At 33.8% G+C, this 120,900-nt stretch overlaps 9 protein-coding genes, 1 non-coding gene and 2 pseudogenes across 19 annotated transcripts; 3 read left to right on the top strand and 9 right to left on the bottom strand.

Annotated features, from left to right (window-relative positions):
- Positions 1-5,065: 5,065 nt before the first annotated feature.
- Positions 5,066-14,281, bottom strand: LOC133706072 (uncharacterized). Of its 3 annotated transcripts, none has more exons than XM_062131596.1 (13): positions 13,862-14,276; positions 13,376-13,482; positions 13,134-13,220; positions 12,859-12,905; positions 12,652-12,709; positions 11,183-11,296; positions 10,789-10,914; positions 8,874-8,985; positions 8,199-8,287; positions 7,174-7,388; positions 6,537-6,738; positions 5,644-6,148; positions 5,066-5,517 (listed from the first exon to the last, which is right to left on the bottom strand). In XM_062131596.1, the coding sequence occupies exons 2-12, from the start codon at positions 13,455-13,457 to the stop codon at positions 6,096-6,098; spliced, it is 1,185 nt and encodes a 394-aa protein (XP_061987580.1). In that variant the 5' UTR covers positions 13,458-13,482; positions 13,862-14,276; the 3' UTR covers positions 5,066-5,517; positions 5,644-6,095. The 3 variants fall into 3 exon arrangements, with proteins under 3 accessions (XP_061987580.1, XP_061987579.1, XP_061987581.1); XM_062131595.1 differs by having other exon boundaries at positions 13,376-13,462; XM_062131597.1 differs by lacking the exons at positions 5,066-5,517; positions 5,644-6,148 and having other exon boundaries at positions 6,563-6,742; positions 13,376-13,462; positions 13,862-14,281.
- Positions 14,282-18,938: 4,657 nt separating this feature from the next.
- Positions 18,939-24,234, bottom strand: LOC133704049 (arogenate dehydratase 2-like). Of its 3 annotated transcripts, none has more exons than XM_062128782.1 (12): positions 23,823-24,234; positions 23,674-23,708; positions 23,460-23,552; positions 22,249-22,449; positions 22,098-22,178; positions 21,166-21,261; positions 21,007-21,084; positions 20,808-20,897; positions 20,637-20,704; positions 20,402-20,483; positions 20,254-20,329; positions 18,939-19,245 (listed from the first exon to the last, which is right to left on the bottom strand). In XM_062128782.1, the coding sequence occupies exons 1-11, from the start codon at positions 24,094-24,096 to the stop codon at positions 20,270-20,272; spliced, it is 1,158 nt and encodes a 385-aa protein (XP_061984766.1). In that variant the 5' UTR covers positions 24,097-24,234; the 3' UTR covers positions 18,939-19,245; positions 20,254-20,269. The 3 variants fall into 3 exon arrangements, with proteins under 3 accessions (XP_061984766.1, XP_061984765.1, XP_061984767.1); XM_062128781.1 differs by having other exon boundaries at positions 23,674-23,741; positions 23,823-24,233; XM_062128783.1 differs by having other exon boundaries at positions 23,674-23,741; positions 23,898-24,233.
- A 3,931-nt stretch (positions 24,235-28,165) lies between these two features.
- On the bottom strand, positions 28,166-28,944 carry LOC133704050 (classical arabinogalactan protein 26-like). The gene has a single exon (XM_062128784.1). The coding sequence runs from the start codon at positions 28,806-28,808 to the stop codon at positions 28,383-28,385; it is 426 nt and encodes a 141-aa protein (XP_061984768.1). The 5' UTR covers positions 28,809-28,944; the 3' UTR covers positions 28,166-28,382.
- Positions 28,945-30,264: 1,320 nt separating this feature from the next.
- On the bottom strand, positions 30,265-38,188 carry LOC133705899 (serine/threonine-protein kinase RUNKEL-like). Of its 2 annotated transcripts, XM_062131332.1 has the most exons (11): positions 37,909-38,188; positions 37,719-37,808; positions 36,728-36,780; positions 36,503-36,578; positions 35,679-35,740; positions 35,501-35,579; positions 35,252-35,311; positions 33,494-35,110; positions 32,335-33,204; positions 30,575-31,700; positions 30,265-30,494 (listed from the first exon to the last, which is right to left on the bottom strand). In XM_062131332.1, the coding sequence occupies exons 1-10, from the start codon at positions 37,954-37,956 to the stop codon at positions 30,585-30,587; spliced, it is 4,071 nt and encodes a 1,356-aa protein (XP_061987316.1). In that variant the 5' UTR covers positions 37,957-38,188; the 3' UTR covers positions 30,265-30,494; positions 30,575-30,584. The 2 variants fall into 2 exon arrangements, with proteins under 2 accessions (XP_061987316.1, XP_061987314.1); XM_062131330.1 differs by having other exon boundaries at positions 30,265-31,700.
- A 4,604-nt stretch (positions 38,189-42,792) lies between these two features.
- On the top strand, positions 42,793-63,206 carry LOC133705143 (chromatin structure-remodeling complex protein SYD-like). 2 transcript variants are annotated; one of them, XM_062130255.1, is made up of 35 exons: positions 42,793-42,945; positions 43,350-43,483; positions 43,567-43,628; positions 44,471-44,586; positions 44,702-45,370; positions 45,681-45,961; positions 46,313-46,479; positions 46,601-46,665; positions 47,024-47,623; positions 47,847-48,124; positions 48,256-48,353; positions 48,519-48,704; positions 48,874-49,054; positions 49,128-49,322; positions 49,434-49,477; positions 49,931-49,987; positions 50,158-50,254; positions 50,508-50,680; positions 50,770-50,983; positions 51,173-51,298; positions 51,405-51,494; positions 51,651-51,767; positions 51,877-51,957; positions 52,186-52,293; positions 52,744-52,913; positions 53,546-53,624; positions 53,715-53,789; positions 54,896-54,993; positions 55,089-55,196; positions 56,022-56,079; positions 56,155-56,385; positions 56,496-57,873; positions 57,974-58,563; positions 58,799-60,064; positions 60,781-63,206. In XM_062130255.1, exons 2-35 carry the CDS (start codon positions 43,370-43,372, stop codon positions 62,914-62,916), a joined length of 10,308 nt encoding a protein of 3,435 aa, XP_061986239.1. In that variant the 5' UTR covers positions 42,793-42,945; positions 43,350-43,369; the 3' UTR covers positions 62,917-63,206. The 2 variants fall into 2 exon arrangements, with proteins under 2 accessions (XP_061986239.1, XP_061986238.1); XM_062130254.1 differs by having other exon boundaries at positions 57,965-58,563.
- A 1,077-nt stretch (positions 63,207-64,283) lies between these two features.
- LOC133705190 (bifunctional 3-dehydroquinate dehydratase/shikimate dehydrogenase, chloroplastic-like) lies at positions 64,284-66,741 on the bottom strand (annotated as a pseudogene).
- A 587-nt stretch (positions 66,742-67,328) lies between these two features.
- On the top strand, positions 67,329-71,528 carry LOC133704345 (uncharacterized; annotated as a pseudogene).
- Positions 71,529-71,793: 265 nt separating this feature from the next.
- On the bottom strand, positions 71,794-71,865 carry TRNAP-AGG (transfer RNA proline (anticodon AGG)). Its single transcript has one exon. It is a non-coding gene; the product is annotated as a tRNA-Pro (tRNA).
- Positions 71,866-73,896: 2,031 nt separating this feature from the next.
- On the bottom strand, positions 73,897-81,336 carry LOC133704484 (uncharacterized). 3 transcript variants are annotated; one of them, XM_062129313.1, is made up of 8 exons: positions 81,042-81,336; positions 79,209-79,622; positions 78,840-78,957; positions 76,283-76,592; positions 76,016-76,088; positions 75,577-75,667; positions 75,420-75,499; positions 73,897-74,547 (listed from the first exon to the last, which is right to left on the bottom strand). In XM_062129313.1, the coding sequence occupies exons 1-8, from the start codon at positions 81,096-81,098 to the stop codon at positions 74,401-74,403; spliced, it is 1,290 nt and encodes a 429-aa protein (XP_061985297.1). In that variant the 5' UTR covers positions 81,099-81,336; the 3' UTR covers positions 73,897-74,400. The 3 variants fall into 3 exon arrangements, with proteins under 3 accessions (XP_061985297.1, XP_061985298.1, XP_061985299.1); XM_062129314.1 differs by having other exon boundaries at positions 76,283-76,589; positions 81,042-81,332; XM_062129315.1 differs by lacking the exon at positions 79,209-79,622 and having other exon boundaries at positions 76,283-76,589; positions 81,042-81,328.
- A 14,368-nt stretch (positions 81,337-95,704) lies between these two features.
- On the bottom strand, positions 95,705-100,276 carry LOC133706051 (probable 1-deoxy-D-xylulose-5-phosphate synthase, chloroplastic). The gene is made up of 10 exons (XM_062131569.1): positions 99,775-100,276; positions 99,390-99,524; positions 99,109-99,273; positions 98,815-98,965; positions 98,027-98,298; positions 97,650-97,923; positions 97,128-97,435; positions 96,705-96,986; positions 96,320-96,604; positions 95,705-96,221 (listed from the first exon to the last, which is right to left on the bottom strand). The coding sequence occupies exons 1-10, from the start codon at positions 99,913-99,915 to the stop codon at positions 96,069-96,071; spliced, it is 2,166 nt and encodes a 721-aa protein (XP_061987553.1). The 5' UTR covers positions 99,916-100,276; the 3' UTR covers positions 95,705-96,068.
- A 9,059-nt stretch (positions 100,277-109,335) lies between these two features.
- Positions 109,336-111,706, top strand: LOC133705473 (NADH dehydrogenase [ubiquinone] 1 alpha subcomplex subunit 8-B-like). 2 transcript variants are annotated; one of them, XM_062130713.1, is made up of 3 exons: positions 109,336-109,471; positions 109,573-109,776; positions 111,394-111,706. In XM_062130713.1, exons 2-3 carry the CDS (start codon positions 109,586-109,588, stop codon positions 111,524-111,526), a joined length of 324 nt encoding a protein of 107 aa, XP_061986697.1. In that variant the 5' UTR covers positions 109,336-109,471; positions 109,573-109,585; the 3' UTR covers positions 111,527-111,706. The 2 variants fall into 2 exon arrangements, with proteins under 2 accessions (XP_061986697.1, XP_061986698.1); XM_062130714.1 differs by having other exon boundaries at positions 109,372-109,488.
- Positions 111,707-112,412: 706 nt separating this feature from the next.
- Positions 112,413-117,519, bottom strand: LOC133705472 (serine/arginine-rich SC35-like splicing factor SCL28). The gene is made up of 7 exons (XM_062130712.1): positions 117,167-117,519; positions 116,424-116,501; positions 116,138-116,302; positions 115,941-116,005; positions 115,745-115,784; positions 113,709-113,930; positions 112,413-112,853 (listed from the first exon to the last, which is right to left on the bottom strand). Exons 1-6 carry the CDS (start codon positions 117,343-117,345, stop codon positions 113,717-113,719), a joined length of 741 nt encoding a protein of 246 aa, XP_061986696.1. The 5' UTR covers positions 117,346-117,519; the 3' UTR covers positions 112,413-112,853; positions 113,709-113,716.
- Positions 117,520-120,900: the final 3,381 nt, after the last annotated feature.

Genomic DNA, 120,900 nt, shown 5'->3' with positions numbered 1-120,900 from the left:
TTTCAACACATTTCTGTAGTTTAAAAAATCTAACTTCAAATAAATAAATTATATATACATGTAATCAAATAAATCGAGAATTATATATGCGAATAAATAAATAAAAAGTCATTAATGATACTTAAAAACAAAACTTGAAAAATCAAGAGATAGATGTAGATCAAGATATTTAATCTCAAACTATGAGATATTTACACAATTGTGTTTGCTAAATTTATTTATTAAAATAATTTTTTTATATAAGCAATTGATAATACAAATTGAGACCCAAATTAAATTTATCAAATAAAATAAAAAGGAAAAAAACATTATGTAAGATTGCACATATTAGAAATATTATATGAAAATATTTTTTTATTTTAAAAAATAAAGTTCATCAATACAAAAGAAAAAAATTATAGATGAAGCAGAAAACTCTTATAATTTAAATGCATAACTAAAAAAATAATCGTCATTTAGAAGAGACTTAAAATAAAATGAAAGAGAGAAATAATAATTAAAATAAAATTAAAATTTTTTTAGAGAAAAAACCATTAATTTTTTTAATTTTTTTTTAAAAGCAAAGACCAAGTTCTACTGAGCTTTACATGCCAACCCCCTAACCCATTTTGTCAGGGTAGGCCAGCATGATGGGGCCCTTAATTTTTTTGTTTGCAAATGTCGTATGCCTCAAATGTTTTTTTTTTTAAATCATATGATATTTGCATTCTTGTTTTCAACTGTTGTGGTGGCTGAAAAATTAAAGTTTAAGTTTTTTTTATCTAAAAACTCATTTTCAACTTATATTTGATCCAAAATACCTATAAAACTCAAAGGATGATAAACTTATTTATAGTTTTAAGAAACCGCCCAAAAAACCAAAATAAATCTAAATTCAAAAATCAACCAAAATTCATATATATATATATATATATATATATATATATATTTTCACAAACTTTAAAGATAAAAAAAAACACTCAATATGAACTCCCCTCATTAAATGAAACAATTTGACACAAAAAATATTTTTCTCTCTTTATCATCAGAATCTGACGACCTCTCTTTCCTTCTCAATTAGGAACTAAAAAATAATAAAAATAAATTTTTGTATTAAAATTGAATTGAAAAAATATTGAGAAACTGAAATTATATAATTTGCATGATTTTTAAAGTTCAAGGATTAAAGTGTATCTTTTGCAAAACTTATGGCATGCTATTTATTTTTTGCACTCTTTTCATTTCGGTCCTTCTTTTTTCAATTCTATTTTTTTTATATAAGAAATCAAAATCAATGTCTTCTATTAGAACTAAACCATAAAAAAATAATTTAAAAATCAAATTGAAAAAATATAAAATTTTGTATAGACTATTCACAGTAATATAGAGGATGAACAATAGTAAAAAAACTCACTCGTTTAAATATAATATTTAATATTATAAAATATAATATTTGTCCTTAAATTTTTCGTTGCATTGCTCTTGCATTCTGGACCTCCTGTCTCTTTCTCCCTTTTTAACTCATGGTCACAATTTACAAGTTCTTTTATATACTTCTTTACAAAGAAGAGATACTTGCTTTACGTGAAAAATATCTATTGAAGTGGAGGGAGTTCTTCAAACAACAACAAGAAATTAAGTCATCATTCAATCAAAACAAATGATATACTAAAAAAAATATATACGGATTAACGATGAACAAGAAAAGATTTTATGGCTCCAATCTATTTAAAAATATGGTTGCAGTTGCTTTTTAAAGTATTTTTTATGCCAAAATGTATCAAAATGATATATTTTTTATTTTTTTAAAATTATTTTTAAGATCAGCACATCAAAACATAAAAAAAAATTAAATTTTAATAAAATTTTATTTTGATTTTTTTAGAAATATAGGTTGGCCCGTGTTTCCAAAAACTCGAGAAAAAAAAATAAAAATTCATATTCTCCAAGCAAACGAGTTTCATTTTTTTTTTTTATTGGAATTTGGTTCAATTTTGTGTCCAAGAAAAATGAAAATAAAGGAAACCATCCTTTATGAGCTAGCTTTGTAGTGTCATATTTGCGAAGTTCACTATTTACTGTTAATCAATTTTGTTTTAAGTTTCTTTTTAAATAGTTTTATTTAATTTTTTATATTATAATCAAGGGCATTTTAAATATGAGAAAAGATTTCTGTCAAATCTTCAAACTTAATTATCTTCATAATTTTATGATACTTCATAGAAGTACTGTGATTTACTCTTTCTCTTTCTTTTTATTTTTTTTCAAATATCTAGATTGTTTTCGAATTAATTTTCTCGTATTGAGATCAGTAATCTTTTTTTTTTTCTTCTAATTGAGTAATAAACTGGACATGCACACTGATCCCCCTTTTTAACTCATGGTCACTATCCCAATAAGGCTATAAAATTCAGGTGGACTGTTCGTATCAAAACTTTCATTAAATCGTTTGTATCAAGTAATTATCTCTGTTTGATTCGTAACCCCGAAGATTCGAGGTTTAAGATATGCCAGGTTTCAATAATAATAATAAAAATTGATCCCATCAAAAAATTAAATTGATTTACAATCCCATTAATTAAAAAAATAAAAATAAAATTTATTAACAACTTAATTTAATTAACTCTCTTTTACTCTTGACCGGGAAGAGTTGGCGGTGTCCATCTCTGATGGGTATAAAAACTATAGTAATTATAAATTTTAAAGATATAGTTGAACTAATTAGATTTTAAATTTATTTTTAAAAAATTATTAATTTGAGTATCATAAATCTCATAGTGAATAAAAACTTATATAATTATAAACTTCAAAACCTTAAAAAATTAATCAAAATAAATGTAAAGAAGTGAAAACACCATTAACTTAAAAAAAAAAACCATGGCAATTATAGCCGGGGAGTTGGAAAATAGCAGGTCCAAGCTCCACATAAAAAAATATCTCATAATATCTAATCCTAAGGATTCTATCACCGTAGGGTCCCACATCAACCGGAGGTTGTCTGTTTGCGTCTCTCTCACCCTCAGGAGACCCGGTCGATGGGCGGATAGAACAAAAACAAACCAAGCCTGTCTTGTGTTTTGTTTGGGAACCAACAAGGAAAGGAAGAGGTCCATAGGTCCATGGCTGGCTGCGTGCTCTTGTTTGTTTGTTTGCGTTTTTTAACTGTATCACTGAACTTGTGCTTTGTCCCATCAAAAACATACATTTCTATGTTCCAGTGCACCTTCTTGTTGATACCTGGCGGGTCATCACTTTGTTCTCTTCCTGCAAGAGGTTCAGGTAGGTAGCTAGCTAGCTAGCAAGCCACTGATGCGTCCATGGTTTCTTACACGCTTATAAATAGCAAAACCAATCCTGTGAAAGAAAGTAGCAATGTTATTTAACTCGGTCCGAGTCACGAGTTAGACAACGGGTTAACTTGAACATATCAAGATCATTCCAAAATAGTATGGTTAAATAGACTTACAATGATGTTATTTTAAAGAAAATTAAAAGAAGTCACAAGCCAACTGAATCACACACCGAATTAATTTCCTTTCAATTTAATTAAAGGCATGATTCAGGGAAGTTCATCAAGGACAGACCAAATTATTCATCGAAAAGAAGGATGGGACGACCATTTTACAGTGTATTAACTGAATGCTAATACAATCTGTCTCGTCAAATCAAAGCTCCAACATGCTAGTGTACAGGATAAAAATCAACCGAGTATCTGATGATTGATGATGATGAACCTGGCTTGGTCTTCTCGCCAAGCCCTTTCTCAAATTCAAAGCAGCGCTGATTGATTTAGCTACGAGTGAACAATAAGCCTTATGATAAGAACGAGTAAAGTACGGGGTGTTTATGCATTGCCTTGAATATGGTAATTGTATGTCATGTCAATGTATAAAGTGTCAATTATTGGATCTCAATAAAACTTCTACTCTCATGTGTGCTCGGTTCTTCAATAATGAAATAGTTCTAAGCAAGCACAAAAATGTCAAAGTGTGAGAGTTACATTTGCTCATAAATGCTATCGGGCCTAATTTTTACTATATCATCATAGTTTCTTACTTATTACTATATACCCTACATATTTTATCTTTTTTTTTTGAAATAGACGTATAAAATGGTGATAAATAGCAAGCCACTTCCTTATTAAACCCAAGATCCAATCAACTTGTATCCTAACTCGAGCTAGGTTTTAGATAAAAAAACAAGAGAAAAGTGACCCTGAATTTACCTACATCATAGTTGAAACCCATTGATTTTTTCTTAATTAACCAGCTTTATCCTTCATCGAAGCCTTATATCAGGTCTATCCCCAGGTCGTGTTTAATGACTCGTGGCGTCTAGCCTTCTACTGAACATACAGAAACAGAATGGAACGGAGCCCATGATTTTATACTTTATAGTCTGTAGATGGTAGAAAAAGAAAATTGTTCCCTGTAAGTTGCAATTCAAAAAAGAAAAAGAAAAAAAAAAGGGGAGTTTCCTCGTTATATCCCACACTCGAAATAAGAAACAAATAAGGATTCTTATTTATCTCCAAGCGTGGCTCTCATGTCAGGGAGCTGTCGTCTCATAAATATTTTAATTTTATGGAGACATGACAGTTTTTGGAAGCTGCCCACCAATGGTAAACATATCATCAATATAATCACAGAGGTCCATCTGGGAAGATCCATTCATTATATAATTCATTCACGGTCCTTAGAGCATAGGTTTGCTTTTCTTTTTCCTAATAGCACACGACTTCTTTCTTTCTACTGTTAAAATGTCGCTGTAGGAGGAGAATAATTGGAGGCTTTTAGAACACATTAACAATATGAGAATCAAAAAGGCTGAAAGCAACCTCCAGCATGTGCATCTTCCCTTGCCCACCCTTCACATAATTGCTCAAGTACATGGCAACATGCATGAGGCCAGTGCGTGTCAGGGTTGGCAGGATATTAATCTCCAAGGTGCGATATTTTTTATATAGGGCACGACATTATCAAGGTTTATTATTATTATTATTATTATTATTATTATTATTCCACATAAATTACAAGGTTTTCTAGCTTATGGGTGGAAAAGGGGGCAATTCACCTAGAAAGAGAACTTTTGGTGTGCGAAGTAGCTATCTTCGTCATCATCGGATGATAAAGTCTTCCATAAAAGACAATGATTCATCCAGTTGCAGCGATGTGGTAGGCCATGGTGGCCAGCCACACTATCAATATGAGCAGATATTTTATAGTGAACAAGAAAATACTTGACAATTATGCAAGGCTTAAGACTACTAATTACCCACAGAAAATCCACAAGGCTGTCCAAATCTCTCCCTAATCGCAATTAGTCCATTGCTACTGCATCTCCATCATAAGCGTATGCTGGAATCAACTTACCGCATCCTGCTCGTTAGAAACTCCTTCATTTCTCTTTGAATTGAGGCAACAAGTGCCCCCTCCCCATCACCATGCTCCCAATAGCCATCACGAAAACGACGTCTTTTTGCATTCGAGTGTGATGTGGAGTAGTACAGTAACAAAATGTCAATTTTAAAACTATTAACTGTAAATCAACCCCATCCCCCCCCCCCCCCCCAAAAAAAAAAAAAAATCAGATATGATGAATTCCGGGAAGCAAGTTAGAAGATGATTCAAAAGTCAATTTGCGATCACTACTTGTATCACTTACTGTCGACACGAGAAGAATTTCCTGGCAGGACACAATTTGCGGCTCCTCATTTCACACGGCACTGATTGGATAACTACAAGCATCTCTCATCAGGATCTTGGAACGCAGATAAGCACATGTAGTTGCAACATTTGATCTCATGAAAACTCAGGAGATTCAGAGAAACGAACAAAATCATCATCACAAGGTGAAAAACATCCAGGAGGACCAAGATTAAGGAAACAACGTGAATTTGCACTATCAAGGCACTTCAAGTCTACAACTGTGACTATGAAGATTTTTTTTTTTTAAAAAAATTCTATTCAAGTATAAACAGTAGTCAGATGTCAAATATGACACAGAAGGCTAGAATGAACAATTGCGGTGATTTGCTTGTGGTTTCAAAAAGGGATCCTAACCTCACATTTGGTATTAAATACATATTTGCCTAGCCAAAATTCCCGCATGGGCTTCTACAAAACAGGGACAGTTCCACTTGGTTGCCGCATCGTTCCAAGTGATTGACCTGCAAAAACAGAGTTGTCACCAGGTAGATAATTTTATCTCCATCTTCTTTGGACTTTACAGGCAGTTGAATAGAAAAGGAAATGAGAAAACAAATATAAACATGCATGGGACAAAGTGAGCATCATTGCAATGGTAATGATAGCACAACAAGACAATCTTAAACACTGAAAATAAAAAATTCGTACAACTTGAAAAACAGTTGCAGCTTTAATGCAGTGATAATTCATGAACACAAACGCCAGACTACTAATTAATAAGCTCAATTATGATTAGCAATTTTTACGAAATTGTCTATAACTTTCCATTTTACTAACTGAGATCATGCCTAGTCAGTAGCTGATTCAAAAACATGAAGCTTGTAACAGTAGAAGAAATTAGTAGACTACCTGGCTTTCCTGCAAAAGAATATGGCTTTGGAAGATATTTGCTTCTGAGCATTCCAATTGAAGCAGTCTGGGGTATTTGAATGTTATCAACAGGACACTGATTTGAGAAGTTAGTCAATGGTGGACATCCTCCAGATTTATCCACACACGTCTCTGAGCTTCGTGCGAGAATTTGATCTGGTTGATGCACAGAAGGATCTCTCTGCCTTACACGGATTAAGTCAGTAGCTTCCAATTATATAATTTATGTTAACACAGCAGTGTGAAAAGGTATAATTTAAACAAAAATATAATTTGGCAACTAATGCTATGAAAAGTTATTAAAGTCAAGGCATGAAAAACTTCCAGAGTGTGCAACTTGAAGCATCCGGAAGCAAAATGAATTTCTTGAACGCCAGTTCTAGCATGAAACTACAGGTTCCATTCATATAACTTGACCTTCAGTACAACACTAGATGTAAAAATTAAAATGTAGGTTTCAACAATTCAGAAATCAATAACTCTATGATGCGTGCGCACTGGCAAGTAAAAATCTAGCTCAATTCTCTCATTTCTCTTATATTTTGAAGACAAGACCCTTTACAACAGCCAAATAAAAGTTGAGCCATCAAAAGTAAGAAACAATACATACACAAACCTTTTCTTTGGTCAGGCAATCTGTTTGTGCATCGAAAGAACCCCTCTGAGACAAAGCCTGTAGTTGCATTATGCTTTCCTGTGATATTCCTGAACTCATCATGTTATTCTGAAGCCCCTCGGAAGATGCTGCATGGTGCAGATAAGCGACTGCTGACCGTAGATGAGTGTTTCTTTGAGAGTAATAAACCTTGGTAGCAAGGGGAACTGGAATGTCTGATTTAAAACCACAGATCATTATCCAATATTGAGAAAGCAGAGAATCCAAAGTGAAGAATAAAAAGAGGTTCAGATAACTTCACAGAAAAGTTACAGAGAAGATGGTCACTAAATGCAACAAAAGAATACTTTTTTTGTACACATGCAATGCTAATGGGCTCTCCCATGGTATTTAGAGATGAGCATAATCATTAGGCATGTCATTTCCTGAATTTGATCGTGCTTGAAAATCTCCCCGAGGACAATAGATGAAAAACACATCTTCTTGAGTACATCATGTATTCAACAGCAGCACAAACATCCAGGCCGATCATCTCAGGTGAGTTATGAACATCTAAGTGAATGCATGGTTATCATTGATGGCATGTTGGAAATAAAAACACTGTTTTGAATGTCAATAAACTAATTTTTCCACCTATCCCACACTCCATTTTCTGGTTGTAAATTGAATGTTGAAAGATTTAAGATTCTTTGTTTCCATTCTGCTCTACTCCTTTTCCTCTGGTGTAAGGGAAAGAAATAGATATTCAACTTGTCTAAAATATGTATTTGGTACCAAAAAAATTAGACTGAAAAAATCTAAAGTCACATTTATTGACAAGCCTGCCAGATATCTTGGACAGACGCAAACTTCACATGGACAGGGAACAGCAAGTGTATGAAAAATCAGTAACTAGAGTGCAAAGAAGGTGCAATGGTCAGGCCAAAATTTCTTTGAAAGTACAATTTCAAAAGAAAAGGGTGGTTTTGTTTCGTGATTGGAGAGAGAGAGGAGAACAAGTTAGTGAAAAATAAATCTAGCCTTACAGGTAAATGGATCCACAGTGCTAGTAACTTTTGCTAAGCCAGAAGCTGTTTCTGGATCATCTGATAGAAGTCGGTGCTCAGTTGATAGGCTACACAAACAAAAAACAATGGATCATGGAATTGAAACCAGCATCAAAGTTCACAAGATTGTCATAGGTAGCTGGCACAGAGGATGGTTTAATATAGATGCTTGAATATTTTTGACAGAATATTGGGTCTGAATTTCACATCACTCTCAACTTGGGCACTCAGTAAAGAAGCACTCTCGATTGAGGGGCAAAATAAAAGTATTGACCTAATAACATGATTAGACACATTATCATTTAGGTACAGAATAAAGGTGCATGGAAAAGGAACCCAGAGATAATTGTATAGCCACTAAAACTCACTACCCTTTTAATTATTCGGCAATACAAATTCTGAGAAAATTAGTAACCACTATTCCCTAAACAAAAGTCTCTAAGCATGACAGCATAATATGAGAACATGATTGCACATAAGTGCAATGGCAACAAAGAGGATGAAAGGAGATTAATAAAAAATAATGAGAAAGCCAACGCAGAATATGATATTCAAAATTCATACTGTATAATGGACAATATTTAAGATGCATGAAGATATGCAGATAACACTATTTAAAGCAATCACATGCCATAAATAACAAAGAAAGCATACAATTTATAGCGTTTTGTTGGAGGTGGCATTGCACATGCTGAGTAGTCTGTATTCCCAGGAATCACTCCTTCACCATCCATCATTGATGCAACATCTACGGAAGCAGAATTTCCTAACGAACAAAGGAAAGCAAGAAATCAAATAAATTCAAACAGGATAGTGTGTATACGTGTCTATTGCAAACACAAACCTCTGTGGAGGAAGCAAGATTAAAACATCACTCTTAAGATTTCAATGTAATAACAACAAAAGGATAATCCAACTTGACTGAAGAACCACCATTGTCTCATCCATATAGGACTTTTGCCACAATATCCATGGTGGAGTGCGTTGAATTCCTTGTAAGGAAAAATAAGTGAATCTAGCTAGCTTAGGTTCATTAATTTTATTACAAAAGTATCATACAAGAGAGCCTCTGTTTGAAGGAAAAGCACTGGGATGCAACTTGGTAGAAAAGGAGTGGTTTCCAGATCATATCTACCAAGTTCTTTCTTCACTAACCCATTCTCAAGAACCAGCACTACAGAATGCAATCAGACTACCCAAGAGAGAAGTTTCACCCAAAGATCTTGCATCTCATGGAGGAGAAAGGGGAGGACTATCAGATTTCTCTCTTAAAAAAAGTAATTACAGGACTTTTATCCACTCTCACAAAAGAAATCACACAACCTTTTACAGAGACACAGATAACTGAAAATAAGAAAATACACCTATAGTCTTCAAACAAACGAATGCTGATGGACTTTATACCAAATAACAATAATTCCATGATTGAGCACTGTACAAAGTAATCTTATTGATTAATGCAAATAAAGTACCACGTAAGCACTGAGCAGCAGTTACGTCAAAGGTTAGCAATTAGACCCAGTACAGACAGGAATAGATGGAACACAGAATCTTGTGTCAAAGATGAAGGAGCACATCCAGTTTTTAGCACAATTTCAACAAAGACTGGCCACTAACCAAGGTAGGTGCAACACAACAAGAAAATTTCCTGGAAGAAGAAAAATGTTACAGATTGAAACAAGAATGCAGTCCACAGTAATATAAATTCACATCAAGTTTTGTCACAGAACTCAGCAAAGCCATTTTTCATAGTTTGAATGTAGAGCAATAAAGAAGGAAATATCAGGTCTGACTCAAAAATTAAAATTAAGAGGCCAACAACTGTCCCAACTCTAGAGAATGTGAAATCATTCACATGCCAACCAAGAGATGTGACTAGAAGTAATTTAGAAAGATTTTTCTTTCTTGATGGTGGACACAAGCAAGAAACTTTTTGAATATCTCCTTCTGGGCAAATGACAGGGATTGAACTGCTTAGTAGGTCCCTCATTTGCTCACGACCAAAGCCTTGGACTTGTTCACCTCAAACAATGGATTGCTGTGGTGGGGTGGCTTTTTTGTTTCACAATAAGACCTGGACAGGGCAACTCAAAAGAAGGAAAGAAGTGGGATGAGCAGCCTCAAATCCCCTGCTATTGAATAAGCTTTTGCCCCGTCGATAGAATCCCCTGTTTCTGCCTTCTGATAAATTCTTTGATTCGTTCAAGCAAGGATTATGTAGCCTGTGCTTACCTTAAACCTAACAAACCTATCTGGTCTTTGGCCAAAGCAAGGTTAACCCAGACCAATGTCTGTGAAAGAATGCAAGAGAAGGTAATTTTTTTCAGCCCAGGGCCTCCAAGCTTGTACAGCCAGATGTCAGTCCTACGCTATTTTAAGTATCAAAGACTGTTGTACAAGCTAAAACTTAAAACAGAACTTATCAGCTAACCAAGGACTGTTAACGATGCCCAAATTACTTAACAGCTGAAAGAACATATACTCAAAAAGATTACCCTTTGATTTTCTATATAAAATATGCAAGGGAAGAGATTAAATAAAGACAGAATTTAGAGCAAAGATAACTTACTTTTTTTATCCAGGGAGAAGCAAGAAGGCACTCTAGGTTGCCCATCCAAATGCGATTCTGATGCAACAGAATCATCTGCAACTATGGATTCAGACCTTTCTCGTTCCCCAACTGATGTAGCTTGGTCTAAACAAAGTTAAGAACTAAACTATTACCCTGTATAAAAAAATGAAATAAGAGTAACACCATCCGCAAAACTCAAAGCACCAAACTTTGTTCATATCTGTAACAATCAACGAGAAAAACCACCATCTCTTTGCATATCAACAACCCCCTCCCCACCCCCGCGTTCTCCCAACCCCCAGATTAAAAAAAGTCATCTGAATGAACCCCAGATACGGATTTAAACTGACTTTGAGGTCTTAAAATAAAAGAATAATAAAACAAAGGATACTAGAATAGGCAGTTAATAACTTTTTCCTCTCCTTCCTTGGAGGTTTCCTGCATCCTGTGCCGCCATCAAGCTCCAAGGTCAATTCTTCAGCAGAGTTTAAAAGCCTGCAAAGCTCTGAAAAGAATACAAGGAGAAAGAAACCTAAGTCAGTTAAGAACTAGCACCGCCAAACTTGAAGGGTTATACCTAACTATTGAAGGTAGGCAATCAATTACCCCATAACACATATGTACTGGTATGAAGAAACAGTTACTCCTAAAAGTATAGTTATTAAACTCGGCCCGGGGGTTGACCTGTCCAAGGATCCGGGTCCCGGGTCACACAGATTGACTCAAGAAAAGTTTTTTTAAAAAAGTTTGAGATTTTAATATTTCACATGGAAAAGTTAAGAAACATTTCATGTGAAAGCAGACCATATATATAGGTATCCCACGTGAAAAAGTTAAGAAACATTTCATGTGAATGTAGGCTATAAAAAAATATGAGGCTGAGTATTCATAAGTTAATTATATATTTTTTGGATATATATATATATATATATATATATATATATATATATTAGTCTCACCCGGGTCATGCCGGATCACCCGGGCTTGACTTGGCCAATTGCAATTCTGGATTTCACCTATTTGAAACCCGACCATAGCCCTGAGCTACTCAGGTCCCAGGTCAACCTACTAGGCCGAGCCGGGTTCATAACTATGCCTAAAAGTACACATTCATCCCATCAAGAATAAACAACAGCTGGCTAGCACCATCAGTTTGGACCAAAGTACTATTTTCAAGTTGACTAGCACCTATCTGGAAGAGACCACAAATAAAAACCTATTCAGAGATTGTGATATTTAATCATCTGATGTCAATGACAAACATGTTACACCCTGATTAAGCCACTCAGCCAAGTAAAGAAACATGTTACAAACTCATTGCTATTTGGAGTATTGAGGAAAGTGCCTACATGGACTCCAAAGTGAGTCCTAACTTGCATTTGTGCAAATCAAGCAACGCAGTATAATTTTTTTTATTTTAAATTGGGATAAACACTGATAATGCTCACATCTAGCGCATTATGGAGGAGATAATGTTGATAACTGAAAGGTGCCAAGACGATCAAGACACTAATACTTGGTCTATGGTGCTCATGACTTCATATTATTATCTGTACCAGCAAATATTGTCAAGCAGCATGATCCAACAACCATATCAATGATCAATACAGTGAAAGAATGAAGCACTTAGTGGTCCTGATTAAACAAAAACACTTGCCAACATCATTCCTAAAAACAAAACAAAAATTCCACGTCATTGTTTCTCGTGTTTTTCAACCATTTTAAAATGTTTTTATCCATTCCATGTAGCTCTAATATTTGAAACATAAGATATGTCAACACACATGTGTTATAACTGCTACAAGAATTAGAAAGAAAGAAAGCGGAAAGGAAAAAACTGAAAAGGGAAAACCTCAAAACCTGCATGGGCTGCGTATTGGCTAGCCATCACTGGCTTCTTACAAGCATTGCAACATACCTTCACAATGATATTACAGGGTAGGAAAAATAATTTAGAAATATCATAAGCACACCAAAGGATTAACAGTATATTGCATGTGAAAGGAGAATCAATGAGCTAGAATATAGTTAAATAAACATTAAAAAGTTCAAAATGCCAAACCTTACCAGGTCCAAAGGGTCAGTCATAGGCATCAAACCAAAAACATGCATGTCTGCAAAAAGAAATGATCAAATAACAACGAAATTGAGTGCAATGGAAAAACAACGAATTTGACCAGGAAATCAATGAAGAACATCACAACCAAGACTTGACAATGCAAAACGGTCATAAACTGTGCACATCCCTAATTTGGCATGCCATGTACATTCTTAGTACCCCCTGCAGAGAAAGAAAAAATTGGCAGGGATTTCCCCACATAAATGCAGTGCTAGGAGTTTACCTTCTTCATCAAGTAAATTTGGTTCATCCGATTCATGTAATTCTCTACAAATATATCGAGTGACAAATTTCTGCTGGCTAACCTCCTCTACAAAACATTTAAGCCGATATGAATAGAAGAAGCTTTAATGGAAAGTAAAAGCGCAAATGAAATATCACCTAACATATAAATTTAATTCCATTTACTATTACAAGTTAATTTCTTCATGGAAGTACATTATGGAACTAACCACTAATGATTACCTGCAATATTTTGTGACAAACTCCCAGCCACCAGAAGCCTAGCCATGACTGCCATTCTCCCATTTCCAATTGAGCATACCATTGATCCTAAAATACAATTTATGTATCTATACACTTCAATTAATAACATATATCAACGAAAACCATTGAAATGATTACACATTTACAAAGGCACTCACTCATCTCTACCTACATTGCAAAAAAAAAAAACCACAAAATTGCACAATAACAAACTAAGAAATAATCTAACTTCTTTAAGATAACAAATATAGGCTTCGGCCAGATTAATTGCGAAACAAAGCACATATTAGAGCTTAGAGTGCAAAAAACACACATTGCAAGATCACATAAATTGAAACCATTCGTCCATAACGTACCACAAAACCCCTACATATCTGATTTCCACAACCCTGATTATCGCATTCGTAAATTTAATTTCAAGAAAACGCCTGATGAAATAAAATCAGGGTTCGAAAAGAAACTCACCTCGAATCTGCAGAGACAATTAACCGATGAGATAACCTTTAATTCGAAGAGAAATCAGCGAATTTTCTATATTAAAAAAAGGAATGTGTGGGTCTCGAAAATGCAAGTACAGGTAATAGAGATTGATTACAGAAGAAGAAAAGTGAGAGAGTAGAAACCCTAAACACAGAGGGAATATACACGTCTCTTGTTAATTTAAAAGCACGCTCTTTATATTTTCTTTTGCTGTTCCTCTCTCCTCTCTGAGAGGAGGAGGAGATGACAATCTGTGATTTTAGAAGAGCATTCTAGTCTGATATTTTTTGTAACCGATATCCAATGAGAGCCAGAAGACTTCAACAGAGTGACGAACGATAAAAAACGTCAGCATTCCATTACTGTCTTTGATTAGTTAAACACAAGTAGTCCTGCGCTCTGCTGCGGATTGAGAATTATTTAAGTACTGTTATTTAGCATTCAACTTGGTTAATTTAAAAACAGCATGGGAAACATGTAAAAATATCTGATAATAAAATTAAAAAAAAAATTGATATAAAAAACTTTTCAAGTTGAATTTTTATACGTAGAAATCACGTTTCGTTATTTTTTTAAATATTATTTATTTATTTTTACTTGAAATTAATTTTTTATATTTCTTAAATTATTTTAATATATTAATATAAAAAATTATTTTTAAAAATTTTATTTTCATTAATATATTTTTAAATTAAAAATATTTTCAAAAATAACTATTACTACACTAAATACTATTCTAGACTTATGATCAATCTATCTACACACACAAAGTTTGTGTATTGATTTGATTTAAAAAAACAAAAAACAAAAATAACAAATAATTTGATTAAAAAAATCAAAATGAAAACATAAAATAAATATATCTCTCTAGTAATTTTTAAATAAATTTTTATTTTCTTAAAATTTATATTTCAATCATCATGAAAGGTGCTGTAAAATATTATATTGTAATTTACAAACTATTAATATATAAGATATATATTAAATATTATTTTTTTATTGAGTTAGTTGGTTGAACTTACTTCTTTATTTTTTTAATATTATTTTAGATTTTTTAATTTTTATTAGCAAATGAACTTTAGTGAATATTCTTACTTGCTTGTTTTACGAGATTTTATTTTTAGTTTTTAATTTGATATTTAACACTTTACTATTATACTATTTTAATTAAATTTGGATTTTAATAATATAAAAATAATTATAAATTATTTATTTTGTTTTATTTATGATGAGAATTTTTTTAAAGTGTTATTTAATTTTATTAGTTTTAACATATTGAAATATATATATATATATATATATATATATATATATTCTGAAACTTAACACTAAATGTAGATGTGATATATATTAAATATTATTCTCTTATTAAGTTGCCTAACTTACTTCTCTATTTTTTTTTAATATTATTCCAGGTTTTTAGTTTTTATTAATAAATGAATTTTTTTTAATATTCTTACTTGCTTGTTGTATGATACTTTCTTTTTAGTTTTTGGTTAGATGTCTAACACTTTATTATTACATTATTTTAATTAAGTTTGAATTTTAATAATTTAAAAATAATTATAAATTATTTATTTTGTTTTATTTATGATGAATTTTTTTGAAGTGTTATTTAATTTTATTGGTTTTAACACGTTGAAATATAGATATATATTCTGAAACTTAACACTAAATGTAGATGTGATATTCTTATTACACAGATCAAAGATTCGGGTTGTGACAATACTCCTGGTGAAGATATGGTAAAATTACAACTTTTGAAGCAATTCACTTCGAAAAAAGTGATTAGAGTGCTTAAAATTGTTCTGTTGCAGGTTCTTAACCAGGATGAGACGCCTTTACGCTCCAGGTTCTTCCATGGAGTCCAGAGCTCTGATCTATCTCTCATCAACTCAAGCACCATATTGGGAGTTCTAGTAACTCTGTCCCTCTCTGTATAGGAAGCTTTCTCTATTTGTTTATCTCAAGCATATCATGCTTTTTTGGCTCCCGCAGACTGGACTACTTAGCGCAGACATTATCAAAAAGCTTTACTTCGGCAGGTTCCAATGACAGACAGAAGTTTAGGGCTGTAAAAAGTATCAACAACAGCAGCTCAATTGCAAGTGAATGAGATCTGAGTTCATCTCCAGATTGTTGCCAATATTGTAGTTTTACTTCTTTTCATGATGTCCTCAAGTTTGTTTCATGTTTACATAATTCCATGATAGCTCATGTGATGCAAGAAATATTGGTTTTTCCGCCATTCTAACTGTATTCTTTTGTGGGATTGTTATGCCTCACTGCACATGGTATAATGTTGCTGAAAGTTCAAGGATAACAACAAAGTCTGCTGAGTTACATCTCCTGAAATGTGTTTTGGCAATTCAATCAAAATCTCTTTCATTCTGTTTCTCACTTCCAATTCTGCTGTAGCTATCACATTACTTATATCGCGGTTCTCCTCGACCATTTCAGGCATGCTTTTGCTACTTGGCGTTTGTTGCTGAGGTCTTCTTCTTCCTCTATGTTGGCATGGATGCCTTGAACATTGAGAAATGGAAGGTTGTAAGTGATAGGTGAGGTTAAAAATAAAATGGGATATTAGTTACCACGCAAATACATTCCAAGATCGTAGCATAAAAGCTGAAACAATTTTGTCTTCACTATTTGCTGTTTCTATGGCTCTTACTTGAAATCAGGAAAAAAAGATCGAAAGGCTTTCTTTTCCGATTTGATTTGTTTTTTCCTTCTGTTCTGTGATGATAGGGCTTTCCTTCTTGTTGTTAAACACAAATAAGTTAAATATATTTCAGCTATGAGCCTGGGCACCGGTTTCGTTTGTTCATCTCTACCATTGGTGCAGTGCACTGAGTAGTTAACGTTCCTGCTATAGACCAACAGTGTACAAAAACTTGTTCAAAGAATAGCCAACAGGACACAGTTATCAGGATTTCCCCTGGGAGATTTTTTTGTTACAATACTTGCTCATCTAAATGATAATTTTATTGTGATTCTTTCTTGCAGTTCACCAGGTCAGGCCACACTCGCTTGCATGGAAATGCAGTCATGATCACCAGCACAATCACGGTTGTCCTTCTCAGCACAGTGGTAGGATAATGCGTCATCTCTGTGGAGAACAGCTGGAGAAGTAACCTGCTGTATTACTAACTTGCCTCTGCTAAAATAGCTAGCCATGGAACCATCCGGCAGTGCCATTAGAGGAATAATGTGCTCAAAGTAGTCCTCTTTTAGAACATTAATGACGGCACACTCTAGTTCAGTGCAACAAATTTTACAGTCTCCATGTTTAAGCTAGAAACTACAGGTGCAGATTTTCTCTTCGAGGTTGGACCGTTCCTGCACACATATTGTTGCACATATATGATAATTTCCACCCTCAACTTGGTCCGTCGGGGTTTGGGCCCTAAGAGCTAGAATCTGAATTGGAGATTGGATTTTGGGATCAAACTTCAGTTTTATTTCCTTTCAAGGAATCTGTCTCCTTGAGTTTGGAAATCAAATCTGGACATGTGACTGATTCCACTACCGGGAGGCAGAAAGAAATGAAATTTGAAAGATAGCTTACAATTTACAGCTAGAGAAGGAGATCATGGAGGACCAGTTAGGGCAATCAAATAGTTAGAAGTATACAAGGACCATTGCAATAGAAGAAAAAGGAGCCTACATTATATCAAACTACAAACCATGGTTGTTAGACTCGATCTAGAGGTCGACTTAAAGGTATTGGGTAAATTAATCAAATTATTATTTTTTAAATTAAAATAATAATATTTTAAAATAAAATAAAAAGATCAATTAATTTTTGACCCAGTCATTAGTCAACTTAATTGATTCACATGAATCAACTCCCTTAATTACTGTGAAACCCGGCTCAAGCTAAGCATCTATAAAAGGAATCCAAGTTTTAATCACAAGTCGATAAGTTGAGCCGGATTTAATATCCACGCTCTAGACTTCCTCATAGAATCTCTTAATTTCTAGGCTGTAATTGTAGGTAGTAATAGAAAGTCATGGCATGTGGGCAGTAGCTTGCTTGCCGGTTGTATTGTTGCTTTCCGATTTCATACCTCTAAATATCTAGGTTATTCAAGGGTGATTTAAATTTTATTTGTCATTACAGTTGAATTGTATTTTTTAAAAAATTATATTTATTTTAGTTTCAAATTATTTTTTAATTGTTTTGATATTTTTATATTAAAAAAACATTTTTTAAAAAAATAATAAAAAATATTATTTTAATACATTTTCAAATAAACAAAACACTTATTATAAATTATGTCGAATAAAATTCCAATTCGTGTTTCTCTTCCATTTGCTTTGGCTGAATTGAAGTTTATTGCCATGCTTTAAACATCTTACTTGCCATTTAACAAACGTTGTAGTTGTTTGAATATATTAATCAATTGTGGTTAGATTTCGAAAGTGGAAATTGACAATTTGGAATAATAATTCTGTTACTCAAATGACCTTGCGACTAGCCTCTCGAGCAACCTGGGAAGGCTGGACCACTTCGACTTTGACCAAGTGGAGGTTTCCTTCTAGTTGTCTTAACAAATCACAAAAAGAAAGACCGAGAACATAGCCAGCACATATAAATAGAAAATTTAGTTGAAGGAGTGAAAAACCTGGTAGTTAGACTGCCTTGAGAACTTCTACCTGTGCACAATTCATTCTTTTGTTCTAAGTCTTCTTAGCTGAGACATGTACTAAGAACCCACAGCACCCACTGCACACTCGGCCATTGAATTTGATGGGATGATCCACCACAGGTACAAGTTACAGTAATCTGCAACATGGGGTTTGAAACCAACTTGGGTCCCAAAGCTCACAATACGCACCAAAATACCTCCGAGTTTCTGTTAGAAACGAACCATGAAACCAAGCTGTTCCAGCACCAAACCCCTTGAATGGAAACGAGCAGCTCGTGGAAGCTGCAAGCCGACCAGTCCATCCATGAGTTCTCCATCATGTCCTTCACAATTAAAAGGTACAGTTTGTTGCAAATCCCAACCAAAGTCTACAAAAACCATCTACTTATCTACATGGATTACCCTGATTTCACGAAAGACTTGTAACACTTGTATAGTTAAAAACCATTGCTGTTACCCCAGCTCACGAGTTCCATGTTTCACAGAGTGTACATGTGTGACCAAAGAAAAACTTGCTATGAAAGAATGCCTAAACTAGTTCCTAATAGTTACGTGAATATATAGAAAATGCAACAAAAAATTCAATGAAATTGGATATTGGCCAGGCACTCTAATAGCATCAGCACATTGCATGCATAAATGTCAGGCCATATCCAGAATAGGGAAAATGGCCCAAGCTTCCGTTCTTATCACTGTAGTGTTTCTTCCACATCCCTGCATCAGCAGCATGGAGAGATGAGTATCAAAATAAAAGCTCAAAGTTTTGAGTGAACACAAAACAAGTATGAGAACACCATAACTCCGACGCAGTTTAAGAAACATGGATGTATCTTAACACTGGTTATAAACTACTGCACTCAAAAGAACTCCTAGCAACACATTCCAGATGTTAGTCTAGCAATTATAGACGAGTGACAGAGAGTAAATAGGGGACAAGAGATGGCCTGGATTTGATATTAACAAGAACATCAGATAGACAGGGTCTTGATAAAACAATAAACCAAATTAGGGGTGACCATTCAAGTAATTCAGGTAAAAAATCATCAATTCAGAATTTGTTTTTGATTTTTTTTTTTCAAATTCTTCTCCGACATAAATTAAGTTTTTGATTCTCCAAATTATATTTTTTCAGAATTGTATGTCGGATTTACCTGAATATTTTGAGATAATTTGAGTCTCCTTTCGCCCAATGTATTTTATTTCTTTTCCAACCTAGTAATAAATTACTCATATTTTTAAATGATTTTTTTTATTTCATGTAAATCAGGTTTTCCTGAAACTTTTGAACCCTTGCCCAATTTTCTTCAAAATTAATTTGGAGAATTACCTGAATTTTCCTTTCTCCAAAAATTTTAAAAAGAATTTTACAAAAATTAGTTCGGGAAATTCAGGCAAATAAAAAATATTTTGAATAGTGATCATCCCTAAACCGAATTAGAACATCGATAAGGCTGTGGGTTAAATAATGAGGATATTAATCCAAACTAATTCTTACATTAACAGGAGAGGAGGAACGTTGCCAGGTTACTGAAGCAGAATTTGAATTAAGGATCACATAATCAATATTTCAGATGTGGAGGCCAAACAAGATTTTGAAGATTGGAAGAAAATCTCTGAAAATTAAATTAAGTATACTTGTTTTCTTCATATAATAACCTCACAAAAGTGTTCGAAATCCATCAATTATCTAGTAATCAATAATTTGAATGCTTCAATCTTTACCAGAACAAAAGGTCACTCACACCATGCTAGTGTGCACCGGATAACTCCCCAGAACTCGCAAGAACGTAGCAAACTCCTGCCAGAGAAAGATCAATTAAAGTCACTTATAGGCAAATACTTATGTAATAGGCTTTAGAAGAAAGCACACCTTAAGATGCCTGAGGGCATTCTGAGCATTCTCGTCAGCCATTGATGCTTCGAAATCCACATAAAATAGATAGTCAAAGTATCTGCAGAGCAATTATATAAAAAAATTGAGCCAAATATTTTAAAGGTTTGTTATTAATAGAAAACAGCATGAAGAAGAAGCAGAATCTAATTATCAACTAATATATATATGCAGTCTAGGATTTAAATGAAGATAAGTTCCTCAGTAAATTTACTTTGGAAGCCCACTGTTGCCATCATCAGATGCTCTCAAGGGCTGCTTCCGCAAGGGACGACTCTCAATCTGGTTGCAAGAACCAAGGAATAAGGAATAACACAGCCTAAAACAATAATTGCAAATTGAGCCTTGCAATGATGATATGTCACAGGGAAAAAAGAAAAATTACTTTAGTAAGGTTGATTTGCCGAAGAGCAAAAACAGCAAGGGCCTTGAAAAGCACCCCAGGACCCTCCTCCAATGAAAAAACTATACTCGTCTGGATCTCAAGAAACAAAGCTTATTAGAAAAATCTGTTTTCAGGAGGTAACAGAACACTAGTTTAGCAATGTAACAGCCAGTGGTTTAGCGACATGGAAGGGACTCACCTTGAAAGGCCTATCTGTGCCTGGAATTATTGGTTCTCTTGCCAGTATAAGGAATCGTGTGACATTATCAGAATCATCCTATCAGAAGAAAGCTATGAGTGAAGCAGTGTATATGCCACATTCTGACCATACACCACAAAAGAGTATGCAAATACAAACCTGAATATCTTCAGCTAATATATTCAATCCATAGATCGACGCAGCAGCAGAACTAGCAACAGCTCCCGTGTCTTCTAGTTTTTGAAGTGCAACATGCTACATGATCATAGTGAAGTCAACTCAGTCATAACAACAGGCTGCAACATTGTGCTCCATATCCAACATTAAATAGCAAGTAGGTTGCAATTTGAGGAAACTGAGCCAGAGACTCTTTAAATTTCGTTCAAGGTATTGATGAATATCTTAACAATAGGAAAACTATTTGAAGCTTACTGGTCAATGTCACGTTTGGGGATCTTCATACAAGATTCAAAGTGCACGTCTTAAATTTTGAAGAAAAGAACAGAACAAGACAAGAAAAAAGTGGGAGGTTAGAGAGAGAACAGATGTGAGAGAGAGAGATATAAGCATGAGATTTCAGAAAAAACCTTTCTGGATTTTGTCCCACTTGTCATGGATGGCAGTCAGTTGGTCACAAAATCTTACTTTGCAACAATTTCAAATGACAGGAGTCTAAAATGCAATTGAGCATGATAGGGTTGGTCAATGAGCCTTAGGGGGGGCTAATAACAGTGGTTCACAGCAGTCCCATGGATGGATGAGAGAATTTTTAGAGATGCTAGAAGGACAAAATATTCAAGCAATTTCATATTGATTTAGCTACAGCAAGGGGATGTTGAACTCACCTTAAATGAACATACACGAGTCTAAAATGCAATTGAGCATGACAGGGTTGGTCAATGAACCTTAAGGTGAGCTAATAACAGCCGTTCATAGCAGTCCCATGGATGGATAAGAGAATTTTTAGAGATGCTAGAAGGACGAAATATTCAAGCAATTTCATATTGAATTTAGCTACAACAAGGAGATGTTGAACTCTAAGACCCATGAGAGAAGAAAATCAACTCCCAAAATCCCAAACTCATGCCTACCTTTGCTGCACCAGCGGTATCATCCACTGCTTCTCTGACCAATCCCAACTTTGTTAATGTATTTTCACATTGAGCAAGAGCCTGAAACGTCACAACTACTGGATTAATCTTCATGAAAGTGGACTAGGGAGCTGAGGTAAGTATGGTATACCTGCGGATGACTTAGAACCCTCTTCAAGTCTTCAACTTTAACACCATGATTGGCTAGTAAGCAATGGCGAACAGCATATTTCACTTCTCCTACTATATGCAGCCTGTGCCGGAGCAACAGGTCATAATTTCTGTGAATGCTCCCACCTAGCGAATTCTCAATCGGTAAAACTGCTCTGTCCACAAGCCATCTTTCAACTGACTGCGAAGAAAACAAAGCAAAGAAGATATGAAAAATCACAGCTCACAGAGGATCCTAGAATACATTAACATGTTCAAAAATAACATTTGTTACGAAAAGGTTAAAGACACAACCTGATATTCTAAAAGGGGAAAAAAAAGCAGTTCCACCTGATTATTAAAGTTTGGTTACACGCTTTGACCCATCGAACAGGCCCTACGTATTTCAAAGCCTTGACTTATCGATGAAAACCATTGAATATATAGCCAAACCATAATAGTAATGACGCCAAGCAAAGAGAAATTTATAAATTATTTTAATCTGAATTTTTATTTTGAGATTTCTTGTAAACCTAGTCTACCTGGGAAACTTAGCTTCTTTAGGAACATGAATATCAATTAGGAGTTCATATTATGTATATTTTCCTCTAACTGTTTAACTTTCTATTTCCTTCCTAGGGCTTTTGACGCCTACAAAAGGACCATCTATTCTGTGTAGCATTCCGGCCACATTAACATCTGTTGCTATTCACTGTACATAAAACTTTAATTTCTTCTAAAAATTCCGAATTCTCCAACATCACAAATCATTTGCGGGACACTTATCGAAAGTCATCCTACATTACATAGCTCCTTAATCTCAAAATATGACAGTCTGTGAGTGCCTTTGAAAGCATTTTTGTTTTTATTCAGATTTTACTACCACCTTTTTATCAAAAGGGTCTCAAACATGCAATCGTCTCAAGCTGAAAAAACAAATACTAGGATAAATCTTATCTCCAGAACAAGACACAAGAAACCATAAAAACCTTCATTAATCCCTGAAAACCAACAACCAAAAGCATCATTATGCACTGACTATGAACTAATCAATCTCAAATTCCTAAAAAAATGTGAACATCAAAAAATTAAGAGGAAAAAAAAGAACATTTTACTTGGATACTGAATTTGATAAATGAGTAGATGATTTATCTGCCAACTTAAATATATATACATATATATATATATATATAAAAGGGTTCAAGAATTCACTTCAAAAGCAGTATCAAATTGCTCGCATGGGACAGCCTCGCAATTCGGATACGCCTTTTGTGCTGCTGACTCACTGTAGGCGCCACGAACTCCCTATAAGAACAGAGAAGTAATTTTACTTATCTCAAGATTTTAATCAATTATATAATAAATATATTCATTGATTATTATTTAAAAAAAATCAACATTCAAAATAAAAAATAATTTTTTTTACCTGGTAAGCAACGCGAAGGCAAGACCCATTGGATACTGAATTTGATAAATGAGTAGATGATAATGGCCCTAAATAAAAAATTTTAAAATTTCAAATTTAAAAAAAAATCTAAAAGAAATAATTACACTAGAAGCTTTGCCTGTCCGTACTTGGATGGGCGTCTTTCGAGGCGACATCGTATTCAGCATCCTGCAAGAGATTAGATTGAATGTTTTTAGCATTACCGTTCTTCTTCTTCTGCGCCTCGATTGATTGGTCGTTTTCACTGTGAATTGAAGCCGCCAAGACTGGAATTTTGCTACCGCAGCGCCGTTTCACAGAAATCAGTGCTGATTTGATTTCGATTCTTGATGACGTATGATCAGACGGTGAGTGTTTAGCGGTGATTTGGCTTACTAGGGATTTTATCACGAAAGCTGCCATTGATTTTCTTTCTTTCTTTCTGGCTTAGCCTTGATGCATGGCAAGGGAGAACTTCGGGTCTTTTTTATTTTTTCGTCGCAGTGTGAACGCTAATAAACAATATGGTTTTGGGTTTTGGATCTTTAAAGCTCCGTTTGTTTCACCGTAAATGCTTCCATTGAGTATTTATTTGAACAAACTTTAAAATAAGACAAAACAATTTTGGTGAGAAAAAAAAAATAATTTTTCATGAATATACTTAACTTTATTATATTTAATCTACCTTGTTAGGTCGGTTCAATCTTGTTTCATAATAGATAATAAAAATTAATCTAAAAAAAAATCTAAATTAATTTTATTTAATTAGAAATTTATTGATTTTTTAAAAAATTCAATCTATTAAGACATGTGACAAATCAACCACCGAATTAAGATTGACAAGTATGAATTTAATCATATTGATTCTATGAAAATTTAAAATAAAAACTTTAATATTATATCATAATAATTAATTCTTGTTTTTCATTAAAAAACCTTCACATATCATTTTCTGTCTTTATATTAATGACTTTATTTCATTTTTACAATTTAATTGTAAGATTTCATAAATTTTATTTTCTATGTTTAGTTTTCTATTTTATTTCTAGTTTTCATTTTCTCTAGTTTTCATTTCTAGTTCCTTTAGTGATTTTGCAAAACCTTTTCAACATTAATGTCTCTTCCTCTCCCTTTCTTATATTTCTTTATTTCTTCATGTATTTTGTTCTTATCTCTATTGAGAAAACCACTCTCGTTTCCTCTCTCTTTATTTTTCACTTTTTTTTTTTTTGCCATCAACAGGACAAAAGCCATTCCACACATAATTTTTGTTTTTTTTCTAGCTATCATAACCAATTTCTAGGTTATTCCCTAAAATTACATATTTTAAGGAAGCTGACAGAGTGAAGGAAGTAGGCCAAAGAGAATTTCAAAAATACATAAAAATCAAATTACAATTTTAAAAAAATATGAGGTTTAATTGTACTCTATTATACCTATGACTTAAAAAAATATAGATTTAAGATCAAATTAAATTATTATTGGATAAATCTGCATAAAAATTAAGTCCAATGATATAATTAGATTTTTAAAAGATCAATTTGATTTAATCATGAGCTAAATTAAAGTTTAATTATGTTCAGGATTTAATTTGGATCCAATGAAATGATTTAATTAGGTGTAATAACTTAACTATACATTAAATGAATCAAATTAACTTTATTAGGAGTTTAATCGATGAAAAAATAAATTTTAATAATTAATTCTTGTTTTTGTAGAAATCCAGACCTCTATCACTAACCATCTAGATGCTTAATTTTGAAGAAGAGAAGATTGACTTAAACATATAATCATTCATTATCCAATATCCAAGCAATAAAAAACTGAAGTTCTCTGGCATGTTAGATTATGGAGAATCATTAATTAGCAACCAATTAGAAAGCGCAATATTAGCGGTTGGTGTTATAGTTTTTTTATTTGGAGAAATAAAGTTTCGATTTGAATCATCCTGTTACATACGCTACTGCTTTTGATTACAGCTTCATGTTTGCAAATCCTGTCTGCAATCTTAAGAGAGTAAAATGGGGGCCCTACAAATTGCTTTATGGTCATTGGTCAGGATTCTTCAGGCCTTTTTTGCATCCATTGCTGTTCAGCCAGTAAACATAAGTGGTGTTGTGCTAGATGATCGAATATATATACCATCCTTGCAACAAGAACATGGTTGATTTCTTTATCTTTTCCACAGCAGTGCTCAAGCTGTACCAGTTTGATGATTTCTTGCTACCTGGCAGATGCCCTTGTGATGGGCCAGGATTTGCAATGGGAATGTGGCTGACTATCTTAGGATCAATGTGATGATATAACCAAACCAGCAATTATGATTTGTTGATGCTGATTTCTTTTCCAGTGCAGGCCAAACCAGAGACGGTGGACAAAGGGCGTGAAATTGTGAAGAAGCAGTGGGACTGGGCACTATCAACTGATGCTCCAGTCACAGGAGCATCAAAGTTTGCTGCGCTTGGAGCTGATTCTCTCGACACGGCACTCCTTGAGATTTTCATTGCAACAAGTGAGTCTGTTTTTTGCTTTGTTCTGTTATTGACATCTTCTTCTGGGCAGGTTGAGGTTGTAATGGGACTCGAGGAAGAATTTGGGATCGGTGTGGGGGAAGAGCATTGCTACCGGTCTAGACGCAACTGATCTTATTGAGAACCTTCAATTCAGTTTTTTTATGGAATCAGGTGCACAATGATTCATACCTTCAAACCGAATTACTTTAGATTAAGTTCATCGATCAAACCGACTATACCAAATCTAATAAACCACATCATTCATATTAGAAGTGCATATAACTTCTAAAATTGAAGATACGTAAATAAAAACTTATTTAGTATGTGAGATGATGGTTAATTAATATATTTAAATGCTTGGATTTTAATATAAGAAACTCCTGGATTTTAATATAAGAAACTCCAGGTTTATGATAAAAGTTTGAGTATATGTAAAAATAATTTCAATCGAAGGGATTTAAAAACCTTCTAATAATAAAATTAGTATATTTATAAAAAATATATTAAATAATTTAAGATAATAAATAGTTTAAAAGAATTTTAAATTCAAGAAATAAAAGTTGGTTAATGCTCTGAAATCTATATATCTTTATTTTAAAAGATAAAAATTATAACATTTTACCTGGATGATTCACGGGATATTTATATCATATGAACTTTGTAGTTTTTTAAAAAATAAAAAACTAGAAAATCCTCTACCTTCAACGATATTAATGAGAGATAAATATTTCTTATATATAATTAATAAGATAGTGAATACAATAAGTCTCTTAAGAGACCTTGTATACACCTATGAGTATAGACATAATAATTTATCATGTTTTTAATACTTTTATTGTAGAGGATCACTCAGGATCAAGCATATAGCTTTAGAACTTAGTAATGTCCAAGTTCTTTGGGTTTAGCATGCAAGTCCAAGTTTCTTGAGTGTGTGACATATTTGTTAAATCCATGTTATCTTGAATTTGGTTATCCGTCAAGATCAAGTTTCTTAAGTCTAACATATTCGTCAGACCCATATTACCTTAGATTTTATTAAATATCAAGTTCAAATTCTTTATTTTAACATGTTTATTACCTTAGATTTTATTAAATATCTAGTGAAAATTCTTTATTTTAACATATTTATCAGATCCACCTTACCTTAAACTTAACATACCACCATAATAGATTTTTATTTATAAAAACCTTAACCAAAAAGTTAATTCATCACAGGTGATATCATTAGCAGAAGAGCTCGTAGTAGCTCAGTATTGCTATATAACCAAATGTTCAACTCCCTTTCCAAATCTAAACATATGTTTTGATTAATCTGGTTACTAATCAATTGCGGAGCAGGAGTGCAATTGAGGGGGGTCAACTGACCATCCTCAATTTCCAAGAAGCTAATGGATTTGTAGAGTATAACAAATATAAAATTTTATACTATTGTTTTTCATTTTATTTTTTGATAACTTAAAATAAATATCAACTCTTTAGCTAATATCATTAAATCTAAACTTATCTATGTAACTGATCTTTTTTAAAAAAAAATTATTTTCACTATGTTAAGAATTTATTCAATTTTGAAGCTCCCCCACCGTTATTGATCCCAGGTTGTCATGTTGAGCTGGGTAGACTTGGGTTTTCACTTGGAACACATAGGACAACCTTTTTTCAAAAAAGGAACAATGATGATAGTGAAAAGCATATAAAAAGCTTTATTATTTTTGAAAAAACATCATTAAATTAATCATGATTAGTTAACACGTGAAAGGTTTTTCAACAAATGATCACCTAATTCAAACTCTTTTTTGTGCTTGTCAGATGCACAGAATAGAAATAACTGGGATGGTTCCCATATTGATCCTCATCAAAACCATGTGCCAGCAGGAATCCAATTGCTGCTCCAGCCAGGATCGGAGAAACCTTTCCTGGCAAGAACCGGCACTGTATTCATCGAAACACCTGTGACATGACCTAATTGCAGAGGCACTAGCTTCTCAAGAGATGCAGATATTAAAGACTGCAACCAGTTCATGATTTAAGATGGTTTACCTTACAAAAAAGGACAATCTATGGCAATGCATGAACTCATCAGAAGAATAATAACTACTTACATTATGCTTTTTACTTCAAAGATGAACATGGAAACAGTAGAACCATAAAATCAATTACTCCTTTCAGAAGGTTCGGATCATTTAGCCACCAAACGACTCACATTCTAAACAGCTGAATTGACCGATATGCTATAAACCCCGCAACAATAACCGAGTTTATCAAGTTTCGAGGTGCTGCAGAGGAAGCCAGCAATGCTCCTAGGGGCGAGAACGCAGAATCAGGCCCTGATGCGACCACCTCATCTGGATTAGGCGGGCTTGGGGTGGATGGAATGGTGGGAACGGACGATACGGTTGGGGAAGGCAGCACACCACCAGGGGAAGGCAGTAGTGGAGCAATGTCTGGTGACAGTTCTTGGAAAGGAGGTATTGGAGGAGATTTGGTTAAGAATGCTGGTGAAGTGGAGATAGGATAAGGAGAGGTTTTCGAATTTAGCTGAGTGGAAGAAGAAGAAGAAGAAGAAGGCAAAGGAAAGATCACTAGAGGCACAATAAGTGCTGTAAGAAACCAAAAGGAGGCCATTATAATGATCAAGAAATCAATGTCACACTTAATTGGACAGATAATATGATATGGGGCAATTAAAGTTTTGTTCGAGAAGAAGGGGGTGCCGGTTGACAGTGTGTGAAGTTTTGGTGCCAGTTATGATGGAGGCATTTCAAAGTTGACTTAGGGCATTAGGTGGGGTCCTGTTCAACATGTCATATGATGAAGGGGGTGGAGATGAAAATTTGCACGTTGGCATGTACGAGGAAGAGACAAAGATTGGTTGAATTTTGTTGCGAGTAGATTCCTTGTGTCCCGTAAATTTGGTTGGCCTAATATTAGGATAATGATAATGATTTAACTAGGTCGACTGTCATGGCAATCAGTGACTCAATGAACTTAAACACAACCTAAATTATTTTTTATAAAAAAAAATTACAAAACAGTGTTGTTTTAACCTTTTTCTATATATAAAAAAATGAAATAACATTGATTCAAATTATTTCGAGCTAACAAGTTTAACTAGATGACTCGGTTCGGACAAGTTTAATTACTATGCATTGAACTTCATGGAAGTTGTGTGTTAAAAGGTACTACCAAGGAGCAGGATAAACTTGGTTGAAGCCAACCACTCAACTTATGAATGATGAAGTTTGTCGAGGAACGCTGCAGCTGCATGCTGTTACTGATCCTATCCATGCGTACAAATCACACACCCATGGCTTCCGGGTCCACCATGCATGATTAGCAGCTAGCACAGACCGCTAGGCACAACCACTGCAAGCAGCCACAGCTGTGCGTGGCAAAGCTTATCAAAGATAACATGGGTGAGTGAAGGTACAACTCATCTTCACTGCTTCAAATGGCCCAGAACCGTATCAAATTGAACATGACAGCATCGGCCATCAGCATCCAGATCCCTGAAACGTGCTACAATCCAACACCATATTTAAGTCTATAAGCTACAGTGATAGGCAACATGTAGATGCCATCTGAACCCTTGCCTGATTTATGTAATGCCTGCTTCCAAAATGCCATTTTACTTTTACCGCTAACTTTTTTTCTGGACAACGGGCATATTTCAAACCCGTCATCCTGAGTCTTTGTTCAGTAATCATGGGTGTGTGCTTCGATTGGTTCAACCCTTCATCTAAAGTATATGCAACTCGGGATCGCGTCAATAACCCGCTAGCCTTAGATCAAAATAATTTGAGCACATGAACGCGTCAAAGAGTGGGAACCAAGCTCAAATTAAATGGTTTTAAAAGGTCAGCTTAATGGGTCTTGTTTAATCACCGAGCCAATGACTCAGTCAACTGAAAAGCATAAACTTTCAAATTCCAAGTGAGTTCACAATTTGGGGGTGTCCTTCCAGCGCTTGGTGAACCAACAGTAAGTGAGCGCGTCCAATTTCCAAGTCATTAGAAGATATCTATTTATTTCACACGATGCCTAAGGCAGTCTCAAAGAAAAGGAAAAGGATGCGCAAATCTGATCAAGTCACTTTTAGGTAGATTCCAAGGGGAAAAATTAATTGATTGCATGTTCATGACAATGATATAAAGCTTACAAAGATTATACATAAGCAGGCCTTTAAGAGGGCTCTATATGCATTAAAGATTGAGCTCACCTCAAGACGTAGCGGGCAGGACTGTGATGCTTTCTATAGAATTCAGGAAACAGGTCTTCCACATCCTTTTTACGAGCCAAATTGCATCATACCTGCGAATAATAGGGACACCGATAGATGTCAATCCTGAACTTTAGGAAACAAACCAAGGGCAAAGAAACCAACAAACAACCTCAAGGACTTCAAATGCAACGATGTAGGCGCTGCAACTCTGAGACCACAAGCAAAGCAGCATTAGCTAAATCAGGGTTGCTTGATTTTTTCAGCTCCAAGAGAATGACTTCAATCCTCGAAATCTCATTTACAGGGATGGATAGTATCATCGCATGCGACAAATATTGCCGACAAGAATAAGCAAGAGCATGCAGTATCCGCTGCAAGAGTAAGTGAGGAACACCCTTGCGCCAAGACTCGAGGATTGCACTCACCTTCGGAAGGTTAGTTAGAAAACCAGTTGTGGCTTCCCTTGGAGCTGCCTTCAGCACCAACAACACGCATTCGGAAGCTATATCTGCAACGTTTGCTTCATCGGACCCACTCAACACCAGCAGAACACCTACATTGCTACCAAAGTCCGTTATATCTCTTATGCATTGCAGTTGATCAGCTGCAGTGCTTGCCTCATAAGAAGAATCATTTAGAAGTGCTGGCTCTTTTTTGTACGCAAGTCCTCTTTTACCGCCAACCGAACACAGAAGGAATGCCCTACACAAGCCAAGAGTTGGCTCAAGAAAGTCTTCCATGTCCTTTGCACACACAAACTCTAAAAGGTTTCCAATCCGCCTCACCACTTTTAATTGAGAAAGCAACTTAGATTCCATTTCAGGAGCTGATGCCATAGCCAGACACAGCTGAACATTATTGACATTAGCACTTGATAGGTCACCAAGCAAAAATTCAAAGCACTGTGAAACTGTCTTCAGATGTAGAATGTCTGAAATTTTTATGTAATCATACTCAATGAGCATCACAAGGAGCTTCTGCGCATACATGGGAATGGGATCTTCATCTTCAATAAAGGTAGGGTAGAGAGGTAGGAAATGAATATTGGATATGGACTTTAAAGCCTCTGATCCTTGCTCATCTTCCAAAGGTTCATTCAAGAAAATGACCATCACATCAAACAAAATTTTTAGGCATAAAAATCTGGCATCACCATCCTTGTTGCCTTTGTACAGAACAGCTAGACCAGGAAGGATTTCACCAATGAAAATGTTGGGGCTTTCAAGAATTACAAGACGCTCCTCAGCAACAGATTCAAGAACTCGAAGAAGGGTTATTTGGAAGTCATCTCTTCCCTGGAAATTAAACAAAAAAAATGTCATTCAATGTTTGAATCATTATTTTGCCCCTTGTGGTGATCCGAAGTTCTCCCTCATCATAAAAAAATTATGTCTTTTACAAAAATAAATAGGAAGATAACTGTGGAAATGTCTGCTTTAGAAAATTCTACTCCATATCCATCTGAGCTATGCACATACATTGTTGATAACTGCATTTGGTGCAATTTTTCATCCTATATCTTGATGTATAATGGATCAATACTCGTCCAAGCATTATATTTCACCAGCTATATATTTCTCTTTCGACATCTAACCATTTTCCACATCAAGTTGCAAAGCAATTGAATTGAGTCTAATTTAATTGAGCCGGTCAAAGAAATAAGCAAAATAAGGAATTGTCATACCCTATATATGTCAGGTGTATTAGGTTTCGTCTTGAATAGGCATTTTGCCAACCATGTAATACCCTAATTTTACTGGTCAAGACGAGTAGCATTTGTACCTAAGTCTTCATAACTGCATTTTTAATGATTTACAGCTAGATCAGGAATTCTAGCCAAATAATGACTGCATAACACTATATCCTAAAGTTCAGTTAAGAGAAGAAATGAAAAATAAAGGTAAGAATAAGAGCTAATCAGCTTCCTACCGGAAATGGTGTCTCCAAGACTTTGACCAAATTTGCCAACTGCTGCATAACTTGATGGTTCACCACCTTCAGCTTAAAAGAAGAACTTCCAAGAAGATGAAGAACAACAGGAAACATATGAACATTGGTTTTTGGAGCAATTCGATGCGCAATGGCAGAGATATGACCCTGACGCCTTCCTCCCATCATTTGCTGAATATCTCCGGCTATAATATCCAGTAAACTTGGTATAGTAGATGCCACAACATGCACAAATGCATCTAGACATTGTTGGAGATAGATATCCTTCTCTTTTGCTAACCTATCCACTGCAGATAGTAACCTAGGGTTGCAAAAAAAGTGTGATAGCCACCTCCTACCGTTTTTACAAAGAAGAGCAATGAGAAGGAGTGCCTTTCCCCTCAAAATTTCACCACCCTGCTCGGTAAGAGACACGAGACTTGGGACCAAATTCTTATCCTCTGCCAAGTTCGAAAGGTGCCGCCCAATGTTTGTAAACATATGACTTCCAAGCATAGCCATGTTTAAGAGGTTCAAACTTATTTGCTGCTCACGTGGGCTGCCCTTGCCAAGGGCAGTCACTGTGTCCTTGAAAGACAGTTTCTCCATGACTGATTGAATGCTAGGAGGGTTGAATCTTGCCAGCCGGACTAAACATGAACCTGCAGTCAGCCTGATGCTCTCCTGTTTCCCTGCAGCTCTATATATATAACAGATGTTACTAATCACATCCTGGCTAGTGAAGCGACCTGCCCAGTGCCCCCCTTGACTGCAGATGTTTTCAATTGTCCTCAATGCATAAAGTTGAGTTATATCATCCTCTCCTTTACGCAAAACAGATGACACCAATGAAATCAACGAGTTTGGAACCTGCTTCAGGTAAAAGAATATTATTAAATGAAGAAAGTAGAAGTAGAAAAGGAGAAGGAAAGGATGCATAAAGAACTCAGGCATCCCGTATAAGCAGAACTTGCTATCAAGCATGATTTTTGAAATCCATGAATCATAGGAAAAACAAAGGACAATCTCCACTAAACAGAATCTGCCAGATGTGCGCAGATGAAAAGACAAGATAGAAAAATGAAACTTCATTGAGTGGAAAAATCATGTTTCATGCAATATTGCACACGAAGATATTTGTGAAAGGTAGAAAGCTAACCTGCCAGCCAAATGCAGATCGGCTGTCCTTTGATGAAGATTCTGGTGGATTGTTATCCTTGCTCTGATCGTTCTGGGTAGATATATAAAACAGCAACTCACCTAAAGCAGCCATGGAAAATCTCCTCACTTTTTCCTGTTTGTCTCTGAGGCCATCAGTTAGTGAGCCCAAAATTCCAGAATTTGCCAAATCATCTTCAATAAAAGTTGAATGGCGAATTAACAATCCAATCAATGAAGCAAGCTGAACACGCAAAGCTGAGGTCTTGGACAGCCGAAGCATTTTAACAAGCAGGAGCATTATTGGCCCATTTGTCAGAATATTGGCTGTGTCAGCATTGCTACTCAACATCTCAAGGTATCTAATCACATTCTGCTTCTCCCCAATGCTAGTATTTCCATTTAAAATGCATATGATTCTGTTGGTGAGTGAATCCAGCTGCTCCTTGGACATCTTTACAAAATCAGATGGTTGCAGGGCCTCAAATGGAAGAGAGGGAATAACATCTGACACTTTATCAGCTTTTCTACTGGGCATTACAGGTCTGACAGAAAGATCAGATGAATGCCAAAGGACCTGTGAAAGGTTATTGGATGATTTTGAAGAGTCAAACTCAATGGCGGACCCTAAACCTTCTTTAATTCTCTGATTCCTGAGCTGAGGACTAGCACTGACTGGAGAAGGAACCATATCAACCTGCTCTGAAGATGAATCCTGGTCATTTGTTTGTGATTCATCTGAGGCAGGTGCGTTAATCACAGGGAAGGTTTCCAATTGAGGTATGTTATTGACCACCTCTTCTGTTGTACTGGTTGAGTTATCTGACCCATCAGGTTCATCATGTATCTCATCTTCAGCATTCTCATTAAAATCAAGTTCCATATCAGTGTTTTCTGTTTTGACCTCAGAATCATTCTCAAAGCCATTGGGTGAGGGCCTCCTGTAGTTTTCCTTCTCATTCTCCCTCTGTAAGTTTGATTTCGCTATTCTTGACAGCCTTAAGAGATTAACATGCCTAGCAGCACTGGAAGGATCTTTCTGCTTCACTTCAACCACCCTGCCAGAGACTTTTGTTTGATTTTTCCTGCCGGTCGGTGTACCTTTAACTGGTGTTTCGTGACCTTTTGATCCTAACATTGAATTCTCATCCTGTTTTGGAGTCCCTTTTGCATCCTTTTCACGATGTTTAGGAGGGGTCCTATTTGCTAAAGATCTGTCTCCGTTACATTCTGAGAGACAAGGCTTAGCACAAAGCTCTATCATATTATCAAAAGCTGGTTGAGGAGGTAAATGCACTGGAGCAAATTTAGTCCTCCAGAAAGCATGTCCGCAAAGCTCACTCCACTTGATTCTTTCGGCTGGATCTTTTATGAGGAGAGAATTGACTAGGTTGACAAAGGGACGGCTTGGATTGCCAGGGAGGGGGGGTGTCGGATCTGAGAGTATGGATTTCACTAGCTGTGTGAATTCTCTTCCCACAAAAGGAGGCCTCCCTGCATAGCCCTCATACAGTACACAGCCTAAGGCCCAAAAGTCAGATGCATATGAATGAGCACCCCCGTCCTCAAATAGTTCAGGAGCCATATAACAGGGTGTTCCACGTTTTGCTTGTGGCAACTAAGTAAAAACACATAAGCAAAGTTAAGAGTAGTAAAAAATTATAACCAGATAATAAAAGGACAAGCTCCATATCATGATGCCACTTTCAAATTTTCTGCATATGATGAGTTGAATGTTGTAGCAGTTAGAACAACCTACCATGGATGAAGGAGTTTTGGATATATCGCTCAATTTTCTTGCCAATCCAAAATCACATAGCTGCAATGCACAAGTATGAACACCAGTCATGTGCATAGAAAAAACTTGAAAATTACCCTACCATACAAAGAAAATAAAATGCCAATCCAAAATCACATAGCTACATTGCAGAAGTATGAATACGGTCATGTGCATAGCAAAAACTTGAAAACTACTCTACCATTCAAAGAAAATAAAATGCATATGTACCTTTGTGTGTCCATTCTCATCTAAGAGGATGTTTGATGGTTTTAAATCACAGTAAATAATTCCTTTTGAGTGTAAGTACCTGACAGCAGTGACCATTGTAAAAAGGAAAGATTTGAAAGCAGACAATTTTACAGACATCATATAGGAACAAAACTAAAAGCCAGTCAGCATTTCTTACTGCAAAGCTCTAACTACGTCATGGAAGAGATCATGAATCGAGTCTTCAGGCAGCTGACTATCCTGCAAGTCAAATATAAACTACCTTGATGAAGTTATAGTACATTGGACACTGCATATAACAAAATTTGAAATCATACTCTCCATTGCTACATGAAGTTGAAACAAATTCTCATAGTAATATGACATGTTTAAACATACAAGATAATATCATTTGCATTTGTGTAACCTTAACTTCCATATTTATTACCATGGGTTCGGCACATTTGATATCCAAACGCTTCCCAAGGAAAAATCTCTCAAGTTTTTGGTCACCTTGAATATCAATTCCAAATTACAAGAAAATTATAATGATATGCAGTACCTATCCAGAGAGCTCTGTGAAATTTTTAACAACTTTTCCCTTCCCATCAGAAGAGAATTGGTAAAGGCGAAACAAGATTCAGCCCTAATTGACCATAGAAACCTGTTTGTTGCTTAAAAATGAGACAGGACAGAAGTAATAAACACTAGTATTGACGCGCTAGTGTTCTTTTCCTCGTATCTAAGAATAGCAAAAACAGCATGATCACTCTTCATGGACATCATATTTCTAAACTAAACAAAATTGTTGTGCTGGAAAAGCACGTAATAATACAGCAACCTATGGAAAGGCCTGAATTCTGCCTTAAATTTCTAAAAAAATCACCGATCAAATTATCCATGATATTAAGTTTAATGCTGAGCATGAATAATAAATTCCACAGTCCCCCTTGTGTCCAGTAAAAGAATGAGAAATCCATTGAAGGAGAGCAAGGTATATAAAAATCATTAAGTAGTCGGTACCTGTCGCAATAAGGTCATGAGATCTCCACCAACACAATATTCCAAAACCAACCACAGGTGAGATGACGTTTCATACCTAATAAATACATCAGGAGATGTGAAGAAACCAAAAAGGTAAGATAAAAAAACAAAGACAAGCATGATCTGCATTACTAAACGAAAAATAAATACATTGAATGGAAATATGAATCTTGAGAGCAATTATCCGATGCTGAAATGCCTTACCATGAGTAAAATTTTAAGACATTTGGATGATCTAAGGAGTGAAGCATCCTGACCTGCATATAATATCAATAAAAGGGTATGAGAAAATAACATCTATAAAAAATAGTATCAAGTGTCACTTTAATTTTCTAGAACAGTGATAAGCAGGCATCAAATATTTTACACCCCCTCGTTTCCCATGCATCAAATAAAGGTGGTAAAGATTTAAAATAAATAAAAAGATGACTTCCAGCAAATCTAGGTCTAAAGTGAGTGTTTTGAACAATGAATCATAGCAAAGCCACTCATAATCACAACTTTCACTAAAAATATATACCGGCTGGCTCTTTCCCGCCTAGTTCCCAATAATACAAACATGCTTCACTATTGTCTTCCTTAAACACGCCTGTATCTAACATTTACAGGCATATTTAGCACTGAATTAAAGAAACAGAAATGGCACTTAAAATTGTGTTGAGTCAGTTACTAAACCACGCATTTACCAAATTTAAGCAAATAAATTGTGTTAAATTAATTACTTAAAAAAATATTAAAGAATCATCTCAACCCAATAGCTTAAGCTGTTAGGTGAGGTCTCATGATATTATTTATATTATTCTTTAACACACATTCAAATGAAAGCTCTTTGGACTTGAAACTTGCACATAACCACATTATCTTATGCTTAATTTTTATCAAATAAATAGGAATGATGAGATTCGAACTCATAACCACTTGGACATCAAGACTATAATACCATATCAAATAGCTTAAGTTATTGGGTGAGATCCAAAATATGAAAATCAATCATCAATTTTAATCCAATAAGCTGTCTTAAATTAGTTACTAAAACAGACATTTTATCGAATTAAAAATCACGACCTAAATTTAACTTTAATAAACAGACTTCAATAATCTCAAATTCTGAGTCGATGATAAGTTACTCCAATTTCCACCAAAAACAGAAATCAAGTAAGCAAACAGTAGAAGAACAGCTCTTTGTTATCCTTACTTCATGAAGAACTTTACTCTTCTGCGACTTGTCAACACTCTTAATTGCGAAATATTCAATCGTCTTCTTCTTTCTACCTTTATACACGCTCTACACAGTTCAAAACGAAAATCAGAGATTCAAAGAAATTCACGTTAACTTTTTTTTTAAAAAAAGGAAAAACAGGCTACAGAGATAAAATTCAGGTTACCGAGTATTTGCCACGGCCAATGGCTTCGTAGATGTGGAAATGGTTCATGGTGACTGAGCTGGTCTCTAGGGTTTCGATTTGGATAAAATGACACTGCTTTTTTAGAGGATTATCGGAGATCGGAGAGAGAGTGGATGACTTTGGGGGTTTTGGATGCGAGTTTTTTTTTTTTTTTGAGATTTGGCTTGGATTATGATTGGAGTGAGTGAGGGCTTCTGCTTTAGTGATTGTTCAAAAAAATGTAGAGAGAGCCGGTGTGGGTAGCCGTGCTATGGGCGGGAATCTGAATGCAATTGAAAGAAAAATACCAAGCCACGTCTTTATTTTTGTGTTTTAAAAATTTTAAAAAAAATTTAATTTTTTTTATTTTAAATTAATATTTTTTAAAATATTTTTATATCATTTTAATATATTAATATTAAAAATAATTTTTAAAAAATAAAAAAATATATTATTTTGATACATTTTCAAATAAAAAATATTTTAAAAAACAATTACTATCACATCCTAAAAAACATTCTAAAATAATGTCGGGTTGGTGAATTCAGTGTTTAAAAGTTTAGTAATTGTTATTTTTTAAAGTATTTTTTTATTAAAAAATATATTTAAATAATATTTTTTATTTTAAAAAAATTATTTTTAATATTAACCCAAAATAATTTTAAAATATTAAAAAAATTATTTTTTTAAAAAAAATATTTTTAAAACACCAAAACTTTAAAACCTCTTGAATCAAGGGCAGCCACGTTTAAAAAATGTAAACCCGACTGTCACGTGATTAGAATCACGTTTGGTTGCATGGTTGTTATTCCTATATATTCTTTTTTTTGTTTGTTAATATGAAAATTTTGTAATTCAAAGCCTGATTTGAAATAAATTTTAAATTAAATAAAAAAATATTAATTTGATAAAACCTAACCAATCTCAACAGGTATTTAGCAATTCGGATAACCTGGTTACTTTTTAAGTAAAAAACAAAACGATATTGGCTTGAATTAACATGATGATCTCCAAGTTATCCCGGGGACCCAAATCGTTTTTTAAGGCGGTCCTTTTCTTACATTACATTGCGCATGATCCCCGGCTTTACTTTTTGACTGTAATCATTTTAACCTGCTAACTAATTTTTTTGACAAACCAACCCTTGCATTGTGTTTGGGGGAAAAAAAAGAGGGAGGAGTGAAAATATTAGAAGAGGAAACCGGGTGTTAAAAGAGGTAGGCGGTATAAATTATTTTAAAAAAGAATTATTTTTTTTTATTAAAAATTATTTTTTTTTTATATATTTTGTATCGTTTTGATACGTTAATTTTAAAAATAATTTTTAAAAAATAAAAAAAATCATTTAATGCATTTTGGCAGGAAAATAATTTTTTTACCTTTAACACATTGTGACAATAAAAAAATATATAAAAAATAATTTTAAATTTAAAAAATTTTAATTTTAATAAACTATAACTACCCCATCCAGCAAACACCCCATTAGGAACGGGCAAACTTTTCAAATCTCACTGCTTTGTACGTGGAAAGTTACTCTGAGAGAAACTAGAAAGTACTAAAAAACAAAATAAAAATAATAGCTATCTTAATATGGAAGATAATGCTGACATGTCAGTCCATTTTCAACTACTTCCCAATACGCCATTGTCCAAGTAATTGCAAAATAACTTGTTCCAGCCAGCATGTAGTAAAATATTCATACTCGACTTGTCTGGGTATTTTTAATATAAAGAATAGTTTTTCATAGCTAGATTATGAAGATTGCTCGGCTTTAACAAGGATGTTTTAATTATTTCATCGTACTTCTAAAATAAAATAAAAAAACCAGCTAACCCTCAAATAATCAAATGTGACTTTGGACAATAACCATCATGTCCTTGATAGCCAATTCAAGGTTTTTTTTTTTTTTTGGAGGAGAGATCCAACATTATGCTGTCAAGTGAGTCCGCGTACACTGTATTTTTCCAAGCTCTATTGGTTGTTGTTGATAGTCCTTGTTTAATTGGCTGGACTGGCAATTCTAAAGACTTATCAGCAGTGTCGTTTCCTTTATCCAAAATTGATGCTTCCTACTTTATCGATTCCCTTGCTAAAACTGTGTTTCTTTTCTAAAAAATAGTTTCTTAAAAATTATTTTGTAAATTTTTTTGTATTTATTTTCTATTAAAAAAGTTGATTATTAAAAAATATTTTTCAATCAAATAAAAATTTAATTTGCGCATCTCCAACATGGCTCCCTTCAGCTTTTGATTTTTAAATGAACCTTAAGTGTCTCTGGAGAGGGGGAGCACGTTCAAGGCTGGATGGAACAAGTGGTTTGAAACGCGGTTTAATTCGTGTTTTTAGAAATTTTATAATTTTTATTTTTTTAAAATTAATATTTTTTTAATATTTTATAATTATTTTGATATGTTATATCAAAAATAATTTTTTAAAAATTAAAAAAATATTATTTTAATATATTTATAAATAAAAAATATTTTTAAAAATACTTTCAACAACGGATTGCCTTCTGCTTTTCCAATAATGATAGAAATAGTAGTCGTACAATTTTTCCATGAGCTGTTAAGATAAAAAGTGGAAAGACCCCCCCCCCTCCCCCGCCCTGCCTCCTTTCTGTACACAGTTCTTTCTATTCAGTTTTGTGATTTACATGTTGATGATGATTTGAATTTTTTATATATATATTTTATTGTATAAAAAATTTATATTTTACAGTATAAATTATTATGAGTTTGTTTTGTGAAAAATAATTGGCTGAAGAAAACATTTTCCTGTAGATTTGTTTTTTAAAAAAATAAATTGTTTTCTTACAGGTAAAGAAAACTATTCTCATATGTTAATAATATAGTTTTGAAATTTGACCTAATCCGACGAGTCGATCTAGAACTCAATTGATCCAGGACTGGAACTGAATCGAGTTTAAGAAAAACTAGGGGAAGTCATAACCCGAGATGATCTGGCAAAACTCGATTGTAAACCATTGACTATTTTTTGTTTTTTACCAAAATGATGTCTTTTTGATTTAGGCCCTGTTTGTTTGCTGAAAAGTATTTTTCTTTTGGAAAGTGAATTCGAAGAAAGTGAATTATTTTCTAATGTTTGGTGGTGTAATAGAAAATAAGTTGAAAAACACTTTCTAGTATTTGATTATGTCATGGAAAATGAGCTGGAAAATAACTTATTAATGTTTTATTTTTCTAAAGTTTATTAAAATAATGAGAAACAAATCTTACAAATTAAAAAGTTGAATGAGAATGAAATTGAAAAAAATATAATTTCATAAATTATCTCAAATAAAATAAATAATAATCAAAATAATAGAAATCAAATCTAAAAAAATAAAAATAAAAATGAAAGATGAAGAAATGAAAATAATAATAATAATTAACATTTTATAAATTATTTCAAATAAAATAAGTAACAATCAACAGAATGAGGACCAAATTTGATATATAAAAAATTTCAATGAAAAAATAATAAGGAAAAAGCAAATAATAATTATAAAAACGATGATCAAAGTTAATATAAAAATTAAATTTTAAGAGCTGAAATTGAAAAATAAATATTCAAAACAATATATATAACAAACAATCAAAAGTTTGAAAACCAAATTTGATATAATTAGCAAATAATATGATATTTTTAAATTTTTTACAAATTTCAGAAAGTGTTTTCGTCTAAATTTTCTAGAAAAACACTTTCCTGAAAATCAAAACAAATTTTTCTTTGACTGAAAAGTGTTTTCCGTTGACCAACTTTTATAATAACAAATAAACATAGGAAAGTTTGGAAAGTAATTTCCAGGAAACAATCACAACCTTATATAAAAAAATAGAGTTGATTTGAGTGATCCAGATCTTGGGTCGGGTCGGCTACTAGACCGAGTTTCAAAACTATGGTTATCAGGGGAGAGAAGTGTTGTCAATAGTAAAAATATGGGTGGTAATAATACTTGTGACGGTATTTGTAGTAATAGTATTATTAACAAAAATGATAGTGGTGATGAATATTATAATATTATGATAATGATGATTACAATAATAATATAAAATAATAATTATTTCAATAACAAGATGATGGACGATGTTTTTAAACTCGACTCGGGTCACGAGTTTTGATTGGATCAACTCTATTTTTTTTATAAATCAAAATAATATCGTTTTGGTAAAAAATAAAAAATAATCAACATGTTAGAATTAAGTTTTTAATTGGGTTTTACCATGTCAACTTGCCGAGTCAACTGAATTTTTAACTATTTTTATTGTTTTTTAAACCCGGGCTAGTCATAGTTCCAGATTAGATGAGTACTAAATGAATCCGTTTGGCTGGATTTTAAAACTGTAATAATGCTAATAAAAATTTTCAAGAGAGTTATGGTGATAAAATACTCAAGACAATTTGTTCTATCTATGGTTTTTATTATTTGTTCTTGTCTTCTTGGAAAATAAATAGAGAAGTAATCCTGTCGGATATTTTTTTTTATAAAATAATAAAAATAATCACCACTCGCAATTTCTAAAAATCATTATGTTTGACTTGAAAACAAATTGACAATCTGTTGTCAATTTTTAATATTTACAATTTTTTTCAAACAACAAAAAATCAAAACGATACCAAATGATGCTGAGTTTTTCAAAGCAAAGCAATAGAATATATATATATATATATATATATATATATATATATATATATATATATATAAACTTTAGAACTGTGTTTTCTAAAAGGAAATAATAAAAAAAATAATTTTATGGAATGCGAGAAGGAAGTGTATATACATATATATATTTACAATATAAAGAAAAACTAGGAATTTGGCGCACCTAAAAAAAACCGCACGTGCCAGACAAATGACTCTCGCGCGGTGGGCTCTCGGGGCTGAGGGCTCGGTTACTAATTGCAGAAGGAACTCCCCCATTGCCTATTGAGGGTTTTATTTACTTCAACATTTGAGAGAAAGCACCAACCTCTCTATGTGGATCACTCTCTGCTGTTATCATTCCCTGCAATTCCCTACTCGTATTCGACTTTCTGGTAATCTTATCCTTTTCCCTGCCCCTCATCGTCTCTTTTATTCCTCTTTGTCGCGAAAAAAGCTTTTCACAAAATTGAATTCTCCAGCAAAATCGTCGCTCATAAAGCTGAATTTGAATCTTATCACTAGTTCTCTTCACAAGAAAATTCAATTAGTAGTTTTTTTGAGATGTTAATTATGTTTTCGTGTTTGTGTGCGTGAAGCAGGGTTAATTTTTTTAGTATTATTTTTAATTTTAATAGATTTTGGGAGTCTTTCGATCTTCATATAAATTCAAATTTTCGTACTTCCCTATTGTTCTCGAATTTGATAAATTAGTTTATAATTGTATGTAAATTTGTTTTGTCGAAAAAGCCCAGTGTAATTGTTTAATTAATATTAATTCTTGATTTTTTCTAACTAGATTTTTGAAGCTGAAATGAGATGACGTCTTCACAATCTTCACAAAATGTGGAGTTCGAAGCGGCGAAGTTTCTTCACAAACTCATTCAAGATTCTAAAGATGAGCCGGCAAAACTGGCTACAAAACTCTACGTGGTGTGTGTCTTATAATTTTTTTTTACTATGTTTGAACTTTGGGTGGTAATTATGTTTGTACTTATTATATTTGCGTGTTTCAGATATTGCAACACATGAAATCAAGCGGGAAGGAACATTCAATGCCGTATCAAGTAATATCAAGGTGAAATATTTTGGCTGCGTATGTTTTTTATTGTTGTTTTTAAAGATGCCATGTTTCTACTGCTTAGTCACTGTAGAAGATTCTGGGATTGGTGAACATTTATTATTGTTATGTCTAGGCTGATTTATTAAATTACGCTAGTTGAGGTGATAATTAATCGTAACTGAGTTTACGAGAAGACAGGGATTTTGTATACTTTCTCTTTAGTGGGATTGTAACCCGATTCGTTTTAAAATCTTGATTCAGGAAGTGATGACCATATGCTGACTTCTAATATGTCATCTGGTTACTAAGATTGCAGTGGTACGACTATGGTAGAAAAGTTAAAGATATATATTGAGATTTTACAGCTTGTTAAGTCCCAAGTTTCTTGTTTCAGAATGAACTTTAGTTTGAACCCTGCATTCTCAACGCAAGTGTGCTCCAATGTTGAAACATTAAACTTAAATAGAATAATGTTAGCAGCCGGGGGCTCTTTCCTTTATGGATATGTTGTTAGTAGATAATCTGTACTCAAGTACCATAGCAGTAAGTTGGTTGCGCAATTCACCATTGGATTTCAAGACTATTCTGAGCGGCTTCTTTTCAGACTCTCTCTGGTGCACCTGTTTTTATCTCTCTATCCATGTTTTTTTTTGGTCATCTGGTATACCACCAGTTCTGTCTGATCTGTCATTGTCACAGTTATGGTAAAAGTTTCAACTCTTTAATATTCCACCATTTCTGTGTGTTCTGTCATAATCACAGTTGTGGCTAAAATTGCAACCCCTTAGCTGAGATTCTTCTTTTCTCAACTTGTTCTCGTGGACTGGTTTCTCTGACACATTTTTCCTTAAACTAAGGGCCATGGAGACTGTCATCAATCAACATGGTCTTGATATTGAAGCTTTGAGGTCATCACGCCTTCCATTGACCAGTGGAACTCAAATGGGGGATTCTTCGACTGCACAATATGGAGGTAACATGATTTTGTTCAAATTGCTTCAGTCCTGTCTGGTGAATCTTTTTATTATAGTTATTGTGTTTGGGTGTAGCATCTTGAATTAATCATTAAGAAATATACCCTCGTGCAGGATCTTCACAGGCAGTTGGAGTTGGGAAAGACTCTAAAGCAGGATCGGCTGAAAATGAGATATCCAAAATCGACACCTTTCCTTCCAGCAGGCCTCCTGTTGGCCCAAGCACTGCAGGCCATGATTACTACCAAGGATCTGGAACTCAAAGGAGCAGTCAGTCATTTGATCATGAAAGCCCTTCTAGTTTGGACACCAGGTCTGCCAATTCACAATCCCAAGAAAGAGGAGTGAATCAAAAGGATGGTAAAAAGGCTGCTGCTAAGAGGAAGAGGGTTGATTCATCTCTGCACTCAGAAATGCATGGCGACAACCCCCAGCAACTTAATCCACGCAATGCCATAGTCAATCCAAGGAGGGGGAAAATGAACAAGGTTGACTCTCCAGGGGGTTATCCAGTTAGAGGTGGTGAAAATACAAGCTTTAACAAGGTTCCCAATAGTGGCCAGCTGGAAGTTTCGTCTTCTTTTGTGTCCGCAGGACAACAGCAAGGGGGCTCTCTTCCATCTGCACATGAAAGTCTCACTTCTAGGGGGATGTGGAATCAAAATAAAGCTGGGTTACCCCTTGAAAGATCCCATGTTCCGAGGTTCTCTTCTAATGCTGTTTCTGGCAATACAACGGCAGAAATTCAATTGCAGCAGTCAGCAATTTCATCTCTTGGATCAAGTAAGGATTAAAGTAAACTATCTAATTAAAGGAACATGGTTGGATAGAAAACATATTTTTGGTCTTTTTTAGTGGGAAAAGCAGGATTTGTACCAACCTTAACTAGGTCTGAAATTGGTGAGGAAAAACTTAAAATTGAATCGCTTAGGTTTTTTTATTTTTATGGAATGATGTCTTCTGTTCTGCAAGGAACTCAATGGAATGATTAACTTTTGTTGGGGGTTCAAGCATTTCTCATGAAATACACTAAACATTTTATTTAAGTAATTCTCGGTTAGTGATATGGTACTTGGTATTACTGATGTTTTAGGTGCTTTTAGCAAGGTTCATGGAGGGATGCCTGTCACTTCGAATCCAACAGGGCCCATGGGGGAGCTAGGATTTGCAGGTCCAGTTCAATACAGTAGTTCTGAAAATCAGAAACATGGATTGACAAAGGGAGCTGTAGCTAGTTCTGCTGAGAAAACATCAGAAGGCCACTTTTTTGCTGCTAACCGAGTGGATGACTTTCCAACGTCACTTTCAACTGGAAAGATTTTAGAAAATGGAGGCAGTTCGAACATGTTTGCAGATGCAAGTAAAATTGTCCAGGTATTTATGTTCCCCCCCCCCCCTCATAATACCATCATGGCTATCCATCTCTAGACAAAATGAAAGTTTGTTGAATAATAGTCTTCGGATAGTCTGTTTTGGCTTTCATTTGTTTGTGCTGTACAGTCCATGCTATGACAGATTGGCAGGTGTTAATTCATTTTCTCTCCTGCAGTGGTGTATAGCATTTAATGTTTGCTCTAATAATTTTAGAATTATGAAATATAATGTCTCATCATGCATCATTTATGATCATGATTCACAATATTCTGTTCTGAGCATGAAACTCTGTTATCTGATTTGTTATGTATTGGCCCTCCTCTTCGTTTTGATGTTCTCTCTCATCACCAGGGTGGCAGGCAAACTAGTAATTCAGAACTGACAATGATTAGATCAACATCCCCTAGAGATGTGGGAAAATCTCCTGTTTTCCAGGGTTCTGCCTTGTCTGGCATGCCTTTCAATGAACAGCAGCTGAGACAACTCAGAGCTCAGTGCCTTGTCTTTTTAGCATTCAGGTGGATAGCACTGCTCCTTGAGCCTTTTCTTGTCCTTCTAGTTGTGGATACATGCTGACAACTCTTTCTTTTGCTCTACTGGATTTAATTGTTTTTTTTCCTCCTGGTTTCTCTGTCACAGAAATGATTTGATGCCAAAGAAACTTCATCTGGACATAGCACTTGGAAATGCCATTTCTAAAGATGGTAAGAACTCATGATTAAAGGTTATCATGGACGGTACTACTTGGCCATGCTAGTAGTCCTGGCTAAATTTGCTAGGTTTTGGACAAGGAATCTTGCTTGTTAATCCAAGTTTGTGGCTGGCTTTGACTCACAAAAGGCTGGCTTAACTTGTGTTTAAGATTGTTCTTGGGCTTTATAAGTAAGCGTGGGTGGGGCAAGGCTTTGGCCAAGGCATCATGCCTCCATGACAGCCTGACCTGGACCAGGGTCTCATGATCAGTTCCACTTGATCTATTTGCTATATATTTTCAATTGTTGTTGCATTTATTATTTTCTTGTTTTTGTTATTCAGCAATTGTGTTCACTTGGTGATAATCAGGTGGCACTTTGGATGGTCCTCGGAAAGAGCTGATTGATTATAAAGGAAAGGCACAATCTTCTAATGAGTCGACCAGCATTCCTGAGGTTTTAATGTCATGTGGAAGGCTGAATAATGCAAAGGAATCTGATAAAGTGCTTCCAGGTTCTGGGGCAAGATTCTTGGATGGAAACTATGTCCCCAAAGAAGCTGATACACTGAAAATGGTGGAGGACCCGCCTTCTGACCCCTTGATTCTTGCAGATGAAAGGAAATATCTACTCTCCACAAGAAAACCGGATGCTGAAATGCAAAGCCAAGAAGCAGTGGAATCACAGGGATTTTTCCCTTCTGCAATGCAGCAGCCTGATTCATCAAGGGGTGGTTTACTCTTGAGTAACCCTGTGGACGGCATGGAGAACACCTGTCTGCAAGTTGGAAAAACTGACCATGCTTCTTCAACATCATTTGTAAATAAGCAGGCAAACCTTGAGGCAGTTAGCTGGACTGGCATTGGCAATCAATCCCTTCCATTTCGCTCTGTTCAGCTTGGGTTGGTTCCAGACAGAAAAGATAATGCTTCTAGTCAGTTTCACAGTCTTGGCAACAGTATTGCTTCAGGTAACAAGTCTGGTCATAACAATTCCTATTGCATTTCACTAAATGAGTGTTGGGATCCTAGATCAGGTGTTGACAATGATCATCCCACAGTGGCTCTAATGAGGAATGCAGATGGTGTGATGAAAAACTTGCCTTAGCAAGGGATTTGACTTTCTAGAATGAACAATATCCTGTGAACTGCTTTTGTGATTCTCATGCCATTTCTGTTAATTTTTGTGTGCAGATGATTCAAGGTTATCCGAATTTCAAACAAGATACGCTCCAGATGGGTACAAGGTTGTTCCAGTTGATGTTTCATTAAGAAATGGCATCTCTTTTACAACAGAACAAGATGATGAAGATAAGTCAGCTTCTACTGATTCACTACCTTCTCCAAAGTACACCATGTCAGAGAAATGGATTATGGATCATCAGAGGAAGAAACTTTTAACTGAGCAAAATTGGGTTCTAAAACAGCAGAGAACAAAACAAAGTATCTCTACTTGTTTTTACAAGTTAAAGGTTTGTTTGAAGATTTCTCCTTAGTTGCTTGGTGCTTTGCCATCTTATTGTCATTGCCAATTCTCCCTCTTGCTCCTTTGGGTTGGTTTTCACTCACATGCTTTGTTCCCCCTCCTATATTTACCACACAGGAAACTGTTAGCTTTTCCAAAGACATATCTGCAAAAACCAAAAGTGTAATAGAATTGAAAAAGCTTCAGCTATTGGAGCTTCAACGCCGTCTAAGAAGGTGATTATTTTCCCTAATTTTGCTATATGTTTTTAGCTTGTGTATGTTTTATCTTGATTTGTCATCAGACCATGATGTTTATCACATGTCTAGCTGATTTAGTTGCTTTGTTTTGTTTAAGTTATTGTTTTCTTTGACACCTTGTTTTTGTGTAAATTTGGGCAGTGATTTTCTCAATGATTTTTTTAAGCCTATCACAAATGACATGGATCGATTGAAATCATGCAAGAAACATAAGCATGGTAGGAGGATCAGACAACTTGAAAGGTATGAGCAGAAAATGAAGGAAGAACGACAAAAGAGGATACGTGAAAGGCAGAAGGAGTTCTTTGATGAGATAGAAGTTCACAAGTATGTTTTTCTTGGGGTTGATTTACTTCACTTACCCCCGCTTGCCTCTGCTTTTAATTTTTTAGCTCTTTTTTTTTTTTAAAGTGCTTTGTGTTGGATGTCTTCTTCTGTCCAATGGCTTGCATCAATTAAAATATCCTTCTTTTTTGCACTGTTTACCTAAATATAGGGAAAGACTGGATGATGTGTTTAAGATTAAGAGAGAACGCTGGAAAGGTTTCAATAAATATGTCAAAGAGTTCCATAAAAGGAAGGAGCGCATTCATCGGGAGAAGATTGACAGAATCCAGCGTGAGAAGATTAATTTATTGAAAATCAATGATGTTGAGGGGTATCTGCGAATGGTGCAGGTTAGATTTTGCTTACTAGATTTTCTGATGTGGGGCTGGTATCCTATGCTCACTCCTTTTGCTCATTGCACAGGATGCAAAATCAGACCGTGTTAAGCAACTACTGAAAGAGACGGAGAAGTATCTTCAAAAGCTGGGATCCAAGCTACAGGAAGCAAAGTCTATGGCAAGCAGATTTGAGAATGATATGGACGAGTCACGAACTGCTACTGTTGTTGAGAAGAATGAAACAGCTGCTGAGAATGAAGATGAAAGTGACCAGGCCAAGGCAGGCTGCTTGGCTTTCTCTGGTTTTTTTTGTTTTTTTTGGGCCCATTCTATGTTATATTTTGCTTGCTTATTTTTTCTCTCATTTCATGTTTGTTGATCTGCTTTGCAGCATTACATGGAAAGCAATGAGAAGTACTATTTGATGGCTCATAGGTAGGAATACCTGTTGTTATCTTTTCATTATATTTTTTTGTTGATATTATTTGCTGCTTAAGATCGGAGTTTTATATCTGATTGATTTTTGACAGTAGTTTCCCTTTTCACCTTCCTTTTATTTCGGTGCTTCTTTGTATGCATTACGCATTAAGGTTCACTGTCTTTTTCTGCACTTGCTTAAACAATTTATCTTTTATGAAAAGAGAGTGTATTAAGTTTACCATTTGATATCATGTCTGTTGGGAGCTTCAGAGCCTTTTCCTATTTCTTGTTTCTATTTTGCTTACCTTCAAATGTTATTATGTTCTCCTCTACTGTTGGAGCTACAAGGTTTTCTTTTGACATTGAATTTCTTGCTAGCTACTCTCCTGTCTCTTTTTTTAATTCAAATTTTATGTTATTTTAAAGTTTTTTTTTTTATTTTTTTATTTTGGACATTGTTTTGTGCAGTGTAAAAGAAAGCATTGCAGAACAGCCAACTTGTCTCCAGGGCGGAAAATTAAGGGAGTGAGTAGAACCTATGTTTCTCAAATACTGCATGTATCATTCGGTGTCGTGATAAGGATATTATAGAATGTTAATTGATCAGACGCTAATGATCCTTTTGGAAGACACATATTAAGCTTTCCGCGGTCATTCTCCAGCTTTAAATTTCTCAAGTTGTGGTTTTGATTCAGGTACCAAATGAATGGACTAAGGTGGTTGGTTTCATTATACAACAATCATTTGAATGGCATTCTTGCTGATGAAATGGGTCTTGGGAAAACTGTTCAGGTACAAGTGCTCATTGAATCGTTGTAGTTAATATATCCTTTTCCTTCTGTCTAATGCTGTACAAACAAACACATCATCCAAAGATTTTCATACAAAGTAATGTGGCAGATACCTTTTCATGTTTGATCAATTTCTATGGCCCTCATGTAATCTGTTATGACTTGCCTTGTCAGTTTGTATTAAGTTTTCTTTGTTGTCATACTGTTTCCTTGTTGTATATTCCAGTAATCTAGCAATTCTTTTCTTTTGGTAGGTTATTTCTCTAATATGCTACCTGATGGAAACAAAAAATGATAGAGGGCCTTTCTTGGTCGTTGTACCTTCTTCAGTTTTACCTGGCTGGGAGACTGAAATCAATTTCTGGGCACCTGGAATCCTTAGAATTGTCTATTCCGGGCCTCCAGAGGAGAGGCGCAGGCTATTTAAGTAATAATAAACGGATACATGAGACTCTATTTTTCATAGTCCCTATTGTTGAATTGTAAGTGTAAGTGCAACCATTATTTTGTTTTCAGGGAAAAGATTGTGCATCAGAAATTCAATGTCCTTTTGACGACATATGAATATCTGATGAACAAGCATGATAGACCGAAACTGAGCAAGATACATTGGCACTATATAATAATTGATGAAGGCCATCGCATAAAGAATGCTTCTTGCAAATTGAATGCTGAATTGAAGCATTATCAGAGCTCCCACAGGTTGTTGTTAACTGGAACACCACTACAGGTAACAAATTTTCCTCCTTTGTTCTGTTCTGTTCTTTCTTGGATTGATTGTTTATATTCTTTCAGCACATTGGTTTAAAATATATAAAGGGTCTTCCCTTGTTACAGAATCATTCCTTGTACATTTGTCCTTTGACATTTTTCTGAAGATTTGATTTCTAATTCGATTTTATTGTTTTCTCTTGTGCAGAACAATCTTGAGGAATTGTGGGCGCTGCTCAACTTTTTGCTACCTAACATATTTAATTCATCAGAAGACTTTTCTCAGTGGTTCAACAAACCGTTTGAGAGTAATGGTGATAATTCAGCCGATGAAGTAAGCATTTTGACTTGTTCTATTCTATTTTTGAGGAGTTTCACTTTATTGTGAGCTTTTTTTCTGCTGATATTACGTAACCATCACTTGCTGTGTGCATGTGCAGGCCTTACTTTCCGAGGAAGAAAATTTGTTGATTATAAACCGTCTTCACCAAGTTCTTCGACCATTTGTACTTCGGAGACTGAAACACAAGGTCCTTAAAATTATTGTATATTATGTATACTGAAAAATCTGAAAGTATGCATACCAAATATCACAAGGGATTTTTTTTTTGTGTGGTCAGACATGAGAATTTGGTTTTGGGATTTATTCTCATATTTTTGCTTGCATTCTCAAATTCATTTGTTAGGTTGAGAATCAGCTGCCTGAAAAGATTGAGAGACTTGTTAGGTGTGAGGCTTCTGCATATCAGAAGCTTCTAATGAAAAGGGTGGAAGAGAATCTTGGCTCAATTGGAAATCCAAAGGTCTCCTACAATACATTTTGTTTCCTCACTTTTAATGGTTTTACTTCATAAACAGTAGGCGCTAAAAAGTAACACCATTATTTAACAGTGGAAGACTTATCTTATGCAGGCTCGATCAGTGCACAACTCAGTCATGGAGCTTCGTAACATATGCAATCACCCATATCTGAGCCAGCTTCATGCAGATGAGGCATGCTCTTCTCTTGTTTGTCTTGGCTCATTTGAATCTTGAAACTCTCAAGGAAGAAAGAAAAGAAATTCTGTTATGATGATTTCTTTTCATCTTTTTGAAAATACTTCCCTTGCCTTTTTATTATTCCTTTTGGGAGCTGAACCTGGGTTAAATATCTTATGTCTCCATTTTGATACCGGTTTGCTTTTTCTCTCATAAACCTCAATATGGAATTGCCTTTTGTAGGTTGATACTTTGATACCTAAGCATTTTTTGCCACCAATTATTAGACTTTGTGGAAAGCTTGAGATGCTAGACCGATTGCTACCCAAACTGAAAGCAACAGACCATCGGGTATGGATATCCTTGTATTAATCCTGCCACTTAATGTTTGCTTGAAGTTCGTTTTGTTTCTTGAGTAAATTGTACTAGTTCCTGGCAGGATTGTTACCATTTTGCTGTAATTATTTAGAGCTGGATTTGCATAAAGTATGATACTCAAGGAGGCTTTGTTGTTATTTAGCATGTTATGTTATTCAGGTGGATTGCTTTTTATCTTCGTTTTTGTTTGGGGTGGGGGTTGGTTTGATTGTTGAGATTTTTCTCTAAAAATATTCAGGCGCTTCTAGATTTTCTCCTGTTACCTCTTCTTAATTTTGTTAAAATGCATGCTAAACATCTCAATCTTGTTTTCTTCATAAAAGAAAGTACATTTGATTTGTGTACTTCTATTACCATGCACTTTAGTTTTGAATCTGGTAATATTCCAGTATTGAGTATTTGCCATTTGCTGGGTCCATACAGGTTCTTTTCTTTTCCACAATGACTAGGCTGCTTGATGTCATGGAGGAGTATCTTACCTGGAAACAGTATCGATACCTTCGCTTGGATGGTCATACTTCTGGAGGTGACCGTGGTTCACTCATTGACAGTTTTAACCAACAAGATTCTCCATATTTTATTTTCTTGCTGAGGTGATCATTTTGTCATATGTACTTGATATTTAGATCTTTCTTTCTAACCAACCAGATTTTCCCTAGTTTATGCTTTTGTCCTGGTGATTCATTATCATGTATGCTTGGTGTTTTAGATTCTCTTTTTGGTGTTTACCAGGGTGTGGTAGTAAGGTAGTTATGTTAGGGTTAGAACATTGGAAGAGATTGAGATAGGAGAGGGAATTTTTATTTTTATTTTTGATGTTAAAAGTATACTGGGCATTGTTTGTCAAGCAATATATCTATTGGGGAGGCTGGTAATTGGAGATTAGCATATTGCAGGTGGGAGGGAATTTTGGTTTCTAGATGTTTAATAATTTGCTTTCTGTACCTTTTCTCGCCTCTTCTTAAAATAGAGAGTACACATGGAGATGGGATATTGGAGGGGGGAATCCATGTATATTTTGACCGTATGGTGCTCCAACAAGACATAATAAGTTGAATGTGTACAGCTTATTGTTTCACTTTTATTACTGTGATTGCGTGTTAATAGTAAATGACATTAAATCTCAAAAAGCTTTGATGTGCCCGGCATATTGAATACAAGTGTATTTTTGTGCTTATGTTTTATTAATTTCCACAAGCCTGACATTTTAAATATGTGGACTTAGCATTCGGGCTGGTGGTGTTGGAGTGAACCTTCAAGCTGCTGATACTGTGATCATATTTGACACTGATTGGAATCCTCAGGTCATAAATGAAGTTACGATGCCATGATTTGTTCTTTATCTGGGTTACTGATTCTAAAGCTGGTCTAGTTTTTATGTTGTACTTTATCAGGTTGATCTCCAAGCACAAGCAAGGGCTCATAGGATTGGCCAGAAGAGGGAGGTGCTGGTTCTTCGATTTGAAACAGTAATTTCTCCCGTTTCCCTTGTTGTCTATCCAAACTATTGCATATAGATGCAATGATTTTGGAAATATGAATATTTGAGATTTTTATGATAACTTATTCCGGTTTCCAATGCATTATGTTAAACTTGGGAGGCTGGGTGCATGGCCCCATGAGACTTGAAAATGATTGGTATCAGCATAGTTTCCTTCACAATGGCAGCTGAGGGTTTGAACTGATCTCATAAATGCCATCTCTTTCTTTTTTTTGTTGGATGGCTTTGAATGTCAGATATTACTTTTTCCTGTCCCTAGGAAAACCTAAAGAACACAAAAAAGAAACATTGTGCTGATAAACTACTTAATTAATGAATCTCCTCTTCCTTCACTATTTCTGTTTGCTATGTGATTTCAAGGAAGATTCTCCCACCTGCAACCTTTGGCCTTGTTGGCAATTAGTTTAGCTTGCTCAGGGAGGCAGGTCTTGCTTTATTTTTCTTATAGAATATATTTGGTGGTACCCTTCGTTTTCCTCCTTTCTATTTTTGTTTTGTTTTGAAGTTTGGGATGCTACCATTACTCCAGAGCAGTGTCTGAAGGCATAGGCTCTGGAGCAGAATGAGCATCTGTATATGGAGTTTTGCATCTCTTACAAAAGTTTTTGTAGTGCTTTCTATTATGTCATGTTGGCATCTAAATTTCTTATTATCACAATCCCTGATTTGGGCTCCCAGACAATCATAGGTTGTAAATATTGGTGAATATGCAGTGTTCTCATCTTTCTTTTTTGGGTTTTCTAAAGAGGAAAAACAGGGATAATTTCTGAATGATTTTTCATTAATTGGAAAACTAAGCTCAATAGGTTTAGAGGGATATGAAATAGTGATTCCTAGCGTAGTTTATCATTTAAGTGTAATTAATTCAGCTGTGATTTGAAAGTTAAGAGATCCGAAGCAAAAGGATTGAGGGGCAAATAAAATAGAGAATGCTAGGATAGTCTTCATGTATTTGCTCCTAATTTCTGCTGATGTGAACCGTGGATTTTAAAGTTTCCAAAGGCTGTGAATGGTGATGTATGTTTCTTTATTTGTATTTTTTAACTTATTCCCAACCATTTCAATTGCCATAAGGTCCAAACTGTTGAAGAACAAGTCAGAGCTTCAGCTGAGCATAAACTGGGAGTTGCTAATCAGAGTATTACTGCTGGTTTCTTTGACAACAATACAAGGTTATTGAATATTTGTTTAAGTGCTTGCTCCTTAAAATTATTCTAAAGGGTTTTTAACTAATGCTCTGGAGAAAGTTTCTGTCTAATTTTTACAGTGCAGAAGATAGAAGGGAATACTTGGAGTCCCTCCTGCGAGAATGCAAGAAAGAGGAGGCTGCCCCTGTATTAGATGATGATGCTCTAAATGATCTCTTAGCTCGCAGGTAAATCTTTTTCGAAGTTTGCTGTATTTATCAGTCAGCAGTCCATTTTGCTGTGACAGGTAACCCACATAATATAAAGTATGGTTTACAAGATGCTGCACGTTTGTATTTTTTTAATTTATATAGAACTTTGTTCGCATGGTTGAAAACTATGATTCAGTTGGCGTGGCAGGAAATCTTTCACAAATGATATACAGGCTTTAATGAAAACAAACTATTTCTGAACTTATCTATTGAATAAATTAATATTTTTTAATAAGAAGTAAATGTTCTATGATAGACTCAAATTTGTTTTCTTTTGACTGTATCTCGTTGTCGCTGATCAAATGGAGAGACCTCTGACATTAGTTCCTTTTGCTTCTTCATGTTGCTTTGCTTCTGGGGCTTCTGAATTGGTTTTTGTAGCTGATCCCCAGTGGGATTGTATAGGCTTTTCATTTTTTATCATCACCAAATAAAATGTATCCTCTGGTTTCCTAATCAGTACATTATATTGGCTAAAAAGAAAGTTGAATCATTGTAAAGTGAGGATAAGGATAATCCACTGTCTTAAAAAGTGTGGGTGCTCTCATGCAGGTAAGTGCAGCTTTCTGAATAACATTCCAACTTAAATAAGAGGAGGAATTTTGCCTTAGTGATTATTCCTGACCATTCTACTTTCTTTAAAGGCCGTGTTTAATCACCAGTCACTATCTTAGTGGTGCTTATTTTGGAAGGCTAATAATTTATTTTGGAAATGAAATTTGAATTTACATCCCTGCTGATGTACCTTTCTGTTGAATTATATTGTGAGATTTTCATATTTGCTAAAACTTATGTTTGCAGTGAATCAGAGATTGATGTATTTGAATCAGTTGACAAACAAAGGCAGGCAAAAGAGATGGTATGGCTAAATATGCCTGCACTTGTGGCTTAACTGCTCTGGTTCATCGACTAACTAAAACTTCTAATTGTGCAGGCAACATGGAAGAATTTGTTATTGGGACAAGGGATGGATGCTTTGGAACATCAACCTCCTTTGCCTTCACGCCTTGTAACAGATGATGACCTGAAAGTATTCTATAAAGCAATGAATTTGTATGATGTGCCTAAGGCTGGGGTAGAATCCAATGCAGGAGTGAAGCGGAAGGGGCAGTCTCTTGGGGGCCCTGATACTCAGCAGTATGGAAGGGGAAAGCGAGCTAGAGAGGTTTGCTGCTTATATCTGACTCTTGTAATCAGAGCATGTGCCATCTAATGTGTTAGTATATTATGCCTTCTCTATCCATTTCTCTTGATTTTGGTCTTTCACTCTGTTAGGTACGCTCTTATGAAGAGCAATGGACAGAAGAGGAATTTGAGAAGATGTGTGAGGCTGAATCTCCCGATTCTCCCATGAGGAAAGAAGAAACAGGAGAGAGGAACTTGCTGAAAGATGCTAGCGGATCTTTATTGGCTATTGGTAGCTCAGAACCTCAAGCTCCACCACAACTGCCCCTGCCACCACCATCTGTGGAGCCTCTCCCTCCACCGCCATCTGTGGAGCCGCTCCCTCCGCCGCCGCCATCTGTGGAGCCTCTCCCTCCGCCGCCGCCATCTGTGGAGCCTCTCCCTCCGCCGCCATCTGTGGATCCTCTCCCTCCGCCGCCATCTGTGGAGCCTCTCTCGCTGCAGCAGAGCAAAGAGGTAACGCCATCAAAACGGGGGCGTGGAAGGCCAAGAAGAGTAACTTTAGATAAAGGTCCAGCTGCAATGGCACTCTCAGTACCTCTTGGAACTGGCAAAGTCGATACGGAGTTACAGAAAGGAATGGAGTCTTGCTCCTCAAAAACCTCTGCTCCTGAATCTTCACCTGTTCCTAATTTAGGAAGTAATAGTAGAGCCACACCTCATCCAGGTTCAGGGATTTCGCCCAGTACTCAACCAATTACTCCAGTTTCTGTTACACTTGGCTCACAAACTACACCTGCTTCCCTTTCCATGCCATTGCAATCAAGAGGTCGAGGTCGGAAGGTTCAAGGTGGAGTTCAAACACCCCGGCGCAGAGGAAAGAATCAGGTGGCAATTTCATCCGCTCCTGCAAGTTCAGCTGTTCCTGATCCAAATATAAATGATCAATCAGTGAATGTATCTGTCAATCCATCAATTATTGCCATGGGTGGAACTGTTTCTAGTGCTCCCATGTCACAGCATCCTAGTAATTTACCTGGTTCTGCTGCTGCAGAGGGTACTAATGCAACCACTCATCATTCTGGGCCTGGGACTGCTTTCAATTCTGAACCAAAACCTCCCAACCCTTCCATCTCCCCTATCATTCAATCCATTGCTCCTAGTCCTTCAGTTCCTATGCAAGTTAAAGGGCAAAACCAGAAGACTCAAAGTGGCACTGGAACACCTCGACGCAGAGGAAGGAAAGAGGTGCCAGTATCACCTTCTGTTCCAGATGTTTCAGATGGTCAGCTTTCAAAATCCAATCCAACACTTTCACAGGATAAATCTGGGGAATCATCAGGAAGCAAAGCTATTTTCACGACGAGTAACCAACAAAATGATGCTCTGGAAAGGGATGTTAACCAGGAGCAACTGTCCAGAGAAGCTGGCCAGGACCAAAAAGCAACTGAGCATTCAGATGATGCAGCCCAGCATAGGCAACCTGCCAGCTCTCCGGCAACACATGATGATATTACCAGATCTATGGGTAAGACATCTCAAAATCTAAATGGAATTGAAACTGATGCAATGTAGAATAGTTGATAATATCTTGCATACTGAAATTGAGGTACTCAAAGCTTGTGCAGGCTCTTCTGGACAAATACGTGGTGCTGATATGCAAGATGTAGTTTCTGTGACAAAGGAGGTTTCAGCAGAAAATAGCTCTTTGAAAGCTAAAGTAGGTGAAGTTTCCAGGAATGAAGGTGGAGCTATCCTGTCTACACCTCTGCAAAGTAACCTCTTTCTAGAGGTGGTCCATAATCAAAGCTCAGAGGATAAACCTTCCCCGGTGGTTTGTCCCCCAACAGAGTCATTACTGGGTTCTGCCACTGTAGAAAGTGTTGGCAAAACTGTGCATCAGCTTACTCCAAAGATTGCTTCTTGCTCTCAGGAAATTTCATCTTATCCTTCTGTTACTCCAATCTTTCAATCTAATACCCCTGAAGCAATGCAAGTTAAAAGGCAAGGTCGTAAAGCTTCTACCAGAGTGGAAACACCAAGGCGAAGAGGAAAGAAACAGGGTTCAGTTTCACTTGCTGTGGATGCTTCAGTTGATCAGGATCCCATTATAAATGCTCAAACGCAAAATAAGTCTAAAGATTCATTAGGGGGGATGGCCATGTCCTTTAGGAGCGGGCAAGGGAATGATTTCAAGGAGTTGAAGAACGTGGTTCAGGTATTTTGTAACTTGGTGATTTGGTACAATACGATATAATTAGTTGCTATTGTAGTAATACAATTGGATATAATTATTTGCTATATGAATGCCAAACCTCTTATTTTTGTTGTAGTCTTATTATATCCACTCTTTAACACCAAACCAGCGCTTATATTTTTTTTACTTGCTGTTATCATATTCAACAACTTTGTTTTGTTTTGTTTTTTGCTTTGCTTTTCCTTTTTACTTTTAGGAAGCATGTGTTCCCAGTGGTTTAGTTGTTCAAGATCCAAAAAGGAAAGAAGCTAGTGGGATTCCAGCTTTTGGCCAAATTCAGACCTCTGATGTAACTGATGTTGCTCGTGTGATGAAGGAGATATTTTCCGAGACTTGCTCTTCGAAAACTAAAAGTGGTGACTATTCTGGAGTTGAAGTTAGAAGTGCCCCTGTATCAAGTAAGATGTCTGTGGAGGTGGCAAAAGACCGAAGCTCGGATTGTAAAGCACTTTCAGCTGTGTCAGTTTTAGAAGCAGAAGCTCCAGTTATGAGGAGTTCAATTGTTGATTCTAAACAGTCTGGGTCTGGAGATGGTGTCAAAATGGAAGGGTATAATGCTTCAGAAGCAGAAGCTCCAGTTATGAGGAGTTCAATTGATGATTCTAAACAGTCTGGGTCTGGAAATGGTGTCAAAATGGAAGGGTATAATGCTTCAGAAGCAGAAGCTCCAGTTATGAGGAGTTCAATTGATGATTCTAAACAGTCTGGGTCTGGAGATGGTGTAAAAATGGAAGGGTATAATGCTTCAGAAGCAGAAGCTCCAGTTATGAGGAGTTCAAATGATGATTCTAAACAGTCTGGGTCTGGAGATGGTGTCAAAATGGAAGGGGATAATGCTTCTGATTTGGCTAAGGCTCATATTTCAGAAATTGATGTCTCTACGATGGAAAGCAATACCAGCCATGGCCCCATTGAAAAAATGACAGGCACAATACAGGCTTCAACCCAAAACCCAATCACAGGGAGTTATATGAAGGTCAATCATTCAGTTTTTGATGCTTGTGAAATGGACAATATTCCTTCTCTGGGATCTGCTCATGAAGGTCTTCTTGGTGATGGTGGCGATCCTCCCATGGTCACCCAATCTGTTTCAGATGTAACGGAACATCCTGGGAGTGACTCTGGAAACAGAACAGAGGCTTCAAAAGCATCTCCTAGGTCTTCTCCAGATGTTGTTAGGCTCGGCAACACTACACTTTCTGTGAAACCTGATGGTATTGATTATCATTCCAAAGGGACAGTTACTCTTATTGCAGATCATTCAGATGCAAGAAATATCCATAGTGTAGCTGATGGTGTATCTATAAGCAGTAATAAGCCTTCTCCAAAAGAGTCCTTAGAATCATCTCTTGAAACCAGAAACGTTGAAGCTCAAACTCAAACTCAATCGGGGATTGACAAAACCAAGGTCAAGTGTGAGGAGGTCTGCAACATGCAAATTGACCCCCCTGTATCATCAGAGGTGTGTTTTTTATTCTGTTTTTCTTATCTTGGTTTTTTCTTTTAGACAGAGACTTCATCTGCTATCTTTCTTATTATAGGATAAGTTTATTTTTTAAGGTCAATTTGTCTTCCATGTAGTTTGGGGATGTTCACTAGACTTGACAACATTGCATGGGACCCCTGAACATTTGGGGTTTTCTTTGTTCTCTCCTCAGGTGTTGGATTTTTCCAACACCATTGAGTTTTCTCTTTGTTTTCTTCTTAGGTGCTGGTTACCACATGGAGGTTTCACTTTGATTTTGTTTTTTTTAAAAAAAGATATTTGGTTGTTGAAAAAACTATGCAGAAAAAGCTATATTTGCCAAAACATTTGTCTGCTTAAGAGTTAGAGTTTTGTATCATTTAGTTTATTTTTATACTCTTTGTTCTACTTTCTTAACTTAAAATTGTGTAGCACTTAACATCAAGTGAGAATCTCACCATTCTTTTATTGAATTAGATATCTGATTGCCTTGACCTTTTCTGCTGACTAGTTACCCATTATCTGTGCCACGTGTAGTTTCCTTGTCTGTACGATGGTTTGTGACTAACTGGACTTGCAGATTTTTTAAGGGGCAGTTTGGTATTATATTCGTGTTTGTGTTGGATTGAAGTGTAGGGATAGTTTTAGCCTTTTCCGTGAATTTACTGTTAGTCAATTGATTCAGTTGATGACTATTAAAATGCTATTACCAGGCCTCTTCACTTAAGTATCTATCTTCTTCCAATGAGCAAGAGCTAAACAGTTCTGCAGCTGGAGCCAGTCATGGAAAGGATGTTTCTCAGTGTGGAGGGGTTATGCCTCAAGATATTTCAGAAAATTCTCTTCCAGTGAGAGAAGAAGAAAATGCTGATGGCTCGCCACACAAAACTGAAGCAGGTAATGAAGCAGAAGCCTCTCAGGTTGGTGCGGTTGTGCTAAAAGATTTTTCAGAAAATACCGATGGCTCATGTGAGAATGGTCTCGTTGGAAGCTCAGCAGTAATGGAGGAGCCACACAAAACTGAAGCAGGTAATGAAGCAGAAGCCTCTCAGGATGGTGCGGTTGTGCTAAAAGATTTTTCAGAAAATACCAATGGCTCATGTGAGAATGGTCTCGTTGGAAGCTCAGCAGTAATGGAGGAGCCACACAAAACTGAAGCAGGTAATGAAGCAGAAGCCTCTCAGGTTGGTGCGGTTGTGCTAAAAGATTTTTCAGAAAATACCGATGGCTCATGTGAGAATGGTCTCGTTGGAAGCTCAGCAGTAATGGAGGAGCCACACAAAACTGAAGCAGGTAATGAAGCCTCTCAGGTTGGTGTGGTTGTGCCAAAAGATTTTTCAGAAAACATGGTTCTACCCTCATCTCCACTGGTAGGAGAGGAAGAGAAGGACAATAGATCATTTGATCAAGGTTTAGCTGGCAGCTCAATAGAACCAGAAATGTCATCTGTGGCCCAACTGACCAGTGAAAAGGATGTATCCAATGCTGATGTCATTGTTTCAGAAATTACACCGGAACACACAGTTCTACCCCAATCTTCCTTGGAAGCAGAAGAAAACTTCAAAGGCAGTTTGGAGAATGATTTAGCTTGCCATCCAGTGGTGCCAGGGGAAGAAAAAGGATCTGACGCTGAAATTGATGATCAGATGGGCATACCGAAGGTGTCTGAAAGTGCACCAGAAATTTTGGATCCCCAACCATCTTCTCTGGTACTAGAGGAAGAAGAGCAGGTTAAGGGCTCATCCGAGAATGGTGCACCTTGTCACTCAGTAATACTACAAAAATCAGGAGGGTTAGAAGCTGAAGCAGGTGAGCAACTAGATGCATCTCATGCTGATACTTTAGTACCAGAAAATGCATCAGAGAACATGGTTTCACCAAGATCATCCTTAGGTTCAGAGGCACCAATGGTTGAGGGCTCGTTGGAGAAGGATACATTTGGCTCCTCAGTAGTACTAGAGGCATCTAAAGGCTCCGCAACTAACGAGGATCAAGCAATTCCGTCCCAGGTAGATGGAATTATGCCTGAAATTAATGTGGGCCTGCCCTCATCTTTTATAGGGATGCAGGAATCTGAGATTAAGAGCTCATCTGAGAACCACCAAGTTGACAGCTCAGTAGCTGAGAAATTGAAAACATCCGTGATTGAAGAGGGAAGTCAAGGGATATTATCTGAGGTGGGTGGAATTGTGCCTGAAACTTCTTTGGTGAATAGTGTTGTGCCATCGTCCTCCGAAACAGCTGTAGAAAATGTTAATTGCTTGTCTGAGAAAAGCTCTCATAGCATCTTGCTTGCTCTAGAGGAACCAAAACAGTTTGAAACTGAAAATAGCAACCAAATTGTTGTATGTGAGCCTATGACTGGGCCTGAAGATTCTTTGGATAACATGTGTCAGCCTTCATGTTCTCTCTCAATGGATGCGGACAAGGTTGAGGGCTATTCTGAGAAGAGTCCTTGTGGCATTGCAGTACAAGTGAAGGAATCAAAAGGGGCTGAAATAGAAAATGTTGAATCCCATGTTGCTAGCATGGTATATGAAAGTCAAGTTGTTGGTACCGAGTCTGAACATACCCAGGTTGGTAGCATTGGACCAGAAGATACATTTGGAAACACAGACAAATCCTCTTCTTCCTTGGGGATGCAGGAAGATACAATTGGGGGCTCATCTAAGAATATTCCAGGGGAATCAAATAGGTCGGAAGCTGAAACAGATGTTCAAACTCAGTGTGGTGAGATGGCTACAACGAACATGTCAGAAAACTCAGCGCAGCCTTTATCTCCCCTCGTGGAGGAAAAGGCAGATGTCTTATCAGGGAAAGATCCAAAAGTATCTGATGTTGGTGAGTAAGCCTGTCACTGGGTTGAACTGTGCCATGAAAGCACAGTGGGAAGATTTGAGGGCTAATTTGGCAAGGACCCAGCTGGGAGGTCAGTGGCACTGGAGGAACCACAAGGATCTGTAGCTTTCCAGGTATTTATGAACCAATATTGTTTTGTTGTACAGCTATACCGTAATATCCTGATATTAGCCTATATTTAAGCTTCCTGTATGAGGGCTGACAGTCTGAACTGACACACCCGAGATAATCAAGTATTGTATTGCCCTGTACAAGTAATCTGATTTATGGTTGTCTCTAACCTCACCAGTTAAGAAACACAACTATCCAATTAGCCTGTGATCTGACGCCTAGATGATGCTTGTTTGAAATTGGTTTTGGTAGTAGAGGCACTGAAAACGTAGGAGTAGTGACCTCCTCCTGCTTATAGCTATGGTCTACTTTCCCCGTGCGCGAAGTTTCAAACTCGTGCTCTTCTGACCAGTTTGGACCTGTGTTTTAAGTCTTTGAAATTAGGTGTTATATTGTAATGAGGTCGGTGGCCCGTGGGTTGCTGCAGGTCGGCTCAAATATTTTGGATGGGAAAATGTTTTTATTTTTTTCCATTTAATTCACTGATTTTTCATCAAAATTTTGCGTTGAGTTACTTTTTCTACGAAGTCATCTTACAAAAAAAATGATTTATTTGTTTTGTTTTGTATTTTTTTAACATGATTTTAAGAGAGTTTCAATAAAAACATAATATGCTTTAATAATTTTATAAAATACTGTGATAAAAATGAAGTAACGAGTAATTTAAAGTTGTATAAGAATTTTTTAAAAATAAAATTAAAACAACTTATTATTATTATTGAATATTTAGTACACGATTTTTAATAATCAATGTACATTAGGTTCGTATATTATAATTCATAAAATAATTACCCATATTAGTCTAAAAAACCTCTTATATTATTTGAAAGCATGATGGTATTAGGTGGTTTTAAAACACTATTTTAATCATTTGATTTCAAGAGAAATGAATCTTGTAACTTTTCCAAAAATTATAAATCACTAGCGTTATTAGATTGTTATTGGAGACCTGAATTTAGACTCCCAACGTGTACATCCACTTTCATCGCATTCCAACCTTAAAATTTTTATCAAGTAGGTTCCTCCGACATTTCTCATACTTCTTAGTTGGGTCCTTTTTGTCAATTTCTGAACAATATTTTCTGTTTTATACTTAATGCAATAAAATAAGTTGTTTTTGTAACAAAAAAAATCTAATGAAATTAATTGAAAGGCCTAATTGATAATTGTTTGAAACATCTGGAATTAAATTGATACAATAATTCCTTTTTTTTTTTCCATCGTAAAATTATTCAGAGTTCTCTCGGTACATCTTCAAATCCATGGTTAGAACATGTGGCACGCATGCTGGCTAACTACATAGATATCCAACATTTCACATCCCAGGAAACTCAAATGGATTAATAGTGTGAAGTGAGGGTTAGATTTTGGGTGTTTTTTATATATATAAATTTTGTATTGGGGTTTTATAGATCCAAATATATTTTGAAGGTTTCTTAGATACACAAAATTTTTATAAGAGGATTTTGGTAATTAGCCCTTTTTTCATTCAAGGAGATGCATAATAATTCACAACGAAAAGAACAGCATGATGGTGGTGGGGAAACCTTTGAAAGAGGAGTTTCATCAACTTTTGGTTGCATTCCAATTGATGTTGTGTTTGCAAAGAATCATGCCGTACTCAGGATGGAAATTGTCCAGATCTGCAAGAGATACAGCATCTGCTCCAATTGTCTCTGCAAGTTCCTTCGCTCGCTCTTGAAGGCAAACAAATAAAATTAAAAATTCAGCACAGTAAGACCTTAGTCAACATAAACCTGAAAAAACAAAGCTTGGGTTGGTAACACATTATCCCAAGCAGACAAAAAGAATAATAATCCAATCCACCACAAATGTATTGTGGACCTAAATCTTGTATAAAATCAACATACACCTGCATATGGGGTTTTTCTTTTCTTTCTTTCCTTTTTTTTTTTTTTTTTACCCAGCAAGAGCATAAAATATGATGAATTAATAAAATAAAAATAAAAATGCTTCACCAATGAATACCCTGAGCTTTCAAAGTTCAACAAGGGAAGTAAAAAAGAAACCAGTAAAGAGATTTGGTTGTAGGAAAGAAGCAGTTGAGGGACAGAATAAAAAAGTAAAGGAAAAACAATTTCTTCATCGCAAGACACCTTGAGAACAGGGAGAATCAATCAGAAATTTCAAAAGACAATAGCCAAGATGGTTTTTAGACAGTATTGAATGATTTTCTTCAAAAACCCATGGCATTTCCTCTACCAAGTATTGCTGAAAACACAGATCTTACCAAAAAAAGGACATCAAAAGAATGCATCACTGTCTCAATTTTTCCAATACAACTATGTGTGTTTGCTCCCTGAGAAAAGCTTCCTATTCTGGAAACGTGTGTGGATAAAAGATTTGCCATCAAAGAAACTGGTTCTAAATGCCAAAACCAAATAAAAATACAAAAAGCTGCCCATTGCTGCATAGATATGATACCATGAAATAGGAAATGGCATGAGCAAGTGCAAAATATTGCAGAAAGTGAACGTACAGGAATCTCACCATAGGTGCGATTGGCAATGACAACCCTTGCCCCCTTTTCTTTTGCACCATAAGCAAGTGCCTTGCCGGCACCACCAGCACCAATGACTACAAACAATTTCCCTGCTAAGGGTGAACCAACAGCATTGCTAACATTTTGCGAGGCTGCAGCAAAAATGTATGGGACCAAATCCTCTTAGTATCTTAAAGGAAGATTCTCCCAAGGAAAAGATTCTTGGCTTCTTAAGCACTAAATACCTCGTAGTCCATCCTCAATAGCAGAAATAGCACCAACATAATCTGTATTGTAGCCAAATAGCTTCCCATCTTTTCGTCTTCTTGTAATGCAATTAACAGCTCCTATTGACTGTAAGAGTTGATTGAAAGTGGGTAAATTATTCATTTACTAAAGAAACTGTTCACTACCCCAAGGTCATAAGCTTTAAAGTTAGTCAAATAGAGATACACATTACCTTCGCAACTGGATCAACTTCATCACAGCACTTCACAGCAGCTTCCCTATGAGGAATTGTACAGCTGTGTTTTAAACGAAGTTATATCACACCATCAACAACTACCACAGCAGAATCTATATTGTAGAATTAGATTCACTTAGCAACACCTATGGTTTTCGAAACCAGTGGCAGTATACAAAACAATGCACTATACAGACAGCATAACTTCCTTTTCCCTTTAGCCAAGGATCCATTAGATGACTCTACTTATCAAACAAAATGAAAACAGAAAATGGTTATTGATAAAACTAAAGAAGGCAGGATGGTATTGAATGAAAGCATTATATTTGACAACTAGTGATGCAAATAGAAATAGAACCTGAATCCTGCAAAATCTGTGGATGAGCAAGTCTGGAGAAAATTTGCAATGTCATCCACTAATAAATGCACATAGACCCCATTGAAACCAACTGACTTGAATGCTTCATTGTATAGAAAAGGTGATTTGCTGTGGCCAACAGGCTTCCCAGTAATTCCGAATACTTTAGTATCAGGTCCAATCTGTCTGAAATTGTATAGATCTAACAAATCCTTGATCGTTGGTTGACCAGGAGCTGAAACGAATCCTGACTCAAGGGTGCCGAAGGTGAGACAACCACTAAATTTAGCACAAAGTATCCGTGAAATCAAACCCCTCTCACCCATGACAAGTCCAATTATTGGAACCTGACATTCCTTCAAACTTCTATTTGATATTAAACATAACAGATCCCATTAAGTGGTAAGATATAATCTTTTAATTAAGTTTTTGCCTCACCATCTAGGCATTCTGTTCCGAATGATTCCATATCCAAGCAGCACCAGTGCCTTGTTGTACTTTATAAATGCTTCTCCGCTCAAAGTAGGAAGCAGATGTTGGGGAAAAACGAACAAATTTGGAAGTGGAAGCATGCAGTTGAGTTGGAATTCAAAGTTCCAACTAAATGCTTTCCTTGTTATGTTCATCTATTAAACATATTATTAACCTGAATACACAGCTTCCAGCTTGCTCTCTAGCCAAGGAAACTTAAAACTATGTCAAACTAATTTATTATTCTTACTTGGTATGTTTATTATCATAATTGCCATAAAACTCGATTTTTTAAGGCAGTTCAAGTTTTTAATTAAATTCATATCATTAGATGTCTATCAAGGTCAATAACGTAAAAACAAAAAAAAACTTTTTTATTTGATTTTTTTGCTATGAGAAAATGGAAAAAAACTTCAACCTTCAAGTTGACCTAATTATTTGATCCATCGGTCAAGTTATATATATCATGAGATTAGTTTGACAACCATGATTATGATTGCCAATAAATTTTCAACCAGAGAGACCCTAATTTGCAAATTATGAAAATCACAAGGGTATAGTAGCAAGAAAAGTGCGCAGAGAAACAACAAAAGAGCCCTTCAACTTCTAAATTTTGCAATAACAATTTCTATCTACCTCAAGCATGGAGGACTCCCAATCGAGAAATCAGGTCAAAGTTGCAACAATTATCATTCCAAATAAATCAACTCCTCTTCTTCACAAGATCTGTTGGCCCTAATGCTTTGCTCTGCTTCACTCCCAGGTTTCCCTGTGGTTTCCTTTCTTTGAAACAAACAGGTAATTTCCTTTCTTCTCTTGTAGTTTTTGTACCCAAAAGTTTTTTTTTTTTTAATCAACTATCCACCTTAATTATCCTTTTTGTAAGGGATTTTAAGGCTGCATTGTTTCTGGTTCTGCTTCATTTGCACGTGCAAGTTGTTTATTAATTTATAGGGGTAAGGGTCCCATTTTTTCTGAAATATGGGAAGAGGGTTTAGGGCTATGACTGTATGAAGCTTGCTTAGTTTCACTGGAGTGAAATTATAGGTGGTTTATGTTTTCACTATCAAAATGGCGGTAGGTTAGAAGTAGAGCACTTGAATTGGTCTATGTCTTGTCATGTTATTGTAATTTAGTGATCAGTTATCGAACGTTGGTTTGTTGAATTTCCTGTTTGTGTAGTTTAACATTGGAAAGCATGTCACTTTTTTGGATCGCCTGTTCATGTCATGTATTTTTATGTCATCTACTGATGTTTGCTTGTTAGAAACTATTTTGATTTTTTAAAATTTGAAACTTGAGCTTATGGATGCAAAGTTTGTTACATTGGACTTGGAATCGGTTGAAATCAGATAGGGTTGGTGTTTCGGTGTTTCATCCGCAGACGCATGTGTGTGTGTGTGTGTTTTTTTTTCAGGTTTAGATTTGCAGGGTGAATATTTGTGAAAATTGCTCATAGATCCTTTAGATGTGTATATGCGATGCTCATTCTCTATTATTCTCTGTGATTCATATATGTTTTGTTACTTACGGTGGCTGGAAGCCTAAAGACAATGTCAATTACTCTGACAGCACCTCTCTTGTTTTCTAAGTTAATGATAGTTCTTATTTATGTTCCATCCGTACAAATCTGCAGGGTTCTTATTTATGTTCCATCCGTACAAATCTGCAGGGTTCTTATTTATGTTCCATCCGTACAAATCTGCAGGGCTTATGTGGATGTGAGAGTTGAAAGTGGATTTTTCGTGGGTTTTTGGAAGCTCTGTTTTTCAACCTGGTCATCTGAATTTAGTGATGGAGTGCAACAAAGAAGAGGCCTTCAGGGTGAAGGGCATCGCTGAGAGTTTGATGGTAAAGAAGGATTTTCCAACAGCTCGTAGAACTGCACTTAAAGCCCAACAACTTTATAATGATTTAGAGAACGTTTCTCAGATGCTAACTGTTTGTGATGTACATTGTGCCGCTGATAAAAAACCGTTTGGGACTGAGATGGACTGGTACGGCATCCTTCAGACTGAAGAGACAGCTGACGAGGCAACTATCAAGAAGCAGTACAGGAAGTTTGCTCTCCAACTTCATCCCGACAAAAATCAGTTCCCCGGTGCAGAATCTGCTTTTAAGTTAATTATGGATGCTCAAAAAGTGCTTTTAGACAAAGGAAAACGGTCCTTGCATGATATTAAACGCAAAGCTTTTATGAGTAAACCTGCACAACGATACTGGCCCCCACAGAAGGCAACCCACAGTTCAAACTTTACTGGCTTCAATCCTCATCACAGGCAATCGCAACAGCCAGCCTCTCAACGTGATTCCTCTAATGGACGGCCGACTTTCTGGACCGCCTGTCCATTTTGTACTGTAAGATACCAGTATTACACAGAAATTATTAACAAACCTCTTGTGTGTCAGAGTTGCAAAAAATCTTTTATTGCGTATGAAAGGAGTGGACAGGGGCCTCCAGCATCAAGTAACATGAATCAATCATCATTTTGGCAAAGGAAGAATGTCCCAAATCAGACTGCTAGCAAAGTTGAATTAGGACGGCGAGAAAATTTGAGTTCTGAGCCATCTAAAACAGAGTTCCGTTCAGAAAAGGTAAATGGTAAAAGGAAGAGGAAGCAAGAAGAGGAGTCTAGTGAAAGTTGCGACACTGGAACTGATTCTGAAGAAGACATGGTTAGCGAGGAAGATGGTGATTTTAAGCCTGAGGTGAATTTTGAATATAAAGGAGAGTGCCCAAGACGATCTGGACGTAACAAGCGGCATGTTTCTTATAAGGAAAATCTGAGTGACGATGAAGACTTTGTGAGAGATCCAAAAAAGACCTAGGGGAGTGAATCATTCTGTGCCACTGAAGAGGAGAATGGAAATGGAATGGAGGAGGATGTGTATCAATCCAGTGTGGCTGCTGATGTGAAAGATGACAATGTCCTGAAACAGGAAGAAAGTAATGGAATCCAGGAGACCGATAATGTGAAGGGAAAAGAAAAGGTAGAGACAAATGGCTGTCAGAAAAATTCTGAGACTCATCCATTTCTCATCAGATTCACCCTCAAAATCAACATCAAATCCGGATTCATACGACTGTCCTGATCCTGATTTCCATGACTTTGACAAAGACCGGGATGGAGTGCTTTTTTGGGGGGCAGGTATGGGCTGTTTATGACACCCTGGATGCCATGCCTAGATTTTATGCTCAAATCAAGAAAGTGATGTCTCCTGGGTTCAATTTGCAGATAACCTGGCTAGAAGCACACCCAGATGATCATGATGATTTTGAATGGGTCAAGGAGGGCTTGCCTGTGGCTTGTGGTAAGTTCAAATATGGAAAATCCCTGTACAGTGACAAGAGGCTAATGTTCTCTCACCCGATTGATTTGGAAGAAGGTGGCCCAAGAGATACTTACAAGATATTTCCTAGAAAGGGTGAGACTTGGGCCCTCTTCAAGAATTGGGATATCAAATGGAAATCTGATGCAGATAGTCATCAGGAGTATGATTATGAGTTTGTTGAGATATTGTCTGAATATGCTGAGGGTGCTCGTGCACATGTTACCTTCTTGGGTAAAGTGAAGGGCTTTGTGAGCCTTTTTTGTCGAATTTGAAAGGAAGGGTTGGACGTGTTTGAAATTCCTCCACGTGAATTATTCCGGTTATCTCACATGATTCCATCATTCAAACTGACAGGCGAGGAAAGAGAAGGTGTGCAAAAGGGATCATTTGTTCTTGATCCAGCTTCTTTGCCTAATAAAGTTTTAGAGACTGCCAATACTGAAGATTTCAGAGATTAGATTGGCAATGCTCGTTGTAATGGTTTTTGTTCGAGATCTTCAGTCAAAGTGATGCATTAGGCTGACACGAAGGGGACCATTCTTCTATCTGAGGATGATTGTGACAGCATCACAGGAGATGGCAGTATTAATTGAGCTTCTGCTCAAGTTGCTTTTGAAATTCCAGAACCAGAATTTTTCAACTTTGTGCCGAGAAATCAATTGAAAAGTTCCAGGTTGGTCATATCTGGTCACCGTTCAGTGATGAGGATGGCTTGCTAAAGTACCATGGTCAAATTATGAAATTCACTCTGACCAAGGTTTGTCAGAGTGAATTTGGGAAATGCCTATATATTGTGGATTATTAAGGCAAAAAATGGAAAAGCAGCCCTATTCATCTACTGATTTATTTTCCAATTGCATGACTGGAGAATCTGCTGGTAAGAAAAATGAAAACACCATTTTGTTAGGGAAAGGTGAAGTTTGGTCTTTGTACAAGAACTGGTCCCCTGAAATTTAAAAGTTCCGACTTGGAAAATTGTGAATATGATGTGGTGGAAGTCCTTGATCAAAATGGTTTTCAGATAAGTGCTTGCCATGGGAGTTTCTCTGTACTGAGCTGCTTAGATTCTACCATCAAATTCCTGCTTTTCGACTGACAGAAGAGAGGGGTGGCAGTCTCGGAGGCTTCTGGGAACTTGATCATCCAGCATTGCCTGTTCATTATTTTGCCCTGAATTGAAATCACAGGTTGACAAGTCTGATGCTGTATATTTTTGCTAGATTTTTTTTTTATCATGCTTCAATAGTGATCGTATTTCTTTTGTAAGGTTGAACCAATGCATTGAACATGCTCTAGATTTTAATCTTGAAAATACTCATGATTAGGCCGAACTCAATTTAGTTTGCAGCGTCTTTTCTTCTAATTCCTCTCATGCTTAATACCCATGCCAGGAACAAAATTCCAGTATTCTCCTGGGAACATTAACTTGGTTGCTCGTAAATTCAGTGGACTTGTTTTTTTTATTATTATTATGTTTTTGAATTAAAAAAAAAGGGTGCCTGTCTTCGGCGAGAAAAAAGAAACAGCAAAAAAAAGGCTGCTGCAAGCCCTGGCCTCTTCTCTACCACCCCTCCATAATCAACAGCTTCGTCTTGCGTGGAGTGAATCCACAGAAAAGAAAAAGGAAGGGGGCATTCCGAGAATTGAACTCGGGACCTCTCGCACCCTAAGCGAGAATCATACCACTAGACCAAATGCCCTTTGATGATCTTATGAACACAACCTATACTAAATTATATATAGATAAAATGAAGAATAACAGCTTAGATAATTAGATTCATTCCATATTCTCCACTTGGACACAAATTAACAATTATAAATACAAATTCACACTACAAAGGAACACTCACCACCATTTAATTAATTTATTTATCTGGTCAAATAAATCATTGAAAGTTAAGATACTTAATTTAAAACAAACTAAATTATAAACATTGAAATAACATAAAAAAAATACTTAATAGTAATAAATTAAAAAAATTCACTTTTAATCTATGGATATATTAGTGTGCCATGTGTCAATTTAACGACAACATTATCTTTTAAACCTAAAAGAGGGAATTGATTAAATTTTTTTGAAAGTTGGCAAACATTAATGAAATAAATAAAAATAGAGACTCAAATACAAAAATCTGAAAGGTTTATGCTCTCAAAATATTATTAGCAGTTGCATTACTTCTAAATTTGATTGATCCATGATTAGGGTAAAATATATTGAAAACACTTCTGTAATCCCTCAGTAAATGTCCAGTTTAATGACATTAGGAGCTTTAACGGAATTAATTTTGTTACGAAGACAGTTTTGTGGTCTTAGTTTCCAATTATTTAAGAACCGAGGAGTCAACTTGAATCCCAGTTGACCCACCCCTAATCCAATAAAAAAACGACAAGAATGATTAATTTAATAGATCAACCCTCAACGCAATCAAAATCCAATTTAATTTTTATTCCAAAAAGACATTGTGTTTTTATTAAAAAAAAATAAAATTATATTATTTTAATTGACTTAAATTAACCTGTCCAATCTATAAATTAAATCTTGAACTAAATCATGAACCAAACCGAGTTTACTATGTCACCCAAATTTGTTATGTTTATTAAATATTAATGAAAAACGTTAAATGTAATTGAATAATAAATGTACGAAGAGAACTAGTTTACCTTCAGAGCACAAGCTAAAAAGGCATTGATATTTTTCTTTTGAGAAGAAAACAAAAGGCTTTGAAATTTATATTTATTCTCGAAGAAAAAAGACACTGAAATTCAAATTTCCCTTGCATCATTACCTCCTCCTGATCACTGGAGGTTGAATCAAACTGAAATATTAGCCCCATTTGTTTGTGGAAAATAATTTTTTTTTATGAAGTAAATTTCAAGAAAATAAATTATTTTTTGATATTTAATAATATAATAAAAAATAAATTGAAAAATACTTTCTATTATTTGATTATATCATGAAAAATAAACTGAAAAATAATTTATTAATATTTTATTTTAAAAAAAATTTATTAAAATAATGAGGAACAAATCTTACAAATTAAAAAAATTAAATAAGCATGAAATTAAAAAAAATTCATAAATTATCTCAAATAAAATAAATAATAATCAAAATAATAGAGATCAAATCTAATAAATAAAAAAATTAAAAGATCAAGAAATTAAAATAATAATAATTACCATTTCATAAATTATTTCAAATAAAATAAGTAACAATCAAAAGAATGAGGACCAAATTTGATAGATAAAAAATTTCAATTAAAAAATAATAAGAGAAAAACAAATAACAATTATAAAAATGAGGACCCAAGTTAATATAAAAATTAAATTCTAAGGAACGAAATTAAAAAACAATATTTAAAAACAAAATATATATAGCAATTAAAAATTTAAGGATCAAATTTGATATAATCAACAAATAATATGATATTTTTAAAATTTTCACAACTTCCAGAAAGTGTTTTCCATCCAAAATAAAAAGAAAAAACTTTTCTGAAAACCAAGATAAAAAAATTTTAACTGGAAAATATTTTCTGTTGACCAACTTTTCAAATAACAAAAACATACATGAAAATTTAAAAAGTGATTTCCACACCAAACAAATGCCCCTAAAATAAACCTATAATCAAAACCTAGGAAAGGAAAATGAAGCAAGGACTGCACTAACGTAGGTCACTGTCATACTTATCCAAAATGATTCCTAACATGACAAGTTTTTAATGCTTTAAACTAAATTAAACTGAACACAGGAGAACATATTATGAAAATAAATGAAGCAAAACTTGCTAATACAATTATTAAACCTAGCCCGGTCCCGGTCCGGCGAACAGGTGAGCCTTGCACCGAGTCATAAACCAGGCCGGTTATAATTCCTACGCTACCTTACGTTGTATTTTCTGGTTTTGGTACATGGAGAAATTTGTATCCTAGGGCATCCATTAGCAGCAATCGTCAAGCCAGTGATGTTAAATAATTTCTCCAGCTTCATGAACAGAAGCCCTTTCATCCTCCATGATATTTACAAAAACAAAGCCCATTGCACAAGAAAGAAAAGAGCTGGACAAAGCTAGGGATCATGCATGTGAATTTCCTTCATTTGGCAACATACCTCGAAATTGTCTAAGAACAAGAACTTACTGTCTGGTATTTCTTAGTCTGTTTCCAAGTTAACTGGGTGGTGATAAACAACAGATATGCACACCATAAATCTATCACGAGCATAATATGCTAGACCTCACTCATACTGGATTTGGGTTCTGGTTCTGGTTCTGACCGACCTGAACTCGCCAAGCATAATATTGAAAGTACAATGAGTTGAGGCTCATAGCTATCCCAAAGCCCAAAACAGATGAAAGGAGTATCGCATAAATGATCTTCAGATGAAGCTGCAACAATAGTTTTCAGATGATTCAATCAGTATAATCCAGGCTTCAAATCAACATGAATCAATATCAATAATGCCAGAAAATTTGGGGTTGGGAGTCATCTCGAACTTTTAAACTTGACATGGTAATGTAAAAAAAAAAAAACATGGTGCAGAAATTTACCAAAATTTCTTTTCTTTTTCCACCATTGCCATGCAGGTTGATTTAGAGCTTTCTGTATCTCAGAGGCTCAACAACTTAAATAATCAATGCCTTTTATTGGCTTTATGGTTTATAACTAATGCATTATTTTTTCCTCCCTTAATTATTTACTTACAGAAACCTGAAAGAAAAGTTTCGCCTTCTTTTCTAGCCAGGGAACCTTCAAGCCAGGGCAATTTGCAACACTTAGAAGACCAAAATATTCAACAGAGATGGGAATTAAGTTTGGCTGAAACAAACTATCATATTCCTCACTAACCTAATGAGTAGGAACCAGCAAAGCAATGCCAGGGAAGATAACATGAGAGAGACACATTCAAAACACAAGCTCAGGGTATTAGAAATTACAATGCGATAAAAGAAAATAAAATCTCAGGTCACATGGTACTTGATCATCACGTGCAGAAGTTAGTCAGTAAAGCTTCTACCCAGAATACCAAACAAAATCATTAACCTAAATTATGATAGCTTTTAGTGAAATTTGTTCCAAGAATGGACTCAACTTGTAGTTTTCTTAAATTCTTAATTGAAGTTTGTCTTATTTGATTATCTAGCATTGCCTATGCCTTTAACCATGATTATCTTTAATTCATCCAGCATATCCCGTGCCTTTAACCATGATTATCTTTGCATCTTCACGGTTATGAAATGAACTAACAGATATGACTCACCATACTGTAGAATATGTGGACAGTGATGGCCACAGATGCAAACTCAAGTGCAGCATATGTCCATATATACTCTCTGATTGCTGCAAGTCATGAAAGCATTTAGCATGAAAACTCCAATTAAAATCAAAGTTCTGTAAATTCAAGGCTCAGAATATACCTAGAATGACCGCAAAGATAGATGACAAAAGGCCCAATGTAAATGCAAATGGTGCAGCAACTATAATTGCTTGAGTCTTCATGTCACGAATCTGCAGAGTTTTAATACACATGATCAGCATTTCTGCTCTTAAAGATAAACTACAAAAAGTTCTAGTCATGCGCCTTCTCAACATTTTCCATACAATATCACTATTATGCTCTCCTATTTTTACTTCTGAGCCTAGGCAAGCTTTCTTCAGATCATAATTAAAGGGACCTAGTCAACAGTCTTATTTGTTTTGATCAGCACAGTATCACAACCTAAACCAACTAGATGAACCTAAACAGGCATGTATACAGTAGAACTCATCAGAACAAGATATAATGGAACCTTCTAGTTTTCACAATAATATAAATTTGTTAATTCTACATTTTTCTACAGCAGGAAAACAACATACCAACACTTGCTCCAAGAAGAAGAAATAGCATATGGTGCTAATTAAGACAAGCACAACAAAGTCCTGCCAGGCACTGCATCAAACACCATAATAACTAAAAAATAAAATTAGTAGAAAGTGGAAAGTGAAAATTCATGACTAACTGGCTGTGACTGAAACTTGAAGCAGATTTCTCTCACCCAAGATGTCATGCATAAGGACATCATGGAATCATGATGTTAAAGATAAGGCAAATAGATCTATGACTATGATGCCAGCTTGTATTACCTTATTCGCTGCAACCTCTGGCGACTCTGTTCCTGTCTGTTATTTCTTTGGGCTAAGCTTGTTGTCCGCAGCAAAGTTACAGGCAAGTTCTTAACTTCTTGCCCGCATACATCACAATACTTGTTTCCTTTGGTGCTAAACCACTTAATTGCACAGTCTTCATGTACAAGTCTGAGGTCACCTTTGCAACTGCATTCCATTTTGAGTGTATTTCCTTCTTCACATACATCAAAACAGATCCTACATACAGCTTCCTCTTCAGCAATTTCTTCATCATCGGCTTGCATTGGAACAGGTGTTATTTGATCTGCTAAATAGCAAAGTTACTCAAGGATATGGTGGAAGGATAGCAATGCAAGGATCACGGGTATAAAGAGTTCATTGACATTACAATCTGATATGATGAGCTAACACCAGAGAAACCACGTGATGACAACACTTGAGAGCATGGGGTCCATAACTCCCAACTCCCAAGTAGTAGACTGGAAGACACCGAGTTTGAATAGCATCCAATGGGAACCCAGAATCAGGACCTATAGAAGGTACTAAAATACTTGAATTATGTATCTTCATTGGACTACCCGACAATACCACCCTGCCCCCCTTCTCTTAGGCAGAATGCAAATCACATGAATTTTGACATAATTATTTTTTATTGTATTCCTTTTTTAAATTTTAAGAATTTTTAGTATTTGTCAGCTTTATTTAATTAAACAAGTGGTTTATTAGAAAATTGGTAATTATTTTAAGATTTTATTTCATTTTATTCCATTTCCAATGTTTAGTATTAATAAGTTTCCTAGTTGTACGAGTCTTTTGGCAATCAAAACATTGATGAATAATTAAGATTTTTGTGAGTTCTCCTAAACTTTGTTGTGTTTGTTTTTTTAGGATTTTTGAGTGCAACTGTATGTTCCATCAAGTGGTATCAAAGCAAGTTTAGCTTGATTGATGGATGAGTGATAGCAACCAACCCAGTGACACACGTCAAGGGATGCAAGCCATCTAGGACACTGTGTGAGTCCGAAGGACAGCGTCAATACACCATAGGTATGGCAGTTACTTAGAGTCACTCATTGAGAGTTTTGCAATGACCGAAGAAAGTCCCAATGTCTTGATGTTAGATGCCAACAGGTATCATGGATACAATAGATGCTGCACTAGCAAAGGAGCTCATAGTCAGCCTATTTGTGGTCATGTTCCTGCTTTTAAATAAATTTCGATTGAAGATCAAAATAGGGACAAGTATGATAATTTAACTGTGGTCCCAACAAATTTTGATTGAAGATTGATGTTGGCAACTTTCAGCAGAGATCTAAGTGTTGAAACTTACAGACTAGCTTGCTAATAATACAACAAATTTCACTAAATATATTTTGATTGATGATCATAATAGGCACAAGTATAATAGATTTAATTATGATCCCAACAAATTTCAATTGAAGATTGATGTTGGCAACTTTCAACAGAGATCCGAGTATTGAAGAACTTATAGACTAGCTTGCTAATTGTGATAGAATAATCGAATATGCAAGACTATCAAATGGGAAGATTGCACAATTGGCTGAGAACAAATTGAAAGGAAGAGCTTCTTCGTGATGGAAACAAGTCCAAGATACTTTGATAGCAAAAAATGTCGTATAAGATGAGAGGTAAGAGATGGTTTTATTCCCATGGATTACAATGTGATTTATGAAGCCTAAAGCTACAATTGGAGCTTACATAATAGTAAACAAAGTAGCTGCTTCATGTGATGACTTTATTAACAACAAACCATGCAAGGAAAACAAATGTACAAGTGAGATGGTCTTTTTAGCAGGTAAAGATTTCAAAAGGTTGTCATAGACACTTCCAAATTTAATGATGCAAATAAATTTGATAAAGCCGCTACCTGTGACCACAAGAAATGGAGGATTTTTCTCTTATGGAAATAAGCTTAAAGGAAAATTTTAGTGGAACCTATTCAACAATATGTAGAGGACATGTCTTTAAATAACTAGATTTCATAGATTTTGCAACCATTAAGAAGTCATATGTGGACTTCCAAGGGATAGAAAAATACCTCAGCAGATTGAGGTTTTTCTTTGCCCAACCAAAACACTAATAGTATGTTTAAAAGGGTGGGGTCAAGGACGAGTTGCTTTATGAAAGGGTTAGTTCCATGAGTATATTCCTAGTGTCTATTCATTTGACATGGGAGAGCTCAATTTCTGCAATAAACTTGATGGCAAGTTTTTTCTCAAATCTCATGACATTTGGTAAAATTATTTTTATTGTATTCCTCCTTTGATTTTTTAAATTTTCTAGGATTTATTAGATTTATAAAATTTCAAACACGAAAATATAAAAATAAAAACATAAAAGGTGAGGAACTTAAATAGACATGATCAAAGGCAAAAAGATCTCATCAATTAACCCATCTACAGCATTAAATTTAGTCACATTATGCAATTCCTAATTATATGAGTTGAGGAGCAAGTTAGGGAGCTTGATAAAGCAATAGTTTTAAGGAGCAATAGAAATAAGGAAATGAAGCAACATATGTGCTAGTACATACCATTGCTAGGATCTGTTGCAACATGCTCATCATGAGTAGCAAAAGATGCAGATTGGACAATAACAACATTTCGCCCAGGAACAGAAAGGGACCTTGGAATCACATGACCAGCCACTTTCTGAACAAAAAAATTATTCAGTTATTCTTTTCAACAATTTCCCTAGGCTACTAAACCATGCATCTCTGTTTCTTGTTATGGGAAAAAAGAGAGATCATAATGAACATTTTTCGAAGCATTATATTTATATATATGGAGTCAACAATTACTTGCTTGAATAATTGCTTCTTGGATCATCTCTCAAAAAATCTAAAGGATTTGAATTAAGATTTGAGTTCATAAACAAGGTAGCAGCGAAAATCATAGCTTACTTTTATTTTATGAGATTCAACAGGCATTATTGCTGAATCAGGCATGGAAACAGAAGGGGAAGGGGACAAGTTTGATGCAGGTATGACAGGAAGAGAAGTGCATCTTTCCCAAGAAAAAGCCGACTTGAAGCTGGCCATGATAGGACTATCTAGAGCTGTCGTGTGGTCTGAATTAAGGAGAGAACTCTTCTCACCATCAGGGGCAGCAGATTTTCGCTTCAAGCTGAAAGTCTGCAACAAGCTTCCTGGTGAATTGCTTTTATATGAATTTTGAGAGTGGAGTAAGCCTTTCCCACTACAGCTACTGCCAAAACCTACAGGTCTAGGGGGGATTTGAAGTGAAAGATCAGAGCGTCTTTCACTTGGTTCTGGATTTAATACTTCATTTGAGGGTTCCGCATTTTTGGGATCAGCCTGCAAGCGGGACATAGTAGATCCCAGTCATTTGCTTTACTAGCTTCCAGAAAAAAATGTCACACCAGAAAAGAATAAATGACAAGTCTATTACAATCACATGTGAATCTTGCAAACACCAGATGAACCAGATGCATACATATAATTTGTTCCTTGAGGAAATTCTTAGCTTCTTAGATATCAGGCTTTCTTGGAATGAGTTTTAGGTTTTTTTTAGTCTTGAAACAAATGAAGGAGGAATAGAATACATTTAGACAGCTATCAAAATTAGGTTAAATTTTAAGCATTTCCATTATGATTTTCCTTTCCCACCTTCCTTTGAAGTTGGGTCAAGTGGTGAAGGGAGTTAATTACTTGAATCATGTGGTTTTACTGATCTACATAATTCACATTTCTTGTGGGAACAAAATCTAATTGAATACCGTGGTTAGGAAGTGATTTCCACCAGTCTCCTTCCAAAACTATGCTGTTCACACAAACAAAGGGGCCAAAACTGAAAAAAAGAACGGAAATGTATTGAGTTGTGAGCTGCAAAGTAATTGCACAGAATCAGTTTCAATTCAATTTTTAGAAGTGTTTCAACAAAAACAGATTGTTCCTAAACAGCTCTACTATTCTAACTACACCAGCAAAGAAGAAAGGCCATGCCGTGCTGTAAAATTAAAAATGCAAACTAGGGACCATCAGATATAAGCAGGAAATACCTCTAACGTATTTTCAGGAGGTTTCCTTTACCTATTCCAAGGGCAGCAGTCATCTTAAAACCGCACTGCTAGAAGCACTATCACTTAAATGCCAACAAGCAAAAAGAAAATGTATTCATAATTCTGATGTCCAAAAAAATTGCAAGTACTAAAATTTTCAGAATAACAGACGACATAATACTCTCATGTATCCCAGCATCTGTCTCATTGGCATTTCATCACCAGCAAGGATCTATTCAAGTTCTTATAGCCTGAAATACACAAAAGCTTTATACATATATAGACGTATCAAACCTTAATGACAACCTAAAATAGCTTTTCCCACTTCCCAGAAACATGAATTCCACTCCTTGGCTCGCGCAACTACAGTTAAGTGAGGGGGCTAAACCCAGAATTAACTAAATTTGCAGTAATCACACCACATTTTGTTCAAAATATTCTTATACCCTGAAGGAAATGTTCTATAAATAAAATAAAGCAGAAAATCTATGTATCTATCTAATAAATCTCAGGCAAACCAACCAATAATTATACAAACAATCAAATTAATTTCAGCAGCAAGACCTTGCCAACCCCATTAAAAGAGAGAGATTGATATAAAGATTTGACGACATAAAGTTGAAGACCTACTCTTTATTTGTTTTTAAGTAAAACAAGCAAAGAAAACCTCTTTAAAGATTTCAAAAAGATGGAGGACTCAATAGGACCAACCAACCTCTGCTGGAGAACCATCAGCAACTCCATTGTTGACTCCTGGCTGAATTGCTTGCATTACTTCTTTTTCTTTCTTTCTTTTCGTTTTGACAAATTTCTCAAGATTGAGGAATAATCTCAAAAGGGGTATCAATATATAATAATATTAGTAAATTGAAACCATAAATAGGGCGAGAGGGTCAAAAACACCTAAACAACAAAGATTGAGAAAGAGAGAATCAAGGAATAGAAAAAAAAATGGAGAGAGAGAGAGAGAGAGAGAGAGAGAGAGAGAGAGAGAGTTAACGTTGCTGTAATGTTACTGTGTTTCCACGTGTTCAAAAAGAATTTATGGAGTAGAAACATAACACTGTTATGGTGGCTTCGAAAAAGACGAGAGAAGTCATCTTTCTCTATCCCGCAGACAAGCTGTGGGATAATAATCATTTACGGTTTGCTTTGATTTTCATTAAAAAAAATTGAATATAAATATTTTTTAAAAAGATTTAAAATTAATTTAAAGTTTAATTTTTTAAAATAAAAACTAGTTTAAATAACTTTAACTTAGTTTTGGCTCGGTTTTTTTTTAATTTAGCTTGATTTTTTGGTTTTGTCTCGGTTTTTTTTCTGATTTTTTTTGTTTTGTTTTGATTTTTTGATTTTAAATTTATAAAATCAAAATCGAATTAATGAGTTTTTTAAAAAATTTTAATTAAATTTTTTTATAATTAAATTTTTTTAGTTATTCTTTTTTATAGTTCTATCAGTTTAATTGTTTTTTTTTATTTTCTTACTGCGCACTTCTCTCCCTTTCCCCCTACTCTCATCTTTTTCATTCAGTTGCTACTCGCTCTCACATTTCTTTTGTTTTTTTCCCCTCGTAGTGAATTTATTTTAGGGAATGGAATTGTGAAAATGAAAATGAGATTTTATTCTTATTTTTGAGAAATATAATGAAAATAAGAATAAGAAATTAAACATAATTTTATTCTCATAAGAAAATGGAGGTGGGAATAAAACTAATAAATGAATGGATTTTAAAAAAAAAACATGTTATTTTTTATTTGTTGTATACCAACTTTTACTATTATCATCACAGATAAAAAAATAAATAAAAAATGTATATTATTATTGCATCATTTTTATTATAGAACAAGAAGATTCAGGGAAAAAATAAAGAAAAAGGGTAAAAAAATCAAGTCGATAATATTTTAATGTTTTTTTTATCAAAATTTAAATTTGATGTTAATAAGTATAATTTTTAAAAAACAGAAGATAAATTGTTAAATCCAATAAAAGTAATTTTTCTTATAATTCATTTGCCACCTTATTATATACATAAAAAAAACAAAGAAAAAAAAATTGTACTTGGGCCAGGCGATGCTAGAAAAATGGTAGCCTTTGCTCACTCAAAAAATATACTTGCCAATCCTGGGCCTGCAAACTCTGTTTCAGTTAAGCTCTATATATTTTGTATTTTAGCCCATCAAACTCTGTGGTCGACAATTTTCAAGTTATAACATCCTGTTGATACTCTAAGATGCCGACGGCTAATAAAATTGCTGCGATAACCATATGGTTGTGCATGGCCATTTTTGGCGAGCACGATCTGCTCCGGCCGCCCTCATTTCGGTCTGAAAAGTTTTTTGGTATGTGACCGGGGCTCGTTTAAGATTTAAATTCTATTTATTTTTATATTTTAAAAATATTTTAAAAAAGTTGAATTATTTTTTTCATTTCAAATTAAAATTTTTTAATATTTACAGATCATTTTAACATACTACAATCACAATTTCAAACATTCTTTTAATACAACTAGGATAGCATGGGCCTACAACCTTAGCTTTGCTAATGGTGTTCTTGCTGCTGCATCTTGTTTTCTGCAGCTTGCTTTGTCTTTCTCCTCACCATTTTGGTTTTCGGCATCTCTAGCTGCACAATATCCGACAAAAACAAAGTCATTTCCGATTTCATGCCATGTTAAAATAAATCCTTGCCGTTTGACCTGTCAGGTGCAGACACCGTCTGATGATCTCTGAAAAACACGTCCAGAGGAAAACTGTCTGGCCAATGTGTATAATGCATGATTTATGAAACCGGTTGGCCACACATAAAGAGAGAGAGTATGAGGTTTAAAAATGATCTCCGGAAAGTAGAGATAGATGTCTGAAAAACAACCTCTCCTTTCACAATTAATCTTTTGGCTGCAGCTCCAGCAAGTGGCATGAGAATCCTGTGAAACTTCAATGCTGCAAGTCGGTAGCAGTGACAGGATCTATAACTGGCATGGTACTGTCCCCGACATATTTTTAAAGCTCTTGATGATCATCATGTTGGTGTGATTCTATAGCAGCAACATTATTAAAAAAAAAAAAAAAAGCAAAAGACATTAGTGATTTGCCACATGTTTCGTGTTTTTATGGTTTTAACCTTATGAGAAAAAATGGTTATGCTAGTAATTAAGGGTACAATTGTCTTTTTAAATGGTGCAATGGTGGTTGCAAAATTAATTAGGGTCGTAGGACACCTTCTTTTAGTACAATTAAACAATTATTTTAATCTTGAAAGAAAAAAAAAATATAAAAAGTTTTTGTAAAGGGATCTTTTAGTTTTTTTCAAAAAATTTACACAGTTAAACTATAGTCATACCTCTTAGAAGAAAAATAAATTGAACATGAACATGCAAGGGGTTTTTTATATCTTTTCATTTTAAAAAATAATGAAATTTCAAAACTACCCTTAGAATAAAAAAAAATAAAGTTAGTTTCAAGGGTATCTTGGTCTTTTTCATTTGATTTTATTATTTTTTTTAGTCATGTTAGGGGTTGTTTTGTAATTTTATGCTATTAAATATTTATAAAAAAGTTATTGATGTGTGCAACACACACTTCAACACATGATGACCTCCAAGCCATTCAAGTGGTGCATGAAGTCCCTTCTTGTTACCAAAAACTTGCTTTAACGATGGTGTTGGGAGTGACAAGTCATTCTTTTTCCGCTGGTGTGGTGCGTGTTAACAAGGGAAGTCTAGTTGGGTTGCAGTGAGGTTTTTTCTTTCTTTCTTCTCTCTACCATTCCTTAGAAATTCACACTTGACCTTCAAAAAAGTAATTGTCTTCTAGTTTGTGATTTGATCGATTTTGACCCTCCTTCTTTTGATCACGATTTATTTGGCTTTTGATGCTTTTTTTATTTTTTTTTAATTTCATTCCACGATATTTTATTCAATTTGATAATTTAATCTGATTTGATCTCTCTATTTTCGATTGCTCTATTTCTGTGTTTTATACTTTTCTTGATTTTTTTTTTGCAATTTCATCCCTTCCAATTTTATTGCATTTGTTTTCTTAATCAATTTTTTTATCCTCATTATTTTGATTACTATGTTCCTATCCTTTTTCTTGATTTATCTTTTTTTCGATTCCATCCCTAAACATTTAATTTTATTTGATTTTGTATTCAATTTCGATCTTCATTCTTTTGATTACTTTTCTTTAATCTTTTTTTTAATTTAGCCTTTAATTATTTTCTTTCATTTTGTTCTTATACTATATTTGGTTTTCATTGTTTAGGTTTTTAATTGTTTTACGGTTGGATATTTTACTTTGTTATTTTTACATGGTTGCTGTCTATCATGACAATCCTTTATTGAAAATTGAATTTTTGTTTTGAATTTATAATTCAACATTTTATTATTAAACCCTTAGTTTCATTATTTGTTACACTTTCCTTTCCATATTTTTTCTCAATTTTTTTCAACAATTTTTTTTTTTACAATTTTATTATTTGACGTTATATTATTAATCATTGAGCTATGTGATTTTTTCACTTTTCTTTCTGCTGGGTTATCCTGACTGCAAGTTAATCAAGTTAATTTAGGTAAACTTGCATTTTATTTCTTATTTTTTTATTTAACTTTAGTTTTTTTGCTAGGTGCTTCTTTGGGAAGTCTATTTATTTTTAATCTCGGTCTCATATCTCTAGTGGTGAGTTGGTCGAGTTAGCCTCAGTGGACTCAGTTTTTTTTTTCTTAATTTTTTTAATGATTTTTTTTTCAATTTCATCATTTCGCATTAAATTATTTGACAATAAGCTTTATCATTTTTATTTTTTTTGCATCTCTTATTGTTTTGTTATTTCGAGAGCGGGTTGGTTAAGCTAATCATAGTCAATTTGCATTTTATTTCTCAATGTTTTTTTTTTATCTAACATTGGTCTTTTTTGTTAGGTCCTTTTTTTGTAAGTCTTTTTTTTTTATCTCAATCTCATGTCACGAATGGTAGGTTAGTCGAGTTAACTTAAGTTGGCTCAGATTTTTTTTGTTGATTTTTATGTGTTTTTTTTTCAATTTCATCATTTACTTTTAATTATTTGCCCTCAAGCTTTATCATTTTGTCACTTTTTTCTGTCTGGTTATTTCAAAAGCAGGCTAGTAAAGCTATCCCGGGTTAGCTTTTTTTTTTTTAATGCTTTTTTATTGAACTTTGATTTTTTTACTAGGTCCTTTTGAAATTCTTTATTTATCCTGGTCTCATATTGCGGGTTGTGGGTTCGTTAAGTAAGCCCGAGTCACTCAATTTTTCTTCTTTGATGTTATATTATTTTTATTTATTTTTGTTTTCATCTTTAACATTAGGGTAATAGGTCTTGAACTTTATGATTTCTTTTCACTTTCCTTTCTACGTGGTGTTTCGATCTCATATTTTATGTCACATTTTAGTAAATTTAACTTTATTTGTCTCATATTATCGTCGTCTGGATATAATTTTTTGGCGTTGAGAAATCTTGGCCCTGCTCGCAGCATAGTACGGGCCATTTATCTAGTTAACATATTCTAAAGGGCTTGGTTTTTTCACTGTAGCAATAAGTAGTGAAAAGCCAAGCTCTTTTTTATTTTGATCCTCAAATATTTTAGGCCTTTTTGTTCAAATTTTATTTTTTTTTTACAATTTCATCCTTCAATATTAGGTTAACTAAGTATAAGGCTTCATAATTTGTTTCGATTTGCTTTCTATATAGTTATTCTGATCTCATAATCTATATTGTGAATTTTATGGGCTAGCTATGATGACTCGGGTTATTTTTTTTATCTATTTTTTATTTTATTTTTTCAACTTTATCCTTCAACATCGAGTTAATTAGGAACCAAACTTTATAATTGATTTTGAATCGCTTTCTATGGATTTATCTCAGTCTTTTTATCCGGGTTTAACAAATTAACCAAAGTTGACTCGAGTTATTTTTTTTTTGTTAGTGTAATCCTTTAAAATTGGGTTGGTTGGGAATTAAGATTTCTAATTTTTTATTTGCTTTCTACATAGTTATCACAGTCTTATGACCTGATTGCAGGTCACACTGGTTGACTCAAGTTTTTTTTTAATCTTTTTTTAGTTGAATTATTTTAAATTTCATCCTTTAATATTGGGTTGATTGGAAATTAGAATTCATAATTTGTTTCAGTTTGTATTCTATAAGGTTATCGCGGTTTTATGAATCAGATTTGGTTGGTTAACTTAGGTTATTTATTAAGGTGTTTTAGGTCAATATAAATTGAAAATAAGTTTTTAAGCCAAAGATTCAAAGCCCTATTTTTCCAACGACCTCTAGTCGTTGGGTTTCACAAAAACAGATGATGTTTCATTTGTTGTCATTGATGCCATACTGTCTGCTTTTTATTTTTTAAAAAAACATGGTAGATGACATTTAAAAAATTAAAAAAAATAAAGATAGACCTAGCGCACGAGCTGGAAGGCCCACGCGTTAGAGCTGTATTTTTAAATGCCCAGGCCCACGCGTGTGGGATCTTTTTTTTTTGCTATTTTATATAAGGGTTAAAAAAATTGATAAAAAATCATTGAATCCAATTGAGTACATAAGACGAGTTGCAGGTTTAACGAGTAAATTTGCAACATCCAAACTACTTTTTTCCTTTTTTTAGTTGCCCTCAATTTAAAAAAAAATATTTTTTATTATTAATAATGTACTTTTATCCTCTCGGCACCACGTTCCTATCATAAATTTTTTACTTCTAAAATAAGTATTTAATATAAAAAATTATCATGTAATTTATTGTTGTATAATTAAATAATAAATCATTTTTGAGGTAAAATTTTTTTATTAAACTTGTCAATGTTTACCAAGTAGCGAGAATTGAACAACATTATCAAAACACCATAGTCCTGAAAAGTCCAGGTCCATCAAATGCAAAGAGGTAAGACTCCATTTTCCTTAGAATAACAAGGGCTGTCACTTTTCCAGGACTAGCTCTCTCACCTGGAATGTGTATTATTAGGGAATGTTTGGCAATGTGGCTGCGGCTGTGTTCCTAAAAAATTTGATTTTTTTTTTGCTAAAATTTAATATAATTTGTATGTTTTGGATCGTTTTGATGTGCTGATGTCAAAAATAATTTTTTAAAAATGAAAAAACATCATTGTCATACATTTTAGCACGAAAAATTATTTGAAAAGCACCTGCAACCACACTGCCAAACACGCTCTTAGAGTTTTATTTGCACGCGCAATTTCGAATTTCCGTTGAGAATTAAATTAGAGAAAATATAATTTCTCTTAACTTACTCACTTTAAACATTGATGCAAATGATCATGCTTTATTTTTTTTATCTAATCTTATTCTAATTATTATTCTGATTTATATCAACATATTAAAAACTTAATAAATAACACTCTTTAAGCATCATGATAAGAAATTAAAATAGAACATAAATCAAGTATGAGTTTATTATAAATACATTTTAGAAATTGAGAGACTAAAATGTAAAGTCAAATAAAGACATGATTATATAAATTTATAATAATTATCTTAAAATAAATCATGTGATATTTTTTAAGGGCCGATGATGCCACCAATTCCACATCGGCTAGGATGGTAGGCCTCCTAGTAGGTATTGTTAACATAATCAAATAATAAATTTTGTTCTTTTAAATGATTTTTATGGGAAAATAGATTTTTTTGTGCTTATAAGAAACTAAAGTCTTATCTCTTAGCCAATGTGAGAGTGGTGATATTATCAAGGGCTAAGTGATATTTTGAGGGCGTTTGATAATATAGTTAAAACATAATTTTGATTTTTTTGATATTTTAAAATCATTTTAATGTACTAATATAAAAAAAATTAAAAAAATTATTTAAAAATATTTCAAGAAAAAAACATTTTAAAACATAAAAATATAAAGATAAAATTTGATATATGTTACGTGAAACAATCATTTTATGCTTTCGTTAATTGTATTCTAGGTGTAGAGACATTCACAACGGGCATGAACAAACACAAAGGTGGTGGTAACAGGCAGAATCGATCCACAAAAACTGTTAAAGAAACTAAAAAAGAAGACAAGGAAGAAGGTAGAGATTGTAGCCAACAAAAGGGAAGAAGAGGGATCAAAAGATACAGGAGAAAATGTAGCCTCAGAGGCAACTCCACAGCCAATTAATGGCCATGGCCCTCCAATCTTCTATGATTGCTGTGAAAATAAAGATTTGTTAATGGTTTTTAGTGATGGGAATCCAAATGCATGCTCGATCATGTAGCTAGGAATACTTATGGACAGCATAGTTTTTGAATCACTCATTTTCTGTAGAAACACAGCACCCATTGGAAGCACTACAAGTCTCTAATCAACGATAACAATTTTTTCACCACTATTTAATTTTTATGAGTCTTAATTTTTATAATCAACAATAAAATTATTGATGAATTCTATATTTTTTATCGACTGAATATATTTATAGTATGGGGTGAAAAAAAATTCAGAATTTAATCTTATTGAAACTTTTTTTTCTAAATTTGGAATACTTTTCTAACTATTATTCTTCAAATAACTATTTAGAGACTCATAATTTTTTTTCATGCTATATATAATTTCACTATAGCTTGATATTTGATAACTTTTAGAGAGAAGCAAGCAAATATATATATATATATATATATATGAGTCAATATTTGATTTATTATCATTCTACATGTAAGAAACACCGTAGAAATTCAGATTACGTTGAGAGTTTGAGACCCTTGAACCAAAAAAAAAAAAAATGCAATTTCCCTACCAAAGATGGAAAATTGGATGCCGTAGATTTTTAACTTGAGACCATCAGAATTGGTCATGGAGAAAGCAAAAGCAATAAAGAGAATGAAGCCTCAGGGGCAGAGGGGCAGTTCCACAGCCAATTAATCATAGTGTTATTAAATCGATTACGGCTTAATGGATTGATTTGCAGCCTGATTTAAATTAAGTTTTATTTTGAATCAATTTAAAAACTGATCTGATCAAATCTATGTGAGACCTAGTTGGATAAATTTAAAGAACATTTCTTTTTAAAATTTTTATTTAAAATAATGTTGTTTTATTTTAAAAAATAAAATAATATTATTTTAAATTGACTCGGCAAATACACGTCTCTAACAAGTCTAATAACCATGCAATTAATGACCAATACCCTCCAATCTTTTATGATTGTTGTGAAAATAATGATTTTTTCTATGGTTTTTAATGAAGAGAATCTAAATACATGTTCAATCTAGAAATAACACATGCTATACTGGGAGTTAAATCAATTCTTTTTATAACATATAAAATTTAAGTTTTGCTAATGTGTTTTCTAATAAAATAATTATTTATAACCTCAAAATATGATTAAAATTGAAAAACATCTTTTTTAATTATTGATTCGATGACATATATATTAAATCGACCTGATTTAACCTTTCAAATCTATAACTCTACTCATGAGACCGTGATAACTATATGGAAAACAAATCAAAATAAATTATGAAAGTCGATTCCGAACAACCTAATATTAAAGGATAAAATTGAAAAAAAACATTAAATTAAAAATAGAATAAAAAAACTACTCGAGTCAATCCGGTTTAATCTGTCAAACCTACAATCCGGATCATAAGATTGGTATAACCTTAAAAAAAAGTAAATAAAAAAATTCTGAAATTCAATTTTCAACCAATGTTATGTTTAAGGATGAAATAAAAAAATCAATTAAAAAAATAATAATTCGTGTCAAATCGGGCTAACTTATTAAACTTGTAACCCGGGTTATAAGACTAGAATAACTTCGTAAAAAGCAAATAAAAGAAATTACAAAGATGCATTCCCAACAAATATAATGTTGAATGTTAAAATCAAGAAAAAAAAAACTCACAAAAATCGAGATAACTCCATGAAAAAAAAAAATTACAAAGTTTAATTGTCAAACAACCTAATATTAATTGATATTTAAAAAAAATTGAGTTGTTGGAGGGTGCAATTGATTAAAAAATATATATTTAATTAAATTTTTTTAAAAAAATAAACAGAATCAAATGATTAAACTTGTGACCTGAATGATAAAATCAAGATAATTTTATAGAAATCAAATTAAAAAAAACATAATATTTAATTTTCAACTAATTTAATATTAAAAAATTAATTAAAAAAACTAATTAAATAAAACTGTTTAAAATTCTAGGTAACATAGATTAAACTATTAAATGAACCGAGTAAATAAGGAAATAAAAGATAAATTTTTAAAAAATAAATTTAAAAAAATTATAAAACTCCTAAGGTACTATTATATGCAATCAAGGTTTTATGAATTAATGTTATAAGAAATCACACATCAATCAATCATTTGTTGACTGCACGAATTAATCCAAAAGCTGATCTTAGAAAACCTTTAAATTATCATTATAATTTTTTTTTATAAGAATAAGATTTATTTATTTATTTTTCTATTTTGAACCAACGAAATATTGTGGTGCAGAAATTTTGCCATGTAACTTGATTGGACTGAAGGGTTAATTGAATGGTAACGCATGCCCGCGTCTCTTAGTGCTTTGCGCTGTCGACGTGGAAGGCAAATCAAAGGCTTGTGTTGACTTTAATTATAGTTGCCTTTTTCCACAGTTGACATTTATTTATTCTTTCCCGTGACTTCTTCTTCGAAAATGCATGAACCCATCTTGCGAATAAAGAGAATTTTAATTTTTTTTTTATATTTTCATATTATTTTGATTTACTACTATTAAAAATAAATTTTAAAAAATAAAAAAATATCATTTTAATATATTTTAAAATAAAAATACTTTAAAATATAATAATTAACACAACACCAAACAACAATTTCTAAATCTAATTACCGAAACTATATAATTGGCTTTCAAATGATAGTTATTCACAACACAAATTCAAGTTTAAAAAGATGAGTAAACTAGTTTAATGATTATAATTTAAACAAGTTTTTTATAATATAAACTCATTATAACTAATTGGGATTGTTTTTATACTCAAATTACATCTAAAATATATTGTTTTATAGTTTTAATTATTTTTTTAATAATTTTATATTATTTTCATAATTGTTTTGAGTTTTTTTTTAATTAGGCTAGCTATAGTAACCTATATAATTAAAGCATGAAAAATTCTTGTTTTTTTGTCTTTTCTTCATCACACACTCAATATATATATACTAAATATTTTTTACATTTATAATTTTTTTAATGCAAGTGTTTGGGGTTATTTTGTATATATCTTAACTAATTATATAAATCTACAATAACTGGAAAAACTATAACATCTTTCATATCTTACTTTTTTATTGGTTATTTCATCTTTCATAACTGAAAAATTATCATGTAATTTATTTTCATATATTAGAGTTTCATTTGCATATGCAATTTTGAATTTCCATGGAGAATTAAATTAGAGAAAATATAATTTCTCTTAACTTACTCACTTTAAACATTACAGCAAATGATCATGCTTCATATTTTACATTGCAATTTTATTTTTTCTAAGACTACTAAGTTGTTTTATATAAAAATTACTAATATTTTTTATCTTGATTATATATTGTTCTAATTAAAAGTAACAAATAGAGAAACATATGATACAACAAATTATATTATTAATTGATCTAATCTTATTTTAATTATTATTTTGATTTATATTTATATCAACATATTAGAAACTTAATAGATAACACTCTTTAAGCATTATGATAAGAAATTAAAATAGAATGTAAATCAAGTATGACTTGATTATGAATACATTTTAGAAATTAAGAGACTAAAATGTAAAGTCAAATAAAGACATAATTTTATAAATTTATAATAATTATCTTAAAATAAATTATGTGATGTTTTTTAAGGGGCTGATGATGCCACCAATCTCATATCGGCTAGGATGGTAGGCCTCCTATTAGGTATTGTCCATTGTAATCGCATTGTAAATTTTGTTCTTTTAAATGATTTTTTATGGGAAAATAGATTTTTTGTGCTTATAAGAAATTAAAGTCTTGTCTCTTAGCTGATGTGAGAGTGGTGGCATCATCAAGGGTAAAGTGACATTTTAAGGGCCTTTGACAATGTAGTCAAAACACTGTTTTTTTAAACTTTAATTTTTTAATATTTTTAAATTATTTTGATGTACTAATATAAAAAATAATTAAAAAAAAATATTTTAAAACATAATTTTGAGGTTGAGTTTTCTTTATAAACATAACACTATGCCTCCTAACCTGTACAACAACAAAACACCATAATAAATAGATGTATTAAAGACTTATCAGAGAGTTAGAAAATATATAATTAACTGTTTAGAGACTCACAATTTCTGTTTCATGCTATATATAATTTCTTGATATTGTTTAAAGTTATTGATAAATTTTAGAGAAAGGTAAGCAAAAAAATATACGAGTCAATATTTGATTTATTACCATTCTACAAGTGAGAGATACTGTATAAATCCAGAATATATTAAGAGTTTGAGACCCTTATTAAACCAAAAAATAAAAAAAAATTGCAATTTTCCTACCAAAGATGGAAAATTGGGTGCTGTAGATTTGTAACTTGAGACCATCAGAATTGGTCATAGAGAAAGCAAAAACAATAAAGAGAATGAAGCCGCAGGAGCAGTTCCACAGCCAATTAATCATAGTGTTATTAAATCGGTTACGGCTTAGTGGATTGATTTGCAGCCTGACTTGAATTAGATTTTATTTTGAATCAATTTAAAAATTGATTTGATCTAATCAAATCTATGTGAGACTTAGTTAGATAAATTTGAAGAACATTTCTTTTTAAAATTCTTATCTAAAATAATGTTGTTTTATTTTAAAAAATAAAATAATATGACTTTTAAATTGACCCGGCAAATCCACAACCCTAGCAAGTCTAATAACTATGCAATTAATGACCAATTCCCTCCCATCTTCCATGATTGTTGTGAAAATAATGGTTTTTTCTATAATTTTTAATAAAGAGTCAATCTAGAGAGTGCTTAGATCATTAACACGCGCTATATTGTGAGTCAAATCAATGTTTTTATAACATAAAAAAATTTAAGTGTTGCTAATATGTTTTCTAATAAAAACAATTAATTATAAATTCAAAATATGATATATATTGGAAAACATCTTTTTTAATTATTGATACGACCTAGTTTAACCTCTCAAATCTATAACTTTGGTCATAAAACCATGATAACTATATAGAAAACAAATCAAAATAAATTATAAAAGTCGATTTCGAATAACTTGATATTGAAAGATAAAATTAAAAATAAAATAAAAAAACTACTCGAGTCAATTCGGATTAATTTGTTAAACTTGCAATCCGGATCATGAGATTGGTTTCCTCAAAGAAAGCAAAAAAAAAAAATCATGAAATTGAATTTTCAACCAACTTTATATTCAAGGATGAAATAAAAAAAATCAATTAAAAAATGATAAAAAATAATTCGTGTCAATTCGGGCTAACTTGTTAAACTTGTAACCGGATCATTAGACTAAAATAACTTCATAAAAAGCAAATAAAAGAAATTACAAATATGCATTCCCAACAAATATAACGTTGAATGTTAAAATCAAGAAAAAAAACTCATGAGATTGAGATAATTCCACGAAAAATAAAAAATTTACAAAGTTTCATTATCAAACAATCTAATAGTAATTGATAATTTTTTTTTTAAAAATAAGATTGAGTTTGTTTAAAAGTGTAATTGATTAAAATATATATATTTAATTAAAAATTTCAAAAAAATAAATATAATCAACCAGGATTAAATTGTTAAACTCATGACTTAAATCATAAAATCGAGATAACTTTATAAAAATTAAATTAAAAAAAATAATATTTAATTTTCAACGATGTAATATAAAAAAATTAAATAAAATCTAATTAGATTAAATTGTTTAAAACTTAAAGGTAACATAAATTAACCTATTAAATAAACAGAGGAGATAAAAGATAAATTTAAAAAAAGTAAATTTAAAAAAATTATAAAACTCCTAAAGTACTATTATATGCAATCAAGGTTTTATGAATTAATGTTATAAGAAATCACACATCAATCAATCATTTGTTGACTGCACGAATTAATCCAAAAGCTGATCTTATAAAACCTTTAAATTATCATTATAATTTTATTTTTTTATGAGGATAAGATTTATTTATTTTTTTTTCTATTTTGAACCACCGAAATATTGTGGTGCAGAAATTTTGCTATGTAACTTGATTGGACTGAAGGGTTAATTGAATGGTAACGCATGTCCGCGCCTCTTAGTGCTTTGCGCTGTCGACGTGGAAGGCAAAGCAAAGGCTTGTATTGACTTTAATTATAGTTGCCTTTTTCCACAGTTGACATTTATTTATTCTTTCCCGTGACTTCTTCTTCGAAAATGCATGAACCCATCTTGCGATAAAGAGAATTTTAATTTATTTTTTTTATTTTTTTATATTATTTTTACTTACTACTATTAAAAATAAATTTAAAAAATAAAAAAAATATTATTTTAATATATTTTTAAATAAAAAATACTTTAAAATATAATAATTAACACAACATCAAATAACAATTTCTAAATCTAATTACCGAAACTATATTATTGGCTTTCAAATAATAGTTATTCACGATACAAATTCAAGTTTTTAAAAATACATAAACTTGTTTAATGATTGTAATTTAAGCAAGTTTTTTATAATATAAACTCATTATAATTTATACTCGAATTACATCTAAAATATATTGTTTTATAGTTTTAATTATTTTTTTAATATTTATATTATTTTCATAATTGTTTTGAGTTTGTTTTAATTAGGCTAGCTATACTAACCTATATAATTAAAGCATGAAAAATTCTTGTTTCTTGTCTTTTCTTCATCACACACTCAATACACACACTAAATATTTTTATATTTATATTTTTTTAATATAAATATTCAGGTTATTTTATACATATTTTAACTAATTATATAAATCTACAATAACTGAAAAAACTAGAATATCTTTCGTATCTTCCTTTTATTGGTTATTTCATGTAATTGTCACTTAGGCAATTGCCCACTCAATGTTGCGAGGATCAATTGAGGCACCGCCCCACCATCATTTGTTGTGGATAATAAAATTGACAGACAAGCGCCTAGATGGTTCCGTTGAAGCCCTAGCCCCTAGCCACTCGCCACTCGCCACTCGCCACTAGCCACTCGCCACTCGACATGGGCATTCCACCATATGTCACCAAGAATAATAATATTTTTACACTATAGTCTGTGTTGGCCATAAACAATATTCTCTTGGGAGTTTGTGCGCATTTACAAAGTGAAGCCAAAACTTCCAATAGCATCATAGCATTGTGCTGGACCAAAATAAGCACTAAAGTATAGTTCTCAAAAAATTACAGGGACCAAAATGAAGATTTAATTCCCCTTTCATAACATATTTTGTTACTTTTACACGACACCATATCATTACATCACACATTTTATTACATTCCATGGCTCCATGCCAAACATGCCGTAAGAGCTATCAGATTTCAATTTTATCAGTGCCAAAAGCTTCAACGGCTTTGCATTCATCTGAAATAGCTCAGGCTGGAATGTTTATGACTCGTAAGCAAAGATGGTGCTGTTTATACATGCTGTTGTTGTCCTAAAACTGACACTGCATTGTCTACAGTGATTTGAAGGTTACACATAAATCTTACAGTCCTTCTATTTGTACGTTGTTGTAAGAATGCAAAATTGGTGTCTCCTTCTTCTTTATGATGACATAATCTCCAGAGAGTTTCTTCTTTGTCCGAGTATATTGAATACCGTTGCTGCAATGTGAGATGGTGTGAGACCAGCTTCTATCAGTTGATCAGCTGGCGATCCATGGTCAATGTACCTATCAGGAAGAACAACCGGTCGCCACTGCAAATGATTTTCAAAGTTATGAGTGAGTATTCCAATTCCAGTCTCGACAAGAACCAATGGCATAATTCATTGGGAAAAATTACAGAGATGAGTACCTTTAGTTTGCCATCAAGAAGACCATCCAGGGCTAGAAAGTGAGCAACATGAGACCCGAAGCCCCCAATTGATCCTTCTTCCACTGTAATCAAAACCTCGTGTGATTTTGCAAGGCTACGAATAAGGGCATTGTCCAATGGCTTGCAGAACCTGGCATCTGCAACTGTCAGATGAATACCGTGGCGTTCCACTAAAGAGGCAGCAGCTAAACAGCTCTGGACTGCAGTACCATAGCCTAAGAGTGCCACCCTCTCCCCTTCAATCAATATCCTGCCTTTTCCAACCTGCAAGGTAAGTTTGAAGATATATTCAGAATAAAATATCGATTCATCTGAAATTTTCCTCCATGGGAACAGATGCAAATAGATTATCAGCTACACCTACCTCAAGAGGAATGCCCTTGTTTTCTGGTGGCAACTGAACACCAACACCATTACCTCTCGGGTAGCGGAAACAGCTAGGACGATCATCTATAGCAGCAGCAGTAGCAACCATGTGGAAAAGCTCTGCCTCATCAGAAGGAGCCATAACAACCATGTTAGGGAGGCATGCCATATAAGTGACATCAAAAGCTCCACAATGTGTGGGACCATCTGCTCCCACCAACCCAGCTCTGTCCATTGCGAATCTTACTGGAAGTTTCTGCAAATCAACATCATGTACCACCTGTGGTATACACCATTTTTACATTAATAATAGTATCTACATGGGGGCTTGAGCCAGTGTCTGGTAACAATGTAATGCCAACCAGCTATTGCTGTGTATTGTCATATAACTGGATAAGAAGGAAGAAGCTATTTGACTTGCCTGGTCATAAGCCCTCTGCAAGAAAGACGAGTAGATTGCGCAAAAAGGTTTAAGACCTTCACAGGCAAGTCCCGCAGCAAAAGTAACAGCATGCTGTTCTGCGATCCCCACATCAAAACATCTTGTCGGAAAACGGCGAAGGAAGAGATTTAAGCCTGTCCCTCCTCCCATTGCAGCATGAATTGCAACAACATCTTTATCCGCCTCAGCTTCTGCAATCAAAGCCTCTGCAAAATATGTTGTGTAAGACTGTGTGCTAGCACTTGCCTTGAACTGCTTTCCAGTTGCGGGATCAAACTTGTTCACTCCTGAAAATAAAAAAAATAAATTGCAGTTACTCTTTTCTGATGATAAGCTCTTAGATGCAGAATGCAGTGTCACGTGAATGAATTTTTCACAGGGTTAGAAGTTGAATTGAAAGTACTAGTTTTTCCTTGTGTTCTACAAAGAGAACTGCAATGTAGCTACTTGAGCTTTTTTAGCAGCACTGCTTTTCTTGTGGACTTTGTCCCTTGTATTTACCGTGGTACTTGTCCGCAGCTCTCTCAGCATATGGATACCCACGACCTTTCTCGGTGACAACATGGATTAGGACAGGACCTGTTGTTTTAGTACTCTTCACCTCTTTGAGTATGGCAATAAGATCATCAATATTGTGCCCGTCCACCGGACCAATATAATAGAGACCAAGCTCTTCAAAGAGGGTTGATCCAGAACCACTGATCATTCCACGAGCATATTCGTCAACCTTTGCTGCCAATTCATGCATCGGTCCACCAATTTGTTTTGTAACTCCCTGCAATAGTTTCAGTAGTAACAAAACCAGTTTTCAGTTCCAACAAGTTAATCAAAGCATACCCTCCGCCCCATGCCAGCCCCTATCTCCCATGTGTATTTACCTTAGCAACCTCTCTTAGTTCTCTGAGAGGCCTGTTTGATTGCAGCCTACTGAGAGCACTGCTCAAGGCTCCGACAGGTGGTGTTGGCCCATCTAAATTGGCAGTTGGTAAAGAAACCTGTTTGTTGTCATTAAGAATAACGATCATATCAGAGTCTAGGTACCCTGCATTGTTCATAGCTTCATAAGCTTGTCCTGCTGTCATGGCACCATCACCTATAACAGCAACCACATTGTTCGCTCTTCCTTTTAGATCTCTCCCCACAGCCATTCCTGTCCACCAAAACCACCCAAAGTTCATATATCATGTGAAGGCAGGCCCTATTCGTTCAATTTGTTTCGAAGTAAATTTTGCCAATAACAGTTAAAATAGTTTGAACTGAGATCCAATCAAAACATTATGTGATAAATGATGCTAGGTGTGATGATTCCATATTCACGAAACACTAGCGTATTAGAAAATGAATAAATAAGTCTGTAGAATCCAACAAATTTTAGAGATAAATATATAAATGTGGAATCCATGCTGCAGGATTGCAGTGATCTATATATTTTTTTCTTTATAGATAATTGCGGCGGTCTGCCAGATAAATCAATCTTAAGAAGAACGTTAGACATCTAGCATTCGCTACTTTGGGAATAACACTCAGCTGAGTGAACATAGGAAACACTCTAGAACTGCAACAAGAGGTTTGACAAGGAACCAGAAAAAAACAATGAACATAGATAATAAATAGTCCAAGGTAATTGTAATAATTCATTATGTTTAGAAGGGAGACAGCTCAGTACCCAAGCCAGCAGAAATGGTGGTAGAGCTGTGACCAGTGCCAAAACAATCATATTCACTCTCCGATCGCTTTGTAAAACCAGCCAATCCATTGGTCTGTCTTATTGTATGCATCTTGTCTCTTCTCCCAGTTAGAATCTTGTGAGGGTAAGCCTGCAAACCAGTAGTGGTACAGTTATATTTAGATCCATCATCACAAAAAAGCGTGCTATCTTAGACAAATCTCTGTTTTAATCAGCTGCAACAAGAAAGAATAAACTAATTAAACTAAACAAGAATTAGAGCAAAAAAAAAACCTGATGGCCAACATCCCACAGTATCTTGTCTTGAGGGCTATTGAAAACATAGTGAAGAGCCACGGTGAGCTCCACAACACCAAGGCTAGAGCCTAAGTGACCCCCAGTTTTCGAAACATTGAAGATAACATCGGACCGCAGCTCCTCTGCTAGTTGTTTTAACTCCTATATTGATATGATGATCACCAGTAAGTAAAGTGCATGCACAAATACTCTATGATGGTAAAGTTTTTTACTTTTTCCATGAATACAAAAGTAGACATGTCGTTTTAGTTATTGACCTTGATAGATAGATTTTTCATATGAATTGGATAGTTTACGGTGTCCAAGAGAGGTGTTGGTGGCCTCTGTGAAGGAAACTCGCCGCTCTCTGATAGTGATGCACAAACCCCATTTGGCCTTTTCTTGACATGTACCTAAACAGCACAAAAACACCCTTTTCTTTCAACAGTCTACTTCTCCTATGTACACTAAACTGAGAATCGGAAAGAATTAAAATTACAGAGAAACTTGGTGGGCTCTTTCTCAATGTTAAGATTGAAGCTTTGCAAAAACTTTATAAAAAAAGTCAAATGAAAAGAATTGAATTTTGACACGATGAACAAGAGCTAGCTAGTCATCTTTTATCATCGATATTATTCCATATATGTAAAGAGTAAGTCAAACCTGATTGATCTTTTTAAAAGATTGGCACAGCAGATCTGTTCTCCATAAGAAATGAGAAGATAAAAAACTATAATTTTGAAGGTGGTCTAAACTTGTGACACTATTGACATGAGCAGAGAAAGAAAATGCAGAGAGAGCCATAGGAGATGCGAGAAAAACAAAGAAGAGTGCTTAAACACAGAGAACCAAGAAACGGAAAGTGTAGAAGAAGAAGAAGAACTTGTCACCGAGAGAAATTCCCCACTAATGAATGTTCGGTGGTAGTGGCGAATTAGTTAAATAATGGAGGGAGGAGGGTGGTGGCTGTCTGTTAATAACGGAAGTTGGAAGAGAGACAGGGAGAGAGAGAGAGACAGAGAGGTCTGCAAGTGAAGAGGTGGTAATTTTGGCTGATGTATATATAGTCTTTACCAGTTACCAGCAGCATCACAGTGTCTGTGTCGAGCCTTCTCCATGGAGCCACATAATTGGAAATCACGAAAGGATAGAATGCATGGATATTGATGGAAAAGAATAAAAAAGTAGAGGACATTGATTCTTTCAAAATGCATCGAAATCTTAATATTTCTTACACGCTGCAATAATATTATAATAACAAAAGCTAAAGGGAGAAAAAACTCTAGCTTTTCCCACTAAAATATAGTGAATTGTTATATTATTTTTTTTATATTGTTTTTTTATACATGTTTTTTTTTTATTTTTTTTAAATTATTTTTATTTTTTAATATTAAATTAATTGATAATTTAGTTTTATAATTTTTTTCCTTTTTATTTTATCTCTCATTAAGGTTAACTTAGTTTATGAATTTATCGAAATAACTCAGGTTGTCTCAATTTATGAATTTAATAGATTTTTGTAATTGAACTTAAATTTTTTATAGTTTATTTTTTCTTATATTATTGAAAAAAATAATTTTAGAGAAAAATCATGTTATTAAACTTTATGAAGTAACAAAAATTAAAGAATGTTGGGGGAACCACTGTTCACCCAACACCTATTGCACTACGGATTACAATAGTAATACACAGTGTTTTGCTTTTCTTTTCTTTTTCTTTGTTTTTTAATTTTTGTTATGATTTTTTTTTCAAATCTATTTTTTTTTTATTTTATCTTTTAAAATTGAGATTGTTAAGAATTTAACCTTGTAATTTATTTCTTTATATAAAGTTAGCGTGGTTTATGAGTTTGCCAAGGTAACCTAGGTTACCCCGGTTTACGAGTTTGGTGAACTGTTTTTTTTTTAATTGAACTTAACTTTTTTTATAATCTATTTTTTTCTCATATAGTTAAAAAAATAGTTTTATAGAAAAGTCATGTTATTAAACTTTATAAAGTAACAAAAATTAAAGAGTGTGAGGAAACCATTGTTTACCCACACACATTGCACTGTGAATGATAATAATAACCCACAGTGTTTTGCTTTCTTTCTTTTTTCTTTATGTTTTTGATTTTTTTTCAAATTTGTTTTTGTTCATTTTATCTTTTTAATATTGGGATGGTTGGGAATTTGAATTCATAATTTATTTCTTTTTATTTTACCTTTCTATAAGATTAGGATAGGTTGTGTGTTTGTCGGAGTAACCTGGGTTGCCCTGGTTTATGAGTTTTGTGAGGTGTTTTTTTAGTTGAACTTGACTTTTTTTATCCTCTACTTTTTTTCTCATATAGTTTAAAAATAGTTTCAGAAAAACATTATGTTATTAAACTTTATAAAGTCCATGGACCTATTCACATGTTTGTCTAGTTGACTTGATTCGCGGGTATGGTAAGTTTAGCTTTTTTAAATTAGTCTTTTTTTAATCTTTAGACCATAGTTATTAAACCCGGCCTGGGGGTTGACCCGGCCAAGGGGCCGGGTCCCGGGTTTCATGGGTCAACCCGGGTCAACTCGGGTCAACACGGATTAACCCGGGAAAATTAAAGAAAAATTAAAATTTTAATATTTCATATGAAAAAATCCATGTAAATATAGATTATATATATTATGAAGTTTAAAAGAATATTTTAAAAAGTTTTTTATCCCACATTGAAAAAACATAACTTTTTCCTTGGAAACATACAATATATATACTAATAGATTTCAAATCTCACATTGAAAAAACATAACTTTTTTCATGGGAACATAGAGTATATATATGAAAGGGCTTCAAATCCCACATTGAAAAGATACTAAGTTATCATTTTAAGTTGAAGTATTTAAACCAAAAGGTTTTTTATCTCACATCGAAAAAACATGATTTTTTTCTTGGGAACATATAGTATATATACTAATGGGTTTCAAATCCCACATCGAAAAAACATAACTTTTTTCATGAGAACATAGAGTATATATATGAAAGGGTTTCAAATCCCACATTGAAAAGATATTATGTTATCCTTTTAAGTTGAAGTATTTAAACCAAAAGGTTTTTTTATCCCACATTGAAAAAACATGACTTTTTTCATGGGAACATAGAGTATATATACCAATGGGTTTCAAATTCCACATTTGAAAAAAAAAAACCGGGTCTCGTCCGGGTTAGCCTAGGTCGCCCGGGTTTGGCCGGGCTGTTGCCACAGCCAGTCTTTTACTAAACCCGGACCTGTCTAGCCACCAGGTCGACCGGGTCTCGGGTCAACCCGTCAGGCCGGGTTTAATAACAGTGCTTTAGACACTGAGCTAATTGATAATTTAGTTAGTTTATGGATTTATCGAGATAACTCAGATTGTCTCAATTTATAGATTTGATAGGTTTTTTTTAATTGAACTTAGCTTTTTTATAGTTTATTTTTTCTCATATTATTGAAAAAAAATAGTTTTAGAAAAAAATCATATTATTAAACTTTATGAAGTAACAAAAATTAAAGAATGTGGGGGGAACCACTGTTCACCCAGCACCTATTGCACTACGGATTACAATAGTAATACACAGTGTTTTGCTTTTTTTTTTTTTTGGTTTTTTAATTTTTGTTATGATTTTTTTTTCAAATCTATTTTTGTTGATTTTATCTTTTAAAATTAAGATTGTTAAGAATTTAGCTTCGTAATTTATTTCTTTATATAAAGTTAGCGTGGTTTATGGGTTTGCCAAGGTAACCCAGGTTGCCTCGGTTAACGAGTTTGGTGAGCTATCTTTTTTTTTTAATTGAACTTAACTTTTTTTATAGTCTATTTTTTTCTCATATAGTTAAAAAAATAGTTTTAGAGAAAAGTCATGTTATTAAACTTTATAAAGTAACAAAAATTAAAGAGTGTGAGGAAACCATTGTTTACCCACACACATTGCACTGTGAATGATAATAATAACCCACAGTGTTTTGCTTTCTTTCTTTTTTCTTTATGTTTTTGATTTTTTATCATGATTTTTTTTTCAAATTTGTTTTTGTTCATTTTATCTTTTTAATATTGGGATGGTTGGGAATTTGAATTCATAATTTATTTCTTTTTATTTTACCTTTCTATAAGATTAGCATAGTTTGTGTGTTTGTCAGGGTAACCCGAGTTGCCCTGTTTTACGAGTTTGGTGGGGTGTTTTTTTAGTTGAACTTGACTTTTTTATCCTCTATTTTTTTTCTTATATAGTTAAAAAAATATTTTCAGAAAAACATTATGCTATTAAACTTTATAAAGTCCATTGACCTATTCACATGTTTGTCTGGTTGACTTGATTCGCGGGTTTGGTAAGTTTAACTTTTTTAAATTAGTTTTTTTTTATAATCCTTAGACACTGGGTTAATTGATAATTTAGTTAGTTTATGGATTTATCGAGATAACTCAGGTTGTCTCAATTTATGGATTTGATAGGTTTTTTTAATTGAACTTAACTTTTTTATAGTTTATTTTTTCTCATATTATTGAAAAAAATAGTTTTAGAGAAAAATCATGTTATTAAACTTTATAAAGTAACAAAAATTAAAGAATGTAGGGGGAACCACTGTTCACCCAACACCTATTGCACTACGGATTGCAACAATAATATACAGTGTTTTGCTTTTCTTTTCTTTTTTTTTTAAAATTTTTGTTATAATTTTTTTTTCAAATCTATTTTTGTTGATTTTATCTTTTAAAATTGAGATTGTTAAGAATTTAGCTTCGTAATTTATTTCTTTATATGAAGTTAACGTGGTTTATGGGTTTGCCAAGGTAACCTAGGTTGTCCCAGTTTACGAGTTTGGTGAGCTGTTTTTTTTAATTGAATTTAACTTTTTTTGTAGTCTATTTTTTTCTCATATAGTTAAAAAAAAATAGTTTTAAAGAAAAGTTATGTTATTAAACTTTATAAAGTAACAAAAATTAAAAGGTGTGAGGAAACCATTCTTTACCCACACACATTGCACTGTGACTGATAATAATAACCCACAGTATTTTGCTTTTTTACTTTTTTCTTTATGTTTTTGATTTTTTATCATGATTTTTTTCAAATTAGTTTTTGTTCATTTTATCTTTTTAATATTGGGATGGTTGGGAATTTGAATTCATAATTTGTTTCTTTTTATTTTACCTTTATATAAGATTAGAATAGTTTGTGTGTTTGTCAGGGTAACCCGAGTTGCCCTGTTTTACGAGTTTGGTGGGGTGTTTTTTTAGTTGAACTTGACTTTTTTATCCTCTATTTTTTTTCTTATATAGTTAAAAAAATATTTTCAGAAAAACATTATGCTATTAAACTTTATAAAGTCCATTGACCTATTCACATGTTTGTCTGGTTGACTTGATTCGCGGGTTTGGTAAGTTTAACTTTTTTAAATTAGTTTTTTTTTTATAATCCTTAGACACTGGGTTAATTGATAATTTAGTTAGTTTATGGATTTATCGAGATAACTCAGGTTGTCTCAATTTATGGATTTGATAGGTTTTTTTAATTGAACTTAACTTTTTTATAGTTTATTTTTTCTCATATTATTGAAAAAAATAGTTTTAGAGAAAAATCATGTTATTAAACTTTATAAAGTAACAAAAATTAAAGAATGTAGGGGGAACCACTGTTCACCCAACACCTATTGCACTACGGATTGCAACAATAATATACAGTGTTTTGCTTTTCTTTTCTTTTTTTTTTAAAATTTTTGTTATAATTTTTTTTTCAAATCTATTTTTGTTGATTTTATCTTTTAAAATTGAGATTGTTAAGAATTTAGCTTCGTAATTTATTTCTTTATATGAAGTTAACGTGGTTTATGGGTTTGCCAAGGTAACCTAGGTTGTCCCAGTTTACGAGTTTGGTGAGCTGTTTTTTTTAATTGAATTTAACTTTTTTTGTAGTCTATTTTTTTCTCATATAGTTAAAAAAAATAGTTTTAAAGAAAAGTTATGTTATTAAACTTTATAAAGTAACAAAAATTAAAAGGTGTGAGGAAACCATTCTTTACCCACACACATTGCACTGTGACTGATAATAATAACCCACAGTATTTTGCTTTTTTACTTTTTTCTTTATGTTTTTGATTTTTTATCATGATTTTTTTCAAATTAGTTTTTGTTCATTTTATCTTTTTAATATTGGGATGGTTGGGAATTTGAATTCATAATTTGTTTCTTTTTATTTTACCTTTATATAAGATTAGAATAGTTTGTGTGTTTGTCAGGGTAACCCGAGTTGCCCTGTTTTACGAGTTTGGTGGGGTGTTTTTTTAGTTGAACTTAAATTTTTTATCCTCTATTTTTTTTTCTTATATAGTTAAAAAAATAGTTTCAAAAAAACATTATGTTATTAAATTTTATAAAGTCCATAGACCTATTCACATGTTTGTTTGGTTGACTTGATTCGCGGGTCTGGTAAGTTTAACTTTTTTAAATTAGTTTTTTTTAATCCTTAGACACTGGGTTAATTGATGTTCAATTTTGTGAGCATCTATTTTTATCATATAATTAAATAAAAAATATAAAAAAATTTATTAAACTCAATAGAATCCATGGCCCGGATCGCCGGGGGGGTCAATCCAATATGTCATCGTCTCATTATTTTTTTTAAAAAAATTATCATTTTGAATTTTTTTAAAAAATTAAATCATGTTTTTATCAATTATCAAGGTTGCATTTGGATGTATGAAATCAATCGATTTAAGTTGAACTAGTTCTCACACAGTTTAATTAAAAACTTGAGATAGTTAAAGAGTTGAGTTATGAGGTTTCAAAATTAACCCTCTTGGTTAAGTTTAATAACATTATTAAAAAATTCTCTGTACTTTTAATATTTTTTTACATTTAAAAATATTGATATTGACTCGCAGCAGAGCGCATACCAATATACTAGTATGTTCCAAATACCTATGGCCCGGGTTAGGTACGAGAGATTTTATCATTTAGTATGTTTGAGTTCTAGTAGATGTTTTTTAAAGTGTTTTTTTTCCTTGTAAATGCATTAAAATGATATATATTTTTTATTATTTTTTAAAATTTTATTTTTAATATCAGCAAATTAAAATGATCCAAAACCACTAAAAATAATTAATTTAAAGCAAAAAAAAAAAAATCAAATTCTGACAACTTTAATGCCAAACACCCTTATATGGTTTCGTTTCAATTTTTTCTTTATATAGATTATATCAAATTTTATATATATAAAAATTAAATATTTTAAGTATTTTGTATGGTTATAATATTATTAGTCTTAAATATTTTTACTTATAATAAATTTTGTTATTTTTTATGTCTAGCTATGTTATACTTGAAAATTAGAATTGCATCATCCAGGGTTTTTTTTATTAGTTTTAGGCAATGTAAGATAACTTAAGAGTTGTTTAAAATCAATTCTTTCCTTTAATTGAATTCAATTATAATATTCAATATAATTCAATTGATAAATAAGTTAATTCACATATTTAGAAGAAATAAAATTCAATTCATTTTATTTTTTATATTTCTCTCATTACCTTTATCTTATTACTTCAAATATCTCTAATAAAAATAGATGGATAGATAAGTATTTTTCTAAATTTAGTTTTAACATTGATTTTTTTTTTTGAAATTATAAATCAGATGGATTGACTTTTAATTTATTTTTGTGTTAGTTTTAGAGATTAAATTCCATTTTAAATTCAATTTTCTATACTCAAAATGATTTTAAATATAGAATTTCATTAAAAACTCTGAATTCAAAGGATTCTAAACATAATTCAATTTCTATAATTCATACATCTTTAGTAGGTATAATATTATATTCATGTATTTTGCCTTTGCGAGGTCAACAAAGGGTTAGTTTATAAGAAAAATGAACAATACGCCTCATAAAATGGGAAATAGCCATGATCATGAAAACCAATTGATGATGAACAAAAGGCAACAATCTAGATGACGAGTGAACCAAATAGAAATTATTGAACTTTAGCCACTGCAAAGGGGTAATTCCATGAAAAAAAACAGTCATTCCATGATTGCAGGTGGAGTATTGAAGATCATATATCACGACATAATCTTGATGAAAGGAGAAAAGTGATTGAAGATGCAATCACATAGCAAAAGATGGATTTTGGAAAAACACAAGCCCATGATTGCAATAAATTAGGACCTAGAAAATACAATTAGTATTAGCCTATGCGCAGAAAACTGGATTGTAAATAACCAGATGATCACCCCCGGAGAGCAGACTAGAGTCCCCGCTTCAATTTTGACAAATCAAGTAGAGCAAGGCTATGGCTCTGTACTTCTGTTGGGTGCTGCTCTGATTCTAAGTAATTTTTGCCCAGTTCTTAAAAGTAGAAGAGCTTGGTGGATGACCAAACAGACCCGATATCCAACGGAAATGCCACTGTCATTGAGCTTGTTTCTTGCACGCTCAAGCTCATAAAGTCGAGAAAATGTGCTGAGCTAGAGCCTAGAGCTGAGTTTGTGCATGGTTTTGGTTGCAAATCAAGAATCTCTTTAGGGAGTATGGAACACCCCTCCTCTTGGACTGACTGAAGCTAATTTTGCAGGCTGATGGTACGGAGATTTGTGTGCTTATGAGCTTATTCCGTTCTCTCACAATCGCCGATTATAGGACTCTCATTCCGGGGGTCACTCTCACAGCTGTAGCGTTGTGTGATCAAGGAGGTTTCTACATTCAGAGCTTTAGTGCGCGATGGAAGCAAGAAACGAGACCAAAATGGATTCTTGGACAGACAGTTGAATATGCAACGTTTACATGGATCTTGATCTAGAAAGATTGAATTAGTGGATGCCTTCGTTGATTTAGTTGCAAAAGAGTCGAGTAATGTCAAGCTAGCAACATGGACAGAGCTTAGATAGAACTGTCAAGTAATGTCGAGCTAGCAACATGGACACAACATAGATAGAACTGTCGAGTAATGTCGAGCTAGCAACATGGACAGAGCATAGATAGAGCTGTCGAGTAATGTCGAGCTACTGGCAACATGATAGAACTGTCGAGTAATGTCGAGCTAGCAACACAGCCAGAGCATAGATAGAACTGTCGAGTAATGTCGAGCTAGCAACGCAGCCAGAGCATAGATAGAACTGTCGAGTAATGTCGAGCTAGCAACATGGATGGATGTATGGAAATCATTCAACATGCATATTGACATTCCCATTCCATGTAGATAGAATCAACTTGGTACTAAAGAAATGGCTTTCAAAGACTCGAAGCCTGATTACACCAAGTCCCAACCCCATGACGGCAATATGGCTTTGTAAAAATTGAAGTCCATAATTGCGAAAAATGATGGCTCAATGTGCCTCTCACAACCCAAGGCAGAGATAACCACACGATCACGGTGGATCGTGAACTCCAGTTTAGAAAACATAAATATGATGCAAGCAACAATACTTTTATATTAAATTATTATTGTTAATTTTTTTTTATTCAGTTCGATTTTTATTAAAAAAAAATAAATAAACTAGTTTTATTTTTAAAAATTGAAATTAGTTCAAACCAATCAGTTTCGGTTTGGTTCAATTTGACTTGGTTTTCCGGTTTGGCTGGCTTGACTCGATTTTTTTATTTGGCTTAGTTTTTTCCGGTTTGGCTAGGGATTTTTTCAGTTTTTTTCGGTTTGGGTTCGGTTTTTTCAGTTTCAAGTTTACAAAACGAATCAGTCAGTTTTTTTAAAATTTTAATCGGTTTTTTTACGGTTCGTTTTTTTAATTATTTTTTTCTGATTTTCTCAGTTTAATCAATTTTTTAGTTTTTTTACTCACACTTATCTATTATATATAAATAATATATTTAGATAATTAATTTTTTAAAAATACTAAGAAATTCAGGCTATTAAAACTGAATTCTCCATTAAATAAATATTAAATAGTAAAGTTAGAAAAATATAAGTTAAGTGAACCTAAATGAAATTTTTAAATCTGGATTAATCTTTTAAATTTATAATATATAAAATTTTAGATTGAACTCAGTTAAGAAACTCAATTCTTAATTAATTTAATATTTAAAAATAAATTTAAAAAAAATATTAATTTTAAAAATTTATTAAAATTAAAAAAATAAAGATAAATAAAAAAAAACACAAGATTACAAATAAAAAATGAACCCCACCAGGATGACATGACACGTTAAACTGCAACTCGGTTAAAACCCGGTCTCTATTTTTCCAAAACCTTTGTGGACATGAAGCTAAATTACATAAGTGCCCTCCATGGTTAATGTGTATTTCCCAAACTGGCCTTACCGGTCCTGTTAGCAATAATCTGTCAGTATTGCTCCTTCTCCTAGATGTTTTCTCATTTTCGCACCCTCTCCCTCTGTCCTCTCTCTCAGTAGCAACCAAGTGGTAAAAAGGAAACTGAAGTACAAGTTTCTTGTCAATTCCGTGATGTTCTGTTTGGTTCCTGAGAAAATGTGTGAGCTCATTGAAATTTGTTGCTTTTGTAGATTATTGTTGAAGATGGCGACGAGTGCGGTGGACGCGACTGGGAATCCGATCCCGACATCAGCGGTGCTAACGACTGCATCGAAGCATATAGCGACAAGATGCTTTTCAGAAAATGTGGAGTTTCTCAAGTGCAAGAAGAAGGATCCAAACCCGGAGAAATGCCTCGATAAAGGCCAGCAAGTCACGCGCTGTGTCCTTGGATTGTAAGTGCAAATCCTTGCAATTTTCTCTTATATTATTTTCCTCCTGATACTGTTGCTGATGGTTGTTAATTCGTTATTAATTGAGTTAATTAATGATGTTTGATTGTAATTTAACTACTGGTATTAAGGGGTTTGGGGATTTTGTTTGGAATATGAAGGTGGATGAAATACTGGGCTTTGCTTATTTTATTTTGGGTCTGTTTAGATGTTGAAATGTTGTGGAATTGAGCTAAAAAGCAAGGTTGGATTCTCTGATTTTCTGTGTTTTTTGCTTTCGAGTAGCAATGTCTACTCTTGTGAGCTGTTAATTAATGGGAATTGTGGAATTTGCGTCGTCTCTCTGTGTTTGAATTTGCGTCGTCTCTCTGTGTTTGATTTTATGTAACCTTGTGAAGATGATTGATTTTGCTAGATATGAAGTTCTTAGGGTTTCTGTTATTATTTAGGTGTCAGCCTAGAATGATTGGTTTGTGTACCATTTATTGTTTTTGAATTCTTTGTGGAGCTAAGATCGAATTATGTTGAATGTGTGTTTTTATCTTTGGCATTGCAAGTTTGGAAAAGGCAGCTGATTGATGCTTATTGTTAGCTTTTTGTGCTTTGAGTGGCTGCAACTAAATGCATGATATTGCTACTGCCCTACTTTGAGAAACAGAAAGGTTAGTGTCTGGCAAGAGCTTTGAAATTATAAATTACCTGTCCACCTTAAGAATGTAGATAGTAAAGAACCTGAACCTTATTGATGTTGATTAGGTTCCTGGGTCATAATCCAAGCAATTAGTCATAAGAGTATAAAGCTTCGATTAAAAAAAACAAAAAACAAGAGTATAAAGTCCATGCTTTAAACGGTCTTAAGCAGCAGATCTCTAATTGCCTTTAACACTCCTTTAATGAAATTGGGGACTGAGCGAGTCCAATTGAATTTTTTTTTCCATCCTTCAACTTCTAATTTGTGTCTGTTGTTTATAACTTGAATGTTAATTTCTCACACTTCGTTGTCTTAGCAATTTGAACGTCGAAGACTATTAAAGATTCAGACAGATTGATCATAATGTACAGAGATTCGACTATTAAAGATTCAGACAGATTGATCATAATGTAGAGAGAAACGAATTACAAGCATTGACACTTCCACAATTAAATTTATAGCATGCATGAACAAAATTAGGCTGGTTCTGCTTGTTGAATAAATTATCATACTTGAATGTCTCATCGACCATTATAATTGATCCATTTGTAGCCTGGTAGATAGTCTGAAGGTTATTTTCTTCCTGCGTGTGATACTGTGAACAAGTTGTGCCACAAACTTGATTTTAAGTTTTTATATTTTTTTGACAGTTTGCATGTCTTATTTATATCCCACTTGTGCCACAAACTTGATTTTAAGTTTTTATATTTTTTTGACAGTTTGCATGTCTTATTTATATCCCACGGGTAAGGTTGCGTGATTTATTATAGAGTAATATTTAATGAGCTGCATACAAAATATTTAAAAGGGACTCTATTGAATGAAGGCTGTTAGAACCTTCAATAACTTGTTGCATCAAACAACAACCCACGAGCACATGCTCGCTGTTCACAGTTCAGTACCAAATTTTGAGATGTTTGCCACTGCAGGTTGAAAGATCTTCACCAGAAGTGCACAAAAGAGATGGATGCTTACGTTGGTTGCATGTATTACTATACAAATGAATTTGATTTGTGTCGCAAAGAGCAACAGGCATTCGAGAAAGCTTGCCCTTTGGAATGATTGGCAAATGGAACTAGTAATCAAGCTCCCAATAATTTAGGTCACAAAACATTTTGTGATGAGCAAACATTTTCTGTTGCGTGCATTTTCTTTTTCTTTTTGTGAATTGTCTCCTTTTTGGTACGCTCTGATTCTACTTTCAAATTGCTTTCAAAAGAAAGTACAGTATGTTTCCTCGTCCTTGAGCATGTTTTCTGATTACTATATTTGCTTTTGAGGTGATTGAACGGTTTCCATTTTGGTTTCTGAGATCTGCAGTGTACATGAAAATACTGGTTTTTGATGAGCATTTTTTTTTAAAAAAAATGAGAGGTTTGGCGCGGTACAATAATGGAGACACCAAATGTGAATGAAGGAGATAGGATTTTGCAAATCTCTCCCGCAGCATATTGTTGCTAGCTTTGCTGGCCTCTTAAGTTAACGCAGGCTTTGGTGCATGATAGCCATTACAAAATATTCAGTAAATACAGAGTTTTTTAATCTAGACCACAAACTCCACTTGTGGGGAAGGGTACACCAAGCGTGCACAAAGGGCTACCACATAGTTGTCGACTTGATTCAAGGTCTGATACGGTAAAGGGGGTTATTAGGATGTAGGGTCAATTTGTTGATCTTATTTTTAATTTTTTTTTTGAAATGGTATTATTTAGAATATAAAATTATTAAAAAACTCCTGCTCGATCGGTTCAACAAAAAATATCAACCTCACCAAGTTAATCCACCGGCCAGACTTTCCAGTCTAGTCAGTATAACTGACATGTCTGGCCTCTATAGCCTTGTTCACAGGATCCACTATTTTATTTTTTATACCCCGAGGCTCCTTTTGTCCAAGTAATGAATAAGCCACTTGAGAAAATCCGAAGAGCTCGATAAATGGCAAGGATGATGCACTAAAAGCCAGCTGATAAAATAGAAGACTGAGCTCTGGAAATTACAAGCACCAATTTTATGGAATACTAGTGAAGGATGGAACTAAATTCACTCCGCATGAACAGGGGTAGCCGAAAAGGACCATCAGCCAAAGCCTTTGCTAAACCAAAAACAAGATGCATGCGTCATAGTAAGACACGCATTCTTCTTCTAGCTTTGCCAGTGCCCACAGTATCATTTCCAACAGGAACCTCATGATCAGCACAAAATATTGACGTGCAATAGAATGCGTACTATTCACAGAGATAACAAGTCCTTCAACCCAAAAGAAATCCACAGATCATAGCCAAATACACATCCTTCATCTAGCTTATAGTTACTCCCCACAGTATGATCTCCCATGGAATCTCGTCCAGCATAGAATGGCAACATACATAAGAACGGCCATTAGCGAGAACTGCACAGAAAAAACTATCATACTGTCAGTGCTCCAGTATTTCTAAGCAATACAAGCAGACTTAAGGCATCCTAGCAGACTTTACATCTAGGAATCTAAAAATAATCAAAGCAGAAACCATAATAAATCATTTAAGCACTTGATATTGACTTTATTGGAGCCATTCTCATCATAATAAAGACCTCTTTTGGTAAAAAGAAATCATTTTAATCAAAGGAGAAAGGAGAATTTGCAAACAGGCGCATGTTCCCTTCTCATCATAATAAAGACAACACAAAAACAAAAACAGTACAATGCTAGGCGACCGCTTCAAGTTTCCGGCTGTTTCCCCACCCCTCTTCCAATCCATTCATTTCTGAAAGCAGGGGATCCAGAGCCCCTTACCTCAGGCTTGGAATCTCCATCCTGAAGTTCTTAGAATCCAGTGGCATGGCAGAGCAATGTCTCTGTTATGTTCACTAAAGACACCCCAAAACATCACCAACAAAAAGGCTAATGTCCCAAATCAAAACTAAGAAAGGCTATTTGTCCTGAAAAAATTCTCTTTTATACCAAATGGCCCAAATCAAAGCAAATATACTGCGTTTCTACATTCTGAAAAGGAAAAACTGTCTCTATCACTGCATTACGCTTTGGACTTCAACACTCAGGTAGCTTATTAGATCAAGTGGTGTGCCTCAAGTCAGAGGCAAAACCCTTGATACTTGCAGAAAAGTACATTGGGGAAATCCTATTAGTAGGACCTGAGACATATAATCACCTCACACTGAGGGGAGTGATTCTCAGAACTGAAGAATAGATATCAAATGACTTCATTTGATCAAAAAAAGAAAAAAGGAAGCAGAAAGTACTTACCCATAGGATCACGAACGAGACCTCAATGGACTATTATTGTAGGCCCTTGGAGTCCTTGATCTGCCAGATGCATGGTCCCTCTCCCCGGGGCTTGGCCCATTCTCCCTTGGACTCAGTGACTGCTGGTCTGCCCGATAGTCTCTCCCATCTCGTGGGGAACGAGAGTGTGAAATGGATCTTGATCTCCGTCGGGAGCGATAATCATCCTTCACACCACGATCCCTGTCTCAATGAAAATAAAGATATATCAAAGGACTTCCCGGAAGATATTACTAAATCAATCGTGAACCTAGACATAAACACAGAAATCTGAAGCATGTCCACTCCAGCACACAATAGACCTGTCTGAATTTGTGGTCTCCATAAATAAAGCAATTCCCACATGCTCATCCATTTAAATAAAAGATGGGACTTGTTTCTAGAGAAATGAATTTTCTGCGTACAGCTTCGTTGAAAATCTAATTGATCAGAATATGACAGTTACCTGCACCTTTTCAGGGTTTCTGAACAAAATTATGATAGTTGCACCAAACAATTGACAGTTGGGCTCCCTATTGATCAGCATCCGATAACTTCATAGCTTTCTTTGCCCCAACATTCTAAAATCTCATTTATCATTTTCTTGGGCATTGCCATCATTTCTCTACCGGTAAAACTTTGAAAAGCTTTCCTTCTTTGAAGATGATTTCTTTCTTTGGCCAAATAAATGCTTTATATTCTTTCTTAACTGGATAGTATATGCAAAACAAGATGTCAAACTTAACAAATTTCCTTATTAAAAAGTTGCTCTAAAGTTTTATATGAAAAAAAAAATACCCTGTGATTCTAGACATCTTCCACACCAAGCTATATTCGAATTCAACTGTAGTAAACCTCACCAACCCAAAAGTCAAAGAATGGGATAGCCAAATGCAGTTTGTGGAGAATAGCTAGTGAAGGTAATTATGGACTAACTTATTGATAGGCTTTCATTGAAAGGTAAGTGTGTGTTGTCCATCACTTTATGAATTCTTTGTGGCATTAATCTTTTATTTACCATCTCCTTTTTCATTTTAACATCTGCAGAAACAAGGCCACAAGCAGATAACATTCAAATTTATTGAAGCACTTCCAATGTCAAGTGTAGGAAACAAAGATTCTCTCTGCATCAATGCTAAAATAACTATAAAATGGTAGGCCATTGAGGCAATATAATGGGGCATTAATAAAAGAAAAGAAAACATCTTGACCTTTTTTCTATGACCATAAACTGATCCTCTGTATTTCACTATCTTAACCACAAAGCAAACGAAAAGACAACCATTAGCAAAAGGTTTCCCTATAAGAAATTGAATGACAATAACCCAAGATGTGACTTCAACAGTAAATAGGATCTGAATATCGCTAAAAATTGTAGAATATTACAGCTCCAGAAAACGGAAATCATAGACTTTCATTGGAAAGTAGTTGTTCAAGATATCAAGAATAGAAAAGGATGGAGAAATAAGGAAAACAAATGAACAAGTGATGCATTGCTGTATCATTGACAGCAATAACCACGTTATTTGTTAGGTGAGTGGGAGTTCATCCCACATAAACTCACCAGTCACATGGGTTATGTGATGTTAAGCTCAGCTGAATACTGCTATTTTATAACAACATAATGTTATAAGCCCAGACTATTCACAGGAAACTTTAATGCTCCATTTACTTCATGGTAAATGGAAAGAAATACAGCAATCCTCTATGATTTCAGATCGCTATTCCATTTACTTCATGGTAATGTTATAAGGTTGCAACTCTAATATCTCCTAAAAGTAAATGAAAAGCATAGAAGTCACAAAAGAAATCAGCAGCTTAATCTCAAGAAAATACAGCTGATTGCAAATGCTTATGGTTCTAAGATACAGTTCACCATAATTCATATAAAAACAAATCTTAATTTATGTAAACAACCATTGCTAAGAGATAACAGATAAGGATAGGAAATCCATAACAAGAACTTGTAAGAGCATCACAAAGAATGCAAAACAGACTCTTGACAAGTAAAATCAAACCTTGAATCATGCCTAGCCGGTGAAGGTGAGCGTGAGTATGCTGCCAAAAAAAAATCAACAGGTCAATTATTCAAGGATAAATTCATTAATTTCAAAAACAGTTCATTTTCATGATAAGCTTTAGATAAAACAACAAAAATTCAAAGATCTTTCTAAGAAGATTCAGATAAATTAACAAGGGAAAGTATGAACTAACAACGATGGCGGTGTCTTGGGGACCTTGGTGATGTTCTCCCTCTGGAGCTGCCTCCATGTCGATCACTAGAAACAAAATTTAAAAAGAACCAATAAGCTAATGAAGTAAAAGTTGTGTTCTGTTGAACAGGAAAAAACACTGATACAATAAGAACTGAATACCGATGAAGCACTGGAGTCAAGAAAGTTTTGCCATACCTTACGTGAGTGGTCCTACGCATTTCTTGAGGTGTTTTTCTGTTCTCTTCAGCAAAAACAATTCTTATCTCACGTCCACCAATAGTTTTGTGGTCCATCCGTTGCTTTGCCTCAGCCGCATCTTCAGAATGGCGATACTTCACAAATCCAAACCCTCTTGGTTCCCTAAAAATTCAGATCAAATAAACACAAAAATCATAAAAAGTTAACCAATAAAACCAAAATAATAAATATTAAGATTAAGAAATAAAGCATTTTTATAATAGAAGCAAGCGAACAATCATACCCAGTGTAGTAATTCTTGGGCAGATAAATATCTTTCAAGGGACCAAATTTCTCAAATGACCTCCTAAGATCTTCAGGCCTGCAGAACAGAACATAACCATTAAGTTTTTCACTTCAATAGATAAATAAACAGGAATTAGACATTCAAAATCCAACAATTCGCTAATTAAATTAAATAACAGCATAAAACTCTCTCCCCTCTAAATTAACATTTAAAAGGGTAATGATACGAGTAAAATCGCCTAATTAAAAACCACCACAATAATTTTACAAGACTTAGTTAAATAAATATTCAAGATTCCATCATTAGTTAATAAGCTTAGATAATAGCAGAAAAAACTCTGCTCAATCCAGATTAACATTAATTAAATAGTGTTTTAACATTGAAAAGGGTAGTGATACGAGTAAAATAGCCTAATTAAAAACCGCAACAATAATTTTACAAGACTTAATTAAATAAATATTCAAGATTCCATCATTAGTTAATAAGCTTCAATAATAGCAGAAAAACTCTGCTCAAGCCAGATTAACATTAATTAAATAGTGTTAATTAACATTGAAAAGGGTAGTGATACGAGTAAAATAGCCTAGTTAAAAACCTCAACAATAATTTTACAAGACTTAATTAAATAAGTATTCAAGATTCCATCATTAGTTAATAAGCGCAAATAATAGCAGAAAAACTATGCTCAAGCCAAATTAACTAACAAAAATAAACTGATAGAGAAAGAGAAAGCGAAGGACCTGGCATCGAGAGGGAGATTGCGAATGAGCAAGCCGGAGGGAGCGGGAGAGCGACGGTCACGGTAAGAACGGCTGTCACGGAGGCGATCTTCGTCGTCGTGTCGCTTTCGGCCACGTGGAGGGGTTCGGCTACGGCGACGAGGACTGTAGCTTCTGCTCCGGCTTCTGTTCCTTGGCATTGTTGTTTAAATTGGTGAGATTATTATTACTGGAAGGAAGAGGAGGGATTTTTTTTATGTGTAGAAAGGCAAAACCCTAAAACTAACCCTGGAGAAGGGTTTGTGAGGGGTTTCGAAAGTCTCGGGGGGGTAAGGGAGGTGAGTAGTTAGTTAACGCTTATTTGTTTAATTTTTAACAAGTGGCAAGGCCGGGGATACTGGCGGTTGATAGATTCGATATTATTAAAAAAAAGTATTTTGATAGGAAAAAAAAAAAAGAAACCTCTTTTCTTTTTATTGATATCATGATATAAGTCCCAAGTCGGCATTTTTTTATTCATTTTCTTTTTAAATTGAATTTTTTTTTCAATTATATAAATTGAATTGATTTAGGAACTAAGTTTGTACATTTTTTAGTTGTTTTTTATATAATTATCTCAATCTCACAAATTAAATCTTAAGTCCGACAAGCTTGCTTGAGTTTTTTTTGTTTTTTTTATTTTTTTATTTTATATTGGGTTGAATGAAAATTGAATTTCAAATTTTTTTTTATAAAATTATTCAATTTTCATGATCCATATTGCATGTTTGGTGGTTTAAACACGTGACTGGAATACAACATGGATCAATCTGGTATATCATCGTTTAAATATTTTGAAAACATATTATTTAGTATTTAAAAGTATATCGTTTAATATACTTTGAAATTTTTTATTCATTATTAATTTTTTTATTAGAAAACATATTTTTATATTTTTATATGTTTAAAAAAATTGAAGGCAATCCATTGCATAGCACATGACAAGTATATTAAAACGAAAGCTAAATGATGTGGTGAATTCATTATAGCAATAGACTCAGTTTACTATGAATTACTATAGTAAATTTACCTTTGTGTCTCTTGGTGGAAAAGTTTGAATGTTATGAGATGAGGGTATTTTGGTTTTTTCTCGTTAACTCATTGGTCATTAAAAGATTGAACATTGGTATTATTGTTTTTACAGATTATTTTGTATAGTAAAAATACACTTTTGTCCCCAGGATCAACAAATTTTAAACTCGCTGACCAACAGTGTTTTTGACTTTGCACAAACTTGAAAATCATTAAAATACATCTTTGCTCGTGTATAAGACAAAATAGCTTATTTGCATGCAAGGGTGTTTTGGTACTTTCACATTAGTTTTTTTTGTTATTTGCAAGGTCATGAGGGGGCTTTTTAGTAATTTAATATTATTTTTTAATATTAAATTCTTAAAAGCTGCTCGTACATGGAAAACACGCACCAGCGCGTTGGTGTTCGCACTATTGCGACGGTGCTCGAGATGCCACTGTTTGCCCAAAAATGGCCTTCCGCCAAGTCACTGGAAGCGCCGTCATACGATCTTCCTCTTGGTGTAGAGTGTGTCGGTGGTGGTCCAGCGGTTTATCGCCGGTGATTGTTTCTTTTTTCTTCTGCCTATTTTTTTTTTCTTTTCTGGTTAAAGTTCATGTTTGTCCCTTTTATTTTTAGTTTTTCAATTTCAATTCTTATGTTTTTTATTGCTTATTTTCGTCCTTGACCTATTTAGAAAAGTTTTTTTTATATTTTCAATTCAATCCTTAAATTACAATTGGTCATATATTGGTTTCATCAATCTTTTGATTGTTACCTTTGGATCTTTTGTTAAAGTTTTATTAATGTTCAATTTCATCCTTAAACCAAAGTTTATGTTGGTATTTTTTCAATTTAGCCTTCATTCTTTTGATTTATTTTTTAAAATTTTTTTCTTTTCAATTTAACCCTGCGACTTAATTTTTAAATGCCCTCAAATTTATTTTTTATTTTGGTTTTCACTCTTATTTTTTTAATTAATTTTTTTTATATGGTTGATTTTTTTCTATTGAATCTTTCGATATTTGATTTATTTGGGATTGAGCTTCACGGTTTTTCCATTTGTAATGCTTCCAATTTAATTACATGAGTCACAAGTTTTAAGTGTTAATACAGTTAGAAATTCTTTTTTTTCTCATTATATTTTGCAATTTTATCATTCGATGTTAATTTTAAAAAAATTGTTTTGTGATTACTTTCATACTTTTTTCAATCAGTTTGTCTTTGTCTCATTACTTAAAACATGAGTTTTGCTAAAAAAAAATGGATAAAGATTTTTAAACAAAAGCTATTTTGTTTTGTGTTTAATTTTTGCTTATTTTTTATTTTACTTTATACAAGTAGGTTTTGTTTTGTACAAAAAATAGTTATTTTGAAATAATATTTCTTTTATGTTAGGTCATGCATATTTTTTTATCTTTTTATTTTATTCACTCTATTTCATATGTTTTTGTTTTTATTATCTTTTATTGATTGTAATGAATAAATTTAGTAAACACAAACATGTAAATATTTTATTTTGCAAAATCAAGTATTTTGATCTACATACATCTCTCTCTTTTTTTCAGTTTCTTTTTTAGTTATTATTAATAAATTTTTTTATTTATTTACAAAGATGATTATTAAATGCTTGGATAAACTTTTTGATTTACACTTACAATTTATATCATGTAAGAAAAACATATCAAAATAGTATGTATACTCAAGTTTTTTTTTTTAGAAAGAAAAATTACGGTCCGCTACGGAGTGCATATCAAATCAAATTTTTAGTTGCCTTCTTATTAATTTTTTTGTTCACTATTATTTTTTAGATCATTTTATGTAATTGATTTTTTTGCTGATTTCATGTTTTGACATTTGATTTGTTAGAGATTCGGCTTCATACGATCTTGCCGCTTTGCATTTGTTTTTTTTAATATTGTTTTTTTTAATTCAAGGTGTTTAGCTAATTCATTTAGAATTTGTTTTGTGTTTTATACAAATGAAGTTGATTTTTAAAAATAAAAAATATTTATTTTTAAATAATATTGCTGATATGTTTGGCCTTACATAATTTTTTTTTATGAGTTTATTTGTTAGTTTCATTTGTGTTTATCTTTTAAGTCATGAATTTTTAGGATGTGGATTTATCGTTTTTTTTATTTTAATAAACAAGTTCAGTAAACACAATCAGATGAATATTTTATTTTGTATGGTTAAACATCTTGATTTACATCTCTTAATTTTATCAATTTCTTTGGTTATTGTTAACAATTTTTTCCCATTTATGTACATAAAAAAAATAAAAATAGTTGACATAAAAATATGTTTGGTTAAAAAGACAAAAATATAAAATAAACATGTGATAATTCTTCATTTTTTATGTTTGAAGACCATAATCATATATTATTTTAATATAAAAAACTAAGAGTCATCACTGTGGAGTAAGATTTATTGCACTATGAATCACTATGGTATAATGATGTTTTTTATCTCCACGGTACAAGACAATGAAGCACAAAGTAAATCATCTTTTCATGAGGTTCATTGGCCTCATCAAATTGATTGGGGTTAAAACAGTCATCTCATTTTTTTAGCATGGTGAGAAGATTAAATCATCGTTGAAAAAAAAAAAAATTGCAAATCCCTAGTTTAAAATTAGCAAATTGGTATTGGAAATCCTATAATTAATTAAATACATTTTAATTGAATAGAATACTAACAA

Source organism: Populus nigra, chromosome 10 (assembly GCF_951802175.1).
Source record: "Populus nigra chromosome 10, ddPopNigr1.1, whole genome shotgun sequence".
NCBI lineage: Eukaryota > Viridiplantae > Streptophyta > Magnoliopsida > Malpighiales > Salicaceae > Populus > Populus nigra.
This window is presented reverse-complemented; position numbering and strand designations above follow the sequence as displayed.

What these genes read in the sequence shown, in the direction of transcription:
- LOC133705899 (XM_062131330.1), bottom strand. Translation starts at nt 37,956, where the DNA reads ATGAACCATTTCCACATCTACGAAGCCATTGGCCGTGGCAAATACTCG. An exon ending in AGAGTAAAGTTCTTCATGAA is followed by an intron (nt 36,781 to 37,718) that starts GTAAGGATAACA and finishes TATTATATGCAG; the next exon opens with GTCAGGATGCTTCACTCCTT. An exon ending in GTCTTAAAATTTTACTCATG is followed by an intron (nt 36,579 to 36,727) that starts GTAAGGCATTTC and finishes TGTATTTATTAG; the next exon opens with GTATGAAACGTCATCTCACC.
- LOC133706051 (XM_062131569.1), bottom strand. Translation starts at nt 99,915, where the DNA reads ATGGCTCTCTCTGCATTTTCTTTCTCTGCTCATGTCAATAGTGTCACA. An exon ending in TGAAAAATCTATCTATCAAG is followed by an intron (nt 99,274 to 99,389) that starts GTCAATAACTAA and finishes ATATCAATATAG; the next exon opens with GAGTTAAAACAACTAGCAGA. An exon ending in ACAAGGGCATTCCTCTTGAG is followed by an intron (nt 96,605 to 96,704) that starts GTAGGTGTAGCT and finishes CTTACCTTGCAG; the next exon opens with GTTGGAAAAGGCAGGATATT.
- LOC133704484 (XM_062129313.1), bottom strand. Translation starts at nt 81,098, where the DNA reads ATGCAAGCAATTCAGCCAGGAGTCAACAATGGAGTTGCTGATGGTTCT. An exon ending in TTGAATCTCATAAAATAAAA is followed by an intron (nt 78,958 to 79,208) that starts GTAAGCTATGAT and finishes TTTTTTGTTCAG; the next exon opens with AAAGTGGCTGGTCATGTGAT. An exon ending in TCTTCTTGGAGCAAGTGTTG is followed by an intron (nt 75,668 to 76,015) that starts GTATGTTGTTTT and finishes AAAACTCTGCAG; the next exon opens with ATTCGTGACATGAAGACTCA.
- LOC133704050 (XM_062128784.1), bottom strand. Translation starts at nt 28,808, where the DNA reads ATGGCCTCCTTTTGGTTTCTTACAGCACTTATTGTGCCTCTAGTGATC.
- LOC133704049 (XM_062128781.1), bottom strand. Translation starts at nt 24,096, where the DNA reads ATGGCAGCTTTCGTGATAAAATCCCTAGTAAGCCAAATCACCGCTAAA. An exon ending in ATACCGCTGGTGCAGCAAAG is followed by an intron (nt 21,262 to 22,097) that starts GTAGGCATGAGT and finishes ATGATCATGTAG; the next exon opens with CATGTTGCACTTCAAAAACT. An exon ending in TATTAGCTGAAGATATTCAG is followed by an intron (nt 21,085 to 21,165) that starts GTTTGTATTTGC and finishes TTCTTCTGATAG; the next exon opens with GATGATTCTGATAATGTCAC.
- LOC133705143 (XM_062130254.1), top strand. Translation starts at nt 43,370, where the DNA reads ATGACGTCTTCACAATCTTCACAAAATGTGGAGTTCGAAGCGGCGAAG. An exon ending in GATGAGATAGAAGTTCACAA is followed by an intron (nt 48,705 to 48,873) that starts GTATGTTTTTCT and finishes ACCTAAATATAG; the next exon opens with GGAAAGACTGGATGATGTGT. An exon ending in ATGAAAGTGACCAGGCCAAG is followed by an intron (nt 49,323 to 49,433) that starts GCAGGCTGCTTG and finishes TCTGCTTTGCAG; the next exon opens with CATTACATGGAAAGCAATGA.
- LOC133706072 (XM_062131596.1), bottom strand. Translation starts at nt 13,457, where the DNA reads ATGGTATGCTCAATTGGAAATGGGAGAATGGCAGTCATGGCTAGGCTT. An exon ending in AAATTTACTTGATGAAGAAG is followed by an intron (nt 12,906 to 13,133) that starts GTAAACTCCTAG and finishes TTCTTTTTGCAG; the next exon opens with ACATGCATGTTTTTGGTTTG. An exon ending in CCAATACGCAGCCCATGCAG is followed by an intron (nt 11,297 to 12,651) that starts GTTTTGAGGTTT and finishes TATTCTTTTCAG; the next exon opens with AGCTTTGCAGGCTTTTAAAC.
- LOC133705472 (XM_062130712.1), bottom strand. Translation starts at nt 117,345, where the DNA reads ATGCCAAGGAACAGAAGCCGGAGCAGAAGCTACAGTCCTCGTCGCCGT. An exon ending in CGTAGGACCACTCACGTAAG is followed by an intron (nt 116,006 to 116,137) that starts GTATGGCAAAAC and finishes TTTTGTTTCTAG; the next exon opens with TGATCGACATGGAGGCAGCT. An exon ending in CCCAAGACACCGCCATCGTT is followed by an intron (nt 115,785 to 115,940) that starts GTTAGTTCATAC and finishes TTTTTTTGGCAG; the next exon opens with CATACTCACGCTCACCTTCA.
- LOC133705473 (XM_062130713.1), top strand. Translation starts at nt 109,586, where the DNA reads ATGGCGACGAGTGCGGTGGACGCGACTGGGAATCCGATCCCGACATCA. An exon ending in ACGCGCTGTGTCCTTGGATT is followed by an intron (nt 109,777 to 111,393) that starts GTAAGTGCAAAT and finishes TTGCCACTGCAG; the next exon opens with GTTGAAAGATCTTCACCAGA.